General features: G+C 45.0%; 3 protein-coding genes across 10 annotated transcripts; all 3 read right to left on the bottom strand.

The window, feature by feature from the left end:
* Positions 1 to 32,424: 32,424 nt before the first annotated feature.
* NUCKS1 (nuclear casein kinase and cyclin dependent kinase substrate 1) lies at positions 32,425 to 64,403 on the bottom strand. Of its 2 annotated transcripts, none has more exons than XM_086345605.1 (7): positions 64,154 to 64,403; positions 47,085 to 47,134; positions 45,386 to 45,491; positions 42,467 to 42,522; positions 39,964 to 40,116; positions 39,004 to 39,153; positions 32,425 to 38,004 (listed from the first exon to the last, which is right to left on the bottom strand). In XM_086345605.1, the coding sequence occupies exons 1-7, from the start codon at positions 64,168 to 64,170 to the stop codon at positions 37,805 to 37,807; spliced, it is 732 nt and encodes a 243-aa protein (XP_086201731.1). In that variant the 5' UTR covers positions 64,171 to 64,403; the 3' UTR covers positions 32,425 to 37,804. The 2 variants fall into 2 exon arrangements, with proteins under 2 accessions (XP_086201731.1, XP_086201733.1); XM_086345607.1 differs by having other exon boundaries at positions 39,004 to 39,150.
* A 14,519-nt stretch (positions 64,404 to 78,922) lies between these two features.
* RAB29 (RAB29, member RAS oncogene family) lies at positions 78,923 to 86,248 on the bottom strand. 5 transcript variants are annotated; one of them, XR_015143770.1, is made up of 7 exons: positions 85,993 to 86,230; positions 85,567 to 85,816; positions 83,501 to 83,572; positions 82,146 to 82,327; positions 81,734 to 81,855; positions 81,235 to 81,457; positions 78,923 to 79,154 (listed from the first exon to the last, which is right to left on the bottom strand). XR_015143770.1 is itself a non-coding variant. In XM_086345608.1 (6 exons), exons 2-6 carry the CDS (start codon positions 85,688 to 85,690, stop codon positions 81,346 to 81,348), a joined length of 612 nt encoding a protein of 203 aa, XP_086201734.1. In that variant the 5' UTR covers positions 85,691 to 85,816; positions 85,993 to 86,248; the 3' UTR covers positions 78,923 to 81,345. The 5 variants fall into 5 exon arrangements, 3 of the variants coding, with proteins under 3 accessions (XP_086201734.1, XP_086201736.1, XP_086201735.1); XR_015143769.1 differs by having other exon boundaries at positions 78,923 to 79,134; XM_086345608.1 differs by having other exon boundaries at positions 78,923 to 81,457; positions 85,993 to 86,248.
* Positions 86,249 to 100,520: 14,272 nt separating this feature from the next.
* SLC41A1 (solute carrier family 41 member 1) lies at positions 100,521 to 123,106 on the bottom strand. 3 transcript variants are annotated; one of them, XM_086345604.1, is made up of 11 exons: positions 122,940 to 123,106; positions 119,441 to 120,452; positions 111,035 to 111,142; positions 109,899 to 109,970; positions 109,111 to 109,255; positions 108,821 to 108,967; positions 108,086 to 108,233; positions 107,237 to 107,316; positions 106,616 to 106,750; positions 106,164 to 106,312; positions 100,521 to 103,062 (listed from the first exon to the last, which is right to left on the bottom strand). In XM_086345604.1, the coding sequence occupies exons 2-11, from the start codon at positions 119,813 to 119,815 to the stop codon at positions 102,877 to 102,879; spliced, it is 1,545 nt and encodes a 514-aa protein (XP_086201730.1). In that variant the 5' UTR covers positions 119,816 to 120,452; positions 122,940 to 123,106; the 3' UTR covers positions 100,521 to 102,876. The 3 variants fall into 3 exon arrangements, 2 of the variants coding, with proteins under 2 accessions (XP_086201730.1, XP_086201729.1); XM_086345603.1 differs by lacking the exon at positions 122,940 to 123,106 and adding an exon at positions 122,119 to 122,566; XR_015143768.1 differs by lacking the exons at positions 107,237 to 107,316; positions 122,940 to 123,106 and adding an exon at positions 122,119 to 122,562.
* Between the last annotated feature and the right edge of the window lie 10,617 nt (positions 123,107 to 133,723).

The following is a 133,723-nucleotide window of genomic DNA, read 5'->3' as shown; positions in this document are numbered from 1 at the left end:
CGAAGGGAGAGAGGAACAGTGGAGCCCTGGTGATGGTGATGAGGAGAGTGGGCACAGGAGAGAAGAGAGGGAGAAAAAAACAAGAATCTACTCTATTTTCTGGATCACTGAATAAGTTGCCTCTCTGGGCACACTTACCCCTCCCCCAGCCTCCCAGCAGGTGACCCTCCAGGGCTGCAATCGCTTTCCAAAGCCTTTGGCACACCCATTTGTGGCCAGCAGAGAGGATTGGGTGGAGTCCTGGGTCCCTTAGCTGGTGTCCCTCTTGCCCCAGAAAAGAGGGCAGCAGTCAGGAGGAATTCCAGGTCAGTTGGAAAATTACTGAGCCAGGAGAGCGTGGATGGTGGTTTTTTCCAGGCTTGGGGGAGGAGCACTGGGGGTGCAAGAGGGAGCAGGAGCCCACCCTCCCCTGACTAGGGGAGCCTGCATGCCTTGTGTCCTGAGAGGAGGAAGGGGGAGGAGGGCTCAGAGAGTGAGCTGACAGTGTCCTGTGAGATCCTGGCCCCCACTAGGGGTCTGGCCACCTGGATGAGTGCTGGCTCACCCCTCTGCACTGCCGGTGACCCTTCTTTACCAAACCAGGTGGGCAGACTGTCTAGGCCCCACCCAGCACAGGGGACTGGAGGACCCTCCGCTGGCAAGATGCTCCCTCCCCTTTTTCTGCTGCTGTAGCCTCATATAATAATAGTTAACTTTTACTGACTGTGCCAGTCGCCCTTCTAAATGCATTTCATGCATAAACTCATCCATTCCTCATAATGATGCAAGACATGGGTACCATTTTCAGATGAACTGAGGCAGTCACTCAGTCCAATTACTACTGCTAACACTACACACCCACACTCACATACAGTCTCTGAGCCCCAGAAACGAGGCAGAGGCAGTCCTGGCCAGTGACTTCCAAGCCTAAACGAAAGTTCTAACATCCACACCAGTTTCTCTGGGTTTCAGAGCCTCACTAAGTCAGCTGTGGAAAAACCACCGTGTCCCTTCCCCTTCTTCTGCTCCCCCTCCCCCACCACACACACACACACACACACACACATACACACACCCTACTCCCTAGCCACTTCCCATTTATAGGAAATAGGGGATGACGTGAGGAGCAAGGCATTCCTTGGGGAACTGCTAATAGTCTGGCTGGATATTGGAGAAACCAAAGATGCTGGCAAAAATGCATTAGCAACTTCTGCTCCATCCCCCACCCACAACCCCTTCCCATTATCCTTGGGCTCAGAGGAAGTGTCTTCCTCTTTCTACAGAGATAAGATACCCAGCTGGGGCTGGTTAGCCTGAAAAACGAAGGCTGAGAAGCCATGAAGAACCTAGAGTTCCCTTAATGTTTCCACCTGCCCTCCCATCTCCACCACCCAAAGGCTGTGGTCCTGGTGGAGAGGGCTTGTTGCTTCTTCCTCTGTTTGCCTTGGGATGATGGGTCAGCAGTCTCTTTAAGCATAAAGGCCACTAAACTGGCCCAAATCTTCACTGTGGACCTTGAACGGGGAGGGATGGAACCCAAGAATTCTGAACATAAGAATTCGATTTCTAGAATTTCTCTTGTGGAAGGATAACTAGAGATACGTATCTCAAGGAGATCCAACCAGTCCATTCTAAAGGAATTCAATCCAGAATATTCATTGGAAGGACTGATGCTGAAGCTGAAACTCCAATACTTTGGCCACCTGATGCGAAGGACTGACTCACTGGAAAAGACCCTGATGCTGGGAAAGATTGAAGGTGGGAGGAGAAGGGGACGACAGAGGATGAGATGCTTGGATGGCATCACCGACTCAATGGACATGAGTTTGAGCACGCTCTAGGAGTTGGTGATGGACAGGGAAGCCTGGCCCGCTGCAGTCCATGGGGTCACAAAGAGTCAGACACAACTGAGCGACTGAACTGATGTATATCAGAAGTATGTACAAGATGTTCATCTCATCATCCTTCATGATAGTGAAAAAGTAGAAACAATTTAAATGTAGACTAATAAGCCATTGGCTGGGTAAATTACAGCAAATCCACATAATGGACATTGTTGTTGTTGTTCAGCTGCTCAGTTGCGTCCAACTCTGCAACCGCAAGGACTGCAGCACACTAGACTTCCCTGTCCCTCACTGTCTCCCAGAGTTTGCTCAGATTCACTCCATTGAGTTTGTGATGCTGTTTAACCATGTCATCCTCTGCCAGACTGTTCTCCTTTTGCCTTCAATCTTTCCCAGCATCAGGGTCTTTTCCAATGAGTCGGCTCTTTGAATCAAGTGGCCGAAGTGTTGGAGCTTCAGCTTCAGTATAAGTCCCTCCAATGAATATTCAGGGTTCATTTCCTTTAGGATTGACTGGTTTGATCTCCTTGCAGTCCAAGGGACTCTCAAGAGTCTTCTCCAGCACCATAATTCAAAAGCATCAATTCTTCAGCACTCAGCCTTCTTTATGGTCCAACTCTCACACCCATACATAATGGAACATTATGCTGCCATTAAAAATGATAATAACATTGTAAAGTAATTAGCCTCCAATTAAAATAAATAAATTTATTTTAAAAAATGATAATAACAGAATAATTTAATTGAATGGGAAAATGCTTATGCTATATTACTGATAAAAATAGCTGGGTACAAAATAGTATGCACAGTAGGGTGTACATTGTTAAAAATTAGGTTTATACTGGGACTTCCCTGGTGATCCAGTGGCTCCAAGCTCCTAATGCAGGGGGCCCAGGATCAATCCCAGGCTGGGGAACTGGATCCCACATGCCACAATTAAGAGTTCGCAAGCTGCAACTAAGGATCCCACAATGCAGATCAGTGCTCCCACATACTGCAATCTGATATCCTGGATTGGATTTGGGACAGAAAAGGAACATTAGTAAAAAAAAAACTGGTGGAATCTGAATAGTCTACTGGTTAGTGAATAGTTCTCCACCAGTGTTAATTTCTCAGTTTTTTTTTTAATTTTTATTTTATTTTTAAACTTTACATAATTGTATTAGTTTTGCCAAATATCAAAATGAATCCGCCACAGGTATACATGTGTTCCCCATCCTGAACCCTCCTCCCTCCTCCCTCCCCATACCATCCCTCTGGGTCATCCCAGTGCACTAGCCCCAAGCATCCAGTATTGTGCATCGAACCTGGACTGGCAACTCGCTTCATACATGATATTTTACATGTTTCAATGCCATTCTCCCAAATCTCCCCACCCTCTCCCTCTCCCACAGAGTCCATAAGACTGTTCTATACATCAGTGTCTCTTTTGCTGTCTCGTACACAGGGTTATTGTTACTATCTTTCTAAATTCCATATATATGCGTTAGTATACTGTATTGGTGTTTTTCTTTCTGGCTTACTTCACTCTGTATAATAGGTTCCAGTTTCATCCACCTCATTAGAACTGATTCAAATGTATTCTTTTTAATGGCTGAGTAATACTCCATTGTGTATATGTACCACAGCTTTCTTATCCATTCATCTGCTGATGGACATCTAGGTTGCTTCCATGTCCTGGCTATTATAAACAGTGCTGCGATGAACACTGGGGTACACGTGTCTCTTTCCCTTCTGGTTTCCTCAGTGTGTATGCCCAGCCGTGGGATTGCTGGATCATAAGGCAGTTCTATTTCCAGTTTTTTAAGGAATCTCCACACTGTTCTCCATAGTGGCTGTACTAGTTTGCATTCCCACCAACAGTGTAAGAGGGTTCCCTTTTCTCCACACCCTCTCCAGCATTTATTATTTGTAGACTTTTGGATTGCAGCCATTCTGACTGGTGTGAGATGGTACCTCATTGTGGTTTTGATTTGCATTTCTCTGATAATGAGTGATGTTGAGCATCTTTTCATGTGTTTGTTAGCCATCTGTATGTCTTCTTTGGAGAAATGTCTATTTAGTTCTTTGGCCCATTTTGGGGGCCAAAAAAAAAAAAAAGAAAGAAAGAAAAGGAGTCCAAATTGGAAAAGAAGAAGTAAAACTCTCACTGTTTGCAGATGACATGATCCTCTACATAGAAAACCCTAAAGACTCCACCAGAAAATTACTAGAACTAATCAATGACTATAGCAAAGTTGCAGGATATAAAATCAACACACAGAAATCCCTTGCATTCCTATACACTAATAATGAGAAAACAGAAAGAGAAATTAAGGAAACAATTCCATTCACCATTGCAACGGAAAGAATAAAATACTTAGGAATATATCTACCTAAAGAAACTAAAGACCTATACATAGAAAACTGTAAAACACTAGTAAAAGAAATCAAAGAGGACGCTAATAGATGGAGAAATATACCATGTTTATGGACTGGAAGAATCAATATAGTGAAAATGAGTATACTACCCAAAGCAATTTATAGATTCAATGCAATCCCTATCAAGCTACCAACAGTATTCTTCACAGAGCTAGAACAAATAATTTCACAATTTGTATGGAAATACAAAAAGCCTTGAATAGCCAAAGCGATCTTGAGAAAGAAGAATGGAACTGGAGGAATCAACCTACCTGACTTCAGGCTCTACTACAAAGCCACAGTTATCAAGACAGTATGGTACTGGCACAAAGACAGAAATATAGATCAATGGAACAAAATAGAAAGCCCAGCAATAAATCCACACACATATGGACACCTTATCTTTGACAAAGGAGGCAAGAATATACAATGGATTAAAGACAATCTCTTTAACAAGTGGTGCTGGGAAATCTGGTCAACCACTTGTAAAAGAATGAAACTAGAACACTTTCTAACACCATACACAAAAATAAACTCAAAATGGATTAAAGATCTAAACGTAAGACCAGAAACTATAAAACTCCTAGAGGAGAACATAGGCAAAACACTCTCTAACATACATCACAGCAGGATCCTCTATGAACCACTTCCCAGAATATTGGAAATAAAAGCAAAAATAAACAAATGGGACCTAATTAACCTTAAAAGCTTCTGCACATCAAAGGAAACTATTAGCAAGGTGAAAAGACAGCCTTCAGAATGGGAGAAAATAATAGCAAATGAAGCAACTGACAAACAACTAATCTCAAAAATATACAAGCAACTCCTACAGCTCAACTCCAGAAAAATAAATGACCCAATCAAAAAAATGGGCCAAAGAACTAAATAGACATTTCTCCAAAGAAGACATACAGATGGCTAATTTCTCAGTTTGGATTATTATACTCTGATGTTAACATCAGAGCTTCCTTGGTGGCTCAACAGTAAAGAACCCACCTGCCAATGCAGAAGACACGGGTTGGATCCCTGAATCAGGAAGATAACCTGGGGAAGGAAATGGCAACCCACTCCAGTATTCTTGCCTATGGGAAATCCCATAGACAGAGAAGACTGGCGAGCTATAGTCCACTGGGTCACAAAGAATCAGACACAACTTAGCAACTAAACAACAAAAACATCAGGGAAAACTTGTTGAAGGGTATATGGGAAATCTGTATGACTTTTGCAACTTTTCTGTAAATCTAAAAGTATTACAAAATAAAAAGTTTTAAAAACTAGGTGAATATCCACAGAAAAGCTTTAAGAGGACATAGCCAAAATGTGAACTCTGGGTTTCAATGAATGGGATGGATGATTTTGATAGGGCAGCAGGAGGTTAGGAAAATCTTTCTGTAGTGGATCATAAATTGCTTTTGTAAATGGAAAGAAAAGAATCAATAAATATTATTTTTTTAAAGGAAAAGAATAAAATAAAGAAAGAGGAAGGAGCCGTCACCCATGGGTTGCTCCCCAGTGGGGACTCTTGCACCCCATTTCTGCTCAGAGGTTAGGGACTGGGAGATCGGGGGCTGGAGCAGGAAAACCACCCCCAGGGCCTCCTTAACTGAGAGGTTTAGAGTGCTTTGGGTGAAGAAATAGGATGGAGCAGTTTGAAAGGGGGGTCTAACCCCACACTTGGGCCATATTTCCACCATCACAAACACTCCGCAAGCACAGAGGGGAGGAAACAGAAAGTGCTGAGAGAAGAGCTGGACAGCTGCCTCTTCCCCCTCAAATCTCAAGCTTGGCAGCGACAGTGGCCTCTAGGTCCTCATGTGGCCCCTGAGGGTCACTGCTAGAAGGTAGAGCTTTAAAATCGCTGGCAAATGCAGTCCCCGCTGTGCAGCTGGGGACAGTCCAATCTGAGTGGTAACACATACAGGGAAATGTCTGAAACAACACCAACACTTTTAAGGGTACTTTCTTCAGGACACTTCCCTCTGACCGTGAAGAAACAGAAACTCTTCTACAAAGAGAACTTTCCTCTGGAGTTAAACTTCCTCCTGAGTCCTCCTCCCAGCCGCACCAGGCGCCCAGGGAATCAGGGGAGACACCAAAATTGCCTTCAAAGCAGAGAGATCCAGCTGAATAGGGATCAGAGGTAGACAAATGCTGAGTCCGTTCTTCCATGAAAACATGTCGGCTTTTCTGCAGGCAAGGTCAGTGTCAGATGGGAATGGCTTCAGAGGGCCAGCCTAGACCAGAGGAGAGTCTCAGGGACAGAACACAGGTAAGTTCACCAAGGGGCAGGACCCAAGCAGCTTTGAGCAGATTCAGCATGGCAGGGACATTTGCAGGGCTCTTTACCTTGGTAAGGTGCAGCGCTGCACTTCGCTGGAGCAGCCCTAAAGAGATACCCATGTCCAAGGTAAGAGAAACCGAGGTAAGACGGTAGGCGCTGAGAGTGGGCATCAGAGGGCAGACAGACTGAAACCACAATCACAGACAACTAGCCAATCTGATCACACGGACCACAGCCTTGTTTAACTCAATGAAACTAAGCCATGCTGTGTGGGGCCACCCAAGACGGACGGGTCATGGTGGAGAGTTCTGACAGAATGTGGTCCTCTGGAGAAGGGAATGGCAAACCACTTCAGTATTCTTGCCTTGAGAACCCCATGAACAGTATGAAAAGGCAAAATGATAGAATACTAAAAAAAAAAAAAAATGATAGGATACTGAAAGAGGAACTCCCCAGGTCAGTAGGTGCCCAATATACTACTGGAGATCAGTGGAGAAATAACTCCAGAAAAAAATGAAGGGATGGAGCCAAAGCAAAAACAACACCCAGTTGGATGGGACTGGTGATAGAAGCAAGGTCTGATGCTGTAAAGAGCAATATTGATAGGAACCTGGAATGTTAGGTCCATGAATCAAGGCAAATTGGAACTGGTCAAATAGGAGATGGCAAGAGTGAACATCAACATTTTAGGAATCAGCAAACTAAGATGGACTGGAATGGGTGAATTTAACTCAGATGACCATTATATCTACTACTGTGGGCAGGAATCCCTTAGAAGAAATGGAGTAGCCATCATGGTCAACAAAAGAGTCCAAAATGCAGTACTTGGATGCAATCTCAAAAATGACAGAATGATCTCTGTTTGTTTCCAAGGCAAACCATTCAATATTACAGTAATGCAAGTCTATGCCCTGACCAGTGACGCTGAAGAAGCTGAAGTTGAACGGTTCTATAAAGACCTACAAGACCTTCTAGAACTAAGACCCAAAAAAGATGTCCTTTTCATTATAGGGGACTGGAATGCAAAAGTAGGAAGTCAAGAAACACCTGGAGTAACAGGCAGATTTGGCCTTGGAGTACAGAATGAAGCAGGGCAAAGGCTAATAGAGTTCTGCCAAGAGAACGCACTGGTCATAGCAAACACCCTCTTCCAACAACACAAGAGAAGACTCTACACATGGACATCACCAGATGGTCAACACCGAAATCAGATTGATTATATTCTTTTCAGCAAAAGATGGAGAAGCTCTATACAGTCCACAAAAACAAGACCAGGAGCTGACTGTGGCTCAGACCATGAACTCCTTATTGCCAAATTCAGACTTAAATTGAAGAAAGTAGGGAAAACCACTAGACCATTCAGGTATGACCTAAATCAAATCCCTTGTGACTATACAGTGGAAGTGAGAAATAGATTTAAGGGACTAGATCTGATAGACAGAGTGCCTGATGAACTATGGACTGAGGTTCGTGACATTGTACAGGAGACAGGAATCAAGACCGTCCCCAAGAAAAAGAAATGCAAAAAAGCAAATTGTCTGTGTCAGGAGGCCTTACAAATAGCTGTGAAAAGAAGAGAAGCCAAAAGCAAAGGAGAAAAGGAAAGATATACCAATTTGAATGCAGATTTCCAAAGAATAGCAAGGAGAAATAAGAAAGCCTTCCTCAGCAATCAATGCAAAGAGAGGAAAACAATAGAATGGGAAAGACTAGAGATCTCTTCAAGAAAATTAGAGATACCAAGGGAACATTTCATGCAAAGATAGGCTCAATAAAGGACAGAAATGGTATGGACCTAACAGAAGCATAAGATATTAAGAAGAGGTGGCAAGAATACACAGAAGAACTGTACAAAAAAGAGCTTCGCGACCCAGATAATCACAATGGTGTGATCACTCACCTAGAGCCAGACATTCTGGAATGTGAAGTCAAGTGGGCCTTAGAAAGCATCACTACGAACAAAGCTAGTGGAGGTGATGGAATTCCAGTTGAGCTATTTCAGTTCCTGAAAGATGATGCTGTGAAAGTGCTGCACTCAGTATGTCAGCAAATGGAAAACTAAGCAGTGGCCACAGGACTGGGAAAGGTCAGTTTTCATTCCAATCCCAAAGAAAGGCAATGCCAAAGAATGCTCAAACTACCGCACAATTGCACTCATCTCACACACTAGTAAAGTAATGCTCAAAATTCTCCAAGCCAGGCTTCAGCAATACGTGAACCGTGAACTTCCAGATGTTCAAGTTGGTTTTAGAAAAGGCAGAGGAATCAGAGATCAAATTGCCCACATCCGCTGGATCATTGAAAAAGCAAGAGAGTTCCAGAAAAACATCTATTTCTGCTTTATTGACTATGTCAAAGCCTTTGACTGTGTGGATCAGCACAAACTGTGGAAAATTCTGAAAGAGATGGGAATACCAGACCATCTGACCTGCCTCTTGAGAAACCTGTATACAGGTCCAGAAGCAGCAGTTAGAACTGGACATGGAACAACAGACTGGTTCCAAATAGGAAAAGGAGTACGTCAAGGCTGTATATTGTCACCCTGCTTATTTAGCTTCTATGCAGAGTACATCATGAGAAATGCTGGGCTGGATGAAGCACAAGCTGGAATCAAGATTGCCAGGAGAAATATCAATAACCTCAGATATGCAGATGACACCACCCTTATGGCAGAAAGTGAAAAAGAACTAAAGAAACTCTTGATGAAAGTGAAAGAAGAGAGTTAAAAAATTGGCTTGAAGCTCAACATTCAGAAAACTAAGATCATGGCATCTGGTCCTATCACTTCATGGCAGATAGATGGGGAAACAGTGGAAACAGTGTCAGACTTTATTTTTTGGGGCTCCAAAATCACTGCAGATGGTGATTGCAGCCATGAAATTAAAAGATGCTTACTCCTTGGAAGGAAAGTTATGAACAACCTAGACAGCATATTAAAAAGCAGAGACATTACTTTGTCAACAAAGTTCCATCTATTCAAGGCTATGGTTTTTCCAGTGGTTACGGATGGATGTGAGAGTTGGACTATAAAGAAAGCTGAGCACCGAAGAAATGATGCTTTTGAACTGTAGTGTTGGAAAAGACTCTTGAGAGTCCCTTGGACTGCAAGGAGATCCAATCAGTCCATCCTAAAGAAGATCAGTTCTGGGTGTTCATTGGAAGGACTGATATTGAAATTGAAACTCCAATACTTTGGCCACCTGATGCAAAGAGTGGACTCATTGGAAAAGACCATGATGCTGGGAAAGATTGAGGGCAGAAGGGGACGACAGAGATGGTTGGATGGCATCACTGACTCAATGGACATGGGTTTGGGTGGACTCTGGGAGTTGGTGATGGACAGGGAGGCCTGACGTGCTACAGTTCATGCGGTTGCAAAGAGCTGGACGCGACTGAGTGACTGAACTCAACTGAACTTACCTTGGTGGCTCAGATGGTAAAGCATCTGCCTGCAATGTGGGAGACCCAGGTTCAATCCCTGGGTTGGGAAGATCCCCTGGAGAAGGAAATGGTAACCCACTCCAGTATTCTTGCCTGGAGAATCCCATGGATGGAGGAGACTTGTAGGCTATAGTCCATGGCCTACTCACAAAGAGTTGGACACGACTGAGCAACTTCACTTCAGAGGTACCAGGTAAGGGTGAGCCTGGATGAACACCATAGTCTTTTCCAGCTCTGAGAGCTAGTGAAACCCATCCGACATTGCTCTCAAAGGCCAGAACTGAGTCCTGTAACTTCTTAGATTTTCAGGGCATCAGCAGAATTCTCCCAGTCAAGGAGCCTAGAATTGGAGCCGTGATGGCTTAGTTGTAGAAACCTAAGTAACGGGAAGGGTTGGAGCTGGGGGTGGAATGCTTGATGGGACTCATTCAGGGCAGCGAAGCAGAGGCAGAAAAGGTGATGCTGTCTCCTTCCCCCTAAGGGTTCCAGGAGTGAACCCAACCACTTCCCTAGAAGTCCTTAGTGGGGAAGACACTTAGTTAACTGGGCTGGGTTCTAAAATGCCTGGAGCAAGGAGGTGATTCTGTCACAGTGAAAACCTCTCAGGATTTCAGACCGCCTAAGGGGCTAACTGCAGGGAAGCGGGCTGAGAATGGGGAGTGCCAGCCAGAGGCTACAGATCTCTGCCTGCTCCACGCCCCCTGGAGACCTTTTACCAGCATCAGTGAGAAGCTGCTCTGGTGGAAAATGTGTGGGCCCTGGAATCAGGCAGACCCAGCACCGTCTACTGTGCATCCAGGCATTCACTTCTTCAGCAAACATTTATTAAATAACAATTACCAATCAGGCTCAGTGCTAGGACATAGTCACTTTGTGCCTGCAAGCAAGTCATTTAATCCCAGAGTCTTTATTTTTATGCAGAAAGCTTATTGGGAAGAATGCAAGGCTACAGCATAAATAATGCATTTAGAGGAGAATCTCAATGCATGTTTGTTCACTCTGCCTTATGTACCGGTTTCTCAATGTGATTTAGGAGATGAGGAAGGACATACGAGGTGTGTGTCTGCCCTCGTGGAGGTTACAGTCTTCTCTGGGAACTAGAAAGTGGTGAGAAAACATGATTCAGCAACACATCAGCAAGTGCAAAAGTGTCGAGGCTAGAACTGCATTCCAGAGGTCAAACATGATCCAAGTTCAGTGGTATAACCCCAGGGAAGCGGAGAAGTTCTGAGCGGGGTTTTGAGGCCAGCGTGCTGGTGATGGTGAGAGATAATTACTTGTTTCTGTGCTATACTTAAAGACTTACAAACATTTTCACCAAGATCAGCAGGTTTGATTCTCACAAATACCTTTAAGGTAGGCAGGTTCCACCTCCTTTTACGGATGGGAAAACTGAGGTCAAGCACCTGCCCGGGGAGGTGGAGCTGAAGTCAGGGGGCCCGAGGCCCCTCATCTGGGTCACTCAGGCCCTGGTTGCCCTGGTCCCCTGCCTTGCAGCAGAAGGCAGCGCTCAGAGCTCGCTCACTCATCTTGTTCCTGGAGCAGCAGCAGCAGCAGGTGGACGGAGCCCGGATCAGGAAGCCGAGACGCTCAGAGGGGTTTAGTTGCCAGCTGTGCCTCTACACTCTCCAGAGATGGAGGAAGAGGGGTCAAGCGAGGGCCAGGAGGGCATGAGGGAAGAGACCTAGGGAAGAGGCCTCGGGGTCTCATTCCCATTATCCCCGTGGGCTGACTTTTCCACTGCAAGCTGGGATAAAAGAGGAGGCCGCTATCCCCACCAGGAGATTCTCTCACACTCTTTACTCAACCAGAGACGAGGAGGGCCAAACAAGAGAAAGAACACTAGAAGTGCAGCAAGAAGGACGGGAGTCTGATTGGAGGAGGGACTTCCCTCGGCACGTGAGGTAAGATGTGGAATCTCGAAACTGCTTTCTCTAAGCATTCCGGAGGTCAGGGCAGTGCAGCAGCCCAAGGATTGAGGGGAGCTTCCCTGCAACAGGCCCCACCTGAGTGAGCAGCTTTGGCCATTCTGGAAGGGCTGACCTGAATGTGCCAGGAGTGGTGAGAGACAGGATGGAGTTGGACTGACTTTTGGCAGGACTTACTGCTGTACCCAGACCTGTGTGTGTGTCTGCAGGGAAGAGGAAACTGATACTAATGTAAATGCCTATAAAGCCATTCTCACGGTCCTGCTCCTGATGCAATGCTCAAGGTAATAAGCAAGAGAGTAATGAATAACTAGATTGTGAACGAGCCTCTTGCCTCAGGTTGTGGTACTGCTTTTGCACAATCCGTCCCCAGGCCTGCAGGGAAGAGAGGCACAGATACACCTGGTTCAGGGGTGTGGGCGGGGTCGCCAGCCCCCAGACTCTGCAGCTCCTGGGGGCCAGGAGGAAGTCATGGGAGGGGCCCCTTGGTTGGGCTCCCAGGCCAGGAAATGGAGCAGGGAACAAGCCACAAAATCTCTATCCTGGAATTTGTTTGTTTTTTCTTCTCTTTAATTGATTGCAGAGTGCCTCCCAGGGCTGCCATGTGCAGTTGAAGCTGTTATTCACTTCACAAGCGCAACTAGGCAAGGCTGGTGGTCACACCTACCTTTGCCGAATTTGCACGAAGGCCCCTCGTGGGCTGGCTGCAGCCCCTGCACCCACGGCAGGCCAGGCACTTGCAGCGCTGGGACGCCTTCGGGCCTCTCCCCGCCCCTCTCCAGTGCCCTCTTCTCCTCCTAACCCATTTTATCTAATCTTACGCCCACATCCAGAATAGACTGTCTAGAGCCTTGGAGGGGTCCACAGATCACAGACGCTGGAGTTAGACTAACATGGGCTTGCTGGCCTCCCTAGAGGTGAACTTGGGGCAAATGACTTAACTCTGCTGAGGCTAGGTGGTCCCCTGCAAACGCGGAGGATCGTACCAATCCCCAGGGTTGTGTGAGAGCCAGAGAGGGCTTCGTTCTGTGCTTGACACAGAGCCGTGCATAGTCCCTGCCCTGTTCCCGTCTTCCCTGCCTCCTGCCCAGACTCAGGGCTGCGGCAGTCCTCCTCAGTCTATGACAGTCGGGGTCCTTGCAGGTAAATGGCACAGTTTTCAAAGCACTCACACTGACATCTCCCCTGTGCTTCTCACTCTCGGAGCAGTGGACAGGAAGGTGTCTGCGATTTACGGGGGACCGGGGACCCAGCCCTGAGAGGTGGTTCACTGGGGGTGATGTGCCCGCAGAGGGGTAGAACTGGCCTTGAACCCAAGGCTCACAGCCTTGGTGCTGAGCTCCCAGCGATCACATGGGGCGGGGGTGGGGGGCAGTGAAGGTTCTAGAATTTTACCAACACCTTTTCAGAATAAAGGGGGAGAGAGGCGGGCGTCTCCTGCAATCCACACATTTTCAACCTGTCCTCCTCCACCCTGCCAGCCCTGAGCGGGTGAGCAGCCCAAGAGAGCAGAGGACCAGGAGAAGCTGTTGCACCAGCCCTGGCGGGAAGCAGACCACAATCTCCATCTAACTGCCGGGCACCACCGGAAGGCCGGGCCAACGGGGCGATGCCCAGATCAGACCACAGGCGGAGGCCCGATATGATGTGGGCCTGTGATAGCGCCTCCGGAGCCTGCCAGCCGGGGAGCAAACCCTCCTCTCAAGGCCTCCAGCCCCCTCCAACTGCTCAGGGTGGGTGATGGTTAGGCTTTCAGAGGCGGTCAGCCACGCGGGGCCCGTCTCGCCACTGCTGTAACGGCAGCCTCCCGCCGTCTGGTAGACGGTGTGGGCGCCAAGACCACAGCTCGCTCCTGAGAACGCTCCTCCTGGGCTCCACAGTTTCCTAAGCCAGTTCACACGCGCCGTGTTGCTCAGTTCTCATGAAGACCTTGGCAGGCAAGCGCAGAACAGAAATGCCAACTTGGAGGAGTAGAAAGGGACCTGCCAGGGCCGCACAGCCGTGAGTGCTAGGGCCCGGCCTGAGCCCTGGTCCCCTGTCTCCTTCTGAGGGGGGTGACCACAGGGGGACAGGCTGTGGATGCTGAGACTGGAGCCCAGAGATAGGTCCATGCCCTGCTCTCTGCTCCCTGGGGACGGCTTTAGTTTCCAGGAAAAGCCTCTTCTTTCTCGGGGTGAGCAGGGCGATACTGGGGTCTCCGCCTGGCCCTACTGATCCCCAGAGACTAGAAGAAGGGATGAGAAGAGGGAAGGGGTCTTCGGGGTGGTGCCTTCTACATGCCCCCCCAACCCTGCCCCTAGGAGGCAGCCCGACCCCCCACGCCCTCTACATGGCACCCCCCCCCGCCCTTGCCCCTAGGAGGCAGCCTGACCCCCCACGCCCTCTACATGGGCAACCCCCCCACCCCGCCCTGCCCCAAGGATGCAGCCCGACCCCCCACGCCCTCTACACGGCCCCCTCCCCCCGCCCTGCCCCTAGGAGGCGTCCCCGCCTTGGTTTCCTGTTCACCCCCGCGCCTCGCTCTGGGTTTGCTCTGTGCTCCCTCCACCACCCGCCGCCCCCGAGGCCACACAGCAGCCTCTGGCATCTCCTGGCTCCGTCAGCCCTGAGTCCCTGCCACGAAGGGGGAGCCTCCCGAGGTGATTATAAGTTCCCCAGAGAGACAGGCCTGTCATTAAGAGCAGACTTCCCACATCCTCCAAGCAGCTAGCGCTCCTGTGTTTTCCTAAGACTCTATTGGAGCTCTCCCAGGCTGCTCTTTGGGGACCCCGGTCCGGACCTGGAAGAGCTTCTGGGAGGAGAGAAGGTGACTAGGGAAGACTGCCTTTGTCTTTGAAAGCTGACACCCCAGAAGTTAAGCCCCTTAACATCCCCACCACCACCTTCTAGAAAGAAAGCAAAGGGAGGTCGGAGGAGCCGCAGCAGGACGAGGGACTCTGCGGGGCTTCGTTCTGGGGACGGTTCCCCCAAGGCTCACAGGTGTGCAGCCCCCTCGGTATCCCTCTGGACTTGGGGGCTGGCGCTGCCTCCGTGACCGGGCTGAGCTGGTGTCAGCAGAGTGCCGCAGGGCGCCCCAAGCGAAGAGCAGTCCCCGGGCCTCGCTGACCTCCTTGTGGCCAGGCGGCCTCTCACACCAGCCTTTCACTTTTGAAAATCAGCTCGGGGTCTGCATGCATTTTCTGTAAAGGGTCAAATAGAGAATATTTTAGGGTGGCCTCTGTCACAAGTCAACTTTGCCCTCATGGCATGAAAAGCAGTCACAGGCAGTGCATAAACGAGGGGATGAGGCTGGGTTCTGATAAGCTTTATTAATGGACCCTGAAATTTGAGTTTTTCATACAGTATTTTTATGTCAGAAAATAGTCTTCTTCTTCTTCTTTTTTTTTTTCCAACCATGTAAAAATGCAAAAACCCTTCATCATTCATGGTCCAGACAGAAACTGGCAGTGCCTAGATCCGGCCTGCAGGCACAAGCTTTCTGCTTAGCTCTCCATTAGAGCTACCTCTCCATTAGAGGCTGTGTGTCAGCCTCCTTAAATAAAAACGACCAAGTCAGTAAAAGAAGTGAAGAAGTTAGCAGGTAACAGCACCTAAGCTCTATTTTACTGTCTTTGGATAACCATGAGGATTTATTTTTAAACCAGTGCTTAGTCCATATCTTATTTTGTGCTTTCATATAATTCTCTCATCCTCCCCGCAATCTTATGAAGCCACGTGGTAGCACTTCTATGTTACAGATGAGGAAAATTAAATGCTAAGAGGTAAAGCAACTTGTCTGGAGCGACGCAGGTAATACACGGCCAAGTGCAGTTGCACACTTACACTTGGTTTTCTAGTCTCAGCAGCCAGCACTGTGGGCCTCTCTCTGCCCGAATGCAACCTCAGGGGATGCATCTGTCCATCCAAGAAAACATTGGTTAAGCCCCTTCTCGGTGCTGGGGACACACTCTAGGTCTCTACATTGGAGCTGTACATTCCGGAGGAACCCGCACATGGCTATGAAGAAGGTAAAAGAAGATGATGTGTTAGGGCGCCTTTAGGGAGGAGATGGTGCGGAGGTCAAGGAAGAGAGCACCCTCTGAGGAGGAGACACCGAGCTGGATCTGGAAAATTAAAGAGGAGCCCATCCCAGGAAGATCTGGGAGGAAAGGACGAGGAAAGAGGAAGAGCAAAGGCAAAGACCCTGAGGCAGGGCCAGCCTCTGAGGCAGGTGAGTGCCAGGAATGGGAAGAGAGCCAGAGCAAGAGAGGACGGCGAAGATGGGGTTGGACCAGTGAGTGTGAGTGTGGACTTCACTCTTGTGCAGCAGGAGGACACCAGAAGGAAGCAAGCAGAGGAGTGACATGATCTACTTGATATTTTTCAGGCTCACTTTGGGCGGTCTGAGCTTGGCAGGGAGACATAACAATAATTTCAGTGAAAAAAGTGATGATGGGTGCAAAGACAAATGGACCAGAACCGGACAGTTGCTCTGACCGCTGGAGTGGCTGCGGGGGGCGGGGGGTCCCTGAATGGGTGGGAAGGGCTCCTCATGACTGGGCACACCCGAGGCGGATTCCGCCTCCGTCTCCCCTCTCCCGCCACAGAGCGCTGGCTTTGGGTTCCCTGTGTCATAAAGCAAACTCCCACCAGCTATTTTACATACGGTAAAGTATGTTTCAATGCTGTTCTCTCAAATCAAACCACCCCCTCCTTCCCCCACTGTATCCCCAAGTCTGTCCTACGTCTCTGTTGAAGAAAGAAAGTGTTAGTCAGTCGTGCCTAACTCTTCGACCTCAGGGACTGAAGCCATCAGGCTCCTCTCTGTCTCCACTGCTTCCCTGTAAGTGGGTTTGTCAGCATCATCTTTGTAGATTTCATATCTATGTGATTTATGTGTTAATATATGATATTTGTCTTTCTCTGTCTGACTTACTTCACTCTGTATAATATGCTGTAGGTTCATCCACCTCATTAGAACTGACTCAAAGAATGAAACTAGAACACTTTCTAACACCATACACAAAAATAAACTCAAAATGGATTAAAGATCTCAACGTAAGACCAGAAACTATAAAACTCCTAGAGGAGAACATAGGCAAAACACTCTCCGACATACATCACAGCAGGATCCTCTATGACCCACCTCCCAGAATATTGGAAATAAAAGCAAAAATAAACAAATGGGACCTAATTAACCTTAAAAGCTTCTGCACAACAAAGGAAACTATTAGCAAGGTGAAAAGACAGCCTTCAGAATGGGAGAAAATAATAGCAAATGAAGCAATGGACAAACAACTAATCTCAAAAATATACAAGCAACTCCTGCAGCTCAACTCCAGAAAAATAAATGACCCAATCAAAAAATGGGCCAAAGAACTAAATAGACATTTCTCCAAAGAAGACATACAGATGGCTAACAAACACATGAAAAGATGCTCAACATTACTCATTATCAGAGAAATGCAAATCAAAACCACTATGAGGTACCATTTCATGCCAGTCAGAATGGCTGCAATCCAAAAGTCTACAAGCAATAAATGCTGGAGAGGGTGTGGAGAAAAGGGAACTCTCTTACACTGTTGGTGGGAATGCAAACTAGTACAGCCACTATGGAGAACAGTGTGGAGATTCCTTAAAAAACTGGAAATAGAACTGCCTTATGATCCAGCAATCCCACTGCTGGGCATACACACTGAGGAAACCAGAAGGGAAAGAGACACGTGTACCCCAATGTTCATCGCAGCACTGTTTATAATAGCCAGGACATGGAAGCAACCTAGATGCCCATCAGCAGATGAATGGATAAGAAAGCTATGGTACATATACACAATGGAGTATTACTCAGCCATTAAAAAGAATACATTTGAATCAGTTCTAATGAGGTGGATGAAACTGGAACCTATTATACAGAGTGAAGTAAGACAGAAAGAAAAACACCAATACAGAATACTAACACGTATATATGGAATTTAGAAAGATGGTAACAATAACCCTGTGTACGAGACAGCAAAAGAGACACAAATGTATAGATCAGTCTTATGGTCTCTGTGGGAGAGGGAGAGGGTGGGGAGATTTGGGAGAATAGCATTGAAACATGTATAATATCATGTATGAAACGAGTCGCCAGTCCAGGTTCGATGCACGGTACTGGATGCTTGGGGCTGGTGCACTGGGACGACCCAGAGGGAGGGTAGGGGAGGGAGGAGGGAGGTGGGTTCAGGATGGGGAACGCGGGTATACCTGTGGCAGATTCATTTTGATATTTGGCAAAACTAATACAATATTGTAAAGTTTAAAAATAAAAAAAAAAGAACTGCCTCATATGCGTTCCTTTTTATGGCTGAGTAATATTGACTATGCCAAAGCCTTTGGCTGTGTGGATCACAATAAACTGTGGAAAATTCTGAAAGAGATGGAAATACCAGACCACCTGACCTGCCTCTTGAGAAACCTATATGCAGGTCAGGAAGCAACAGTTAGAACCGGGCATGGTACAACAGACTGGTTCCAAATAGGAAAAGGAGTACGTCAAGGCTGTATATTGTCACCGTGCTTATTTAACTTATATGCAGGGTACATCATGAGATGCTGGGCTGGAAGAAGCACAAGCTGGAATCAAGATTGCTGGGAGAAATATCAATAACCTCACATATAAGGATGACACCACCCTTATGGCAGAAAGTGAAGAGGAACTAAAAAGCCTCCTGAGGAAAATGAAAGAGGAGAGTGAAAAAGTTGGCTTAAAGTTCAACATTCAGAAAACGAAGATCATGGCATCTGGTCCCATCACTTCATGGGAAATAGATGGGGAAACAGTGGAAACAGTGTCAGACTTTATTTTTGGGGGTTCCAAAATCACTGCGGATGGTGATTGCAGCCATGAAATTAAAAGAAGCTTGCTCCTTGGAAGGAAAGTTATGACCAACCTAGATAGCATATTCAAAAGCAGAGACATTACTTTGCCAACAAAGATCCGTCTAGTCAAGGCTATGGTTTTTCCAGTGGTCATGTATGGATGTGAGAGTTGGACTGTGAAGAAAGCTGAGCGCTGAAGAATTGATGTTTTTGAATTGTGGTGTTGGAGAAGACTCTTGAGAGTCCCTTGGACTGCAAGGAGATCCAACCAGTCCATTCTGAAGGAGATCAGCCCTGGGTGTTCATTGGAAGGAATGATGCTAAAGCTGAAACTCCAATACTTTGGCCACCTCATGCGAAGTGTTGACTCATTGGAAAAGACTCTGATGCTGGGAGGGATTGGGGGCAGGAGGAGAAGGGGACAACAGAGGATGAGATGGCAGGATGGCATCACCGACTCGATGGACATGAGTTTGAGTGAACTCCGGGAGTTGGTGATAGACAGGGAGGCCTGGCGTGCTGCGATTCATGGGGTTGCAAGGAGTCAGACACGACTGAGTGACTGAACTGAACTGAACTGAACTGAATAGTCCATTGCATACGTGTACCATAGCTTCTTTATCCATTCATCTGTTGATGGACATCTAGGTTGATTCCATGTCCTAGCTGTTGTAAATAGCGCTGCAATGAACACTGGGGTATGCGTGTCTTTTTCAATTATGATTTCCTCAGAGTAGATGCCCAGTAGTGGGATTGCTGGGTCATATGGTGGTTTTATTCCTAGTTTTTAAGGGAATCTCCATACCATCTTCCATAGTGGCTGTATCAATTTATATTCCCACCAACAGTGCAAGAGGGTTCCCTTTTCTCCATACCCTCTGCAGCATTTATTGTTTGTAGATTTTTTGGTGATGGCCATCCTGACCAGTGTGAAGTGATACCTTATTGTAGTTTTGATTTGCCTTTCTCTAATAGTGAGCAACGTTGAGCATCTTTTCATGTGCTTATTAGCCATCTGTATGTTTTCTGTGGAGAAGTGTCTGTTTAGGTTGTCTGCCCACTTTTTGATTGCGTTGTTTGCTTTTCTGGTCCTGAGCTGCACGAGCTGCTCGTATATTTTGGAGATTAATCCTTTGTCAGTTGTTTTATTTCCTATTATTTTCTTCTATCCTGAGGGTTGTCTTTTCACTTTGTTTATAGTTTTCTTTGCTCTGCAAAAGCTTTTAAGTTTGAGTAGGTCCCACTTGTTTAATTTTGCTTTTATTTCCATTACTCTAGGTGGTGTGTTGAACCTTACCTTTTGTCTCTATATAGCATCTTGCCCTCATTGTCCCCACTGCTTAATGCTGATGACTCTGTGTCTTTTGATCAGTTCTTTCTTCAGATGGAGCCTTGATTTTTGGTTCCTTGTTGAGGGTAACTCCTGTCATTACTGTGGTCCTCCCATCCTCCCTCTTGGATGGAAGTGCCAAAGTCAGTTGTCTTCAGTCTCCAAGGAGTATTGACTGAGGACCCACTGTGTGCCCATGCAATGTGGTCATTGGATAGAAAATCACTTGATATTCACATAAACTGAACATCCATAGCAGCCTTATTTGTAATAGCCCCAAACTGGAAACAACCCATATGTCCTTCAAAAGGTGAATGGTTAAATAAACTCTGGTACCAACATACCACAAATTACTACTCATAAATAAAAACGAAAAAAAGGGATGAATTATTGATGCACACAACAACTTGGATGGATCTTCAGGGAATTATGCAGAGAGAAAAGCCAATTCCCAAAAGACACATGTGATGTGATTTCTTTTATATAGTATTTTTGAAATAAAACCTTAGAAATGACTCACAGAATAGTGCCTGCCAGGAACAGCGGGCAGGGATGGTTATAAAAGGGCAACACAGGGATCCTTGTTCCCTGTCGTAACTTAAGAATCTGGATTGTGACGGCTCAAACATACACAGGTGATAAAACTGTATAAGACTAAACACTCACACAGGCACAGGTAAAATGGAAAAGCTGAATAAGATCTGTGGATTGTATCAGAGTCAATATCCTGGTTGTGATACTGTACTATAGCTTTGCAAATGTTACCTTTGGGAAAAAATGGGAAAAGTGTACAAGGAATGTCTTTGTATTATTGTTAGTAGCTTTTTGTGTGTGAATTTGCAATTATCTCAATAAAGATTTCAAATAGGAGAGAGAGAGATCTGCCTTCAAGGGGTTCACAGTCTCCAGTCCTCTGCTTCTTTATCCAGCTCTGCAGTGACTGCAGTTGAAGTATAATAATTGAGGGACTTCCTTGGAGGAGAAGGGGACGACAGAGGATGAGATGGTTGGATGGCATCACTGACTTGATGGACATGAGTCTGAGTAAAACTTTGGGAGTTGGTGATGGACAGGGAGGCCTGGTGTGCTGCAGTCCATGGGATCACAAAGCATCGTACACCACTGAGCTTCTGGACTGACTGAGGGATAATAAACAAGTGGGCAGATTTTCCTCAGGAAAGAGGTTGCTGAATCGTCATCAAAAGACCACAAATGCAGCTTACCCCTCACTCCTCTGCATGGTTTCCCCAGTCCCAGCCTCCCCAGTTGTGGCAATTTTTTTAAAACGAAGAATTGGAAGACAGGCGTTGAAGTTCGGGTAGGCAGCCCCGAGCTCAGGGTCAGGGTCAGCCTCCCCTGGGCTCCACGGCCGGCTCCCTCCCCGCTCAGCGGCTCCCTCCCTCTCGCTGTGGGTCTCGCAGCGACTGTGGATCGTGGGATCTCTTCTCTCTGCGTCTCTTTGGGTCCATCTGTCTGTCTCACCGACAGAGGAAAGAGGAGAGGTGCCCGTAACCCTCACATCCTGGCCTCTGCCGCACTAGCGACCTTTCCCGGGAAGCGGCAGCCCAGCTGCTTCCTGCTCCCATACCCGCCTCTCCACGTCCTCACCTAGGATCCCACGAGGGGCGCTTTTCTGAACCCAGCCCCCGGGGACTGGGCGGGCGGAGGAGGCAGGCCCTAGGAGAGAGGAGGATCTTGCAGCCCCGTCCCGGGCCTTCGCCAACACCCCCTCCGACCCCGGGCCGTTCCTCCCTTCCCTCTCCCAGCCCTCCCGCGGCCAAGCTTGAGCCGCGGCTCCATCCCCGGCGGCGGCTCCATCCCCGGCAGCTGCGCGCAGCAGGGGTGGGGCAGCCACATCGCCCTCCCACCCGGGCAGCAGCTGAGGGGCTGTGAGGAAACAACTCCGCTTCCTCAGGGTCTCTTCGGACGCCCAGCCCGTGTCCCCCACCTCCTCGCATCCTTCGCCAGGGTTTCCTCCCAGCACCCGCGTGTCTCAGCGCGGCCCAGAGGTGGATTCCGAGGCGTCTGCGTGGAGGAGGAGGCGCTCCGCGTCTCCAGGCCGGGTTGGGCGCCCCGGGCGAGGCCGGGGAAGGCAGGGGAAAGTGTGAGCAGCTGCCTCCTTTCTTGTCCTTCCCATGATACCCGCGACGAGGGGGCACCGGGGACTTGCGTTTCCCAGCTCGGCCGGGAAACTATTTCCTTTCATAAAGAGGCATGTAATTAGCCTGGGGAAACGGGAGGACCCCACAGTCAATGTGTCCTTTGGCTACACTGACGAGAGAGGAGGGGCCCCAGGGGGATGGGAAGCCCCCCTCCCAGCCTCCCGGCCTCTGCAACACACGAACCCTTGATGTTCTGCCTGTTTCTCTCGTATACACACACACAGGCCGCACTCAAAAAAGAAATCCTAGGTGTGCTGGAATAAATGGAAGACCTTTGGGATCTTGTTGGGTTGGGAGCACGCTGTGGTGGATTCAGGAGGCAGGCAGACGCAGGGCGACCGCGGCTACAAACGACTTGCTAGAGGAAGGTGGTCCCCTGGGATCCTTCCCTCCCAGCTTCCTGTTTCTTGTCACTTTCCACTCACCGCCAGCTATTCCCCCAGGACTCAGACCTCACAGGCCTGCACTGGCGGGCAGTTGCAGCCTGTTCACGGAGGTGCGGCTGAAACTCCGGGGCCGCCCCACCCCCGCCTCTCTGCTCTATAGGAGCTGCAGCATTGACTCTGAGGGGGGTTGGGGGGCTGAGTGGGCGTCCACACCACTCCCAACCCTCCCCTGCCCCAGCCCACATCGCTACAGTCCTATTTCCCAGTCAGAGCCTCTCTGTTAGATGTTTCTCTGTGTTTCCGCCATGCACCACTCCCACCCCTAACCAGAGAGGTCTGAGCAGTCAAGAGAATGTTGTTTCCAGGCAGGCCTAGCCTGTGCCCTTCGGGGCGCTGCGACATTCCTATCAGAGACCCCCATCTGGTTCTAGCCCCCAGTACCAAAATGTACATAAGAAGCCTGTTGTTTGCCCGCTATTTCATAGGACAAGTATAAATAAAGCGCTCGGGAGGCACAGAGGGTGGGCAGCCAGGAGCCTTGAGACAAATTGGCTGGGTGGTTCCCATCCCCTCACTTACCTGGATTGCCCCCTCATACCACCCCCCACAGAAGGCACAGCCAGAGAAACCGCTGCATGCCTCTGCAGCACGAATGAAGGGCACTCTGGTTAGAGAGCGGAGGCTGCTCCTTTCATATTAATGATGCATGATTAGCTTCGAGTCCCCTGGAAATAGCACCACGAGGCCTCTAGCTGGGCGGGCTCACTTAGGACGCTCATAACAACCCTGAGAAGTGGATGTCACCAACACAGTTAACAGTCTGAGAAAACGGACACTTTGGGAAAGTCAGCATCCTGTTGGCGGAGAACCAGAACTTAAACCCAGATCCTCGACTTTCTGTCTAAAGTTGTTGTTTTTCTCCATTATATACCTTTTAATCTATTTTTTGGGTCAATTCACTGCTCTCTGATATTTCAGCTAGAGGCTGGATATTCTGGGGAATAGCTAAATGCAACCTATCAAGGTTGGCCTTAGTCAATAAAAAAGTAGCTGGAAAAAAAAAAGAGGAGCAGAATGTTGTGCTTGTCAGGCCATGTGCTCCGGGGCACCCCCTCTAGATCTCGGTTTCTTCCTCTGTAAATTGGGGATCGTGACATCACCTGGATCTCATGGAACTGTTGTAAGGATTCAATGATAGAAGCCATGATAAATGTTCAAGATGATTCCTTGAACATAAACACTCAAAAACAAGAGGTATTCTTATTAAGACTAATGTTGGAAGAAATATAGGGTTAACAGCCCACATGAGTTCTCCAGGGTGAGATGTAGACTATTAAAGGGTGTTACTATGCATTTTCACTTTTGAACATGAACATCTGTGGTTTGTCAAAAACATTTTCAAGGTCCAGTGGTCTTCCCAGAAAGAATTTGAAAAAAAAAAAAAAAAAAAAACCTTAAGACCAAGGCCTGGATCTGTAGGAAGTCCAAAAGCAGGCAGGATTCTTAAGGCACAAGATAAAAAAATCAGAGGTACCAGTGAGATGACAGCGGGATTCATTCCAGAGAAAAGGGCTATTTCCATCTTTAGAGACTCTTAGAGAGGAATGAAGCATCTAGGGGTGAAGAAAGTCATTTCCAGGAAAGGAAAATAAAGGTGCAGTTATGCGGTTTAATTGGTGCAACTGAGCCAAACTGAGATGGGTGCAGTAACTGGTCTGTCACAACAGCACCATCTAGGCCAAGTCGCCTTTCCCAATAAGAAGAAAAGGGCAAGGATCTGGTCCAGCTGATCCTTTGTCATGATTTAAACCAGCAGAGGTTCTCAAGCTTCAGTGTGCATTGGAATCAACAGTGGGCCCTACTCCGTTTCTGATTCAATAGGCCTGAGATGGAGCTGAAGATTTTGCATTTTGAACAAGTTTCCAGCTGATGCTGAGGCTGTTGGTCCAAAGATCACATTTTGAGAACCACTGGTTTAAAGCCCTTTTCCAGGGGCAGCCAAAGTGTATCAAATTGCAGAATCCTTAATACCTTCCTTTCCAACACATGTAACAGTTGCATTTACTTACTAGTCATCTAACTCCATCACATTGATTAGGAAATGAATATGTGTATTCTCAATTAAGAATTTTAAGAATGTGGAAAACACAGAAAGAAATAAACACCCCATAACAAAGAAATCTCTTTGGAAAGTCTGACTGACACAAGCGAGAACTGATGTGGCCTGTGGAGTGAGGAGAGGAACAGGGCTGAGGAAGGCAGGTCCCGGACCCCTCACACTGCCTCACCGCTGGCTGCTTTTCTATTGAGAACCTGCCTTATTTGTCTGTCTGCCCCCAAGCCCACATTCTGACTCTGTAAGAATGCTGCAAAAGCTAAGCCTGAGGAGAAGAGGGCCATCCTGGTGCATAGCTCAGTTTCCTTAATACCACACTCTTAAGAGGGAACAAAATTCCAGTTCTCACGACCTTAAATGCTGACACTTTTCCAAAGTGCCTAATGAGGAGGAAGCATGTGTCATGCACATTAACAGAGCTCAGAGATGCTAACTGGTTGCAAAAAGTGAAAATTTTACTAAAGCCCAGATGACCAGTTCTATCTCTTTAGGCGAGATAGCATGACAAGAGGAACTTGCAACTTCTGGGAGTTATTTTATCTACACGAGAAGCACAAATGATCTTCTTAAAAATCTGATGGAAGAGAGTGTTCAAGATAACAGGCTTCTGACCAGAATTTCCTTATTTTTAGTCTGACTGTTACTCAACTCACATCAATTAAAGTTTAAAAAAAAAAAGCCTCTTCCATATCTGTTCAAATTGCATCTTCCTTCCCCTCAGACTGAAGAGAATTTGTGGGGGAGGAGGGAGCATCCATCTTCTAGCTCATCCCTGCGGTCCGGTTGGCAAGACGCTTTTCATCTGCAGAAGGGTTTCCTGATAGGGGCCTTCTACAGAAAGCACTCTAGCGAGGCCCCAATGTCATGAGAACACAGGATGTCACATTGCAACAGTAAAACTGTTGACCCCCGGGGGTCTGTCCCTGATAATGGCTCCAGTAGATAGTCTTGTGGCTTCCTTTCTGGTATTAAACTTGAAAAACCAAAGATACAAAAATATAGCGATTTCATACACCAGAAATATGCTCCTGACAAGTGTTTCTAATCAGCTTTCCAGTGAAAATGAGCGTTCCCTCTTTTAAAATGTATGTCCCGTAACTAGAAATACAGTTTGTAACTACTGGGTGGAATTTTTTTTCGTGTGAGAGGCTGAAGAAATAATCACACACCAATCAGTTCTGTGCACCCCCACTATTAAAAAACCTTTTCGGGCTTCCTTGGTGGCTCAATGATAAAGAACCCACCTGCCAACGCAGGAGATACATGTTGGATCTCTCAACGGGGAAGATCCCACATGAAGCGGAGCAACCAACCCATGTGTTGCACCTGATGAGCCCGTGTGCTACAGCCCAAAGCCGCAGCTACTGAGCTCACTTGCTGCAACTACTAAAGCCCACGCACCAGAAAGCCTGTGCTCGGCAACAAGACTTCAGTGCAGTCCAGTCACGCAGGCGTGTCCAACTCCTTGCAACCCCATGAACCGCAGCACGCCAGGCCTCCCTGTCCATCCAGCCACCTCATCCTCTGTCATCCCCTTCTCCTCCTGCTCTCAATCTTTCCCAGTATCAGGGTCTTTTCCAATGAGTCAGCTCTTCACATCAGGTGGCCAAAGTACTGGAGTTTCAGCTTCAACATCAGTCCTTCCAATGAACACTCAGGACTGATCTCCTTTAGGATGAACTGGTTGGATCTTCTTGCAGTCCAAGGGACTCTTAAGAGTCTTCTCCAACACCACAGTTCAAAAGCATCAGTTCTTCAGTGCTCAGCTTTCTTTATAGTCCAACTCTCACATCCACATGTGACCACTGGAAAAACCACAGCCTTGACTAGACAGACCTTCGTTGGCAAAGTAATGTCTCTGCTTTTCAATATGCTAAGTTGGTCATAACTTTCCTTCCAAGGAGCAAGCGTCTTTTAATTTCATGGCTGCAATCACCATCTGCAGTGATTTTGGAGCCCAAAAAAATAAAGTCAGCCACTGTTTCCCCATCTATTTGCTATGAAGTGATGGGCCCGGATGCCATGATCTTTGTTTTCTGAATGTTGAGCTTTAAGCCAGCTTTTCACTCTCCTCTTTGACTTTCATTAAGAGACTCTTTAGTTCTTCACTTTCTGCCATAAGGGTGGTGTAATCTGAATATCTGAGGTTATTGATATTTCTCCTGGCAATCTTGATTCCAGCTTGTGCTTCTTCCAGCCCAGCGCATAGAAGTTAAATAAGCACGGTGACAATATACAGCCTTGACGTACTCCTTTTCCTATTTGGAACCAGTCTGTTGTTCCATGTCCGGTTCTAACTGTTGCTTCCTGACCTGCATATAGGTTTCTCAAGAGGCAGGTCAGGTGGTCTGGTATTTCCATCTCTTTCAGAATTTTCCACTGTTTATTGTGATCCACACAGTCAAAGGCTTTGGCATAGATCAACAAGAGAAGCCACTACAATAAGAAGCCCGAGGACCATAACCAGAGAGTAGCCCCACTTGCTGCAAATAGAGAAAAACCTGTGCAGCAGTGAAGACCCAGCACAGCCAAAAAAAAAAAAAAACCAAAAAACTTTCACTAGAGATCAGTTCAGTTCAGTTCAGTCACTCAATTGTGTCCAACTCTTTGCGACCCCATGAATCGCAGCACGCCAGGCCTCCCTGTCCATCACCATGTCCTGGAGTTCACTCAGACTCATGTCCATTGAGTCAGTGATGCCATCCAGCCATCTCATCCTCTGTCATCCCCTTCTCCTCCTGCTTCCAATCCCTCCCAGCATCAGTCTTTTCCAATGAGTCAACTCTTCGCACAAGGTGGCCAAAGTACTGGAGTTTCAGCTTTAGCATCATTCCCTCCAATGAACACCCAGGACTGATCTTCAGAATGGACTGGCTGGATCTCCTTGCAGTCCAAAGGACTCTCAAGTCTTCTCCAACACCACGGTTCAAAAGCATCAATTCTTTGGCGCTCAGCTTTCTTCACAGTCCAACTGTCACATCCATTCGTGACCACTGGAAAAACCACAGCCTTGACTAGACGGACCTTTGTTGGCAAAGTAACGTCTCTGCTTTTGAATGTGCTGTCTAGGTTGGTCATGACTTTCCTTCCAGGGACTTGGGAATTATTGTCACTCTTCCTTCCCCTCTAAAGCCACTCTACATTGTGGGCTGGTTAAAATTTACCCTTTTGCAAAAGTGTTCTTACTAATAAATAACTCATTTGTACTTGAGAGACAAAGCTAAAAGGATTTCAGTTTTGCATGAATGAGCTTTTCACTGCCCCTGTACCGTGCCTAGAGGTACACTACTGCTTTTGTTTGAGGCCGGTTAGTCTACAGTCAGCAGCAACTTAGGTTCAAGGCATTGGGGACACACAGCCTCATTCAGGCTCATAGCATCCCTTCGAAGCAAGGAAAGTCAGTCAGTCCCATTATATAAAATGGAGAATCACGCATGGGGTGCAGAGAGATGAGGGGCTGGGTAGGTAAGTGACTAGCCTAAGATCACTCTCTGAGCCGATCTGCTTGATCCATAACCACTCACTAAGCTTTTCTTAAAGCAGGTAGGAAAGATGAGGAAAGATGACATGAGGCTTCAATAAAAGGGAACTCATGCTTTAGTGGGCGCTATGTACTATTCTCAACTCTGCTGTTAACATCTGATACTTTTTATACAAGGCATGTGCATTTCCTGGAACAATCGGTTTTAAGTATTTCACACGTTAGTTCCTTAAACTATAAAAATATCACAGAAATGCTAATACTCTGAGATCCAGACTGTATCTTAGACTGTTTTTTCCAATGAGGAGTAGGACAAAACTTCATGATACCACAGGTCCCAATTTTGGGCTGGGAATATAGTCACCATAATTTTCGTTGTTGAAAAGTGCTGGCTAATTCAGAGGTAAACTCCAGAAGCAACAGATGAGCTAGAAAGTTTCATTGCTACCGTCTGGCAGTAGGAGCATGTCCCCTCCTAGACTTGAATCTCCCAGAGCAAGGCATCTGCTTCTCAGTCTATTGACTTCTTCTGTTAGTGGCCCATGAGCCAACGTTTCACTGGAGGGCGTGGGAAGAGATGGAGGGAAAGCAAGATTAGAAAAGGAACGACTTACTTTGTGATGACCCAAGACTAGCCCGTTGTGCAAGTCCAGGGCAACAAGCGCTGCCTTTGACTGGGCACCGTGTGTGCACATCCTGCACACCTGAGGTCCCAGCAGCAGCTCCCGGCAATGCAGCTTTGGAGCCTAAGCTCTGCATTGTTCCAGGTTTACCAGGAAACGCTATTTATCTTGTACTTGGGCCAACTGTGTGACTGTACAGGACAGGTGGCTCCCCAACGACTTCTAGGGCTACCTGATTCATGTATAAACAATGTTTGCCTCAAACACACTAACCCCATTGACACTGTTTATTCACCAAAAAAGAAGAGACATGGTGGTAAATTAGGTCAGAGGCAGAAGACCGAATTGGGGAGCCTGGAGTCTGTAACTGAGATGCGGCATGCATTAGATATGAAGTCAGGTTACCCCAGATTATGTTTAAGGATCTATCCAGAATGTCAACTGAGTCCTCTATGACTCCTAAAGACCTCCAGTGTCTTAGAAAAGCGCTTTGCTATTTCATTTTTCTTAACTACATTAGAGGTAAAACTGTATTTTTAAAATGACCAGTATGTTATTCCATTAAGTCAAACTAGAGAATCAATTTATAGTCACAAAGTGAAGATTCAGTGTATGTGACTGCCTCTAAAGTTTTTGGCTAAAGACAAGTGTTTCATTGACAACTTTTTATTTATTATAATCACTGTACCCATTGAGTTCATTGATGAGAATCAATTTTTACCACATAACTAATCTAGTTACCAAATTGGTAGTCACCCTAAAATTTAGGTCACTGATTTCCTTGTGCCAGTGACTTGCTACCTCCTTCAGAGCCTTACCTAACCCATTTCTCCCCATCTCTTGTAATCAGGAGAGCCTTATGTATTCATGTTCCTGCCCAAGGTGGGCAAAGTGTTATCTACGAGACACGTTACATATCAGCCAAGGAAGTGGTCTTACACATTCTAAGAAAAGGATGTGTGTGCCTCTCCTTCTGTATTTATTCAACTGAATGGCTAAAACATTACCAACAATTGTAATATTATGTGATCTTCCATTCATTCCTTAAAGTTAGATTTTTAAACAAATCACTTCTGGGTGCCAGTTTGGAGCTCGATCAAGGCAAACTATTGCTTTTAACATTTTACGCTATCATATTTTAAAGTAATTATTTTCTTTACTAGGGTGTAAACTCCGGCTGTGCTCATTCCCTGAGCCCAGAATCAACACGCATTTATTTCACAATATTTGTTCAGGACTTTAACACTGAAACAGGAGGTACACCCATGAGCAACGCTGATTGCTCCTGGTGGTGCCCCAGCCAAAACATGTCAGATAGGTACCTGTCCATTCTAGTAAAATAATGGAGGGAAAGAGAAGCGTGCCATCAAGGTAAAGGAACACATGCCCATGTTGCTTTGAAGTCTCAGTAATTCTGTCCACAAGCATGTCACCAGTGCTGCTTGTGCAAAAAGATGAGGCTTTTGAGCTGGAGGGCAATTTTAAAAGACAATATTTGTTTCAAAATGGGGCCACGAGTTCACAGCTACTTTTTTGAAATCTCAACATACACTTTCATCTTGGGACCGTTATGTACAAAGGTTTTGGGAATTGTTAAGGGAATATAAACTGACAGGTGTGCGTGAATCAAGAGATCCTATTTTGCACTGAAAATCATAAAATATTACTGCTGCATACACTAGGATCTTAAGCAGGCACACTGATCACAGAACATCGCTCACACAAGCAGATGGCAGTGTCTCATACTGTGGATGTTGAGCCCCGGTAGTATGGAAAGAGACGGTCAAGGAATGGGCTAAGCATATGGAGGACACTGCCCTCTACTGGCAAAGGGTGAGAGTGCCAGTCACGATAACATTTTTCTCTATGTAGTTGGACACGACTGAAGCGACTTAGCAGCAGCAGTCACTACCTTAAAACATAATCAAAGAAGGAAAGCTTTTCACGGAAGCTGAAGCTTCCTATCTAGGGGCCACAGGGATTTTCAAGTAAATTTAAGCATTTAATGAGAAATTTTCATTGAAAATTTTTTTCAAATTTTTTCAAATCATTGAAAAGAACATTTCCCGTTAAATCTCTGATGTAACACTGTTCAAGTTATCACCTTTACTTAGTGATGCTGCTGCTGCTAAGTCACTTCAGTCGTGTCTGACTCTGTGTGACCCCATAGACGGCAGCCCACCAGGCTCCCCCGTCCCTGGGATTCTCCAGGCAAGAACACCGGAGTGGGTTGCCATTTCCTTCTCCAACTTATGAAAGTGAAAAGTCAAAGTGAAGTCGCACAGTCGTGTCCGACTCTTAGGGACCCCATGGACTGCAGTCTGCCAGACTCCTCCGTCCATGGGATTCTCCAGGCAAGAGTACTGGAGTGGGGTGCCATCACCTTCTCCACTGATGCTGAGGAATATGTTAAAAAGTTTATCATCAGTATGAAGGAGCTGGTTTTAGAACCAACAGCTGTGACAGTTTAAAGAATGACCTGATCCAAAGCCTTGTCACATACTAGCCACATTAAATCACATTCTACCTGAGCCAATTTATTTTCTACAAAATTGGAGGAACATCTGAGCAATCTCAGTTGTTGGGAAAACTGAAAGAGGTACTATGTTAAATAGAAATGCTTCATAAGCAGAAACCAATATGGTACTGTTAAGTGATTATCCTTCTATCAAAAATAAATTTTTAAAAATGCTCAGTTTTTTAAATGAGCTGCAATGTTAAATTACTGTAGAGTAATGCTCACAGATAGGAGTCGAGGGAGGGAGGGATTTCCAAATGTGTCTCACCAAACATAAACTACGCCTCTGGTGTTTGCTGGCCTGATGGCCTTTGAAGTCCTGTAAACCAGACTATTTCTTCAGCACTGTGCTCAAGCAGAAATCTGATGTTAATCATAAAACAGCAACAGAAGGAAAAGTGGCTAGTCAACATTCTTATGAAGTAAACTTTGGCTTGAAACAACTCTATAAAAAATAAATGCCAAGTTAGCCAGTCACTAAAGGGTAACAGCATGCAAAACGCACTGAATTTCAAAGCCAAGGTGGGTTTGTATGTGAATTACGTTTGGATGACAAGGCCAGAATGTAAATCAGGGGAAAGGTTGAAAAGGATAAAATCCCTATAAAATCCCTAATACCTACAATATCTTGTACCATATTCTCCATCAAAGAGGTAATATTTAACTGTAAACTGCAAGAGTGTAATTTTTACAGTATTTGAAATTGAATGCAAATGTCTATTTTACACATATAAACATTATTCTTCATTACATGATTGTTGAAAGGATTTTGCCCTCGTGAGACTTAATAACCTGGTCATGAACGTGAGGAAAGCACTAACTAGGACTCCCCCTGCATCCAGCTTCGTGCTCCCTTGATTAATCAAAGGTTAATGAGTCTGTTTCTTGATTCCTAACTCCAGTCCTAGTTTAGACAAAACATACCTTTCCTGTTACCAACAACAGTGACGGTCACCGCTAATTTCTAAAGAATTCATTCATCTAGCAGTTTCCCCCTAAAGTCAAATTAGACTGGGAGGTGCCAGGCCAAGGTGCCCAGTTGTATAGTAAATCAGTGTATTCGCTTGAGTATCACAAGAAGTACACAGAGCACGCATCTGGGTTACAAAAGCCCTTTTATAAAGCCATTTTTAAACAAAACAAAAAAAGTTTACAAAAGAAAAAAAGATACAGAAAAAGAATAACTTGCTTCATATGTCCCAAAAAGAGAAAAAAATAAAAGGGACAATGCCAACATGCTCAACAATAAAGTGTTCTTTTTTCTTATTTTTTAATACAAAATACAAGCAAAGGATACACATACTTAAAACAGAGCTCAGGAACAGACACGCAGTCCTGGAAACCCTTCAATAAAAGAAAGCAGGAGTTTGTTTTATCTTTGTTTATGCAGATACATACAGAGACTGGGATATGTAAAAATTAAGTATCACAAAAGACCATCGCACAAGTCTACCAATGCATGTTGCATCTAGAATTCACGGACATGGTCAACAAAATCATGTTCACTTCAACCCCCATTTCATTTAAATTAAAAGAAAAAAACTTTTAAATAAAGTGGTTACATTCAAACTTTTAACTTCCTTAGTACCATGCTGCAGGTATCAGCACTGTTAAGGTGCTGCAAGAATGCCCAGCCCTCTGGTGTCTGATCACATATACCCAGCAACATTACAGTCTTGAGGGATGCCCGGGCCTCGGCCCATGGACAATTAAATACATTTAAGCAGGGTCTTCTCTTTCCCCTTTCCTACTTCTAGAACATAAAAGGACTACAATTAAGGAATACTGGGAATTTTAGAGCTGGGAAAATGAAGTCTGAAAGATGAATCAAGGCCAACAATGACTGAGAACCTGGCTGCTGCTTACCCTGGCAAATCTTAAAAGTCGTTACTTCAACCTCGTGGGAATTAGGTGTAAAAGGTTTGCTGCAACATGTTCTTGGTAAACAAACTAAGTAGAGCTCTTATTTACAAATCTTGTAACAAACACTTCTGGAGAAAAAAAGAGAATTCGCTAATTTCCAGAAGACAAAGTTTTAATTGCCAGACATATAACAAACACACACTCACACACACACCCACACAATACTTCAGGGATTTTTATACAAGTTATTTAGGGCATAAACTGAGTACTATACCCCTACATCCCATCAAAAAAGGAACAACAAAAAAAATCCCAATTTTGCCCTCCCCCATAATCTAGAAAACCCTCCCTTCACCCCGATGTACAAAGTGTATGCACAATGGTGGCGTCCCACCAGCCACACAGAGCGCGCCCTACAGATGTCACCAGTCCAGTCGCTCCACGGCATGGCAACAGGCAGGTTTACAGGGTTTTTTCTCCAATAGTGGTTAAGACACAGAAAGCACCACTGTGAATTTTGAATTAGGCTTTGAGAAAAAAGTGTAACTTAGGGATTTGGGAGTCAAGAAAACTCATTTTGTATCAAGCTTATCTCAAGAAAAAGGAAAAATGGGTTGCAGATTGAAATTTGGCTTTAAGTAGTTTGACGTCCCAATATTCAAATAAACTAACTCCCTTTTCAAATAAACCCAACTCCATGCACAGAGAAAAGGACAACTCTCTAACCTCAAGAGCTATCCCTTGGCAGAAAATGAGTATTGCTTGTTCTATCTGAATGTCATAAAAACCGGAGGCCAGGCTTCTGCCTTTCCAAACTGCTAAGGTGACAGCTTCTTCTAGGCACAGCTACTGGTGATGCAGGCACAGAAAGAAGTGTTCAAATCAAAACTCCCTTTCTCCATAAAAGCCACGATGGTCACATGACCTTTTATAAAGCTTTCCCTGTAGCTCCTGGGATTAATTTCTGCTCCCGCCTTTCTGACACCCTCAAAGCATCTCCTACAGAAAAGGAAAAGGAAAAACAGGCACTATTCCCTTCCCCCAGTAAGGACTCTAAAACCCACTCACTTCAATGTTTACAGCAAACAAACCCCCAAAAAGTGTGAACTTCAGTTTAGCTGATCATGTACGTAAGAATGTCAAACACTTCACTGGACTGTTAACCTCGAATTCCACTCTTGACTAGTTACCTGTAAGAAAATGCTGTTTGAACCAGTACCAAGAATAAGTACTGAACTGAGAGGGCTGAGCCTGGAGGAAACCAGTTATTATGAGAAAAAACAAAAAAGGTTACCAAAAGCTCCATAATGGAAAATCAACTACTATTCCAGATGCAAAGATTTCCACTCACTACTTCCCTAAAGGAGGAAAACATCCATTAATTTCCCTACCTGGACTCATTAGGGAGCAGAGATATGAGAGGCAGAAATGTTTTACAACGCAGGACAAAGCTACCCTTATGAAAACTAACACATATTCGAGCCCACTCCACTGATTCCAGTCTGAGGTGGGAAAGGCGAAGAGCAGCAGCAGGCTACAACAGATACGTTTGTGTGTGTTGGGGAGGGAAGTCTGAGAAAAGAATCTGAAGAACTAGAATGTAGTGTCAGTCAGCGTAGCTGCCGAAATCCACGCTCCAGAGGTAAACCTAACAGAGCTAACAGAGAACTGAGATAACACAAACAAGCACTTTCAAAGTCAACGTCCCACTTCCTGAGCAGCTGCAAAACAAGACAGCGAGCACTGCCGCCACGTCCTCGTAGGCGCTCTAGAGAAAGGGGGCGTGTAGTCGGGGGCGGTGCCAATGGGCAGTCCCAGCAGCCCGACCGACACCACTGTCAGCCTGGCTGCTGAGCACCTGTTCCCAGCTGAGACACCACAGCTGTCCTATTTGCGTGCGTGATTTGAGGGGAAGACCAGCGTGTTTTAAATTATCAGCAAAAACTGGAGAAAACAAAGGTCATTCAGAGCCTGTTTCTCTTGGGGACACAGATCCTTTTGTCCAGTCTATCAGAAATATACATTTTTTAATCTCATGAATTAACCTTTAAAAAAGGGATCCCAAACAAAAAGCCCAACCAAATGCACACAAATAACCTAGAGGATGTGATTACTCTAAAGGATGTGCATATATCACAGAAACGTTAGTGCAGATTAATATATTAAAGAGACTATTACATAAAATACTAAGGCTAAAGTTTTAAAAGACCCTTCCCCCTAGTCTTCGCGAGGAAAGCACACGTTACTAGGAATGTTAAGACTTAAAGTTATAAACCCCTAAAAACAGAAGTGCATGGTGGAAACACTGATAGGTTTTTTAAAACATGTGAACACAAACCTTCTTGTTAAAATACCTGAACAAACCAATAAAGCAAACGGAATTATCTTTAACACCTCTTTACAAAGTTCACAACTGTGAAGTCAACCATCATGAAAGAGAATAGTCCAATTGCTACTTATGTTCAAGTTTCACATATTTGGCCGAGTACTAAAATCTCCAAATTCATTCTTTAACCCCCACAGTGCAACAGTGAAACGACTCTCTGCCACTGGTGCTTTCTTTAAAAAAAAGAAAAAAATCAGAGTAAGGATATTCCTTACAGTGTCTTAAAAATATTCCTTAAATAACCTTTTTTTCTATGAACATCTGTAGGAAAGCCAGGTTGTTTGAGAGAAAAATATCCTGTAACAGCAGATAGAAAGAAAACTGCATTAGTAAACACTGAGGAAGCAAATACAGATAAAAAGGAAATGTTAAATTTCACTGATTTTTCAATTTATTAGCACACTGTGTCCTGTGCTAAGTTGCTTCAGTCACGTCTGACTCTTTGTGACCCTATGGACTGTAGCCGGCCAGGCTCCTCTGTCCATGGGATTCTCCAGGCAAGAAATACTGGAGTGGGTTGCCTCGCCCTTCTCCGGGGATCTTCCCAACCCAGGAACTGAACCGGTATCTCCAGTGTCTCCTGCATTGTAGGCAGTTTCTTTACCCACTTAGCCACCTGGGCAGCCCATCAGCACACTAAGACACCCTGAACCTTGCTCCCATTAGCTCAGAGTATCAGAACGTGGAGAAGCAAACCCACAGATCTGTCTCCTGACTACCTTCATAAGGCGTGTAACTGGTCTGTTACCCCCTGCACACAGGCCTCCCGGATGCATGGTTTCTCCAGCTCTGCAGAGCCCCGTAAACTGCTGCTGTAAGCGACATGCGGTCAGCAAGGGCACCGGTATAAAGACAGACGCTAATTGAACAGTGTCAGGGCAGCACGTCACATACTCCCATCAAGTACAGGATATGAAGTGAAGAACGGAACCAGGAGAAACCATGAACTGGAGCAGGGCTGGCGGGCGCTGCGAGCGGGCTGTGCAGGAGCGCCCTGTGCACCAGCAGGAGGCCGAGACGCTCCACACCATGTTTCTACCAAGAGGCGGGAAGGACAGGCCTGACAGGAGAACACTCCATCCCTCAGCAAAAGCAGAGCATGGTTCATGGACTCTGAGTGCACATTTATAGCATAAAAGAATTTCAATTCTCTGTTTCCATAAAGCAAAAATCTCAAGTCTTTGTGATTGAGTTTCACATTAACTGGCACTTTATTTTGCTTAAAACCTAAACATTGTCAGTTTGAGAAGAAATCCACTGTGATATATAGATCGCCCCATTTTAATTCTAGGGTTTCTTCTTTTGATCCTTGGTAAAATTTTTTATCCAAGAAACAGAATAGATACATATATATATTTAAAAACATGAACCATTAGAGAATGAGATAGGAAATCAAGAAAGATGTAAGTTTTGGCGGCCCTTGCTTCTAAGTTCTTTAAAGACTGTAGCTGAATAAAAGGATCACTGGCTCCGAGTCTCCTAGAGATAACAGGTGATGAAACTAAAAACAAGCAAACCTATATCCCCAAACAGGGTCAGGTAACCTCAGTTCCCTGCCCTGCCCCACAGTAAAAAACATGAATGCCTTTTGTAGCAGTTCAGAACTCATCTTTATCTCCTACCTGCCCCATCGGTGGGAGTTCAACATCTTGATTTTTTAGACATCCATATTTTTGTATATAGAATATAAACTTGTATTAGATGACAACTGATTTTTTTTTTTAATTCAGGTAGAGAAAGAAGCAATAACTTTTAACTAAAACCTTCTACATTTTTCGATTCCTGTTCAACTTGCTACCGTTTAGCAAAAAGCAAAATTTTCATAGTGTTTACCTCAAATCTTATTGCTTTACAACTGTGGCATACCCTCCATTAAAAATAAAAAAGATGAAGCAGTCAATCCAGTGATTAATTTAACATGGCTTTCATTGGGAAAGGGGGAGGAGGGGGAAGAGGGGGTCATGACGAAGAGACCAATAGACAAAAAAGGTAAATTAAACATACAATGCTTTTCTTTAAAAAAAAAAGAAGAAAAAGAAGAAGAAAAGAAGAAAATGTTATTTTCAACAAAAGGGAAAAAAAGCATTGAAAGCCCATGAGTCAAGCCATAGCCAAAACCATATTCTATCTTAAGTAGCTTTTCTTTTTTTTTCCCTCTTTTTTTTTCTTTTTTTCTCTTTTTTTTTTTTTGTTTTTTAAATAAAATCTCTCCCCAGACCATCATCACTTTTAATCTTCCCCAGACTGGGCTTCATCTTCAGAACCTTCATCCCCAGATTTCTCAGGTGGAGGGCTTGAAGATGCTTTCTTTTCCAGAGGGCTTTCTGGTTCCTCATCTTCTTCTTTGGGAGAAGGAGTCTTTTCCTTTGATGCCTTTGAAGCTGTGGGGCGACCCACTTTCCCCTTGCCTTTCACAGGACTTGGCGTCACTGAAAGAAGAAAAATACCAACTTGGGGAAGGGAAGAAACATCTAACGTTTTTAACAAAAATCAGCTACAGAACAATCTGTAAGGCAAAAAAATCATAAAGATGACACCCCGACTTACTGAAAAGGAAGGTGGGTACTGGTTTTCAAACACTTTTAGCCAACACTACTATGTTAACAGTCATGTTTGTAATAAAGAAACAAGATGCTATAGAAACTACGTAACATCCTTAGTGGCTTGCAAAACTGTCAGTTGCTTATGTTTAAAACTTGAGTGAAGAAGGGGGGATGCAACTTAACTGGGATAGAAAGCCGTCAAATACCTGTTGTTTTTAAATTTTTTGGCCATGCTGCATGTGGACTCTTCATTCCCTCACCAGGGATCGAACTCGTGCGCACTGCCCTGGAAGCTCAGAGTCTTAACCACTGGAGGGTCAGGGAAGTCCCCATCAAGCAACTTTTAATACTTCCATCATTACCAAACAGTAAGACATGATGAATAAAACTTCTATTTGCCAGAACAAAAAAAAAAGCAAATCCAGCTTTCTGATTTAATGATAAACTAGCTTCACCCAGAAGAACATCTGACAGAAACCACAAGGGCCCAAAGGAAATGAACCTATGCTGTCAAGAGTGATTTCATTCTCTGTACAAATCAGAACACTTAAATGTATTACTGTAGGTATGTATTTTCACAATTTTCAGTCTTTAGTAGCTGCTGGGATTGTGATATCAGTGGGGAAAAAAGGCAGTAATAGCTAAGCTGGTGCAGTGTGAATGGGTTATTCCCAAATCCGGCCTTCGGTGCAGCACTGGCTGAAGAGCAGGGCAAGCTGCCAGACTCCTAGAGGGGCTGGAGCCCTTAATAATAGGTGAGTGACACTTCCAGGCACAGAAGACAGGGTCCTTTTATTTTTGTTATGTGGTCACTATCAAGCCCTACTGCAGCATTTCTGCAGAGAACGTTCATTGGTGATTTAACCTGACTTCTGCAGAGCTCACCTGTGGCCTTTAGCCTGGGCTTCGGCATTTTCTTTTCTTTTCTCTCAGGCTTCGACTTCTTAACCATCTTTTTGTTTTTCTTTTTTGAACTGCCATAGTCACTATCATCATCATCTTCTACTAGGAAATCCTCATCACTGCCGGAATCTTCTGAGAGGAAAGAAGAATTTCAACGTCCAACTTAATGTATACATCCTTCCAAGTGAACAAAGGGAGAGAGTGCTAAGAATGGAGGATGGGATTTGGAAGTCAGACACTCTTGGGTTCTATTTGCAGCTGTACTACCAATTCGGTTGGAGCTGTCATTGGCCCCACCTGTAAAACGGTTTAACATGCACATGAGGGTTACATGACTGACTTGTTTGAAGAGTAGGCAGAAAACAGGAAGAGATTAGGCTTAATGTGGATAAAAACTGAAGTCATCAAATAATCTTGGTAGTTCTACGTTTCCCATATAGTCCTGATAAGACCAGGAAAATGCAAGTGAACTGATTTGGTGTGTTTGGCTCAACTATAAACAAAGTAAGAAACCTACCTACAAAGCAAATACACATATGATTAGTTAATCTGAGTAACCCGTTAATTCCGTTAACACCTTTTTTGCAAGGAGATGTCTACACCTTTCTCCACTAGGACAAAATACAGATCTTTAATCACAGTACCCACCAGGTAACTGCTATTCTAACAATGGTTCATTCAGTATATGAGAATGAATGATATACTTAATCACTATTTGAGTATTTAATCAGTACTTGAGTACTATTTGATGTACTTAATCAAATAATAATCATGAGAATCTCTGAGTCTTAAAATATAAATAGATATCAAACAATCATCTCTAATGACACTGAGTATCTAATTTAAGGGGCTGATTTTAACATTGAGCATCCAAAAAACTGCTGAAGTAAAACTGAGGTCACAAACCACAGCCACAACCAAGATACGAGGCACGTTACGCACTCTCCTGGAACGGCGCCTCGTCCTCCTCTTCTTGCTCCTCCTCACTGCCCACATCTTCCATGAGCATCTCCCTCTGTTTAGAGGCTGCTTTAGAGGCTGCCTGCCGTTGCTGGCGCACGTTTTTATGATCTTCTTTTTCATCTTCACTGTCCTCTGCAATATCAAAGTTATAATGCAATGATCAAAGAGTTATGGGTTTGACAGATGACTGGAAAAGGCAATGTAAGATATAAACTGGAGCTTTATTTCATTCAGAAAGGGAAAATTCTATTCCTAAAAATGTCTACAAAATATGCAAAAAGAGAGGTAAAATTCAAAGAATGAACTTGAATAAGGCTATGTACCCATTATTATGGGCTTCCCTGATAGCTCAGTTGGTAAAGAATCTGTCTGAAATGCAGGAGACCCCAGTTCGATTCCTGAGTTGAGAAGATCCGCTGGAGAAGGGATAGGCTACCCACATCCAGTGTTCTTGACTGGAGAATTCCATGGACTGAGTCAGACAAAGAGTTGCAAACAGATACAACTGAGTGACTTTCACTTTCACCCACTATTACATATAAAATAACCTAGGCATGTAGTTTTAAGAAATAATAAAGCTGAATTTAGGTATGAACACATGCTTCCTATAACATGCTTTAAGCTTACATTATTGTTGTACCCTAAAATTCTCAACTACATTCAAACCTATCTACACAGTTTTTAGAAACTAAAGTTAGAAAAATATTTTAAATAGTAGAACAGGGGAAGACAGTTTTCCAATATTTTCATTCTACAATACAAAACATACAGAACTCAAAATAATGTCAAACTACTACCCTTTTCAACGAATGAGGTGTGGCCATTTCAATTTAGGAGACGGAGGGAAATCTTCAAAACACACATTTAGATCAGTCAGATCTTAACACAATTTTATAATAAAAAATTACCCCCATATACTACAGTTTATTAATTAGAAACTCCACAGCACATGGTTGTGGCCGTGCATAACTCTGACTGAAAGGGCAGGATGCCAGCCTACGGTCTCTAGGCCAAGTTATATTTGTATCAGTTTCACCTACAGCCCTGCTCCTGGACTCTGAGGCTCCCTTATTCTGTCAAGGTTTAGCTGTTAATAAACCTTGTTATGGTCAGTGTTCAAGCCATCACTTTCACTACCAAAAACTTCACCTGAAGACAATAGACGCAAGAAGACAGCTGATTCTGGCAGACTCAAAACTAAACCCACTTGGTAGGAGGTATGCTTAACATTAATACAGAGTTATTCATCTTGAAGTGCTCAAATGTTTACAAACACAAGAGATTCAAATTAGGGTTTACAAGGTAAATGAACAGAAGTGGATGTTTACATTATCACAGCATTACTAGATAGTGCAAAAAGTTAATACAATTTCTTTTCAGACAATCATTTAGCAGACTTGAACAAGTGAAAGTAAAACAGCTCAGTGGAGTGCTCTCCTGGTGACTCAGTGGATAAGAATCCATCTGCCAGTAGAGGGGACACGGGTTTGATCCCTGATCAGGGAAGATCCCACGTGCTGAAGAGCAGCTGAGCCCCTGCACCACAACTCTTGAGCCTGAGCTCCAGAGCCCGGGAGCCGTACTGCGGAGGCCCGTGTGCCCTAGAGCCCGCCCGCCACAATGGAAGCCCGAACACTACGACGAAGAGTAGCGTCCGCTCGCAGCCACGAGAGAAAAGCGCAGCAGCGAAGAGCCAGCACGGCCCAAGATAAACAAATTAATTAAATGATTAGAAAAAAATAGCTCAGCAGGGCGAATTCAGTGGAACTTTGTCTACGCTTTACACATTACCTAAATAGCATGGGAACGCAGACCAAAACTAAAATGTTTGGGAGCAAGGTGGAACTCTCAATTCTTGAACGAATTAAACTTTAAAAAATAAATACCAACAACAAATAATCAGGATTTAACATTTAATCTAGTCAGAATCTCTTCAACTGATTCTTTTAAGTTAAAACTCTTACAAAAAAGCTTTCTCTGTGGCTACTGTTTCAAAGGACCTCTTCCCAGCTAAGAAGTCAGACTAAAACTAATCTTTGTTTGCTTTTCAACCCATCATCATTTCCTGTATTTTATACCTTGATTTCACTTAGTATTATATATATTCTATATAGTTTGATATCTTTTATTTGTTCATGTAAGTGGTTTTCAATTTCCATTATGCACAATTTCAATTATGCATGAGAATAATCTATAAATACTTTAAAAAAACAAAGCCCCAACATCCCACCTAGACCTACTGAATCAGAAGTCCTGGGATGGGATGGACATAAGTATGCTAAAAAAAAAAAAAAGCTTTCATAGGAAACGGTAATAAGCCAGCTGGACTAAGAATCATCGTGAGCTCTTTGCAGATGGAGACACTTACTGTTTGTAATGTGGTATTTACCACAGAGCCTGGCATTACTATGAAACCGCTTATTAAAATGTCCAATAAATAAATAAATAGAATTACAGCTACTACATTAAAAATTGTTACTACCTGCTGAATGAGAATCATCCTTCTTAGTCTTCACATCTTTTTCTTCTGAGTCCTCACTATAAGAAGAGGGAAAGGTTTAAAAGTCTTAGACCAAAATCCAAGTGAACATAAATCTCTAGAAACCTGACCAGAGAAGAATGCTAAAGAAAACCTGTTATACATAAAATAATTCAGATGCTGAGGAGTGAAACTGCTTCCAGTATTTCCCTAATACATAGAGATACTGGTGATTAAGAACAATTTTATCCACTTTTGGAAAATATTGCTTCCTTTGAAGACCCAAAGGAAAAAAGGAAGGTATCTCAACACAGGCTAAAAGTTTTCACCTATGCATAAGCCCTGGTTCACAAGAACATTTACTAAGAAAAAAACTTCATTGTCAGAGACAGAGTATGAATATAATGAAAATAAACCACGTAATGTATTGACGGTGGTCAAGAAGGCAAATTAGTGGACTGCACCAAATATAAATGCAGAAAATACCTTTATAATTATTAAAGGAAACTGGAGTTATATAAATTACAAAATGCCAGAAATTTATCTAAAGCAAAATGAAAATAAATTATCTCCTAATATTAATATTTAGGAGTATAGTATGCTGTACATCAGAAATCTCAACACATAGGCCTGCCTTACATCATGGAGAAAATAAAAGCAAGCTAAAGATCATTGCAGGGTAAAAGTTAAAGAGTTTCAAAGTTAAATGGAAAATTTTATAAAATAATTTTTTATGTCACAAAGATGCACATTTTATATCCTCACAAATTTTAACTTAGAAATCTGGTGTCTAGTGTTCTGTCTTTGTCATAAATTAATTAGCTGTATGATCTTAGGCAATTCACTTGGTACTCTTCAGTGCTAAAATTTTATGATTCCATGAGAAATTCTGACAAACAACCACCAAAAAAACATACATAAAATTGTCTTCATAGCCTTCTTTTTTTCAACAGCAGATCCTGTAAATCTTTTGGTATTCCCATAATCTAGATCACACTCAAATGACAAACTATTGAGCCCAAGATTCCTAAGCAAAGAAAAAAACCAAACACATTTCTTTACTAAGCAATCTGATCTAAATATACTATAATTTTGAAAATTGTGACTGTTCTATGTATTTTATGCAAAATAAGCATTTAATTCACAAGTCTATTACAATGATGAAGAATGAAATCATTTTCTCTATTTATCTTATTATTGAATTTATAGAGACCATTAATCCTTGAGCCCCTTAAAATGAAGTCAAGTAATAGCTAAACTTTTAAGTAGAGACCAACAGAAAAATCAACATAATACTGGTCTGAGGGAATAAACATATGAGACAATACAAATGGCAACAAAAACTGTATTTCAACCATTCTTGGCCCCATAGGAGAGAGTAATAAAACCAAATGATTGCAACAATGAAAAACGTAGTCTAGATATCAATTGTATTGATGAGACATGATAACAGGCAATGAAGATGCTCATTCCTAGGGAAAGTATAATAAAATAAATACAATAAAAGACAGCTCTAAGTTGGACTGCTGTATGAAACTGGAGTGCAGACTTCCCTGATGGCCCAATGGGTAGAACCTCGCATTCCAATGCATGGGGTGTGGAACTGATCCCTAGCCAGGGAGCTATGATCCCACAAGCCTTGTGACCAAAAAAAACCCAAAACATGAAACAGAAGCAATACTGTAACAAATTCAATGAAGACTTTAAAAATAGTTCACATAAAAAAATTATTTAAAAAAACTGGATTAGAGAGATATATTAATGAAACTATGGAAGAGTTATCTTCCTACAGTAAAATTTTATCTTAATTTTCCTCAAAAATTTTCCACATTTCTGAAATTCTCCAGGAAAGAAAATATTAGAGGTTAGTGATTCAAGCAAACAGAAAATGCTAGGTGAATGTATTAAATTTAGCTTTCTGTGAATTCAGAATGAAAGACTTTTACTCAGGGCTTTATTATACTGATTTTAGTGCTCAAAAGTAAATATCTTAGACGAACTAATGAGAACTATCATTTTATTTCTTTGAAATGCTCATACTTAATAGTATTGTTTGGAAGTGGTATAGTCTAATGGCTAAAAAAAAAGGATTTTGGAGTCCAATAGACATGGTTTCAAAACCTGTTGGTTCATTTGCCAGTCCTTAAATCACTGACTCCTCTGAGTTAATATTACTTACCCTAATAAAGGTTTTGTGAGAATTAAATGATAATTAGCACATAATAGATACTGGCACATAATAATCCTAAATGGTAACTATCATCACCACCACCATCAAGAAGGTCTTGGCATAGTTACACTACACTGAATTTGAGAGCTTACACGTATACCTGTAAAGCAGAGATGAAAGCTACTGTACCCTGGTCTTGAGAGGCAATTACAGTTGACAACATAACTCATCTGAACTCATTTATAACACGAAGGGAAAGGGAACAGCTCAAAATGATTCAATTATTTAAACAAAGTAGGATTGATTATATAAAACTCAGCAGGCAATGCAACTTAAGATTCTATAAGCTTTAGTTATAATTCTGTCAGTGATTTGTGCCAGTAATTTTCTGAATAGGAAAGGTCACTTATTCTTTGCCCTTTCTACAGTGAAAATGCCAATAGTATCTTTGGGCAACAAATTATCAGTACATACTTAAACAACCTTTCTACCTTTGTTCAGAGGTTTGCAGTAGCAACAAAATCATTCTATCATTCCCAGAGCTCACTTGAGACTCCAGGTTGAGTCTAAGCAAGCCTCTATGACCTTAAAGAGGCTAATCTCTAGAATCAAAGCACTGCATGCTTTGATAATATGAAATACACAAAAACACCACCAAGAGCACTGTCCCAAAGTAACTGAAGATTCTACCAGTTTAGAGATCAGAGACTACCCTCATCTGTAAGTAGAAACAGATTAGCAATGCCTCTTACCTATCTTCCTGTGAATTCTTTCCAGATCGCCTCTTATTTTTAGCTTCTCGGGGAGATGATCGAATTTTCTTAGCTGGAGGGCCTGAATCTCTTCCATAATCTTCATCTAAACAGATTATGAAGATAAAATTTATTTATGAAGATAAAAATTTTCAAATTCAATGAACTATATTATGATTTTTACATATCAAAAATACCACTGTATTTACTGTAAATACAGTATTTACAGTATTATTTGAGATAATTCTCTCAAGCTGTTTAAAAGCTAAGAAGGCAGAATGTCCTAAATAATTTTCTTTCATTACAAAAAGAAAATTCTTTTCCACTCTAGTTCCACCTTGTCTCAATCATTTTTATTTTTGCCTATTGCTTTCCAGTCCTCATGTGTATACTTTAATATACTCACAGTCAAATATCTCTTATTTTATATTTTAGCCTTTTACTTTGTTAAAGCCTTTTACATGTTTCCACATCTTTGTATTTATTTGGAAACTATTATGGTAACATGGTTATATTATAAGCATTTTAGAATGTAAAGAACCCACAATCCTACAATCCTAACACAATTACTGTTATCAAGCAAATTACTTTTAAGCTAAAGTATTATATATAGCACACTCTGACACTTGAAGAAAACACCCTCAATTTAAAAAGTGCCATAAAACCTTAAAAAGTGACTATTTCCAAAACTGTTCACTAGACCATTATATACACTTGTGAGGACTGAGAACAGTGTGAAGCTTCAGCAATTATTAAATGGTTGAATAATTATAAATTATGGAATACCACACAACCACTAACAAGCATAAACTTTTCATAACACAAGAGAGCTAAGTAGGGGCAGCTGGGAGAGGCACAGAATCCAAAATTCTACAGAAAGATGTCAACTATATTTTTAAAAGGAAAAAAAAAGACCAAAGCCTTTTTAAACAAAAAGGTTACTTGAGGGCTAAGGGACCTTGAATAATATGTCTGTCTCAGTTTCCTTATCTGTAAAATGGAAATAACAATACTTATAACCCCATTTTAACAGGACTGAGCTAAGGATTAAATGAGTAAACAAATATATTTAGCAAGTATTGCCTCTGGGAAGTTGGGTTATGTTCTTTTTTAATTCTTCTTTATACAATGCTGTATTTCCTACATTTCCCCAAAGCATATAATATTATCTTTATAAAGTAAAATTAGATTAAAGAAAAAAGAACAGTAAACACATCTTGAAAATGAGAGTAAGGACATATTCTAAAGAAACCTTTTATGGCTAAGATTTACAATACACTAGCCTCTCTATAGTTAGTTCACAAATCAAAGGTGTTTCACAAAATACTCTCATCTTACTTCATCATGCAAAATACATACATGCTCCCTATTACAAAGTATGAGTTTTATTGTGATTATAGCAGGAGATATATTAATAAACAATGTATAAGAATTATTGCACATTTAAACTTTAGAGTCCAAAACTAGGTAAGAAAAAAAAATTATTGAAGTGTTTATTATCAATGATTTACCAAGGAAAAAGTAAAATCCATGCAGGTTCAACATTTGTTTTGAGTGACACAGACTGATGTAATTTATATACGTCAAAATAGTCTAAAATTTAAAAATTATTTCAAAAGAATAAAAAACAGTGTAAATATGCTGGGTATTCTTCCACTAATCAGTTCAATTTACTACTTACTGAAATCATAAAACTTACCAGCATCATCGGATTCCTGAAACTGTGAATAATCAACGACCTTCCTATTTCTGTAAAAAGAAAAGACTCTAATCAAGATCATAAAAATATAGGACTTTTCTAAGATACTAGAACACTCATTTCTATTTCATAAACAGAATTAGAACTAGCTCTCTGAAATTTATTTTTCAAAAAGCTGTCATCTCAGCCAAAAGAATGTCACATTGTGTTATAGGAAAGCGTAGCTTAAAACAAAACTATGTCAAATGACAATTCTTATAATGCTCATCTCAGGGATAGCTCAAATATTATCCTTTCCAACAAAACAACCTCCCAGGAGTACATAAAATGGAGAAATGAGCCATAGTACCATATATTCTTTATATACAGTCTGATACCATATGCACACAAACCAAAACTGTAAATGTTATTTTATTCATACATATTCCTGATAAATAAGGTTACTACTAATTTTTTTTTTCACAGCAAAGTGTCTTAGCTTTTAAATATAATACAATTATAATATACAAACTATGGTGACTGTAAGTTAAGCTTTACACAGAAGGGAATGGAAGAAACTGATTCATTCAAAAGCTGTTCTTTGGGACTTACCTGGTGGTCCAGTAGTTAAGACTCAGTGCTCCCAATGCAGGGAACTCAGGTTTGATTCCTGGTTAGGGAACTAGATTCCGTATGCTGCAGTTAAGATCTGGCACAGCCAAATATAATAAATATAATAATGAGCCAAATGCTCTTTATTAAAGAGCTCAGCTCCCTTCCCACAGCAGTGAAAGCCTGGATGGAATCCTACCCACTATACCACCAGGAAACTCCCCTAAAGAGCATTTATTAAAGAAACAAATTTATTTATCTACTTGGCTCAGTGATTTTTAAGTCCTTTCAGTTCAGTCGCTCAGTCGCTCTTTGCAACCCCATGGACTGTAGCACTCCAGTCTTCCCTGTCCATCACCAACTCTCGGGGCTTGCTCAAACTCATGTTCATTGAGTTAGTGATGCCATCCAATCATCTCATCCTCTGTCATCCCCTTCTCCTCCTGCCTTCAGTCTTTCCCAGCATCAGGGTCTTTTCCAACAAGTCAGTTCTTTGCATCAGGTTGCCTAAGGACTGGAGTTTCAGCTTCAGCATCAGTCCTTCCAATGAATATTCAGGACTGATTTCCTTTAGGATTGACTGCAGTCCAAGGGACTCTCAAGAGTCTTCTCCAACACCACAGTTCAAAAGCATCAATTCTTTGGCGCTCAGCTTAAAGTACTTAAAAGTACTTTTAAAAGTATTTCTTCCTAAGTAAAGCATCTTTAATATCTCAAACAAATTTAATTCCCATTTTTCTACTTCATATTCTAAACCCAGAAGTTTAAAATTTCTGCCTTGAGAGATATAAGAGCTTCTATGTTAGTATCCAAACTTCTAAATGCCTGGCGTTTAGAAGAACCTTAGATGCACTGTAACTAAGGGGAAATTGAACAAATGAATTGAAAGGACTAAGAGAAACATATCACCAACTACACTTAAATCTAAGCTGAGGACTATTCCTAGTTTTATAGATTAAGATGCTTCCCAGGTTGCTCGGTGGTAAAGAATCCACCTGCTAATGCAGGAGACAGGGGTTCGATTCCTGGGTGGGGAAGATCCCCTGGAGAAGGAAATGGCAACCCACTCCAGTATTCTTGCCTAGGAAATCCCATGGACAGAGGAGCCTGGTGGGCTATAGAGTCGGACACAACTTAGTGACTAAATAACAGCACAACAATAGATTAAGACACCATTTAAAAGCAAAAATAGGGCAGTCAGAATTCGAGTACAGGTGTGACGTCCATATAATACGCAAAAATGATAGAGGAGGAGTGAATTCTGAACACATGCTTGGGGCTTAGATGTGCAAGAAGGCACGGCTGCGTTTTTTCAAGCTGTGCTGGGTCTCCGTTGCACACAGGTTTTCCTCCACCTGTGGTAAGTGGGGCTTCATGTTGTGGCGCACAGGCGCTAGGACCTTCGGGCTTCGGGAGTCGAGGCTCGCAGGCTCCAGAGCTACGGGCTCAGGAGTTGCGGCCCCCCGCACGGAGTTACTCTGTGGCAAGTGGGACCTTCCCAGACCAGGAATCAAAGCCGTGCCTCCTGTGTCGGCAGGTAGGATTTTTACCACTGAGCCACCAGGGAAGCCCTATGGACACACGCTTCATTTAAGAGAGAAAAAGGACTCATAAGGAATTTTGCATTGTTTTTCTTTAGTCTACCAATAATGAATTATCTTCTGACTTTATTGCCTCAATGAGACGAGATGCAAAACCATAAAATATATTGTAACTATGTTTTAACAAACTGAGTTTATATATTAAAGATACCATTCTATTAGGAAAGTTAATTTAAAAAAACATGACTATTAATTCCACTTATATGAGTTACCTAGTCAAATGCAGAGAGACAAAAAAGTAGAATGGTGGTTGCCAGGGGTGGGGTAGAGGAAGATGGAGAAGTCAATGGTATGTATCGTTTCAGTTTTACAAGAGTTCTAGAGACTGAATGCACAAAAATGTGAACGTATTTAACTACTGAACCGTACGTTTTAAAATGGTTAAGATGGGGCTTTCTTGGTGGCTCAGGGGTACAGAATCCGCCTTTAAATACAGGAGGCCGGGTTCAATCCCTGAGGCAGGAAAATCCTACATGTGGCAGAGCAACTAAGTCTGTGCGCCACAATTATCGGGCCCATGTACACAACTTCTGAAGCCTGTGAGCCCTAGAGCCTGTGATCTGCAACCAGAGAAGCCACTGCAGTGAGAAGCCGGAGCATCCCAGCTAGGGAGTAGCTCCCGCTCGCAGCAATGAAGATGCAGCACAGCCAAAAGCAAATACATAAAATTATATAAAAGAATCGGGGGAAAAAAAAGTTAAGATGGTAAATATGCTGCTGCTGCTGCTAAGTCACTTCAGTTGTGTCCAACACTGTGCGACCCCATAGACGGCAGCCCACCAGGCTCCCCCATCCCTGGGATTCTCTAGGCAAGAACACTGGAGTGGGTTGCCATTTCCTTCTCCAATGCATGAAAGTGAAAAGTGAAAGTGAAGTCGTTCAGTCGTGTCTGACCCTCAGCGACCCCATGGACTGCAGCCTTCCAGGCTCCTCTGTCCATGGGATTTTCCAGGCAAGAGTACTGCAGTGGAGAAATATGCTACTTTACCACAATTAAAAAAAAACAAAAATTTTTCTTAAAAAAACAAAAACAAAAAAAACACAAAACTATTGGGGAGGTAGTAAATATTCATGTTCTAGCAAAATAGTGATTTTTAATGACAGACACCATGAAAAACAACATTATGAACTCAATGCAAAGATGACCATTTTCTGCATTACTTGGTATCAAGGAAAATGGGACACTGAAGCAGGGGGAAAGGATCTACGAGAGGGAGTTTTAAACCTCAACTTCGAATAATTATGAACAGATTCTGAAACTGCAGGTATAATAATTTTAGTTATCCATGCTGGTGGAATTGCAGCTAAAATGCGGTATAATTTCCAGGGATCAATAGACATATCCTATGATACTGTATAAAGGCAAGTAATCATAATGGAAAAGGATCACTGTTGTTCTTAAATCATTGTGTCTGACTCTCTGCAACCCCATGGACTGTAGCCCGCCAGGCTCCTCTGTCCATGGGGATTCTCCAAGCAAGAATACCGCAGTGGGTAGACATTTTCTTCTCCTCCTTCTTCCTTCTTCATATGAAGAACAACTGAATAAATTGGGATTTTTCTAACTTGCAAAAGAGAAAACACGTTACATTTGGTGGTCAGATTAAGTATGGGTTCAATATAAAGAACTTGCTTGCTAATGATAGTTATACTTCTCTAGTGTATCCCTAGAAACACTCCTTAGAAAGGAATTATGTAGTGATAAATACAGAATCTGCCGAGAGGAATTCCAGGTTCTGGTTCTAGAACTTCAGGCCAATCACTTCTCTGGGCCCCAGTCCCTCAGCTGTTGGAACTGATGACCTAAGTTGCCACACAGATCTAAAAAGCTGCTCTATAAAATTAAACACAATTATCAAAGCTTAATGAAAAACATGACTTTGTCAAATTCAAACAGTCAATGATCCTTTTGGGGACCACACAGCTTAAAACATACTGCTGTAGCATTTGCTTTCTTCACTAATTTGAGCTCTCTGAAGGTAACAGTTATGTCTTATGTCCCCACTGGTGCTACAGAACAGGTAAAAGGTAGGCACTCAAATATTTTCTGAACTTTTTGCTCTTAGGGCCAAATTTTAAGAGCTCTGTTAGAAATCTAATTCTAGAAAATACTCTAGAGGTTAATCATCCAATCTCCTTAAAGTCTGGAGAAGGCAATGGCAACCCACTCCAGTACTCTTGCCTGGAAAATCCCATGGGAGGAGCCTGGTAGGCTGCAGTCCATGGGGTCGCTAAGAGTGAGCGGCTTCACTTTCACTTTTCTCTTTCATGCATTGGAGAAGAAATGGCAACCCACTCCAGTGTTCTTGCCTGGAGAATCCCAGGGACGGGGGAGCCTGGTGGGCTGCAATCTATGGGGCTGCACAGAGTCGGACATGACTGAAGCAACTTAGCAGCAGTAGCTCCTTAAAAGTCTTTTTGGATCTCATTTCTTGCCACTTAACAATCAACACCAGGAAGGAACCAAGAATCAGGTTTTTTTTGTTGTTGTTGTTTTTACCACTTGGTCCTGCAGCTTCCTTGCTTGGAATGCTATTCGTATCAGTCTCATTCATATCAGCTACAACATCACCTCTCAACACCTTTAATCCCTTACTGATACTACATAAACCACTAATGTCTGTCTCCCCTTTTAAATGTGAACTTCTTGAGGACAGAGGCTGTCTCTCCTTCACTTAGAACATCAGATTCAAGGAAGGTTTGATGAGTGAATGGATTTGGCCTCTGCAAAGGATTAGGGTGAGAAAGGGCAACAGAAGGGAGGATGTATGTGCCACTGGAGGTTTTAACCTATCAGACTTTTAATCCCACTGCCCTTAACAACAAAAGAAAATTCAGTTTTCTCCAAACTAAAAAACTTTATTTTAGATTTAAGAGATTTGAAAGGGGAATTTCCTGGCAGTCCAGTGCTTAGGACTTGGTACTTTCACTGCAGTGGTCCAGGGTTCAACCTGGCACAGCCAAAAAATTATTTAGTACATTTTTCTCTTTTTGGCCATGCTGCATGGCATGTGGGATCTTAGTTCCTTGATCTAGCCTCCTGCTTTGGCAAGGAAGACCACCAAGGAAGTCCCATATTTTCTATCAATATATTTTTTTCTATCCTAGTTTTCAACACAGGAAAACTACAAACATGTTATGATACCACTGAAAGCAAGGAGTCGTAACCGCTGAATCAACTTTCAAATGCCAAAACCAACTTTTCAGTGTAAAATGAACATCAAAAACTCAAACTGGGAGGACAATACAAAATTTCTAATACAGACATTGTAAAGCAACGATCCTCCAATTAAAATAAATTAAATTTAAAAATTTCAAGACAGCATAAAAGTTAAAAACATGGATTTTAAAATTGGGTTTAAATCCTGGGTCTCCCAGTTATTTCCCCTCTTTGAACTTCAGTTTTCTCACCTGTAAGACAGAAATAACAACACCTGTCTCTCAAGGTTGCCGTGAGTGCCAGGCACACAATTATCCAATAAATAGCAGCCATTATTTCTTATAAGCACTAACCTGTTTTCTCCAGAATACCACTGCAATCTTGAACCCACCTGATTACACAATGCTCTTGAACTATTTATCTGAACAGCATGATTAAATCACTCCTCTTAAAAACATGGCGTCTGGTTCTAGTATTATTTAGAAAGATTGTGTTCAAGAGTTTGTTGTTCATTTCACTAAAATGCAACGTCAAAATATGTATTTTAACATTATTTCCAACTCTATGATAAAGTTTCCAGTTACCAATTAGGGCAGAGAAAGTAGCAATACTAGCTATTTTAAATTCCACCATTCAAGTTCAATCAATTTCTATCACTCAAATCAAATGGAGTTCCATCTAAACAAGTCTAAAAATTTACACTAGAAAACAGAACTGTAACCCAGTAAGGAAAACAAATGTTTAAAATAGAAACTATAGGAACACAAAAACTTCAATTATGTGCCTGCTCTTATTTTAAAAGCTGATATAATCACTATATTTAGATTCTAAAGGTAACTTGGTTACACATGAACCAATTCCTGGATGACCACCAGAGGGCTTTGAGATAAGTCCTCACTTTTGCATTGCTATAAAGTGCAAAAATGAAAGGTAAAGTTGGAAGCTAGACAAAGAACAAGATCCATTTTTGGCACCAAATATGGCTAACTCAAGCAATAGGATTTTTTTTCTTCCTCTCTCTTGATCATCAACTTCCTTCTACTAAATAATGGTAAGTCTACCTCCCAAATTTCTTTCTTATAGCAGCAACCATCTAAGACCAAGTCAATAATATTTGAATAACATTCTAAAGATCAAGTGAAGTGAGTCACTCAGTCGTGCCTGACTCTTTGCGACCCCACGGAATTCTTAAGGCCAGAATACTGGAATGAGTAGCTGTTCCCTTCTCCAGGCAATCTTCCAAACCCAGGGGTTGAACCCAGGTCTCCCACATTGCAGGCGGGCTGTTTACCAACTGAGCTATCAGGGAATGAACAGTACTTCAGAGAAGAAAATTACCACACCTTTGAGATGATCTCAACTAACCCTCTTAACCTTACAGATGAGAAAACAACTAAAACCACAAAATCTGATGCTAATCTGTCACCAACGTTCACACCAAATTCCAGGCAAGGAAGCAGAACTTTAAAACAGAAACACACATTTAATTGTTGATACCTTAAGCTTTACACTACTTAAAGAGCACAAAATCATTTTCTCAAGGAAAACCAGAGGGAACTTATAAACAACTTACATTGTTTAGCTCATTCAAGCGGACTATCCTTCCATTTGTAACCCTGAAGAAATCACACTGCTCTGGTCAATGCAGGGAAGAAGAAACACCTAGCTCATTTTCTAGAATCCAGTTTATCTGAGTTTTGAGAAACCCCAAACAGCTAACACAGCTCTTTTAACTGATCATGTAAGAGGTAAATATCTAGAACAATGTTTCTCAGCCTGTCAGCCACAACCCGTTATTGGGTCCTGAAGTCAATTTACTGAAGGATGCCTGCGAGTGTGCTCAGTCACTTCAGTTGGGTCCAACTCTTTGCAACTCTGTTGACTGTAGCCTGCCAGACTCCTGTGTCCATGGGAGTCTCCAGACAAGAATACTAGAGTGGGTTGCCATGCCCTCCTCCAGGGGATCTCCCTGACCCAAGGATCAAACCCACAACTCCCGTGTCTCCTGCTTTGTACGCAGGTTCTTTACCCATTGAGCCACCTGGGAAGCCATTCAGTTAGTCAATTCAGTAGCTCAGTCGTGTCTCTTTGCAACCCCAAGCACTGTAGCACGCAGGACCTCCCTGTCCATCACCAACTCCTGGAGCTTGCTCAAATTTACATTCATTGAGTCGGTGATGTCATCCAACCAACTCATCCTGTCGTCCCCTTCTCCTTCCACCTTCAGTCTCTCCCAGCATCAGGGTCTTTTCCAATGAGTCAGCTCTTCACATCAGGTGGCCAAAGTATTGGAGCTTCAGCATCAGTCCTTCCAATGAACATTCAGGACTGATTTCCTTTAAGATCGACTGGTTGGATCTCCTTGCAGTCCAAGGGACTCTCAAGAGTCTTCTCCAACACCACAGTTCAGAAGCATCAATTCTTCTGCACTCAGCTTTCTTTATAGTCCAGCTCACATCCATACATGACTATCAGAAAAACCATAGCTTTGACTAAACAGACCTCTGTTGGCAAAGTAATGTCTCTGCTTTTTAATATGCTATCTAGGCTTGTCAAAGCTTTTCTCCCAAGGAACAAATGTCTTAATTTCATGGCTGCAGTCACCATCTGCAGTGATTTTGGAGCCCAAGAAAATAAAGTCTGTCACTGTTTTCATTGTTTCCCCATCTATTTGCCATGAAGTGATGGGACAGGATGCCATGATCTTAGTTTTCTAAATGTTGAGTTTTAAGCCAACTTTTTCACTCTCCTCTTTCATCAAGAGGCTCTTTAGTTTCTCCTTGCTTTCTGCCATAAGGTTGGTGTAATCTGCATATCTGAGATTATTGCTATTTCTCCCAACAATCTTGATTCCAGCTTGTGCTTCATCCAGTCCGGCACTTCGCATGATGTACTCTGCATACAAGTTAAATAAGCAAGGTGACAATATACAGCCTTGATGTACTCCTTTCCCAATTTGGAACCAGTCCGTTGTTCCAAAGTGAAGCCCTTACTGATGTGTAACTAGAATTTTATTTTTTTTGCCACACAGGTGGGGGATCTTAGTCCCCCCCACCAGGGGGTGAGCGCACTGAGCCTTAACTACTGGACCGCCAGGGAATTCCCTGTAACTAGCTCTTTAAAAGAAAAAGCAGCCAATAGAAAATATCAGAGAAAATTGTACCTAAATAACTGCCAAGTGCCTGAAACTTGTTTCTGTGTTTGTATTCTTACATGTAACAAAATTGCAATGTCAAACCTATTTCTTACAGGAACCTCATCCACTGCTTTAGAATATACAGATTTACAAAGTAGTTTCACTTTTACAAGCAACAGTTATAATCCGTGGCCACGAAAGTGTAACATTTCTTCCTACTTTTAACTCTTTTCGAGAAAATCACTTTTTTAAGCTTACTACTAAGTCGCTTCAGTCGAGTCCGACTCTGTGCAACCCCATAGACAGCAGCCCACCAGGCTCCCCGTCCCTGGGATTTTCCAGGCAAGAACACTGGAGTGGGTTGCCATTTCCTTAAGCACTCATAAAGCCTATCCAAGGTTAGTGGCCTGTGGGGGTCAGGGGGAAGGGTGATATACCACCAGGTACGGAATTACTGGACCTGACAGCTAACCCAATCTTACCCAAAACACGTTATCCTATTAACAGATGTACTGTAAGAGCTTGACTGAGGACCTTCATGATCTCCCATGGCTACTAATTTGAAGAAAACTCCATATTGGAAGTTTCCATTGCGGTGAGATCTGCCTCTGAAGTCCACTCACCAATTGTCTTGTCTAGCTCCTGGTATTACCATGGTCTAAATCTAAACTTTCTTCCACAGAGCAGCCCTTAAAATTGATGCGACAGTTTCCACTCTTTCCTTCAAGGCTAAATATGAAAGTTTCTGCTTATCAACAATCACTACCCACTCACCCCTTAAAACTTAGGACATTTTACCTCTTATTTTGTAACTCTCAAGACTATACATGTGCCAAATTTTCTCAGGATGTAAGAAAATTAGTTCATAGAAGCTGAGATACGTAAATTCAATTCAGGGTAATTTCTCACAATTGCTTATCTTTGAGCTTCATGTTCCTTTTGGCTAAGAAATGTTGCTTTAACTGCATCATTCTGCTTTTTACAATTAAATAGAATTCAAAACCAGTCACAAGAAACAAGAAAGCAAAAAATTTTAAATAAAAATTAAAAAATCAAAAAGTTACAGGAAAGAGCTCTCAGTTCTTCAAGTGGGAAAAGTAAATTTCTAACTTCTGCACGAGAATAAAGGCATTCTGAATGATGAGCCAGATACATATTAGATAGTTATTACAATTCCCTTCTAAACCTTTTATCAACTTGCTACTATTTCCGTCCAGGTGAATAAATATGAACTGTTATATGGCACTCCTTATTCCCAAAATACATTCAGTTCCTCCATATAGGAAAACATTCCTAACATTAGTGCAAAAACCATGCAATTAGGAAGAGTAAACCTCAAGCAGGTGAGGTTAAAGGGGTCTCAGGTGGGCACATTACCAAGTAGAGTCCTGTCTGCAGCGAAGTCTTGGCGACTTCAGTGGGCTCTTCCAGTTGTCTTAACACAACTATCAGGGACAGATCTGTAGCCTAAGGAAGTCAGATTTACTGACTCATTATAGTAAAGACGGCGGGACATCAGAAGTGTGGGGCATCCAACCAAACAGGAAAACTGAAAAGGATTTGGGGAAGGGCACAACTTAGGTGAAATTTAAATGAATCAGTGTCTTGATGGGTTCAAAGCACAGTAGGACTGTGTGAAAAGGGGTCTTCATCAGGTTTAGACTGTGAAGTGGACCTTGGGTCCTATTTTTTGGCAAAGAAGTTAAGGTAGATGTGAATTTTGTGCCCAGGAAGCCCTTATTTGAGGCTCTAAAGTTGTAAATCAAGGACAGTTCTCTGCATCAAAAGGACAGCTTTTCCTGACAAGTGTGATGTTTCCCTCTAAATGATGCAATATCAAGCAGCAGAGTTTGACAGTCTGATTTAGAGAACTCAGTGGGAAAGCAGTAGTCAAAATATTATTATAAATTATTTATACTTATTATAAATCTTTCCAGTTGTAGCTTCTGTGGAAGATAGTCCATTATCCCAGTCCAATGAATAGATGGCTGGATTTTTACTTCTCAGTGGAGCTAAGTTTTAGTTTCTTAAGAAATTCACATTCGGGGTCATTTTATCTTGACAGATGAAATCTTCCTGAAGATCACCTTGCTTTGCAGGTAACTGTACAGGTGCACGGTTCAAAAGATACTAAGAAGCACCTGAAAATATAGCCAGTTGAGACACTCTGGCAACCTGAAGTTTTTCAAACACCTCTGACTATTTAGATACTAGTTACTTTAAAATATGGCAATGCAATTCTGTAACAATCAGTTCTTCCTAGAACCTAGATTGGAATACATTTTTTGAGACAAAACAAAGGGATGCCCCAGTTTGATCAAGTTGTCATGTGCTAGACCAAATGTTTTCTTTTACTGTCTACAACATTGCAGTCTCTATTTCTAGACTCAACAATCCAAGAAGCCACTTCATAATCCAGAATGATATGTTTATTTCCCTTTGCAGCTAAGAATTTAAAAAGGCAAACGAAGTAACACTTCACAGGATACTCAACAACTTCATTAAGTTCAAGTGACTCAAGTTTGCAAACTCTATGTGACTGTGTATCATTAACTCTCAACTTGAGAGAAGCACCATTCACATGGATGTTAACTGGGTCGGTATCCCAGAGCTACACAGAACGGTGGCCTTGTTTTTTATATTTCTGGGGAAAACAGACCAAAAACATAAAACCAATCTACCTTTATTCCAAATTACTTTCTCCTTATTAATGAGTTGTATTGCTAAATGATTTCAATCACTGAAACTCAACCACTTACCTTAATTTATAACTTTTGTCAAGTTAAATCAACTCCAATTTATTAATCTTAATTCCCTACTAATTGTAGTATACTAATGAGTTTCATAATTGGTGCTGAACCTTTTCAAATGCTATGGTCTTTCTCCCTTGTTTCTGGGACATATTCTACTTGATATTTTTCATACATACTAGATTCAGTTAGCTATGTTTGGCAGTCTTGCATCTATTTGTATATGTAAAATGAGCCCATTAATTTCCTGTGGTGTCCTTTAGGTGGTTTTGGAATCCATTCACTTATTTTGGTCAGGGGAAAAATGCCCCTGACTTACGAACCATATTCACTTAAAGCCATGTTATTTTCTTCCCACAAAAGCCTCACACTTCAGTGCGTTTTCCTGTACATTCAAGTGTTCTTTTCCTGTAATGAACCTCTTTGCATATTCTCTTATTCTTCCCCTCAAACTCTCCTTTTCTCCACTCACACCCTCCCCAGCTCACTCTAAAGTTGGTCTTGTCCACCAAAGTCCTGCTATGAACTAAACTGCTCCAAAGATGGCAAAGTGTGTTACTACCAGTAATACCCCAAGGCAGTGAGTCACAGAAAAGACCACACTGGCTTTGGATTGGCCACAGTTTCTATTGGAATTTCTGCTTCCTCTTAAAGGTTAGGTCAACTGGGCCAATTATGTAATTATCTAAGTTTCAGCTATCTCACATACAAAATAGGGATAATATATATACTTTGCTTAACGAGTTGTTTCAAGATTTTTATTTTTTCTAAAATTAAAGGTTGAGAAAGGGACTGCACTGTTAAAAGGTCCATTCTCTCATCTATGATTTGGAAATTCAAAAAGTTCTGAAAACCAAGTTTTTTCATAATGTATATGGTGGTAAACATATGAGGGGCAAATGAGAGGATTTTTAGAATTTTAGTGTGAAAATTCCTAGGTTTTACCAGCGATTAATGTTTCATTATAGGAGCACTACCCCAGACTGGTGATGGTACATTATACATACAGTATAGGAACCCTGTTACTTTCTTTTTTTAAATCTTGTTACCTGCTTAAAACTTTTGAAAATATTGAACTCTCAAACACATATAGTCCTCCAATGGTTTCAAACTAAGGATTGTGGACCTGTAATATATTCGGTGTGTAATCAAATACAATACAAATCTGGAAGAGACTTAAATAAGACTCATGAAGCCTAAATCCACCTTTATTATTATTTCTACACCTTAGCTCCTTGACTGCAAAGTTATCACTTCCAACAGATGGTACTGGACTAAGCTGAAGTTCTAGTTGTTTTTTTTAAAAATGCTTTTAATTAAAACTTATCTCTGCAAGTTAAAGATTGAGTTGGGAAAAAAACACAGATCGCTATTTAAAACAGTTTGGCCATGTATTTCCCCTCAACTATTTTCTATATAAATCTTAACCACCAGTGCATACAGAATGCACTCACCATTAGAGATGACTAGATAAAGTAGCACTTGCCCATCTTCATGCCAAACACTAGGAAAGAAAGAGTGGTACCACAGAATGAATGCCAGTATTGTACTCAGAAAATCTCAGTTCAAATACTGGCTCTGTTTGATAGTTCTGTGACATTGAGTAACATACTATTATAACTTATTTGGTCATCTGTTATTTAAAAAAATGTTCTATTACAGGGTGATAAGGATAACACAAGATAAAGTGAAATCCTCTAGTGGAGTACCTGATTCTGTATTTATACTTAGTAAATGTTTATTTGGTAATTTCTCTAAAATCAAACTTAAAACACTTTCTTTTTGGCTGAGCCACACAGCTTGCAGGAGGATCTTAAGTCCCCCAAACAGGGATCAAACCTGGGCCACTGCAGTTAAAGCATCAAGTCCTAAGCACTAGACCACCAGGGAATTCCCAGCGTTGTCTTATTATAGTTTTCACATTAAATATATATATGTTGGGAAATGTTGAGTATTTAAGTGTTGTTACAAAATTAACTCCTCCATTATTCAGGCTTTGCAAGTTATGTGAGATATTTTGGAAGGTAAAGTCTACAAAGTTTCTTTTTAGAGGAAAGTGCCATGTAAGTAACAATGTACAGATTCAAGGTTAATAAAAATCACACTTCTTTCACATGCACACACACACACCCTGGACATAGACAGTAAGATGAGATACAAGGAATCAGGCTCATCTAAAACCACATTTATTAGTATATGACACTTTTAAGTATCTTCCTGTGTCTACCTGGGGGCTTTCCAGGTGATGCTAGTGGTAAATAACCGGCTGGCCAATGCAGCAGGAGACGTTAGAGATTTGGGTTTGATCCCTGGGTAGGGAAGATCCCCTGGAGAAGAGAATGGCTGCCTACTCCTGTATTCTTGCCTGGAGAATCTCTTGGACAGAGGAGCTTGGCCAGCTAGAGTCACAGTCGACTTAGCACAGTGTACACTTGGTCCCAAAATCCAAACTACCTAAAATTTTCAGGTTTCTAAGTTTTTCCCTTTAACAGGCCGTTTTGAAACTAATTTCCCTGTAAGAGAGAATGTCTTTTTTTTAAAAAAATAAGAAATCCAGACACATTACGAACAAAATTCTCTTTAAAAATAAAGCAATTTGAAATCCTGGAAAAGCTGTTAATTCTCAACAGAAGTATAAACAAGACCAAAAATATTTTTATCAATCTGTAAGAGCCTATGCTTTCACATCTAAACTTTCAATGTTAAAGGTTCTTTGCAATCTCAAGTACTAAACAAAAGAGGCATGATAACACTTACAAGATGAAGAAAGGAGAAACAGATTGATCTGAGTGACTTGGGAGTATTTTCAATAAGAGAGGATCTCTGGCGAATACACCAAGCTGAATTTCAAAAAACTCACTTTCTAGTCTGGGCAAGTCAGTACATCTCTGAGCTTTCTTTTTCATCTTTTACAAGTAGTAGCATTTTTAGTCCCTACCCCAAAGGTTAAGAGTCATAAAAACAAAAGTTCAAAGTGTTATACAGTCAAGTAACATCAATTCTTATCTGGTAGAAGGTAGAGCGCATTTATGTGGAAAGGGGGAGGATGAGGGTAAGCAGGTCTGGAAATTAAGAAATCTAGGTTCTAGGCCCAATATTGGCATGTATTAGCGGATGACGCAAGGCACTTCACTTGTCCAGGTCCCCACATAAAGTCACTTGCAAGATGAATTTGCCTAAATTTCTTTCTGGCTCTAAGACTTAATTTTATGCTATAAACTCGAATCCAAGGCCTAAAATATTTGAGCTCTCATTTATATGTGAGTTATATACTATAAAAGGTGAAGAGAGCAATACAGCCTGAACTACTTAGATATGTGTAGCGCACACATCTATGGAAAATCCTGCAGTAGCTGATCAATTCCACTCATTTGGAAACTGGTGTCAAGCAGCCATTAGTACATTTCTAAATCTTCTTTAAATGCTTAGGTTAACATTAAAATAGAGTAAAAACGTAAACCAGAAAACCCTCAAAATTATATACAGGCCTAAGGACAGAAACATATTCCCAAAGAAGCTGCAGAGACACTTAGCCAACTCGTGCTTTTTTTGGTTTTTGGTTTGTTTTTAAACGAGGTTGATCATTCTGATACCAGGTCAACATCTGTAATTTTTGGTTACATTCCCTCGAGTAAACAGATTCAATTACACCTTGAAATAAAAGCACTTCCCTAAGACAGAACTTTTTTTATTGCAAATTTAACAAACCACCAAACTCAAGTTTAATTATTTCTGCTTTATTATTGATCAAGAGTATGTAAAAGACTTAAAAGACAGTTACAAAGAGACTTCATCACTAAATATATAATCAGAAACCAAGTTGTTTGAAATTAATAATTTGAAAGTGACTCAAAAAAGTCTACAATATATTTAACTTCATTCTTCAATTAGGGGCAAATAAACACTTAAAAAAATTACTTTTAACATACTAAGAAAAAAGTTGTGCACAAATCCCAATGCCTACAAAAAAACGCATTAGAACGTGCTTAATGTATTTATTCCCACCTGGTGATACTAAAAAAAAAATCAAAGTTTTCAAGAGATAAAAAAATGTTCCTGTCCCAACATGTAAATCTGGGGGCACAAAATCAGGCAGAGGAGTTAAGTTACAACAGTGAAAAGTCATCAAAACCTAGTGAACTGCGGTTAGAAGGTAGAGAAAAACAAATCCATTTTCATCACGCAGTAATTTACTTCCAGAAGACAGAAGATCCAATCCAGGTGAAACAAATCTTTATTATGATAATTGTCTTATTTGTTCTGATCCTAAAGAAAATACTCTACGAAAATTGACCGGATACACCGGTTAATTATTATGCAAAAAAGTATGCATACTATAATTTGAAATATCGATTCAGACTCCGTGCCAAAATGCAGGCAGAACTCTTCCCGGTGGCGATGGTAAGGTATCAGAGATGTGGGTTGAAATTAAGCAGAAAGGCTGTCAGGTAGGTAGTGAGCACTCTCCTCACGCCCACCCGGAGCGCAGGAGTATGCAGTCCCAGCCCACCACCAGTTGGAGCGGACAGTCTAGTCTGGAGACAGAACGGTGTGCAACATTTTAAAACCCTTTCCGGGGTTCCAAACCCCCCTTTACAGCTTTAGGTCAAAATACTTCCGTTTCTCACAAAACTTGGAATGGAGAAGAGGGAAGAAACTGTTAAAATACCTAAAAACGAAACCTATTTATCCAGAAAACACTACGCCAAGTAGCCAATCCTTACATTGACAGCCTCAAGGACATTATGTTAAAAATAACATTTATTAGCAACAGCGCTCCTTCTTAAGGCCGCACCAGACTGGATTAAGCCACACCCCTCCATAAATGGCACATTCCATACAATAGCCAGGACGGCAGAGGGCGATTCCACTGGGCGCTGGGGAACGGCAAACTTGTTGACAGTCTCAGAATGAAGTCCAACGACTGCCCGACCCTAGCCCGTTTATTATTAGTTACTCGGGGGGTAAAAAGATTACAAACACACTCGAACGTGTTCGGCCACGTGAGAAGAGAGCCGGGTAGCGGGAAGGACGAGCACTCGGGATTTGGGCCGTGCAAGTTGACCCGCACCTCCCTGAGCAGGGACGATTCCAAGGGAAGGGCATTTCTAGGCGGGGGCCGGGAGCGAACTCGGGATGCGAAGTGCGGGGGTTACCCCGTTCAGAAACCCCCCAGGCGGGGCAGAGGCCGCAGTCCGCGCCAGGGCCCAGCCCCGAACTCTTCCTCCGGCCGGAGGGGAAAAGAACGCGTCCCGCCCACGCCCAGCCCCGATCCGGGAGGCGGGGCCCTGCAGAGACCCCGGAGGACGGAGGCGGGGCCCCACGGCAGCACGGCCCCTCCCGCCCGGCAGGGAGCACCCCCGTCCGCCAGAGAGAACGGGCCGCCTCCCCCCACCCCCACGCGGGCCGCGCGGGGCAGGCGCTGCACGGTGTCTCTGCCCCAACCCCCAATGAGGCCGGGCCAAGCCACCAAGCCCGCGGGGCTGGCCCCGAGGAGGTGGGGCCTGCGCGGGGGCGCCGACTTCACACCCCTCCCCCTCCGGCCCGCCCCAGTGCGGCGAGTGGGGGAGGCAGCAACGCGGCCCCGGGCCCTGCAGCGGCGCGGGGCGGGGAGGAGCCCGCGCTCGGGCGCGCGGCCGCCGCCCCCGCGCAGCCCCGCGCGCCAGCCAGGGCCCCCGCGCTCAGGGGCGCGCGCGGGGCCCGAAAGGGAGGAGGCCGCGCGCGGCGAGGAGAAGGCCGGCGCTGAGCCTCGGCACCCCCCCGCCCCCCGCTCCCTCACCACTCACCCCAGCCCCCTCCAGCCCGTTCCAGGCCTCGGACTCCGCACTGACCTGACAGGCCGAGACATGTTCGCTGTCGAAACAGGACCGAGTCGAGGAGCCAAAGACCAGGACCCCCCCCACCCCGCGCGCTCGGCGCCCCACCCCCCCCAACTTCGGCCGAGGAGGCCGCTGCCGCCGAGCCCCGAGCTGCTGGCTTCTCAAACTCCGCCGCTCCCTGGTTCAGGGCCCCTTAACCAGACGAGCCCCCCGCTCCCCAGTCTCTTCAAAATGGATGAATCAAACCAGCCGAAAATGCGCCAAAGCCGCCGGACAACCAAACCCACTAGGGCCTGTGGGCTCCGCCCCAGAACGACCGGTCATTGGCAGCTCCTGCCAGATGCGCGGAGCTCATTGGTTCGTTTGAATAATCACGTCCCCCCCCCAGGCTCCGCCCCGCCCGCGGAGAGGCCCCACCTCCTCCGTGAGGTCCTGTTTGTCAAGATTCTCTGAGAGCGCACGGCCGCAAAACAAAAATGGTCGCTGCTCGTCCCGCCCCCTGGTTGCCACTCCGGAGTTGCAGATTCGTCTTGGGTCGCGCCTTAGGACGACTGAGAAAAAAGATTTATGAAGGGCTCGGTGTTATTTAATGTTAGCTTAATGATACATCATTTCGCCTGTCTTGGTCATCTATAACTCCACTGACAGCAAAACCTATGGGCTAGGCAGCTGATTCGTCAGCAAGGGGCTGCTTCTGAATTGGAGGGAAACTTCACAGCTTCAAAAATTTTGACCTTAAACCCACAAGCCCCTTCGCCTTGCTTCACCGTTAGACCTCAGGAGCCCCGCAATTGCTGGAGCAGGGAGGCAGGCTCTCAGTCAAGGAATAACTTCACCACCAATTTCCATTCTCCATTCAGGACCTTAAGATCACTTCAGGGTCATTAACGTCCCAGTGGTGGACCTTAGGGGCCTAAAAATTAGGAGCAAGAGTGCTGGGCCAGAAGGTTTTTCTGTTTGAACCTCAGGTCCACCATTTAATAGGTGTATAGCTTTACCCCTCTGTGCCTCAGTTTTCTCATACGTAAAATGGGCAACAGTAGTACTGAATTCGTAGGATTCTTAGGGTTAAATGAGTTGATATATTAAAAGGCTTTAGGACAGTCTCTGGAACAGTAAGCGGAATGTAAGTATTTGTTATTAGTAAATTCATATTCCTAATTCCTTGGTGGGGATGGGGAAGGGGCGGGCTCAAGACTTAAGTCAAATAACTGAGGGTAACTCAGATCGTTCCATTTAAATCTATGAACATTTGTTGGAAGCATAGGACCCTCAGAAGTAGAGCTCAGGATCCTTATGGGAAAGGCCAAGACCATTGTAAAATAGACTTCAATCCCTGTCACAGGCAGCCTGTTAATAACCAACTGAAGCCACAGTCCATAAACAAACAAACCAAACCTTTACTATTGCCTCCTGAATGTCTCCTCTTGTAAACTCTGGCTTCCCTAAGGGAAAAGAATAGCACAGTCCACCAGTAAAGCGTTAAACAAGTTATATTTTCTCTTCCATGTCATGCCACCCTTTCCCCCCTGAATGTTGTTGGTAGTTAAAAAAGAAAGCATACCATTAAGTACATTCACATCTCCAGAATATTTTCAACTAAACATTATACTTAAACACTAATCCCCATTCCCTCTCTCCTCAGCCCTGGTACCCACCATTCTTCTTCCGGTCTTCATGAATTTGACTACTGCAAGGAACCTCACATAAGTGGAATCATATAGTATTTATCCTTTTGTGATTGGTTTATTTCACTTAGCATAATGTCCCTCCAGGTTCAATCATGAAGCATGTATAAAAATTTTCTGCCTTTTAAAGACTGAATACTATGTCATTGTATGTATATACCACATTTTGTTTATCCGTTCCTCTGTCAGTGGACACTTGGGTCACTTCCAGAGTTTGGCTATGGTGAATAATTGCTGCTATGAATGTAATATATAAATAGCTCTTCCAGTACCTGCTTTCAGTTTTTGGGAGTATATACCCAGAAGTGGAAATCCTAGCTCATACAGTAATTCTATTTGTAATTTTTTTGAGGAATCTTCATTCTATTTTCCATAGCAGGTGCACTATTTAACGTTCCCACCAACAGTGCACAAGGGTTCCAGTTTCTCCGTATCTTGCCAACACTTTTTTTGGTTTTATAATTTATTTACTTTTGGCTGCGCTGGGTCTTCATTGCTGCACAGGCTTTTCTCTAGTTGCAGAGCAAGGGCTTCTCATTGTGATGGCTTCTCTTGCTGCAGAGCACGGGTTCTAGGGTATGTGGGTTTCAGTGGTTGCAGCACATGGGTTTATTAGCTGTTGTTCCCTGGCTCTACAGTACAGGCTTAATAGTTGCGGCACACAGGCTAGTTGCTTCGCAGCATGTGGGCTCTTCCTGGATCAGGAATCGAATTCATGTCTCCTGCATTGGCAGGTGGATTATTTACCACTGAGACACCAGGGAAACCCTTGTTTTCGTGTTTTTTGATAGTATTTTTTTTTTTTCCTGGTGGTGGTCTTAGTGGATGTCCAAATATGTTTTCACTAAGTATTGTCATCCATTATTGTCACAATGCCAGTGCAGAGGCTGGCGTGGTGCAGGCACAGGTGACTTTCTTGGAAGCTCTTTTATTAGGTCAGATTGCTGTTATTTAGCAAATACCATTATTTGTTATTGTGAGATGAGGCAGAGAAATTCTTGTTATTCATTTATTAGGCAATGAAAGGAACTGACCAGTCTACATATCCAGGCAACTGGAAAGTTCAGAACAGGTCTTCTGGGCCTTGGCACTGTAGTTTACTTCCAGGCCTATGTACAGATGGCCACTGAAGGCTATTCCTCTTCCAAAGTGAGGGCCATATCCTCTCTCTCTCCTTATCTTCAGCAAATAGCTTCTGTTTGCTTGTTTATTCACTCAGTATTTTTTTTTTCTCTTTTTTAAAACACTGGATACTCTTTTCATTTGTTCCAGGTACTGTTTTTTTTGTTCTTTTGGCCGCACTGTGTGGCACATGGGATCTTAGTTACCCAACCAGGGATCAAACCTGTTCCCCCTGCAGTGGAAGTGGGGAGTCTTCACCACTGGATCAGCAGGGAAGTCCCTTCACTCAGTATTTCAACAAACACTGTCTCTCAGGAAGGAAGGAAGACTTGAACTTCTAGTTTACTTTTTAGTGAGTAAGTACAGAGTTATGCCTACAAGACCCCTAGAACTGTCTCCCTAGCCATCAGGAGAATCTGAAATGCAACCTCCAAGGTCAGATCCCTCCAGTGCATCCCCACACAATCTCCCCTGGACACCTGTCTCAAGCACAGCCACTCTGTAGGAAACTGAAGAAAGACACTGATCATCTGACATGTTAGATCTTAGATGCACTGAAACTGTGAAAATGAAACAGGCACAGGAGACAGAAAAGACAGTTATTCTTTCTCCCAGGAAATGAGATTTAATGGCTTTGGGAACCCAAAGTGCTTAATTTCCCCTATGATTTTAGTTACATTTTGAGAATTAGCCTTTTCCTTCTCCCCTGCATATGTTAAAGACAGTAAGAAGTAACAGTGTGGGGGCAGTGAGTCTGATAATTCTTTTCTACCCCTAACAATGACCCAGTTCCTTCAAGGATATGCTATAGTTTCTGGGAACTTTGTAAAAATTTTTGAGCACTTACTCCATGCCGGGCACTTCCAGTTCTATGGCTGCGTGAAAATCAGCCAGCCAGGTTTAAAGATAGACACTGCTTCAACATAGTTTTGGAAGTTTTAGCCACAGCAATCAGAGAAGAAAAAGAAACAAAAGGAATCCAGATTGGAAAAGAAGTAAAACTCTCACTGTTTGCAAATGACATGATCCTCTACATAGAAAACCCTAAAGACTCTACCAGAAAATTACTACAGCTAATCAGTGAATATAGTAAAGTTTCAGGATATAAAATTAACACACAGAAATCCCTTGCATTCCTACACACTAACAATGAGAAAACAGAGAAATTAAGGAAGTAATTCCATTCACCATTGCAATGAAAAGAATAAAATACTTAGGAATAAATCTCCCTAAAGAAGCAAAAGACCTATGTATAGAAAACTAGAAAACACTGATGAAAGAAATCAAAGATGACACAAATAGATGGAGAAATATACCCTGTTCATGGATTGGAAGAATCAATATAGTGAAAATGAGTATACTACCCAAAACAATCTATAGATTCAATGCAATCCCTATCAAGCTACCAATGGTGTTTTTCAGAGAATTAGAACAAATAATTTCACAATTTCTATGGAAATACAAAAAAAAAAAAAAAAAAAAAACTTGAATAGCCAAAGCAATCTTGAGAAAGAAGAATGGACCTGGAGGAATCAACCTGCCTGACTTCAGGCTATACTACAAAGCAACAGTCATCAAGACAGTATGGTACTGGCACAAAGATAGAAACATAGATCAATGAAACAAAATAGGAAGCCCAGAGATAAATCCACACACCTATACCACTTTATCTTTGACAAAGAAGGCAAGAATATACAATGGAGAAAAGACAATCTCTTTAACAAGTGGTGCTGGGAAAACTGCTCAACTACTTGTAAAAGAATGAAACTAGAACACTTTCTAACACCATACACAAAAATAAACTCAAAATGGATTAAAGATCTAAATGTAAGACCAGAAACTATAAAACTCCTAGAGGAAAACATAGGCAAAACACTCTCTGACGTAAATCATAGCAGGATCCTCTATGACCCACCTCCCAGAGTTATGGAAATAAAAGCAAAAATAAACCGCTGCTGCTGCTGCTAAGTCGTTTCAGTCATGTCCGACTCTGTACGACCCCACAGACAGCAGCCCACCAGGCTCCCCTGTCCATGGGATTCTCCAGGCAAGAATATTGGAGTGGGTTGCCATTTCCTCCTCCAATGCATGAAAGTGAAAGTGAAGTCACTCAGTCATGTCCGATTCTTAGCGACCCCATGGACTGCAGCCCTCCAGGCTCCTCTGTCCATGGGATTGTCCAGGCAAGAGTACTGGTGTAGGGTGCCATTACCTTCTCTGAAAAATAAACTAATGGGACCTAATTAAACTTAAAAGCTTTTGCACAACGAAGGAAACTATAAGCAAGATGAAAAGACAGCCTTCAGAATGGGAGAAAATAACAGCAAATGAAGCAACTGACAGTTAATCTCAAAAATATACAAGCAACTCCTGCAGCTCAATTCCAGAAATATAAGGGACCCAATAAAAAAATGGGCCAAAGAACTAAACAGACATTAGTCCAAAGAAGACATACAGATGGCTAACAAACACATGAAAAGATGCTCAAGATCACTCATTATCAGAGAAATGCAAATCAAAACCACAATGAGGTACCATTTCACACCGGTCAGAATGGCTGCTATCAAAAAGTCTACAAACAATAAATGCTGGAGAGGGTGCAGAGAAAAAGGAACGCTTTTACACTGTTGGTGGGAATACAAACTAGTACAGCCACTACGGAGAACAGTGTGGAGATTCCTTAAAAACCTGGAAATAGAACTGCCGTATGACCCAGCAATCCCACTGCTGGGCATACACACTGAGGAAACCAGAATTGAAAGACACACATGTACCCCAATGTTCATCACAGCACTGTTTACAATAGCTAGGGCATGGAAGCAACCTAGATGTCCATCGGCAGATGAATGGATAAGAAAGCTGTGGTACATTTACACAATGGAATATCACTCAGCTATTAAAAAGAATGCATTTGAATCAGTTCTGAGGTGGATGAAACTGGAGCCTATTATACAGAGTGAAAAGAAAGTCGGAAAGAAAAACACCAATACAGTATATTAATACATATATATGGAATTTAGAAAGATGGTAACGATGACCCTATATGAGAGACAGCAAAAGAGACACAGACGTAAAGAATAGACTTTTGGACTCTGTGGAGAAGGTGAGGGTGGGATGATTTGAAAGAATAGCATTGAAACATGTATATTATCATATATGAAACAGATCACCAGTCCAGATTCAATGCACGAGACAGGGTGCTCAGGGCTGGTGCACTGGGATGACCCTGAGGGGCGGGATGGGGAGGGAGGTGGGAAGGGAGGGTCAGGATGGGGAACACATGTACACCCATGGCTGATTCATGTGAATGTATGGCAAAAACCACCACAGTATTGTAAAGTAATTGGCCTCCAATTAAAATAAAAAATTAAAAAAGAAACTATGTAAGGCTGTATGCTACACCAACCATAACAGAATGACAAATGTTCTTTCTTAAATACTTCAATTAAAGATTCCACATTGTCCACATTAAAAGAAAAATAAAGATAGACACTGCTTCTACTGTCTACAGGAGCTCAGAAAGGGACCTGTCTTTGAAGACCCTGCCAGGAAATTAAAGAAAGATTCTCCAGAGTTGTTTCCTTTTTCCTTCTTCTTCTTTTAAAAAATCTTTTACCTCCAACCTGCTGACTCTCTGTCCCATCACAACACTCATAATAAAGGGTGAAATAGAGGAGCTGTGTATTTAGTAAGTCTTTTTGTAACCCCAGTGGCCAAAAACCTTCTTGGAGATAGGTTCATGGTTAAGAAGGATGCTTCCTTGCCTCAGGTCACAGCCAGAAAAAGAATGGGCCAAAGTCAATTTAAACTTTCTAATTCATTTTCTCAAGTGTACATTTCTTATTTTCTCAAGTGTATATTTCTTCTGCTCCAGACTTCCATCTTCCTTTCTATTCCTAAGAATGTTAAGAGCTGGGGCTTCCTTGGTGACTAAATGGTAAAGAATCCACCTACCAGTGCAGGAGACATGGATTCAATCCCTGGTCTGGAAAAATCCCACATACCATGGAACAACTAAGCCTGTGCGCCACTACTGCTGAGCCTGTGCTCTAGAACCCGGGGAACCACACACTGCAGCTACTGAAACCCTTGCGCTCTAGAGCCATGTGCCACAACAAGAGCAATGAAAAGCCTGCACACAACAAGGAAGAGCACCCCCCACTTGCCGCGACTAGAGAAAAGCCCACGAAGCAAGGAAGACCCACAACAGCCAAAAATAAATAAAAGAATATTAAGAGCTAAGTTTAGGTGGGTTTCTGTTACTAAGACAAATAGGATGTACAACTTGACATCAGATTGAAGGAAAAAACCCCAACACTAACACTTGCTGTTTTGCTTAACAACAGTAAAATCCATAGAAAACTTGCACTTGTAACATGAAAGATAACACAGCCTTGTCCATCCAAACTGCCAGCAAACACTGTTAAGTGAACATTGCTGAACGGGGAAGCCCCAAAGTATAACAGAAAGAGCACTGAACTTGTGATGAAGAATACTGGCCCTGAGCACTGCGGTTTACTACCTAGGTGATCTTCAGCAAATTTTAAATTCTTGTGCCTCTGCTTCTTCATCTGTAAAATGGGGATAATTATGTTGGTCCTTCCCTCCTTCACGAGATTGGTATAACAATAGTAACAAAAGGAGCTCCCTTGTGAAAGCAGGTTGAACACTATGAAGCACTGTAGGAGGTAGAACAGATTACACTGTCTTCACTGAAGAGAAAAAACAAAATCCAACAGCTGGTTTATGCCTCCACTGGAACATAACAATCCTTGGGAGGAGAGTAAAGAAAAAGTGCCCACAGCTACACATGCAGAAAAGGTGACAGAAGTGATGACAGTCATCTTTTACCTCCATGAATGTCCAAAGAGGTATGTCCATACTTTGGCCACCTGATGTGAAGAGCCAACTCATTGGAAAAGACCCTGATGCTGGAAAAGATTGAAAGCAAAAGGAGGAGAGGGCGGCAGAGGATGAGACGGTTAGATAGTATCACCAACTCAATGGACATGAATTTGAGCGAACTCCTGGAGATAGTGGAGGACAGGGAAACCGTGCGTGCTGCAGTCCATTAGGTCACAAAGAGCTGGACATGACTTAGTGACTGAATAACAATAACATGTCCAAGGTGCTATCGCTCATTCTCTACTATCTCCTAACCATTCCTAGGAGTACTGTATTCTGACCACACCCAGTACAGACATGATTCTACCAACTGCTGCCAGCCTCTCTGCCTCCAATGAATTCCAGGATATTGGAGTTCCAGTCCAGTATCCTGACTGCCTAACAGACATTTCCACTTGAATACCCACAAGCTCAGTTCATCTATGGAGAAGACAATGGCACCCCACTCCAGTACTCTTGCCTGGAGGATCCCATGGACGGAGGAGCCTGGTAGGCTGTAGTCCATGGGGTCGCTAAGGGCGATTTCACTGTCACTTTTCACTTTCATGTATTGGAGAAGGAAATGGCAACCCACTCCAGTGTTCTTGCCTAGAGAATCCCAGGGACGGGGGAGCCTGATGGGCTGCTGTCTATGGGGTCACACAGAGTCGGACGCAACTGAAGTGACTTAGCAGCAGTTCATCTATGCCAAACAAATTATCTCCCCTACCCACCTTCTTTTCCTGACTCCTCATTTCTTTCAGCAGCATCTTCTTAATCGCCTGAGCTCAAATCCTTGGTGCTGCTGACTCCACCCCAACCCTTCACTGTTTGTCTTCAACACGGAAACCTCTTGATTCTTTCTTCATTACGTTTCTCAAATTCACTATTCACTTGCCATGTCTATTGTCACCATTCATGCTTAAATTACTGCAACAGCTTCTCTTCCCTTTTTGGAATGTGTGGTAGATACAACAGACAATACTATCTTCCTGAAGTACAGCACTCATGGCATTCCTATAAATAAAATTTCAATATGTCCTTATGGTTCTCATAATAAAGTCTGAATGCTTTATACTAACATTTATGCTGTTGCCAGAGTTTCTCAGGCACAAGTCTAATATTATTCTACTTTAAATCTCTCCATGAACTGGGGAAAATATTTACAATATGTATGAGATACAGTTAATATCCTTAATATACAATGAGCTTTTACAAAAGCACTAAAAAAAGACAACAAAGTAAAAACAGACATTGGATACAAATAGGTGACTAACATAAGAAATAAAAATGACAACTACATTTAATCATAACCTTTTTTTTTTTTTTTTTAATGCCGGAGTCCAGCTCCAGCAGACAGGGAATCAACCTGAAGAGATGAGCAGTGTCGGTGGAGAATGATGCAGCCTCTGATTCAAGGTGCGGGACTGCATGTTTATTTCAAGCTTCAGGTTCTCTTTTATACTTTGACAAAAGCATTAGGTCAAAGGTTTGACATTTTCAGTTCCCCCTCACCCAGATTTATTGTCTCATTGTTGGCCTTCAAACAGAGTTCCTGCTTCAGCGATTCTCTCAGAATTGTGTTTACTTGTGATTACATTGTAACTCATGCTTATGTCTGGGCTGCATACCACATTCCTCAGTTTATTTCTTATCTTTGTAAATCCTGCCTGCCCCTGGCTTCTAGCTATTAATAACTCTAAAATTCCTAATCCCTACAAGCTATAGTAAAATATGCTAACACTACAACATTCCTTAAGCTTTTAGCTTCTAACTATTCTTAACTATTCCTAAACCCTAAACTCAGCAAACTTTCTTTGCCACAAACATATCCCTCACAAACAGGTCTCAGGTAACAATCCTTCCCATGGCCTCAAGCTGTGGCCTAACTGCTCATCCTGGAATGTTCTTTGTAAAGATCCTTGAACAAATGTCAGTGGTTAACTTTATGGATTATTCTCTGGGCACAACTGCAGAAGGCTTTGTGCCTTCTCATGCTCCTCTCAAGAACAATAAGCACCTTAACATTTTTTCCAGCCAACTCAACTGAAGAAAGGAAAGAACAAGTCAGAATCACAAGACCTAACTCTTTCATCCTGGGACTGTGCCTGTGGGACAAGGAGAGGGGGTTGGGGCCGTGCCTCCATTTTGTCAGCAATGCCTAACGCAGCTCTTGACATTTTTACATTTCACTACTTAAATTGGTAAACATTGAAAACAGTCTTGTTAAGGATATGGATAAACTGGCCCCTCATATCCTACTGGTGGGAGTATATAATGGGGCCAACATTTTGGAGGGAAATTTGGCACTATATTTAAAGTATGTATATCCTTTGACTTACTTCTGCTGCTACTGCTGCTAAGTCGCTTCAGTCGTGTCCGACTCTGTGCGACCCCATAGACGTCAGCCCACCAGGCTCTCCTGTCCCTGGGATTCTCCAGGCAAGAATACTGGAGTGGGTTGCCATTTCCTTCTCCAATGCATGAAAGTGAAAAGTGAAAGTGAAGTTGCTCAGTCGTGTCCGACTCTTAGCGACCTCATGGACCGCAGCCTACCAGACTCTTCCATCCATGGGATTTTCCAGGAAAGAGTACTGGAGTGGGGTGCTATTGCCTTCTCCATGACTTACTTCTAGGAGTTCATAAAGAAGGTTTCACACAAGTCTATAAATTTATAGAGAGATTCTGTGGCACTATTTGTAGAGAGGAAAAAGAAATAATCCAAACATCCATTAATAGATAACTGGTCAAGTAATGGCAACCCACTCTAGTATTCTTGGCTGGAGAATCTCATGGATAGAGGAGCCTGGTGGGCTACATTCCATGGGGTCACAAAGAGTCAGACACGACTGAGCAACTTCACTTCACTTCAAGTAAATTATAATACATCCATACAATCCTATGCAGCAAGTAAAAGGAATGAGGTAGAACTGTGTATTCTTACAAGGGGAGATATCCAAGGTACATTAAAAAAGAAAAAAAGGAAGTTTCAGGAAGCCGTGTATAATTTGTTTTGTTTTTAGGAGAAAGAGTTGTACAGTTGGGACTGCATATGCAGAGAAAATCCTGGAGGAATATTCATACTCTTAAGTTGTCTTTCAGAGGTCAAATTACAAAAGAATTCTATTTCCTTCTAAAAAATATATTATGTGAATTATAACAATAATGTTCTTGGCCCTACTACCAGCTAGTCGTGTGACTCCAGACAAGTTCCTTAACCCACTACTCCTCAGTTCTATGACCTAATCTCTGGAACCTGTGAATATGGGAAGGGGAACTAGATTGCTAATCAGCTGATCTTAATATAAAATTAACCTGGATTATCTGAGCGGGCCCAGTGTAATCACAAGGGTCCTTAAAAGTCAAAGAGAGGGACAAGAAATGTCAGAGTGATAAACTGACTTGACGGACCTTTGCTGGCTCTGAAGATGGAAGAAGGGGACCATGAGCCCAGGAATGTGCGTGGCCTCCAGAAGCCAGAAAAGGTAAGAAAATGATTCTTCCCTAGAGTCTCTAGAAAGGAATGCAGTCCTGCCAACAACTTGATTGTAGTCCAATGCAACCTATTCTGGATCTCTGACCTCCAGAATTATAAAATAATACATTTCTGTTGTTTTAAGCCATTTAAAAAATTAATAATGTTTATGTATTTTTCAACTGTAAAAAAAATGCAGTTCTCCAACAAAATGAAGTTCAGATGCCTCAGCATAGCCTATAGAGAGAGCTCTTCCTGATTTACGCTATCTCCAATCTCATTTTCCCACAGTCCCCTGCTCTCCTCCATCCATCCTGTCTCTACCCCAGCCCCCACAACAGCTCCAGGTCTAACGCCCATCTACTGTTCTTACAGCAAGCTCTGATGTTTAGTGAATGCCCCCATGCCTTTATTTGCTTTATTCTGTCTAAGAATGCATTTCTTCTTGTAGTCCTCCAGTTGGAGTGCCTCTTCCATGAGGTTTTTCCTTACCTCCTTCCTTGTCCTGCATCACTACAAGAAGTAGACTCCCTGCAGTGAGATGCAATTCTTTTACATGCCTGGCTCTCTTCTGGACTGCCCTTCCTAGACAGAAAGCATTTCTTCCCCAGGTCTTATCCCACAATTATAACGGTAGGTGTACCACTTAATTAGTGACCTATATAATCTCCATGGTCTTTCTAACCTTATTTCCCACTGCTCTAGAACATGACACCTTTGGTCTACTGGTTACTACTCAAACCTGCATAAAAACTCTAAGCCCCCTTTCTTCCCAGCCTGAAATCCCATCCCACCTCTTTCTCGATTGGTATCCATCTCATGTCCTACTTCCCTTTAAGAAATCTTTCTTGACTGCCTTCCATGAACTTCTATGGCATAGATCTTTATATCCTCCACAACTCCTACTGTAATACTGGATACATAAAAAGTATGCAATGAAAACTGACTTAAGTGTGAATACAAGTACATGAAAAAGTCCGCACATGAAAAAAATGGACTGAACATAAATTTATCAAAATGTAAACAGAGGTTTTGTTTGGGTTGTGGGACATTTTCCTTAAGGAGCAGATTTAAAATTGTTATAGAAGTACTCAAAAACCTGTACACCCATTTAATAAATTACTCTTTATGTGGGAAAACATCAAGGATGCCACCACCAAAACAGACACATACAAAACAGGAGGCAGTTTATTTAGTTAAAGGAGCTCCTGAAGTTAACACAGCTAAAGGTTAAAAATGAGTTTGCCACTCTCTAGCTGTCTAACCTTGAGCAGAGTCTTAATTTTTGTGCCTTAAGTGTCTACATATATAGAATCTTGGGATCATTGTGAAAATAAAAATAATCCATGTGACCTGTTTAGACAAATATGTACTTGGCTTATAGAAACATTCAGATGTTAGCTACTGGCAACAACAGTTGAAAATGCAATGGCTGTTAATACCTCTGTACTTGCATATATAAAATAAACAACAAGGTCTTACTGTATAGTACAGGAAACTATTCAGTGTCCTGTGATAAACTATAATGGAAAAGAATAACTTTTTAAAATTTCTGTATTTGCAAACAATAAAGCCGATGTTCAAAATTAAATGACAGTCACTGCATTTGGGTGACATTATCTTAGTCACTGGAACTTGTCAAACATCTCAGGACATATCTGTGCTGCGTGCTATTCAGACAGCACTAAACTTGGCCCCAAGTGTAATTACACACGTCTCTGAACACGATCTCAAAGTCTATCTAATACAAACTAAATTTCCAACCCCAAAAGGGCCGGTTCTGTTTCTCTAAATGTCTGGGCTCATATTCTATTAATAAAATAGGTTTTTCAGGTCAAATGCTTCCCAGAAACCTAAATGATAGAATGGAGATGGGGAATTTGAAGATTTGCAGTTACGTCTTGGCTTTATTACAGATTCAAATGGCTGTCTTCCATTAGTCAAATCTTGAGATAATTTTTCCCTCAAATATAAAATAAGAACTGTTTACTTTCTTATTTCCAGGGTAGCATAAGAAACATGCACAACTCACAAATCTGAGGGAAGAGTTTATGCAAAGTCAGATATTGGTATCTAGTACTACTGGACTGCTCTTCTCATGTCATGATAAATAATAAAATGTCTATCTTATTTTCTTCCTTTCGTATCTGCTTTTCCTTTTTACTCCCATTATATGTAGGTTAGTTCCTAATCAGTTAAGTGTAAACCAAGTTGAGTGTGAAGAAAGTTATCAAAACAGCACCATTACATAGAAAAGTACTATTAAGTGCAAGTAATGGTTAAGTTTGTGTGTCAGTTTGACTGGAACATGGGTTTACCCAGATATTTGGTTAACCATTATTCTGTGTGTTTCTGTGAGGGTGTTTTGGGATGAGATTAACACTTACATTGGTAGATGCCATAAGGCAGATTGCTTTCTCTAATATAGGTAGGCCTCATCCAATCAGTTGAAGACCTGAACAGAACAAAAGGCTGACTCCCCATCCTGAGTAGCAGAGAATTCTGTCTGATGGCCTCTGAACAGGAACATCAGCTCTTCCAGTCTGCCAGTCTGGGGACTTGAACTGTGGCATCAGCTCCACAGGTTTCAGGCTTGCCAGCCTCCATAATCACACGAGACAAATTCTTATAATATATCCTTTTACATATATAAACACACATATTCATATACATATATGCATACATATCTGTATCTTATTAGTTCTATTTCCCTGGAGAAACCTAAAGCAGAGCAATACCATTATTATACTAAAACTCTGCAGATAAAACTGAACAGAATTCAGATTATGCTTGAAGGCCGAAGAGAAGGCACGGTTTTTCTAACAACAAAGATTATGCGTAGATATATTCTCAAGTCAAAAATACATGTAGAGTTCTTTCCAGTGCACATTTTTGAGTGGCTTTCTACCTATTGCACTTTGCAGCATGGGGGGTATCTGCCTTTAATAAATGAGTCATGTACACAGCTGGGGCCTCTTCCTATACATAGTGAACCAAGGGAGTGAAGGAGAAAAGGGCACTGAAGTTTATTTCCTTGAGCAATCTAATCACTGGATTGTACAGAATATCTATCATGGAAATTTTTACATCTGCTAAGCTTGGCCACTGCCTACAAAAGGATAAAAGGCAGGAAGAGCCTTCTGTTAGATGGGACAGTGTTCTGGGGACAGAATACAGACCAGCTAAGGAAAAGAGTTAAATCTGGAGATAAGGGGGGAAATGAGGAACCCAAATAGTCCTCAGCTATTGTTAAATGAGTAAGAGAAATCATCTTAGAGCAACTCTGGCTCATTATAGCACAGAAGAGTAAACCATCACTTACTGTTGAGGGGCCTTCTGTGACCTGTGGTTCCTTTCCCAGCTTGTTTGATCACTCAGCTATTCTGTTCAAAGTAGCAAGCCAAGGCAGTCACAATTCCACAGCTCTGTTCTCAGCCCTTCCTTGCATCTCTTAGAACACTCTGCAGGGAATGCCTATGTTTTCTTCTTGGCCACAGACTAGCTGGATGAGTGAAGGGGCATCTTGTCTCAAATATGGAAATTTCTCTAGGGAAGGGCTACAACGATATCCATGTTCCAAACAGTTTTACCCAAGAAGTAGCATCCAAATGATAAGATCTAATTATTTTTAATATAATCACATTTCTAATCATGTAAATATTTTTTTTATTCTTCTTTATCTTAATTACTTTCTCTTTTCTTTACAGATAGGGATATGGAGAGGAATTATATTTCACTTTCTTCTTTAATTGGTTTCAGGGCCATAATGTTCACCAGTTGGGAGAGAAAATCCAGAAGGGCTGGCAGGCCAGTCTCTAGCAATGCTTGAAAAGGCAGAAATATCCTGAGTCAGCCAGTGGGAAAAGAAAGCATATTCAGTTTTTTAAAAAATGGTCACATTTCCAAGCAGTATTTGAGAAGTTACATCAAGTACTGAATTGGAACAAGGCAACTGATACTAGTAAATTAACAGATAAACCGAGTAACATTTACCTTCATTTTAAAGAAGGTATTTTAAAAAGTCTCCATTTCCATAATACTCTTATCAGTATAAAATAACACTTTAACAAACAAATTGAAGGTCAGTAACTACCATGAATACAACACTTATTTCCCATTTATTTGTGATTTTGCCGGGGTTCAAATCAGTGAATAAAAATCAATTTTCTTTTCACAGAGAACTTGTTCTTCCACTATTATTTTCAGAATCATTGTAATAAAAACTCTACCTGGAATGGGTAATACAGAAGAGAACTTGAAGGTCTAAAAAGACTGTGCAAAATTTATAACAACTGGCATTAAAAACAAACCACCAAAGGCTCTGATAGCTGGCTTCTGATCTCTTAGGAGGGTGGTTTTCAGTCTGCACGCGTGCGTGCTAAGTCACTTAAGTCATGTCAGACTCTGTGCAACCCTATGGACTGTAGCCCATCAGGCTCCTCTGTCCATGAGATTCTCTAAGCAAGAATACTGGAGTGGGTTGCCATTTTCTCCTCTAGGGGTTCTTCCTGACCCAGGGATCCAACCCTCATCTCTTATGTCTAGAGCACTGGCAGGCGGGTTCTTTAACTCTTAGTGCCACCTGGGAAGCCCCAGTCTGGTGTGTGTCAAAATCACCTAGAGAACTAACGGAGCCTACAGAAGCCCAGGAACCTTTCACTGGGAAGGCCTGGATCTCTGCATTTTTACCACATTCTCCAGCTGTGGTTTCCAAACTGGCCTGATCAGAATTGCCTGGGAAGTTTTGAAAACAACAACAATGAATCCCCAGGTTTCACTCCTGGACATTTTGATTTAGTAGGTTAGACTGGGAAACACAAATCTTAAAACATTTTATTTTAAAATCTTTAAACAAACTTTCTAGGTGGTTTTGATCATATGTGGGAACCACAGACTTAGAACACTTATTTAGCTAAGTGTCTCTCACAGAGCTCTTAAGTCTGAGCTCACTAAGAATATTCACAACTCTAGGTAGGTTATAAATCACCATCCTGTGAGAATTTAATAAATTAAACTGTCTAGAAGTGATTGGATACTAAAAACTCTATCCAATTTAGCACTTAAATTACCTAATGATTTTCTGTCTATCTACTTTCCACCCCCAGGCAAAGGTCTATATATAATATTTATTTCCTATGGCTGTTAAGTGCTAGCCACAAAAGTGCTCATAAGCAAGTTGTGCCACAGGATTTTGTTCTGTTAACCTCTCCCTCTTCTTCCACTCAGACTACCAGAGCTTTGAGAAACAGACCTATTTTAGGGCACCATGGCCAATTGATGTCACTTGCAGCATTATGCAGCAAGACATCAACCCAGAAACCTGCAAACCTGGTCCCCAGCCCACTGGGGAAAAGATACTAGAAAACATTAACGTGAGAATTAATTTCTTTGGAGAAAGAAATGCTCTCACCAAAGAGTTCATTTAAAAGCTTGGCTATTCTTAAAGCCAAGACAAGAGAAAGCTAATACAACTTTAGAATCTTTAAAAAATACAGTGACTTTTGGTTTAGGGCTTCCGGTAGCCCTAAACTCACATTATCTGGCCCCACTCCTCCTGCATCTCGGAATCAGATGTTTAATTCAAAGGCAAAACAGAAAGAATCTGAAAGCAATGGCCAACAAGGAATTTGGGAAATGAGCTTTGATCTCACTTTCCTTGTAACTGAAGTCCTATCAGACTGGGATATCAATATATATTGAACGGAAAAATACACTCAAAAGCAGGTGAGAATTATGCTTCTTGAAACACAGATGCTAATTTCTAATCCTTGCCACAAAATCAATCCCAGATCATAAACTGAGGGATGAGATGATCTTGTTTGGACAGAAGACACTGACTGGTCTCTCTAAGCCAGCAGCAAGCAAGAGGCAGAAATGCCCATGGGTCCCACGTGTCTTTTCTGAGTGATGATGGCTCTCCTTACCAGACAGTTACCAGCAGACAGGTCAAATGTACTTAGTAAAACTGTTGGATGGGCAACCAAAGGGAAGAGAAAGCCCTCCTGGAGCTGGGAGGGAAAACAAGCCAAATGCTACTAGCAGCAGGCCCAGCTGGAGGAGGGCTTGGTTTGCAGGTTGATGTAGTTCCCTTGGGTAGACAAAGACATATCTTCTCTGGAATTGCTCATCATCTTTTCAATGAGGACTCTAAAAATCAAATAAAAAATAAGCCTGAGAAACTGAATGGAGAAACAGCAGATATTGTGTTTTGTCACCAGATGGCATTCAGTAAAGCCACAAGGTTTAAATGCCTCATTATCCCCAATTATCTCAGGAGAGAAGACAGCACCCCTGGCCTTCAGAAGTCGGCATTCCATTGGCTCAATCTGTTCTTGTTTGCTCAGAAACAAGAAGGTCCAAGATACTGCAGTGAAAGATGGGTAAATCTGTATGCTTATCTCTAGAACAGCATAAGCTACTCACCTCATGGCCTCATTAATATTTTTGTTCTCCTTGACCGAGGTTTCTGTCCAACCTGTGAAACCATTCTCTTTACTGAACCGGTCAACCTGGTCTCGGCTCACTGCCCAAGGGGATAGATCACACTGGCAAAGAAAATAAATCAAAGGCAACACCATAAACTTCCTGAGAATAGGAACATTGCTCAGATACACGTGGATTTAAAATAGTTCCCCTAATGGCTAGAACAGAAGCATCAGACATCTACAGTCAACGTTCTTCTCAAAGAAAGTTTCAACATCTCTTGAAGAGAGGTAGAGAAGATTTTGCCAGCTTGAGAAGGGCAAGTGGAAACCTAGAATCAGAGTGCATTTTAGATTCACTTACTCTCTGACCAGACTGAAGCCAGGGGCCGTTTTCCAAGCTGACCACATACCTTGTTGGCTAAGAGCAGGCAGGGCACTGGCTCTCCATTGGGCAGTGTGAGCTTGCTGTCCAGGTCTTGTTTCCATTTCTGGCTGTTGCTGAAGGTAGTGGCATTGGTAACATCAAACATAATAACACAGGCAGAGGCATCCCGATAGTAAAGTCGGGTCATAGAGGTGAAGCGCTCCTGCCCTGGGAAGTAAGACAGTTCTTGAGAAGGTGATCCTCAGAGCCAGTTTGGGGACCCTCTCTGACACCCTGCCCTTTCCATCTTCATTAAAGGAAAGAGGGCAGTATGAGGAGCGGTGAGTCCAGATTTTGAATCCAGATCATCCACTTCCAAATTCCTGCTCTGTCATTTACCACCTATGTGACTTTGGATAAGTCAACATTTCAGTGCTTCAGATTGCTCATCTGTAAAGTGGGGGAAAGCAGTGGTTTTTTATTACAGGCTAGTTGTAAAGATTAATGAGTCAGTGAATCTAAAACGCTTAGAAAAGTGATTAGCAAATAATAAATAAGGGTTGTTGTTCAGCCGCTCAGTCGCGTTCAACTTTGTGATTCCATGGACTGCAGCATGCCAGGATTCCCTGTCTTTCACTATCTCCCAGAGTTTGCTCAAACTCATGTCCATTGACTCTATGATGCCATTCAACCATCTCATCCTCTGTCGTTCCCTTCTCCTTCTGATTTCAATCTTTCCCAGCATCAGGGTCTTTTCCAATCAGTCCACTCTTTGCATCAGATGGCCAAAAGTATTGGAGCTTCAGCTTCAGCATCAGTCCTTCCAATGAATATTTAGGGTTGATTTCCTTTACAATTGACTGGTTTGATCTCCTTGCAGTCCAAGGGACTCTCCAGAGTCTTCTCCAGTACCACAATTTGAAAGCATAAATTCTTCAGCGCTCAGCCTTCTTTATGGTCCAACTCTCACATCCATACACGACTACTGGAAAAACCACAGCTTTGACTAGACAGACCTTTGTCAGCAAAGTGATGTCTCTTCTTTTTAATACTTTGTCTAGCTATTATTATTGTCTTCTCTTCTCTTGTTTCTCACCAAGGTCAGCTGGAAACCTTAGAAAGAGCACCCTCTGCCTGCTGTGGGAGCATCCACCTATGGTCTTCATAGTTCACTACTTCACCAGCCCTTCCACCCACACAGAGACTGCTCTATATTTATTCAGGGTAAAACATTTACAGAACACATCTACAAAAGCTCTACGTCTATTCAGCTTACATATCCTCAGAGCAGTCTGATCATTCCAGCTTCAGAAAAAAAAGTTTGGTTCCACTTTTTCTCTGAAAGCTTGTTGGTTAAACCAAAATCTCTCCCCTTATTCTTGTCCCGTCTTCCCATCCTACCTGCAATATCCCACAGCTGGAGGCGCACCATCTCTGAGTCAGACCACTGGAGAACCTTCAGAGCAAAATCCACTGAAAATATATGTATAATATACTTGAATAAAGTTTACCTTTAAAAAGTCCACAAAGTCATATCAAATATGCAGATACAACCCTAGGGACACACAACTCCAATCGAATTCATTCATTCATTGTTTGTTTATTTGGTTATTTTAAGCCCTCAATGGACCACACCCATGTATTAAATATGGGACATATAATTCACATGCATCTTCTGAAGGCATCTCTGGCTTTTACTCTTTTGTCAAACCACTTATTTGATCCTACTAATATTGACGTATCTCTTTTCAGACAGTTGGCTCAGGCTGAGAAAACTCAATTGGAGAATATTAGGTGAGAGTAATTACAAAAACAACTCCTTATCTCAGGTTAAACAGTTTTTGGAAGATTTAGGGGGCTTTCTCAGGGAAGGGATGATGAAGTAGAAGACGGAAATGAGGTAAGTGTGTTGGCCTTTGCATCTTCCACATTTAATTTCACTGTTGGTTTCTAATCCAATTGTATTATGAGAAAATCACACCCTTGGGGGAATTCTACATCCTTCATAAGGCTGTAGGAGTTATCCTGGGCAGGAATGAGATAAAGTGAAAAGGTCCCAGAGGATTCACCCCACGGGTGATGCTTAAGAGCTGTGCTAGAAGCTCCTGCCACATCTGTAGATGCTGAGACTCCATGAGTTAAGGCCAAGGGGGAAGAGCTTTTGACGAAGACAGAAACAGGATAATTTCCAATGTTTGGAAATATATTTCTTCACATCTACGACAGAAATGAAAGCTAGGGGAAATTTAGAATAAACACTGAAAAAAATAGCCAGTCAATTATATTCTTTACTATAGGAAAACTAGCTGCTGCTGCTGCTGCTAAGTCGCTTCAGTCGTGTCCGACTCTGTGCAACCCCATGGACTGCAGCCCACCAGGCTTCTCCATCCATGGGATTTTCCAGGCAAGAGTACTGGAGTGGGGTGCCACTGCCTTCTCCGATAGGAAAACTAGAGCAATTGCTAAAAATTAGTGGGATACTTTTAAACCAAATCCGTGAATTAGGGGCCCTCATGTTACTTATTTTTTTTGTTTGTTTGAAACTTAAAACCCTTCATTTTGATGGATATTCTTAAGGAAGATGTCTTAATTGCAATGTAATTGCATGTTAATTTTAAAAAATTCCATAATGAACATTAGTGTACATTTTCAAAATTTGTATTACAAACGTTCTTTTAATGGAGATAAATAAATGTTTGTTACTTTCCCTCTTCACCAGCTCTCCCCAGATAAACTTTTACTTAAAAGGCATTCTTCTACTTCTGGAAAGTTGAGTCCAAAGGCCACACCTGGAAAAGAAGTGAACCCCTGGTGTCCCCTGTGTCCTTTGCCTCCCCAGTTTGAGAGAAAAAGGGGTGGGAAAATAGAAAAGTAGTATATTTTACACTAGGAATAGGTTGTCTTTAAACAATCAAAGGACAAAAACCACACAGCTCATCAGCATCTGACTGAGTGTCCAAGGAGCTCTCCCAGGCAGGCATCTCCATAACAAAGCCAGGCTACTTGAGGCCAGGTTAAACACCCGTCTGTTCCTTCAACAGCTGTCTGTAACTCTCGTGAAAGGTAGAAGAGCAGCCCCAGCTGGTACCTAACCAGGTTCTCCAGAAGGTCTCAGCGGCGTCCGCTTGTCGCAGAAATTTGCCGGTGACCGCTAGGAAGGCTGGAGGCTTGAGTTTACAGTTCCCCAGCGAAACGCAGCAACTGCTCATTTTCACACCCACCCTTCCCCATTTCCTACCGTCACACCTTTGCCTTTCTCTCTCGACACAGTCAGCTCTGACTGGGTAAACTTAACTGGAAAACCCCCCCGAGAGGCTTGCACCCCAAACACCAGGGTCCCAGACAGCTCCTTCCTGGCCCGGGGAAGGACCTAAAGACGGCAAAACCCCCGGTCCCTAGCCCACTCCAGTCCGCGGCTGGTCGCAGGACCCCGGCCGCTGCCCCGACCGCCCCTCGCAGCGTCTCACCTCCTACCGTGGACTTGTAGTGTTTGCTGAAGCTGTCCTGGGAATATCGCTGCACCAGGGACGTCTTGCCCACCGCGGCGTCCCCCACCACCAGCACTTTGAACAGGTGGTCGCGGCTGCTCATGGCTAGCGGGATGGACGCTTTACGGAGGCGGGGAGTGGGGGGTTTGCTTATTTTCAGCCCTTGGTCTCCGGACCCCCGCTCAAACTGAAGTGTGGCATACCCGCCCCATGGCCCGTTAGGGCGACTCTGAAGAGAAAGCAAAAAAAAAAAGGAAACTTTGCGCTCAACTAGACGCGCTTCCTCCCCGCGCGGCCGCAGCCTGGGCGGAGCGCAGGGCGCAGGCTCTGAGCCCCCGGCTGTTACCTTCTTCCCCCTGCCCGCCCGGCCGCCGAGAAAAGGGGCGAGGCACCACGATGCCTTACCCGCCCAGACAGACTTCCCCGGAGCTGCTCCAGCGGGCGACGGAACACAGCCAGCTTATTTCACCTCACGGTGGGGAGGAGATGGGGGCCATCCCCTAACTGCACAGACCAAATTCGGGGGGAAAGAGAGGCGTACGCCTAGCCTCCCCCGGATCCCGGACCGCCTCAGGTGGCGCGGTCCCCTCGCCTGCCTCCGCGTGTCACGTGCAGCGTCGCTTGGCGCACTACACTTCCCAGCGTACCTTGCGGCGAAGGCTACTTGCCGAGCGCAGCGACTCGCCCGCATGGCTTCCTGGAAGTGTAGTTTATGCGCTATTTTTTTTTTTTTTTTTTAAATACACTTAGTTTCAAACTCCTTCAATGGTTTGGAATCTTATTTTTAAATAATTCTGGAATAGAAAACATCCTTCAGAAAGCGGTTTGTCCGACATGATCTAACCTTCCTAAATCTGTCCCCACATACATGTCTCATCTTTAATAAAAGTTTCATGGAGCTAAGATTAAAAAAATTATTCCATAGATTCCACATATTATTTCCACTAATAAAAGCTCAAGCCTCATTCCTCATGCTTCAAGTCCATTTCCTATTCTTCCAAATGGATAGATAGACATACCCACCCCAAAAGACCTCAAACTAGTCAAATTCAGGGACAGGTTAAAAGACCGACTCAGGAAATCCCATGCCGTTAAATGTTAGTAATTAGTATTTAATAACTTGCTACTGCAGTAAAGACAGAAAACAACAGACGGTTCCTCATTCTCACTTGCATAATCTTCAGTCACACTACACCGCTCACACCATTTGAGTTGGAAGCTGACTGAAGTACACTGCCAGTCTTTCTCCATTTGTTTTTGCTGTTGCATCTAGTATTTATTGTTTGTAGGTTTTGTGGTGATAGCCATTCTGACCAGTATGAAGTGATATCTCATTGTAGTTTCCATTTGCATTTCTCTAATCATTAGTGATATTGAGCATTTTTCACGTGCTTGTTGGCCATCTTTATGTTTTCTCTGGAGAAATGGCCATTTTCTGATTGGACTGTTTGTTTTGCTATCAAGCTGCGTGAGCTGCTTGTGTATTTTGGAGACTGATCCTTTGTCAGTTACTTCATTTGCAAATATTTTATTCCATTCTGAGGGCTGTCTTTTCATCTTGTTTATGGTTTCCTTTGCTGTGCAAAAGCTTTTAAGTTCAATTAGGTCTTGGCACCCCACTCCAGTACTCTTGCCTGGAAAATCCCATGGATGGAGGAGCCTGGTGGGCTGCAGTCCATGGGGTCGCTAAGAGTCAGACACGACTGAGTGACTTCACTTTCACTTTTCACTTTCATGCATTGGAGAAGAACATGCCAATCCACTCCAGTGTTCTTGCCTGGAGAATCCCAGGGACAGGGGAGCCTGGTGGGCTGCCGTCTCTGGGATTGCACAGAGTCCGGACACGACTGAAGCGACTTAAGCAGTAGCAGCAGCAGGTCCCATTTGTTTATTTTTGTTTTTATCCTCATTACTCTAGGAGATGTGTCAAAAAAAGATCTTGCTGTAATTTATGTCAAAGAGTGTTCCATGTTTTCCTGTAAGAGTTTTATAGTCTGGCCTTACATTTAGATCTTTACTCCATTCTGAGTTTATATTTGTGTTTGGTATTAAGGGGTGTTCTAATTTCATTCCTTGAGGCTGTCTTTACTCCACTGTGTATTCTGGCCTCCTTTGTCATACATTAGGTGACCATAAGTGGGTGTGTGTATCTCTGAGTTTCTGTCCTGCTCCACTGATTTATACTTCTGTTTCTATGCGGGTACCATACTATCTTGATGACTGTCATCTGTAGAATAGCCTTAAATCAGGGAGCCTGCTTTCTCCAGCTCTGTTTTGTTTTGTTTTGTTTTGTTTCTTAAGATTGCTTTTGTTATTTAGGGTCTTTTGTGCTTCCATACAAATTGTAAAATGTTTTGTTCTAGTTCTGTGAAAAATGCTGTTGGTAATTTGATAGAGATTGCATTGAATCTGTAGATTGCTTTGGATGATCATTTTCACAATATTGATTCTTCCAATCCAAGAATATGGTGTATCTCTCCATCTATTTGTGCCATCATTGATTTCTTTCATTAGTGTCATAGTTTTCTTCATACAGGTCTTTTACCTCGTAAGTTTTAAACCTAGGTTTATTCCTAGGTATTTTATTATTTTTGTTGCAGTGGTGAATGGAATAGTTTCCTTAATTTCTCTTTCTGATCTTTCATTGTTAGTGTATAAGAGTGCAAGAGATTTTTGCATATTGACTTTGTATCCTGTGATTTTACTAAATTCATTGATTAGCTCCAGTAGTTTTCTGGTGGCATCTTTAGGATTTTCTATGTTTAGTATCATGTCATCTGCCAACAGTGACAATTTTACTTCTTTGCCAATTTGGATTCCTATTATCTCTTCTTCTCTGACTGGCCATGCTAGGACATCTAAGACTATGTTGAATAATAGTGGTGAGAGTAGGCACCCTTGTCTTGTTCCTGATCTTAGAGGAAATGATTTTGGTTTTTCACCATTGCATACACAATTTTTAAAATTTCATATTTTGATGGACATATAAGTTGCTACTGTATCTTGGCTATTGTAAATGGCGCTGCGATGAACATAGGAGTACTAACATCTTTTTGAGATCTTGAGTTCAATTCTGTTGGATAAATTTCCAGAAGTGGGATCATTGGATCATATGATAGTTCTATTTTTAATTTTTTGAGGAAGCTCCATGCTGTTTTCCATAATGGCTGCAGCCTTTACATTCCTACCAACAGTGTGCAAGGGTTTCAGTTTTTCCGCATCCTCACTAACACCTGTCATTTCTCTCTCTTTTTTTAAAAAAAATAATAGCCATCCTGACAAATGCAAAGTGATACTTCACTGTGGTTTTAATTTGTATTTCCCTAATAATTAGAGTTATTGATCACTTTTTCATATATATAGTTTTTGCCATCTGTATGTCTTCTTTGGAGAAAAATCTATTAACTCCTTAGCCAATTTAAAAAATATGTTGTTAAGTTTTTGTTTTTGTTAGTAGCATTTCCAGACTTTTTTGCTTTTCTTTTTTACATTTTTATTGAAGTCAAGTTGATTCACAGTGTTGTGTTAGTTTTAGGTATACAGCAGAGTGAATCGGTTATATACACACATATATCCACTCTTTTTTAGACTCTTTTCCCATATAAACCATTGCAGAGTATTGAGGAGAGTTTCCTGTGCTATACAGTAAGCTCTTATTAACTACCTATTTTATGTACAGTAGAGTGTATATGGACCTTGAGCATTATTCATATTTCCTCTTACACACATTGCTCTGTAGCCCCTCTCTTTTAAGATTTTTAAAATTTATTTTTAACTGGAGAGTAATTGCCTTGCAATGTTGTGTTGGTTCCTGCTGTACAACAACTCGAATTAGCCGTAATTATATATTATATTCCTTCCCTCTTGAACCTCCTCCCCCTTCCCATCCCCGTTCTCTAGTTTATAACTGCAGCAGGCTGGGCTCCCTGTGTTATACAGTGGCTTCCCACTAGCTATCTATTTTACACATGGCAGTGTAGCCCCTCCATTTTAAAAAATCAGTCACCACATCCTATTGATCCTTCCTTCAAAGACATTTCTTCCACTCATCCTTTACATTTTGTATCCAGTGCTGCTTTCATTACTCACTCCTGGGTCATCTTCAAAAATGTGTTTATTGGTCTCTCTGATTTTAGTTTTTAAAAATCTTCAATGCATCCTATACAGCCAGCCAGGTTGATTTTTCTAAAACCTTATTCAATGCAGTCACTCAGTTGTGTCTGACTCTTTGTGACCCCATGGACTGCAGCATGCCAGGCGTCCCTGCCCATCACCAACTCCCAGATCTTGCTCAAACTCATGTCCATTGAGTCAGTCATGCCATCCAACCATCTCATCCTCTGTCGTCCCCTTCTCCTGCCCTCAGTCAGGGTCTTTTCCCGTGAGTCAGTTCTTTGCATCAGGTGGCCAAAGTATTGGAACTTCAGCTTCAGCATCAGTCCTTTCAGTGAATATTCAGGGTTGATTTCCTTTAGGATTGACTGGTTTAATCTCCTCGCAGTCCAAGGAACTCTCAAGAATCTTCTACAACACCACAGTTCAAAAGCATCAATTCGTGGGCACTCAGCTTTCTTTATGGTCCAACTCTCACAGCCATACATGACCACTGGAAAAACCATAGCTTTGACTAGATGGACCTTTGTTGGCAAAGTAATGTCTCTGCTTTTTTAATATGCTTTCTAGGTTGGTCACAGTTTTTCTTCCAAGGAGCTTTTAATTTCATGGCATCTGCAGTGATTTTGGAGCCCCAAGAAAATAAAGTCTGTCACTGTTTCCATTGTTTCTCCATCTATTTACCGTGATGGGACCGGGTGCCATGATCTTTGTTTTTTGAATGTTGAGCTTTAAGCCAACTTTTTCACTCTCCTCTTTCACTTTCATCAAGAGGCTTTTTAGTTCTTCTTCACTTTCTGCCATAAGGGTGGTGTCATCTGCATGTCTAAAGTTATTGATATTTTTCCCAGCAATCTTGACTGCAGTTTGTGCTTCTTCCAGCCCAGCATTTTGCATGATGTACTCTGCATAGAAGTTAAATAAGCAGGATGACAGTATACAGTCTTGATGTACTCCTTTCTCAATTTTGAACCAGTCCGTTGTTCCATGTCCGGTTCTAACTGTGCTTCTTGACCTGCATACAGATTTCTCAGGAGGCAGGTGAAGTGGTCTGGTATTCCTATCTCTTGAAAAATTTTCCACAGTTTGTTGTGATTTGTTCCTTCATTATCTACCAACTGTTCAAAAACAGGCCAACGTCCTTGACTGGTGTCAGAAGCTTTCTGTACACTGGTCCCACCCTACCTAACAGCTCTGTCTCACCTGATCTCAAATGGAATTGTCCCCCTCCGAAAAGTGATGCTCCTTGTACTCTTTAAATCGCAATTTCTTTCTTTTTTTTTTTTGTAAGGCAGGGGAGGATTTGATGGGATATAGCCAATTCTACCATCCTGAGCACAGTTATTAAGCTCTAGCATCCCCTCCCAGGACAGACTTTTTTGGAATTAATTAGTTTTGACTACGCTGGGTCTTCATTGTTACGTGAGGGCCTTTCTCTTGTTGGGGTGGGCGGGGGCTACTTCTAGTTGCGATGTGCAGGCTTCTCACTGCAATGGCTTCTCTTTTTGTGGAGCAGGGGCTCTAGGGCACCCAGCCTTCAGCACTTGCGGCACATGGGCTCAGTCGTTGCAGTTCCCAGGCTCTAGAGCTCCGTGGCATGCGGAATCTTCCCAGACCAGGGATTGAACCTGTGCCCCTGTCTTGGCAGGCAGATTACTATCCACTTTACCACCAGGGAAGTCACCAGTTTCAAATTTGATTTTGTATATTTGCTTCAGGTTCTTCACCTATCAAGACACCCCTCAGGCTTCTTTTCATACACCTAAGTCTTACCACACTCTAAGTTCTCAAACTTCAGTGTGCATTCAAATCGCTGGGGGGTGCTTGTTAAATATGAACATTCTGACTTTGCAGGCCTAGGGTAGGACCCAGGGAAATCTGCCTTTTTGTCAAATACTAAGGTGATGCCTAGATCAGATCCACTTTGAGAAATGCTGCTTTAAGGCCCGACTTAAGTTATTTCCCTTATTATTGTAGCTCTTATTCATCACCTGGAGCATTTACAATTGGTTTGACCTGTGGTCTCTTAACTGATCAATATAAAATTATTTAACATATATGCAAACAGTATACTGCAAAGTAAACAAAAATTTCAAATACAAAATTTTGGCTTTGACCCTGGTTGTCTGTAAGAGGAACTACTTTAAGTTTACCAGATCTGAAGCATGAAGAATGAAGATTTAAGAGGGAAGATTAGCAAGTTCCTGGTGTCTCCCCAGCTTACAGAGTTTCTATCAAAGGAGAGACAGTTCTTTTGGTGGGAATAGAGGTATTGTATTACAGACTGGTTCCAAATAGGAAAAGGAGTTTGTCAAGGCTGTATATTGTCACCCTGTTTATTTAACTTATATGCAGAGTACATCATGAGAAACGCTGAACTGGAAGAAACACAAACTGGAATCAAGATTGCCGGGAGAAATATCAATAACCTCAGATATGCAGATGACACCACCCTTATGGTAGAAAGTGAAGAGGAACTCAAAAGCCTCTTGATGAAAGTGAAAGTGGAGAGTGAAAAAGTGGGCTTAAAGCTCAACATTCAGAAAACGAAGATCATGGCATCCGGTCCCACCACTTCGTGGGAAAAAGATGGGCAAACAGTGGAAACAGTGTCAGACTTTATTTTTCTGGGCTCCAAAATCACTGCAGATGGTGACTGCAGCCGTGAAATTAAAAGACGCTTACTCCTTGGAAGGAAAGTTATGACCAACCTAGATAGCATGTTCAAAAGCAGAGACATTACTTTGCCAATAAAGGTTCGTCTAGTCAAGGCTATGGTTTTTCCTGTGGTCAGGTATGGATGTGAGAGTTGGACTATGAAGAAGGCTGAGCGCCGAAGAATTGATGCTTTTGAACTGTGGTGTTGGAGAAGACTCTTGAGAGTCCCTTGGACTGCAAGGAGATCCAGCCAGTCCATTCTGAAGGAGATCAGCCCTGGGATTTCTTTGGAAGGAATGATGCTAAAGCTGAAACTCCAGTACTTTGGCCACCTTGTGCGAAGAGTTGACTCATTGGAAAAGACTGATGCTGGGAGGGATTGGGGGCAGGAAGAGAAGGGGATGACAGAGGATGAGATGGCTGGATGACATCACTGACTCGATGGACGTGAGTCTGAGTGAACTCTGGGAGCTGGTGATGGACAGGCAGGCCTGGCGTGCTGCGATTCATGGGGTTGCAAGGAGTCGGACACGACTAATCGACTGATCTGATCTGATTTCTTTAATAGTGGTTGCAGTTTCCCAGAGAGACAGTTATAAATAAGAGAGAGAAAGTATATTCAGAGTGCCAGACACGAACTTGCATGTACATGTTTGGAACACAGCTTTTTGGAAGCTGGGGAAAGTGGTCAGCCTTGCTCTGGTCCTGTCACAGTTCCCGTGGGTGCTTGCCTCTTTCCTTTGTACTTCCCACTTTTTATTTTAAAAAATTTCAAGCCCATAGAAGTGTTAAAAAGTAAATGTATGTCAATATGTCCTAAAACTGAATTTTCAATTACTGACATTTTGCCCCATCTGCTTCGTTTCTTTGTGTATATAGATGTATCAAACCATTTGAAACTAAGTAGCACACAGTTCCTCCCTACACACTTCAGCACACAGGATCTAGTAATTAAATTCTCTTTTAAAACCAAAATGTTGTAACAGAGAAGGATAAATGTGACTCCATATTGGATCTGTTTTCTTTTACCTTAACCTTTGAATTGTATTGATTTTGTTACAAGTTAAGAATGTTGCCTGTCTCCTGAAATATACAGGAGAACTCATTCTCAAAGCTCTGACCTTAAAGGTATAATACTCTTCCGTGTGTACAGAAATAAAACATGGTAGAACAGAGAATAACTTTTGTTAGAAGTTTATAGGAGCATCATGACTTGACCTATGTGGACAGCTGCAAGAAAAAAGGATTCTAACACCAGAATGTTTGCAACAACTCACCGCAGTCACTCCATCTTTGGTATAAAAGTAGCCTTGATTTTAACTAGGTAAAAATGGTTCTCTGGAACATTAGTCCACCATCTTCTTGATCAGCTGACTTTCAAAATAAAGTTGTGATTCCTTGCCCCAAAAATCAGCTCTCCATTTATTGGCTTGTTGTGGGGTGAGGAGTAGGACCTTGGACTTGGTAACAATAGCATTATCATTCCTAACAAAACCTTAGCTCAATAATATCAAAACAATTTACATTTATCTATATCCTTTGAAATATTTTTTTTTCTCATTTCCCCTACTCTGATCCAGAATACAATAAAAATTCATACATTGCATTTGGTTGTTTTATTTCTTTAGTCTTTTTTGTTTTGTTTTAATGTAGAACTATGCTGTATCCTAGGGGCTTCCCTGATGGCTCAGACAGTAAAGAATCTGCCTGCAGTGGGGAGACCCAGGTTCAATCCCTGGGTTGGTAAGATTCCCTGGAGAAGGAAATGGCAACCCACTCCAGTATTCTGGCCTGGAACATCCTATAGACAGAGGGGCCTGGTGGGCTACAGTCCATGCGGTCACAGAGTTGGACACATCGTAGCAACTAACACTTTCCCTTTCATGCTGTGTTCAATACAGGAGCCAGTATCCATGTGTGATTATTTATATTCAAATTAGTTAAAATTAGATAAATTTAAAATTCAGCTCACCCATCACACTGGCCACATTTCAAGTGTTCACATGGGATAGTGGCTACTATATTGAACAGCTCAGACATAGAGTATTTTTCTTATCACTGACAGTTCTGTTGAATAGCTTCAGTCTACAATTCCCTGTCTTTTTTTTTTTTTCTTTTTGTAACACTGAGTTTCTTTCTTTTTTTTTTTAATAGCTTTGCCTTTATTTTTTTTCCTTTTTTAAAATTTATTTTTTTATTGAAGGATAACTGCTTTACAGAATTTTGTTGTTTTCTGTCAAACCTCAACATGAATCAGCCATAGGTATACATATATTCCCTCCCTTTTGAACCTCCCCCCCATCTCCCTCCCCACCCCACCCCTCTCTAGAGCCCTGTTTGAGTTTCCTGAGCCATACAACAAATTCCTATTTTAAATGAGTTTTATTGTAGACAGTGTGGGTTGTTGACCTACATTCTAGACTATCTGATTATTTTCTCAAGAATAGATCTGGAAAAGCATTTTTGGCAAGAGCGCTGCATGAAGGACATAGTGTACAGCTTACTGCATCATTCATTTCAGGTTGGTGATGTCTACTGTGTGAATTCAATAAATATTGATATTTATTAGAGAAGTAACACAGCGCCAGGAAATTGTCTAAAACTTGGGGCTTTGACTTCAAATAGAAGACAGAGTTTAGAGAATTTTCTGGCAGTCCAGTGGTTAGAACTTGGGGCTTTCATTGCCGTGGCCAGGGTTCAACCCCGGGTTGGGGAATAAAGATCCTGCAAGTTGCGAGGTGCAGCCAAAAGAAAAAAAAAAGAGAGAGAGAGAGAGACTTTCTATAATCTCCATTTCTTCACTCCTGTGCTAGGGAGAGAGTGAAAAAATGCTCTGTAACATGAAATGGAGACTGAAGTGATACAGCCCAGGAGCATGGATGAGGCGGATGGAGCAAGAGAAGGGTCAGACTACAGGCCTCCAACTCCAGATTCACTTAAGTGATTGTAACTTTTTGGTGGTTGCTTTGGGCACAGGAAGTAGCTTGGTGAGATGCCTGTGACCCAGCTAAGCATTCAGCCGGAAGGCTCTGCAGCAAGGTGCCCTAGGAAACCCTCTAGAGAGAGGCTGGCGGGCTCACAGGCCAGTGTGTCAATCACTTCTCTGCAGGCTTGTGCCCGAGTGTGCAGCTAGCTTTGAGCTGGGAGTATCTGGGGGAAACATCAAATCCCAGCTTTTACAGCTTTTGCTACTACATTTGCCTTCTTCCATGGATACCCTCACATTCATTCCAAATAGAGACCAGGGAAAGAAGACAGGAAAAGGGGTAGAGGAGAATGTGTGGTTTAAAGAACTGGATGTAGGTTTCCCTGGTGGCTCAGTGGGAATGAATCTCCTGCCAATGCAGGAGACACAGGTTTGATCCCTTATCTGGGCAGACTGCATGCCGTGGATGAACTAAGCCTGTGAGCCACAGCTGTTGAGCCTGTACTCTAAAGTCCTGGAGGTGCAGCTACTGAGCCCATGCTTCCTAGAGCCCATGTTCTGCAACAACAGAAGCCACTGAACTGAGAAGCTCGCACATCGCAACTAAAGAGTAGCTTCCGCTCGACACAAGTCGAGAAAAGCCTGTGCATCTGTGAAGACCTGTTGATGTTGTTTAGTTACTAAGTCATGTCTGACTCTTTTTGACCCCATGGACTGTAGCCCACCAGAATCCTCTATCCACGGGATTTTTCAGGCAAGAACACTGGAGTGCCACTTCCTTCTCCAGGGGATCTTTCTGATCTTTCTGATCGAACCTGCATCTCCTGCTTGGCAGGCAGATTCTTTACCACTGAGACACCTGGGAAGCTCCAGTGAGGATCTAGCACAGCCAAAAATAAGTAAATAAAATTAAAAAGAGAACACAGTGTGTGTCAGCATTTCATGGAGAAAGTCACGTCTCTCTAACAAAGGCATTCCCTTCACCCAGATGATTTTAATTTTCTCTGTCTTTTCAACTCTGTAAGAGGTGAGCAAGGCAGAGATTATTGTGCTCATAGACGGTCCTTAGCTGCCCACTGACAATCCCCTATCCCTCCACAAAGAGCTCGGAAATACCGTGTTCTTCCTAGGCCTCCCAGAGGTAAACTCTGAAATCAACATGCCATGAGAAGTTCTGAGGCAGGAGATCGTCTGATTGGAGTATAAGCAAATCTAAAGGAGAAATGTGTGGATTTGAAGGGAAGTTGGTCGGTCTCAGCAGCGAAGGAGACACTGAGAGAAGAGCTCACAGCTCTCTGGCTTCTGTCTGGCAGACACTGGGGTCTGAAGGGAATGCCTGCCCGCCGGTCAGGTGTCCCGATGGTGAGGACTCAGGCAGCCGACTAGCAAGGCATGGTGCTACTGTATTTTCAAGTGATAAAACGAACTTCTCTGTTGCGATTCCGAGCTCTCTAAGTGCCTTCTGATCACCTTTCTCCTGGGTAAATTCCTTCCAGGCAGTGATTCTGCAGGCCAGGAGGACATGTCTGTTGGGCCCACCGACTATCTGGTCTCATGCACATGCCTCCGTGAGCTTGTGGGCATAGGTTAGCCTCCCCAAGATGATTTCTGGATGGGATTGAGTTTCTGGGCTTCTAGGGATGAAGCCAGGTCAGAGTCATAGTTTTCTTACTCCACGGAGACCTGTGAAGCTGGCTGGCCCTCCTCATGGCCCAGCTTTGTCCAACCTCAACTGCAACCATGCCACCAAAGAGCAGAATCCAGGGTGGGCCTGGGCCCATCAGCGTCTCAGTTCACTAGTTCCTTCATAGCATCCCACACTCTATGTCCTGAGTATTTCTCTTCTCATTTCAATTAACATTATATATCATAATAATAACAGTTTGCTTATTGAATCTTCTGTGTGCCCACAAAACAGCCCCACAGAGAATGCATTATCATCCCATTCTACAGATGGGACAGTTGGGGACACAGGAACTGAGAAAGCTAGGACTTAAACCTATGTCTACATCTAGAGCTTGTGCTTTGCTATTATATTTAAAACTAAGCTGTGAGAGGAAACTAGAGTGACTTCTCAGAAGAATATAGCATCCTCAGCATGTTTTCCAAAAGTTACCTCATTCCAAAAGTAGACACGAGGACTTTCACTTACTGACCTCGAAAAATAAGCATCCGCCTTGATTGGAGAAGGCAGGCTGGCAGTCGTGCCTGGTTGGGGGAGTAGGAGAATCTAGTGATGTCCTGGAGTATCCCAGAGGAATCTGGCCATCAGCTTTGACCCTGACACAGGAAAAAGCTAATCTGGATGGTAAGCGAAGCAAGAGACAGTGTGTAGAAGGCTGGGTGTGTGTGTGTGCTGTGCTGGTCTGTCCTCTGTAGCATGGGGTCCCTGGGGAGAGAATCAGTGGTTGTGATTCAGGCTTGGGATGGGGCTCCCCGAGAACAACTCAGGCAAGGTGACATCTCACCACCGCACCTTCTTGAAACTGTATCGAAGGCTGGTTTGATTTTTAGCCTTGAAATCCTATTAATATTCCATATTTGATTTAGTTCCTTTCCCCACACATTTCTAAGGCCTAAAACCCAAAACATATACTTCATTTCAGAGTAATTTGTGAGGTAGTCAACAAGTTAGGTAATGTACTTGAAAGTCACATATGTGACAGTGCAGAGTCAAGGACAGATAATCACGTGTGCGTCCCAGGCAGGTCACAACTTAGAGCTCCCTTAAAGCAATGATTTCTATCTCCATGTTCAACATTTCCTTGATAGAATCTAAGAGAAAATAATTTCTGTAATGTTCAAAATAAGAAATTTGTTCCAATATGTTCAAAATAAGGAAATTTTACTGTGCTCTGAATGTGACATACTTTTTACTTATTTGGGACTATTTTCATTTAACTTAAAAAAACAAAAAACAACAAGTAGACAATATTAGTCAACCCCACTTAACTAAACATGAATATGGCCATAAGGCCTTACAAATTATGTTAAAAACTGTTTTTTTCTGGCTGGCTAACTGGTCCTCACTTTCCTGCAATTTTTCTGTTGTTATTGATTTGACTGCACTACATGGCTTGCATGATCTCAGTTCGCCAACCAGGGACTGGACCCAGGCTATGGTAGTGAAAGCCTGGAATCCTAACCACTAGGCAACCGGGGAATTCCCGGCAGTTTCTTTTCTTATTAGCTTTTTAAAAAACTTTTTTTTTTTTTTTTCCAAGCCAGACAATTTCTTGGGAGTCATATTAAAAATTTTTATATCTAGATAATCGTAATAAAATATAGTGCAGTAAACAGCACTACACTGTTACTGAATTCAGTTACTGAATTTTAGCTGGAGACAGCTGGATTTCAGGAGACTGCCAGCTGACTGATCTCAGGGTTGGTGGTGTTGCCTATAATTATGTTGCAAAAATATCATCAGGGATAGGACGGCGCCTGGGAAGCTTGTTTTTAAATGCCCACTGGAAGATACTGTCTATTTCTGAAGATAGTTACCGTTTTGCAGCAATACAAGGTGTCTCAAGGGCAAAACTGGGATAACATGCACTATATTTTTGACTATTTCAGTATAATGCTCTTGTGTTGTCTATGCAGGGACACCTTGGCCAGTGCTTTCATCTGGCTCCAGGCGTGGTGGGCTGAGAGAAAGCTGGGTGTGGATCCACAGCCTTGGGCACTTAACCCTTCTGTGCCAAAGGCTATCCCTTGTAAAATGGTGATAAAATCTTTTGTGCAGAGCTTTTAGAGATAATATTGAAGTTGCAAGTGAGGCTATTATTTAAAACTATATCATATAAAATATTGCATATTGAAATATTATCTAAATAATAATTAGCAAGCAATTATACTCTTTCCATTAACTTTAAATATTACTGCTTTGAAGAGTTAGTCCCAGAGTCCAGGCCCATTATAAAAGGCTGATTTCTTAAATGTTTTCATCAGAAAAAAAAAATGGTAATAATGTGAACTGATGGATGTGTTAACTCAGTGGGGGGGGGGGAATCCTTTCACAACATATACATATATGAAATCATCACAGTACACACTTTAACTATCTTACAATTTTATTTGTCAATTTTATCTCAGTAAAGCTGGAAAAAAGAAGGCTGATCATTGAGTAGGGTACTGCTCAGCACTGTGTGCTGTGTAACATGGTCTTGAATCTTTGGGGGGCGTGTCCTGGGTGGGCAGTGGTTCCCAGCAGAGGCTTTAGTCAGGCCTGGATGGGGCTGCACTGTGACTCTGCCCTTCCCTACCTGCCATCTCAGAGAAACTGCTTTGTCACAGACATGTGTGTCTCTCAGAAGGCTGTGTTATCACTCCCTGCCCTGCAAACTCCAGTCGTATGAACTGTTTGTAGTTCCCAAAGGCGCCAGGCTCACTGCCCTGTTCAGCTCACCATTTCTCCTCCATGTCGCGTCTCTCCTCTCATGCTGCTCTCCTATTCTTCCTGGCTTCCTCGAAGACTTCCCTGACCCTCAAGACTTGGTTGGGTGTTCTTTCCACCTGCCTGCTCCCCACTTAATCCTGATTCACCCCTATGGTCAGTGTATTGACATTGTCTAGAGATTGGCCCACTTCCCTTTCACTTTAAAAATGACTACTACGTTGGGGTTTGGTGTGTGCCAGGCAGTGCTTATTGCTTTCTGTGAATTGTCTTATTGGAGTCTCCTAACGACCCTAGGTGTCTGTACAGATGAGGAAACTGAAGCTCAGAGAGGGTAAACGGCTTGTCCAGTGTCACACAAATACAATTAGAAGATCTGGATCCAGGCCAGATTCTAAACCCTTTGCAGTCAACTATACATTTCTAAGCACCTACAGTGCTGAGCATGGTGAAGCCAAGTGCGAGTACTCAACAAATACAGGTATTGTCATTGTGGCCCAAGCAGGGGATAAACCTCTGCACGGAAGGACTCATTGTGGCCCAAGCAGGGGATAAACCTCTGTAAGGAAGGACTCTTAACCCCCAGGTGCGCCCTTTGCCAACACCCCAACCAAGGCCGAGTCAGTGTGTGGAGAGTAGGGAGGATGCCCCAGAGCAGCACTGGCTGCTTCTCAAGAAATGACTGTTTCCTATCACACATCTCTGTATTTAAGAGCTATTTCGTTTCTTGTCACTCTCTGGCCTCTTTCCACTTCTATGCAAGGAGGGGTGGGGCCGCAGAGCAGGCCCAAGACAGCAGGGGAAGCTGCTTTTGGATGAGACACACAGGAGCCACCAACCACCTAAATAAACGTCCTCTTTATTTTACCAAATATAATTTATCAGTTATGTTGACATTTGTCAATTCAGTTATAGTCACTATAAATAATTCTTAGGACACAGTTCTGTAACTTTTTAAGGATATAAGAGTAAACCAATGCTGCTCCCACAGCCAGGCCAGAAATCCACGTGGTTTGTGCAATCGGGGGGAAAGAAATGGATCGTCCATTAAAGTCATGAAGTTCATTTTCTTTCCCTCTCTCCCTGCAGACCTCCCTCTGCTCATCCTCAGGGCTTGGGGCACGCCTACCTTCCCACTTCTCTGGCAAAGGAGGGCACACCGGACTCCTCCAGGGCAGCCTGGGTGAACTCCAGAGAGGAGAAAGGGGTGAGTGCCTGGGGCGGGGGTGACTGCAGACCACAGGGGCACAGCCTTGGGGGCGGAGGGGTTGATTCTGATGCCTGTACAAGAGTCTGTGTGCAAACGTGTCTGGAGATGGACGACAAGATAGAAGGCCTGAGAAGAGCAGGAACAAGGCTGGGCTGGTGTCAGTGAACTCTGCTGGGGGAAGCCCCAGCTGGGTAACCTCTATGATTCCAAGTCTAAGGGTCTAGGCTCTGGCGGGTGGCCTGGGTGGAAATGCAGAGAGAGAAAGAGTCTCTAGAGGTGTAGGGCAAGTTCCTTGGGGTGAGGCAGGGTGGTGGTAAGAGGCGGGGTCACTGCCTGGCCTTCCTCTGGAGACAGGCCCTTTAGCTGACAAGAGGGGGACAGCTGAAGGGCAGGCTATGGACAGAGAGGCTGGAAGAAACCTGCATCCGAATGCCCAGGTGTGTCCACACGTGAGTGTGGGCAGCAGAATTCTGACCTGTTCACAGTAATGTGCTGGGAGGATGCAGAGGCCCCAGCGATCTCCCACTCCTGTGCTGGGTAAACTGGAAGCAGTGGGTGGATGTCTGGCCTTCTAGATCTGAACCCTCTTTCAGGTGACTGGTGAGGACATGGAAGGAAGCGAGGGTGAGACAGGCAGTGTAGGGAAATCAGTGGTGGCTGAGCCATGGGGCCTGAGCTGTGGCCAGTGCCGCACGCAGGTGGGAGCCAGGAGCGGCGTCGAGAGGCAGACCCTGCTTGGACAAAGAGGGGAGTACAGTGAAGACGCTTTCTCTGCTAGACTGAAAAGGGCACGCAGCCTTTGCACCCGGGGAATGAGGCAAGGGCGGGACTGTGTTTCCTCTGGCCAGTCAGTACCCAGCACAGGACCTGACGTGTAGTAGGCGCTCAATAAACAGCGCTCAGTGAATGTCAGACTGTGCCTGCAGAATCGCGCCTCTTGGGGAAGCTGCGTATTTGCTGAATGAGTGAATGAATACAAGACGGATGTGGGCAGAAGCTGAGAGAGGGGAAAACTGACTTCCACGGCATGAAAGAATGAGTGATTTCAGGAAGCAAGAGATTCTCAGGGGCCATGTGATTATGGCAGAAATCATAATCGGGAGAAACAGCAGCAGGGAAACACCCATCAACCGCCCAGCGCTTCTCCACAAACCCATTCTCCGTCCCTAATCTCGGAAGCCAATGCGGCAAGCTCTGGGGAAGGTCGTGCTTAGAAATCATTAGAGATAAAGGTGAACAGAGATGAAGAATCAGGTCTCTGGGTCCAGGGAGGATGTCGATTTTGGCAAACCTATGGGTGGACATGGGCCAACAGGGAGACCAGGTCATGGCTCATTTCTTCTTGGATGAGGCAGTCAGTTGGAAAAAAGATCAGAGGGAGGGGCTGGTGGTATGTATCAGGCAGTTGGGTAAGGAGCAGGTATATAATTTAAGGAGTTCACCTCATCCTTTTGGAGAGCAGGGCAGAGAACAGGGCTAGGATTACTTGGGGCTAGGAGCAGCTGTCTCTTGCTTAGGGTTTTGAAGTTGGTCCACTTCTAGAAAACGTATGTGTGGGGAGAGGGGAGAGTGACATTTATCCCTCTGTTCAACCAAAAAGAAAAAGAGAAAACAAAGACAAACCCCCCAAACCAGAACTGGAGTTTGCTAAAGCTAAACCAAGTGCCCCCACATCCTGGATGGAGACCCCTGCCCCAGGCGTCTCCCCTGGAGGCACCCATCATGCAGCTGCACTTGGTGACTGGCCCAAACACCTACTTGTACTGTTCATCTCAGTCCATCTGTCTTGTCTGAGTTCTTACTCTACAAACTTGGCTCAATGTATAAAAATTCCCATTGAAAATAATGAGAATTCGGTATCCACATGAAGTCCTAGAAAGAGATGGGAGTGTCGAGTGGGGTGGGGGCGAGGGAAGAAGACCACCCCCTCCCCCAAAAAAATTTCAAACAGAAAGTGCAGAGAGGTGGACAGAAGGTTGAGTGACCGGGCTAGTCCCCGACATCTGTGTCTCGGTCCCCAATGAGCCAGAGGACGTGGAAGCTGAGTGCCAGGAGCCCGGTGCCGAGAAGGTCCCCCAGGGCTGTCAAGTACGGGATGGAGAAGTTGTCTGGGTCCAGGCCGCGGCCCCACATCCAGTGCACCATCCAGTCTGCGATGTAGAGCAGGATCAGCACCTGCAGGACAGAAGGGCCAGCCTACAGCTACCCCTCTCCAGGGGGAGCCAGAGGCCACGCGATCGCCCCATTCACTGCAGCGCAAGGCTCGGCTAGCTGCAGCCAGTCCTTAAGCAAGTCAGCTCATCTCTTTGCCCCTGCAAGCCCTCTCTGCTCCTCCAGCCCACAGTGACCACCTCGAACAGATGCCAGGAGGAATTTGAGTTCATCGGGAAGGAAGGTGCCTCTGTTCTCCGGAGCTGCCTACATTACATTCTGCTCCCAAATTTACCCGACAAGAGGCCTGCTAATCAACATCCTACTTGTTGCAGGAATTCAGTCCTCTTGCCTCTAATTCTGGGTCATCCTATTCTCGGGTCACTCCAATTCCTGCCATGTTGGCCTCTGCGGGAGCCCAGCAGGCGGCTGGGGGGTTGGAGTTTGCTTTTCAGAGAGGGATTTGTCCTCAGAGCAGAGTGGAATAAGGACAGTGTGAGAGGCTGCTGCCGGCACAGTTGTCCGAGTAACAGTTGATTATCCCAAGCTGCCTTCCTCCTGACCCTTCCCATTCTGCTCAAAGAATGCAAGTTTATTTTAACATTAGTCCTAGCAAAACAGAGTTAGGAATAAGGCAGCTGAATACCAAGCACACAGTGCCTAGCAATTCAAAAGACACTTTGGATGATCTGCTGCTGTGATGTATCTGTCCCTTGCTTTTCTTCCTTTACTACGGATAATTCATGATGATCTACATTAGAACCTTGCTAGTGGGCCCAGGACCAGGGACATCAACAGCTGGAAGCTTGTGAAAAATGCAGAATCTTAGGCCTAATGCTGGATCTGCTAAATCAGAATCTGCCTTTGAACAAGATTTACATGCACTTTTAAGTTGGCGATGCACTTGACCTAGAATACTATGGGATGTCCACAGGCCTGCATCTTCTCTATACTCTGCACAGTTCCTGGCAGTTGGGGCACTCCCCAGATGACTGCATCTGAGCAAGAATGAAATGGTTTCTAACGGTAAAGCTCTGAAACAGTCATTTGGGAGGTTTTACTCCTGAGTGTACTTTGTAAATACTGTGGTATGCAAATTCTACCCAAAGGGGCTTAGTTCCTGGAACCAGAGCCCACTGGGGGATCCGGAAGCCAGATGTGATATCTAAATTTAGGCAAACTGGTCGCTCTCCAGTCTTCTCTCCAACGAAGGCAGAGGTTACAGTTTCAGCATCCTTCACCTTCTGCCTTGCCCTGCACATAGCGGCCTTGAACTTTTGTGGCCCTGACCCTGAGTGAGGGACAGCCCCACCCCCATAACTTCACACCCTTGCCAGCAGCTGCAGAAGGGTCCCAAATAAAGAACATGGCCAGAGGACTTTGGGACGTGCCCCAGGAAGGGACGGGCAGCAGCTGTCTCCACATTCCAGCCTCCTGAGCAGGCCCTGGGAACACGCCGGGAGAAGGCAGCGAGGGGATCAGGAGGAACCTTTAGAGGGGATCAGGTGTCCCACCCTGGCCCTGCACCAGCTGGAGAAGAGAGGAGGTGAGCGTGGCCCCCGGCGTGTTCACAGCTGGGAATGGAGGCAGGCTCGCCCTTCCCAAGGTGGCCGAGGGCCGCCCTCCAGCCACAGACCCTGGGCGCCCACACCCACCCCTGCTCTGCAACGTGCACTTCACCCCAACTCGCAACAGACCGTGGCAACTGGGGTAACGGCTGTGGGGAACTGCACGTGGTTGGCCCAGACCTGGCCAAGATGTCCTGACACCCAATAATATGTGTGTTAAAAAAAAAGAGTAAAATGAGAAAAATATGTATGTTTGCTTGCCTAAATGTGGAATAAGCTTGAAGGATATATAAGAGATATAGATCAAGAGATCTATATATAGCAGATCCTACTATATAGCACAGGGAGCTATACTCAATATTTTATAACAAACTATAATGGAAAAGAATATGAAAAAGGATGTATATATGTATCCTTTATATCTCTATGGAGAAGGAAATGGCAACCCACTCCAGTGTTCTTGCCTGGAGAATCCCAGGGACGGGGGAGCCTGATGGGCTGCCGTCTATGGGGTCGCACAGAGTCGAACATGACTGAAGTGACTTAACCTTAAGCTATATCTCTATGTATGAATCACTTTGTTGTACACCAGAAACTAACACAACAGTGTTAGTCAACTCTATTAAAAAAAAGAAAGAGAGGAACAGAGGACACCCATGGCCCGTGAGGAAGAGAACTGGGTGCATGCCAAGAGGGGAGGAAAGATGTTTCAGTGAGGTTTCTCTATTGACCCTTTCAAAGTTTTTGAACTAACCTATTCAAAAAACAAATCTATAGAGATTGAAAATGTAATAATAAGGATTAGGTTGGCTATAAAGGGCTTGCACGAGAGAGCCTTGCGGTGACGGAGCTGTTCTGTGTCTTGACTGTGGTGGTGGTTCATGAGCGTATGACTGATAGGCCTATGCACACGCACGAGATCGCTCGTAAAACTGGTGCAATCCGAGCGGCTCTGTGCATTATACCAACACGGACTTCCTGGGTTTGGTGTTGTGCTATAAACATGCAAGATGTTCCAGCTGTGGGGAGCTGCGTGATGGGTACAGGGGCTCTCTCAGCACATTTTTTGAGGGGCAAATTCTTATGAATACATAATGATTTCAAAATAAAAAGTTGAAAAAATGTAGTAAACAGCAAGGGAGAAAACATCCTAGTATTACAGAGTAGGAAGGCTGGATGGGATCCTAGAGATTGCCTAGCGCAGTGGTTTTGACACATTCTCAAGCTGTGAAATCCTCTACTCAAGTGAAATCTCCCAAGGAAGCCCAGCATGTGAGCAAAGTCACACAGAGCTCCACGGCCAGGCCAGTGGGGGTGGCACCGGCCTGAAATCCAGCACCTCTGCTTCACTCCCCTAGATTTGCAAATGTACCACTGAGGCTCAGAGAAGTAAAACAACTCACCGAAAGCCAAACAGCCTCTTATGGACTGGGCTGGAACTGCGGTCTGCTCTCCTGAGCCCCCGTCCAGCGTTCACTGGCCACACCGTCCCTGGCCCTCCCCTCCCACCCCTGCAGGGCGGCCCTGGCCCCTCCCCACGCCCCTGCCTGTCCGCACCTGGAGCAGAGCAGCTGTCATGTAGAAGATGATGAAGATGAGGGTGAGGGTGGTATGCCCACCCTGCATACAGCTGATGGTATAGAGGAACACCAGGTGTCCTGGGACCACGAGGAGGAAGAGCACGCGGGCCGAGCGAGAATTCACATCTAGGACCAGCGGAGAGGGGGCGTGAGGCGAGAAGGGGGCGATCTGGTGCCAGGAGGCGTTTCACAGCCAGGAGGTGCCGTGCTGCACTCCAGGGCAGCAGACGGCGGACTGAGTCTGCATCCGTCCCACGGCACCCAGCCCCCAGGATGCCCCAGGAAAGGCCAGCCTTCCTGCCTGGGCTCCCCTTCTAGGACAGCTGGTGCACACAGCCCAACAGACGAGGAGAACCCGCATAACCGGGCTCCAGCTGCTTCTTAAGTGATGATGTGAACCCAGGGGAGGAGGTGGGAACTCTGCATTACCAGGGCTGAAGAAGGTGGTACAAGGGCTGGGGCATCGGCGGGGGGCTTGCTCCGAGTTCTCCCCTGGCGTCCCGTTCATGTGGAGGAAGGTGGAGATGCGGCTGGCCTGCACGGCCACCAGATTGCCCCCAACACCTGTGGAGACACGTGAATCCTAAGCCGCGGTGGGCTCGGGCAGCGGGGAGGGCGTGACCCATCCACCAGTCCCTAGGAGAAGATGGAGACACAGAGCAGGGAGACTCCTTTCCAGGGTGTTTTCAAGGCTCCCCCCATCCTCCCAGTTACGGAGACACAGCAGTCTCCCGTAGCCCCGGCAGGCAGAGAGCATGGGCAGGGACAGATGCGTAGACACAGGGAGCCTGACTTCTCTACCCAGACAGCGTGTGCACCTGCGGTCATAAGCATAGCTCAGGGGACAAGCCTTGCCGTGATCAGTCCCTCTCCGAAGCTAGGCGGACCCAGCACCCCATGCTCAAGCGCCGGTTCCAGGAACCAGTCCAAGTCTTGAACTCTCTGAGCTGGACTCTCTTGCCTGATAGAACCCTGACTGATACAAAGCCCCCAGACCCTCTGATCCAGCCCTCTCCTTTCCCGCCCTGGCAGCTGATGCTGAGACCTCACCGTTAATCACCGGTGTGAAGACAGCCATCCCTGCAAAGTTGGGATCTGAAACCGTCTTGTCCAAGATGAGGCCTCCCACACTGCACAGACACAAAGACCAGTGAAGGCTTCTGCTCTGGTCCCTGGGGTGGGGCCGCAGGTCCGTCTGGACGTGGGCAGTGAGGCGGCTCCCAGGAGTCCCTTGTCCTCCAGTCCTCGCCTCCCCTTGCCAGAACCAGTTGATGCTCCTGACATTCACCCTAGCACAGCACCCCGGGCAAGCTGGTGCTGCTGGGTCAGGCAGCCACCTTCTTCAACCACCTCCCAAGTCGGCGTGAGGAGCTGCCGGCTGCCCTGCCTGCTCAGTGTTTATTTCCCCTCTGGTAAGAAGGCTGGACTTTTCCTCGGGGAACCAGCTCTCCCAGACTTGGCCACTGTGGTCTGCGTGACCCTGCTCCAATGAGGGCGCGGCCCCAGGCCCATGCAGTCAGAGCTGCACATCTCTGAGGCCACAGTGACTGGTTCAGGGACAGTCAGTGAAATTCTATAATGGGACTTTGCAGAAGACTTTAGAGAAAGAATCTCTCTCCGCCTGTTTATGGAAGCAAACCTGAAGCTGCAGGCCAGCACACAGAAAAGCAGAGCTGAGAGATGGAGAATGCTGGGGCCCGATCATTTATGTTCCTGAGCCCAGCTGTGTGTAGTCAGCTCCCTAAGCCAATGTGGTTTCTAATGAAACCCCTTCACACGGCTCCGCCACTTCCAATAGAAGCACGTGTGACTGAGCCACTATCGAAGGCATTTCTAGGGTCCGGGCCGCACTTCCTCCTTCCGGGGCTGGGAGGGCGGCGGGTAGGGGCTTGAGCCTACCTGCTGATGGCCATGGCGATGATGACGGGCTCCCAGCCCGAGTACAGCACCTCCCTTGTAGCCGGGCTCCGTCGGGCCAGCATCACCCAGACGGGGAGCAGGGCCACGAAGAAGGCGCACACCAGTGGGTAGATGTACTGCCAGATTCCTGAGAGGTGGAGAGGAGACGCAGGTGAGCACGGGCTCCCTGCTCCCAGCCTCCCCTCGGCTCAGCCTGCAAAATCCCAACAGGCCAACGGTAACACCACGCTAAATGCCAGCAAATGTATCCACTCATTTGATGCTCGCTGTTAACTCGGGAGGTACACGGGGGCCAGCCCTTTCCATTCTGTAAATGAGGAAGCCAAGGTGAACCTCTTCAGACACTGAACTTATTAGGGGCAGAGACCAGGTCCTAAGTTTCTTGCTTTGATCCCTGGAAAAATCTCCATCTCTTCTCTTTCATTGTGCAAGCAGATTCCAGCCTTAGTTCCTTTCCTTTGCCCTTTCCCCTTCCCCCTCCATAGGACCAAATGTATTTCTAAGATACTTTCACCCCTGCTCCCACTGCCTGCGTGAAGCTGAGATAAGAACTCAGCCTCATCTCTGTGAGGCAGGGAATTATTACAAACTGTGTTCCAACCAAATGGTTAGGAACAGAGGAGAAATCCTTACACATGTGCGAAAGCCCTACCACATCTCCCAGTCCCACCCAGGAATCCACCCTGGTGGCATCCTCAGTGACCTCAGCCTCACCCTGCTCCAGGTAGAGTCCCCAGCTGATGCCCGAGAGCAGTGCCAAGGTGATGAGGTCACCCAGGCTGGCAGCAATGGGCGTGGCCACATTGTCTGGGTTGATGCCAATCTTGCGAGAGCCAATGATGACTCCAATCATGATCATGCCTGGGGAGGAAGGAGAGGGGCCAGGCAGGGGAAGATGAAATGATGGGGCATTCACCAACCGAGAGGGAGATGGGAGGGGCCTGGTTTCAGACACCTCTGGGACCGCCCTGCCTCCCCCTCAGCCCCTCCCTCGCCCTCCTTACCCAGGACCAGAGAGGCAATGGAGGCTGTGGCTACACTGCTGGCACAGAGCAGGAAGGCATGCGGGATGCTGAAGTGGCCGTCAGGGATCCAGCCGAAGACCACGGCGGCGATGGACGCCAGGAAGCCCACCACCGTGGCCTGCACCTGGGGAGGGGAGCCGTGACTCAGGGAGCAGAGCGCTTCTCAGCTGAGGTCACAGAGCACTCAACCAGACCTCCTCCCACCCCTCACAGCTCCAGGAGGCAGGCAGAGCTGGCCTGTCCAGTCCTCCCAGGCAGGAATGATGTCTTTATTTATTTAGTTTCACACGAGACACCAGTACGGGGTAGTGCACCCTGCAGGAGCCCGGGACATGTTACTGGCTGAAGGAGTGCTCCTCTGGGGCCCGGGGGAGGGTCCACAGAGCCCGAGACTTCATCCAGACACAGGCCTGGGACTCAAGGGGAAGAACTCCTGGTCCGGAAACTGTGCAGCCTCATGGGGACATGGGACAAAAGTGGTCAGGGGCCTTCAGCACTCCAAGTCTCCTCCTGATGTGGGCCGGGGGGACACAAGCCTCCTGCATCACTGCAAGCAGAGAACTGACACTGAAGATCCCGGGAATCCCCCTGATCTTGGCCATTTTCCTGGGAAATTGGGAAAAACTCCTAGAGTTCCTTTGGGAGAAGGCAGCTCAGCAGGACCTTGGAGCCTCACTCGGGAGCCAGTGGGTGCTGACAGGCCTGTCACATTCCTGCCCAGGGAGGAAAGAGGCTGAGCCCCACCGGCCTGGTCCCTGCTCTCTTACCTGAATGAGGGCCATGTTCCCAGTGATCATCCGCCAGAGCTCCTTGGGTGTGTCCATGTGCCCGATGTTGGCCTGGGAAAGGGAGGACCAGGGTCTGGAGCGGCAGGCTGGGAAAGCCTGTTCACTAGGATCATGCCTGGATCAGCAGACGGTGCACGTGCCCTGAGACCCTGGACCAGGGTGTGACCCGCAGGGAAGGTGAAGCAGGGTGGAGGGGCTGGATGAGAGGGAAGGCGCAAGACCGCCTTGAGCTCCTGCCTCTGGCTGGGGGGTGGCCAGGGGGCTCGTAAGGCAGTGCCCTCTTCTCCCCTCCTCTCAGGACAGAGGCCGATTCTGGGCTCTGCCCTGCTCATCTGGGCAGCTCATCCCCATACGGGTGAGAAGGACCCGATCAGTCCCTGGCTCTGAAGCCAGCTGGCCATCCAAGGGAAACAGGTCAGCTGCTGGTGCAGGACAGAGGCCCTGAGAGTGTTTGGGAAGGACTGAGGTGGCTGGGAGCAGGCCAGGAGGGCAAGATGGGGAGGGCTAGGCAGGCTGCCACTTCTCTCTGCTCCCTTCTCTGGGCTCATGGCCATGCGGGGACATCCCTGCCACCTGGCTCTCCTGGCCTCCTGCGTTTTACCACTTCCTACCTCTTGCCCCGTGGCCCTGAATCTGGTTTAGTCTCCGCACATCAGTGGCTGATCTAAGGTTGTGGGAGGTGGGAGTGATGAGCAAGCTGCCATGGGGGAGAGGGAGCGGGGTGGGAGGGGGCTGGAAAGGCCTGGCTCTGCTCCGGCCCAGCTGCAGAGCGGGGCTGGAGATCAGAGAAGGCCCCCGGCTGTGCAGGTGAAGGGACCAGCGTGATGCTCCCCTGGCAAAGCTGCACAAACAGTCACGAGGCGGGTTGCGAAGCAGGGAGTGGGGCAAGAGTCCAGGGATGGCTGGGACCTCCAGAAACCAAGCCTGGGAACCACTCTGAGCAGGGAGCCCCTGACCAGGGGCAGGACAACCAGCCTGGGATCTCCCTGAGCCTTTCCAGCCCGGACCCACCTTGCGGACCTGAGCAGCTGAGAAAGGCCTGCAGTGCCCTCTTGGTCAGGCTCTGTGGTGCCTGAGTCTCTGTGTGCCCCACTCCCTCCAGCCAGGACACTCACTGCGGTGGAAAGCCTTGATGCCAGCGTCATTTCCAGGTTTCCCTTAAGGCCCAGCAGTGCAGGCACCAGGATGAAGACCTCTGTCACCTTCTGGAATACTTCCCAGTGCTACAAGGGGAAAACAGAACCCAGGAATCTCAGGGCCCCACAGGGCTGGCATCAAAGTTGAAAGTGAAACTGAGTCCCCTGAAAGTGAGTTTATGATTAATTAATAAACTCTGCTCCGAGTTTATGATTAATGTTTCTATCCAAAACTTTATTCCCTTTCTTGTCCCCGTCTGAATTCAATCCCTTTCTTGCCCCTTCTGACCTCAATCCTGTGTTAACTAAACAGCAATCAGCCAGAGTCAGATGACTAAGATTGCTGAGATCAGTGATAACACTGTTACAAGCTCAGGTTGTTTCTCCTGGGCAAGATGAGTTACCAGAGCTTTTTTGTTCTTCTCCTTTAAATCCCCTCACTCAAAGACCAAGTGGGAGAGGCTCTGAGGCTTGTCTCCCTCGCCTTGCCTGGTGTCCTGCAGTAAGCTCTTGTTGCTGCTGCTGCTAGGTCGCTTCAGTCGTGTCCGACTCTGTGTGACCCCATGGACGGCAGCCCACCAGGCTCCCCCGTCCCTGGGATTCTCCAGGCAAGAACACTGGAGTGGGTTGCCATTTCCTTCTCCAATGCATGAAAGTGAAAAGTGAAAGTGAAGTTGCTCAGTCGTGTCCGACTCTTCACGACCCCATGGACTGCAGCCTACCAGGCTCCTCCATCCATGGGATTCTCCAGGCAAGAGTACTGGAGTGGGGTGCCATTGCCTTATGCCCTTACTTTGCTGCAAACCTGCAATCAGAGTTTGGCTTTCTGTGCTGTGGGCACATGAGCCCTTGCTTGGTTACAATTGGATAGTCTGGGAGCAGGGGGTTGAGAAGGAAGTGGAATCAGCAGGGAGTGAGCTGGTCAGACGCCTTTCCTCCAGGAATCCTGGAAGCAAACCAAGTCCACGATGCTCCAAACAACATAGCCCCCTTCCTGCCACCCAGAACCGGGGATGTGCAGAGGGTCTCCCCAGTCAGGAGACCCCAGCCTGGCTCTGCTTCCTCTGGCTACTTTGTGGAGCCAGGAGAGAAGATGGTGGGGACCCATGCAGCTGAGTCACCCTGGAGCTGGCTTACACCCCAGAACTCCAGCGCAATCACCCTTCAAATCGCCTTCAGTCTAGTTTCTTTGTGGCCTCAGCCCCGGGTGGTGTTGTCTCAGCTGTTGAGCGCTGGGCTCCACGGGGCTAAGGAGATTAGAGAGTTTGTTTGGCTTCTATCTCCAAGGGCTCTGGGCCTCAGCCACAGCTGCTCTCCTTCAGAGGAGGCTCTGAATGCAGACGGTGGCCCCCAAACCTCAGAAGGCTCGTCTGCAAGAGGTTTTTCATTCCTCCTCGGCCCTGTCACCCCAGAAAGCTCCCCCAGTCTCTTGGTTAGGAAACGGAGGGGTGCTGGTGCGGGAAGAGCACAGGCGCCGTGGATTCCAGCCCTGAGACCATCAGGCTCCGCGCTCCGACCCGGTCTTCCAGCCAGTGTCTTCTTAAGTCTGCACTAAGCGCCAGGCTAAGGGCTCTCTGTACAGTTTTCCTTTTACTCTATCAAAAGCCTGGTGAGGTAGGAGGTATTCTTATCCCTGTTTTGTAAAGGAGGGAACTACTGAGGTTCAGAGAGCACTATATTCAGTCCTGGGAGGAGAAATGCAGGAGCCAGGACTGGCTATTTGAAAGCTACTTTAATTGCAACTGAAACTGAAGACTTGCAAAAAATGCTGGGGTCGAGTTACCCTTCCTGGCCCCAAGGGCAATGTGAGTTCTTTCAGTGCTTCCTATTCTAAGAATGGAAACGTTGATGTTTGGCAGAAAACAACAAAATTCTGTAAAGCAAGTATCCTTTAATTAAAAAATAATTTAAAAAAAAGAATGGAAAGCTTTCAGGTTTGGAGAGAGGAGGGGTCAGGCAGCCAGACGGAGATACGCAGGCTGATCAGACTACCAAGGTCAGGAAGCAAAATGCAAGGGCACTGGACTGACAGCCTTTGGTCTCCCACGTGAGACCACAAGGGTGGGCCACGTGCTCTGTCCCCAACATTGTCCCACAGAGGCCAGCAGGGGCTCCTTAGACAAGTTACAAGGCCTTGAGCTCCTGACTGTAAAATGTACACTTCAGGGGCCAGATCAGATGGTCCCCAATGGCAATTCCAGGACCGACACTCTACAGTTAATGATAAGCAAGGCTGCAAATCAAATCCACAATGAGATATCACCTTATACTCGTTACGATGGCAACTATTAAAAAACAGAAAATAACAAGTGTTGACAAGGATGTGGAGAAATTATAAGCCTTGAGTACTGTCGATGGGAATGAAACATGGCTCAAACACTATGGGAAACGGTATGGCTGTTACTTAACAAATTAAGACGAGAACTACTATGTGATCCAGCAATCTCACTTCTGGTATATACTCAAAATAATTGAAAGCAGGGTGTCAAAGAGATATTTGCACATCCGTGTTCATAGCAACGTTATTCCTAATAGCCAAGAGGTAGAAGCAATCCAAGTGTCTGTTGATGGATAAATTAATAAACAAAACACAGTCTTACATACACAAGGGAAAGTTATTCAGCCCTAAAATGGAAAGAAATCCTGTTATATGTAACAACAACACAGATGAACCTTAAGGACAGTATAGTGAGTGAAACAAGCCAGTCGTAAAAAGACAAATACTATATGATTCCATTCATACGAGGTATCTAAAGCATTCAACTTCCTAGAAATAGAAGTAGCTTGCTGGTTACCTGGGACTGGGAGGAGCGGGGAAGGGAAGTCGATGTTTAGGCGTAGAATGTGGAGTTTTAGCTCTGTAAGATGAAAACGTTTTGGAGACCTATTTTACAACAGTGTGAATATACTTAACACCACTGAACTGCACTTTAAAAATGGTTAAGATGATAAATTTTATGTTATGTGTGTGTTTTTTTTTTTTTTTTTTAACACAATTTAACAACAACAACAAAACAGAGGAGCATGGAAATCAGAGGGGCTGAGGCCGGGGGAGGCGGCGCGTGGGATCCTATAAAGGCAAGGACCTCTCTTTTCCTGTCAGACTTCTTTTTGTGGGTATGGGGGTGTGCGGGTTGACAGTGGGGGTCCCTACCAGGACCCCAGAGGAGGGCTCCCCTCATTAGGGCTAGAGTGCACCCTTCCGGGGCTCCTGGCCTAGCCCCTCATAGTGGAAGGCATAGGAATCTTTTTAGGGAAGGTGCTCTCTTGAACACTAAGGATGGGAAAGAAACCCCCTGACCCCCAGCCACAGTTGCTGAGCTTTCAGACACCCACAGGAAGAGCTGGGAGGGAGGCGCATCCTTTCTTAGCCCTGGGGCCCCTAGAGGGGAGGCAGCCCCACGAGCCCCATGGGCCCTGGAGGAGCTCAGGCACTGTTGCTCTTGGCCAAGGCTGATGCATACCGCTGGGGCTCCAGCTCCCAGCAGGCAGGGCCGTGCCCCGCTCTGCCCCCTTCTCCCTCACCTCAACTGGACACGTAGCTCAGAGAGCAAGCATTCCTTCTGCGACACCCCCCCCCCCCAATAAAAGTGGCTGACTGGAGGTTTTGGAAGCTTCTCTGAGCCCAGCCCCATATCCCCTCTTCACTGCATAACACCCACCTCTCACAGCTTCCAAGCCTCCGGTTCTGTGAAAAGCTGTGATCTGCAGGTAGGCGTATGTAAAATGTGTGTGTGTATTGGCAGGGTGAAGAAGCCCGAAAAGAAATACTCCAAGTGTATGCCAGAAATATTTTCTGGATTGTTTGTAAGGAATATTGTCTTTATGATTAAGAAAAAATATATATATGAAGCTCAGCTAACCCCTCTAGCTGCCACTATATTATATACTAATACTTAATACATATAAATATATATAAATATATACATGAGGTTCTACATATCCTCAAATCCTTGCACCCCCTCAGCACACATATACCTTCTCCTTCAGCTACACTAGGACCTAGAAGGGATGGGGCTTTAGCAGCGATTTGGACAGATAAGCAAGTAGGATGGGCACCCATGCTAACAGCCCCTGTCTTCCGGGCCTGCCAGGGGACAGTCTGGACCCTCACACCACCTGACCCCCCACCCAGCAACACCCTGAGCTGGCACTTGGTCACTGTAGCCAGTGGCTACACACATGCTTTCTTCACCCACAAAAGCCTCTCAGGGGAGCCTCTGACATGCGTGTGTGTGTGCATGGCTCTGGGAGGGCCCGGGAAGCAGGCTGGCCCTGAGATGAGCAGTGGGTAGAGACACAGGGGGTCAGGGGCCCAGTGTGTCTCCTTCCTGCTTTGGCCTAATTCAGGCCCGTCCTGTTCACCCTGCCTGGAAGTGTCTGACCCTGAAGTCAGACCCACGAGCCAAGCCTTCACCCACACCTTCCTGCTCTGCTGGGGATGGAAAAGGACACATTCCAGGAAGCCCTTGGTGGGAGATGTGGATGGCACACAGGGGCAGATTTCACTGCTTCTCAGAAATGCGGCTCCTCTTCCCTTCCTTCTCTGTCTGTGGATGGTGTGTGTGTGGGGGGGGGTGGGCAGTATGGGGCTCACTGGTTCCTGATAGCTTGGAGGAGGGATGAGCCTGCTGCTCCCCCCACAATAATCCTGACTCATCACCAAAGGTTTCACGCCTCAGGGAACCTACTGCTGTCTCACCCGGGTCTGTTCCTCTTCTCTCTTCCATCTGACACCTCCTCTGGCCTCAAAGAGAGAACCAAGTGTGCCTGGAGTGTTCTTCCCTGAGCCTTCTTCCCCTCCAGGAGGAGAACAGCAGGGAAGAAAGTCACAGGCTGGAAAGGCTGGAGTCAAAGACACAAAGCCGACTCAGACCCCCAGCAGCTCTGAGAACTGGGAAGAAGCAGGAGAACATGGGAAGCTGGGCCAGAGCTGACTCTCAGGGTGAGGACTGAGTCAGCTCAGATGAGTGTAAACCTAGCCTGCAACTATGGCTCTCCCTGCCACCTGCAGGCATCCTCTAGGTGTCCAAGGAGGAGGCCCTCAGGGCAGCGCCTGGGGATAGAAAGCTGGACAAAGTGTGATAAGGGAGGTGGATACCTGAAACCTGAGTGCTCCGCTCAGGAATATAGGCAGCCTTGGGGCAGGCCAGCCAGGGAGGAATGTTTCTGCCCCACCCCGCTTCCCCAAAGCCATCCTTGCCATTCACTTTGACCTTTGCAGACTCCTCTGTACACACAAAAAAGCCAGAGGAGGAGTGTTTACGGGATAGGGTGTCTCCTTTCCTCAGGATCTTCAGCACAAGAATAGTGAGGATCAAGAGCTGGGAGACTCACCTGTTTTAACACAGCTTAGAATTCCAGTGACGGAGAAGGAAACGGCAACCCACTCCAGTATTCTTGCCTGGAGAATCCCAGGGACTGAGGAACCTGGTGGGTTGCCATCTATGGGGTTGAAGCGGCTTAGTAGCAGCAGCAGCAGAATTCCAGGGAAGGCTGGCACACCACCTCCTGCCACCCCCATCCCTCCAAGAGCTTACAGAAGAGGGGAGTGAGGTGCCCTGGGGCAGCCCAGGACTAAACCAGGAGGCTGGGCAGGGCCTCTGCAGGATGGAGGCTCCCCAGCCCAACCCCTCTTCATTTCCTACACTGGGCCCAGTCCCGGTTTCCTTCCCAAATGCTTCGGGAACTTCAGCCTCAGCAGTGGGGCGGTTGCAGCAGACTGCAGTCTACTTAACCTTTTCTTACTTTTGGCCAGTAGTCAGTTCCTTATCTCACTGCAAAGGTGGCTGTACACACCTTTGGAGGGAGGGCAGATAAGAGGAGACAGAAACGGGCCTGGGGAAAAGACTGGGGCTTCTGCAGCAGTGGGGAAAATGAGGGCCTCAGACCAAGGAGACGTCTGCACCGGCACGGCCCTGTGCTCAGCTGCTCTGAGACACGGGGGACACCCTACAGCCAGCTCCTCCCAAGGGCCACTTAGAGGACTCCATCCCACTGCAGTTCAGCTTAGCTTGTGAGGGGGAAATGCAGGTGTGAATCATTAGAAACTGTCCTGTTCCTTCTGACCCCAAGATGCCAGTCACCTCTTTCACCCCCTTAGATATGGAATAAAAACCTCCCCGCGGTCCCTGATTTCTCTGCTCCTGCCATCCCTGCCGTGACTCGACTGTAGCCATCTGCAGGGCTTGCTCCAGACACGCTGCGGGAGAAGGCTGGGGGCGGGCACAAAGACAAACCAGCCACTGTCCTCCATACCAACTGGCCCTTAGCTCTGCAGTGAGCCAAGGTGCCACACCAAGGGCAAATGCTGGCCTGGCACCCTGGGCAGGCTCCAAAGATTACCTACCTGGGTTTCTCAATGTCTCAGGGTAAGGGGTAAGATGCCGGAAGTCATTTCCAGCTCTAGAATTCCCTTGAGTGTGTAAGAGAAGGGGAGGGAGTAGCCCTCTAAGAATCTTTGTTCTTGCTCATTTAGAATATAACTCCAGTTGTTCCAGATTCCAGTCTACCCTGTTTTTCGAGGAAAGGCAAAGAGCAGACTCCTCCCAGAGTCTTTAACCAACTTTGGAACCATGGCCACGGTAAAGGCTATAGAGGCTTAAGGACATAGGTTCTGAGTCCGATGACCAAGGACAAGTTACTAATCCCTTTGAGCCATTGGTTCCCTATCTACACAATGGGGACAGTTATGGTTTGAACCTCACAGGTTCACAGAAGACTCCAACAGATGCTGCCCACTACCGTTCTTACTTTCTAGAAAATACAATAACCCCTCCCAGGTTACCATTAGACCCTGGTTCTACACCCCTTTGGAGGCATCAAACCAGAACTGGAAACCTCTGAGAATGAGAACCCAGGCCACAGGAAAGGGATAGAAGAGGTGGAGAAACTGCTACCCTGGTCTAATTTCTCCTCCTCTCTTTACCCCACTCACTACTCTAGGAGGGGGAGCAGCTACCAGGGCGAGGAATCCAAAGTCTGCCCTCCCTGCTCCAGACTGGCATCCCAACCTCCATGAGGAACGATCCCCAAAGAGACAGGTTAAGGGAGACAGAAGGCATGATATAAACACCATCCTCAGTAGCAATCAAAGGAGCAGGGTCCCCCTAAGGTCTCAAGTCAAAGTGGTCCAGGTAGACACCATTGAAAGAACCTCCTAGAACCAACCACCCTGCTTTCTGGGACAGGGGCCTGGTAAGACTTGCCAGCAGGACTCTGTATTATCATATACATCGTTTGTAGGGCTGGCTCAGCAAAGGGGAGGGGATGCTGAAATCCACATCCTCCTGAGAGATTCCATGGCCAAGGACTCACTGGTTTGGGCAGGGGGCAGTGGGAGGCCCAAAAGGCAAAAGCCAGATCACCTCCAGCCTTCCTATTTCTCTGAGTACCTAGGACAGAGCCCAGAACTCAGTAGGAATCTGATACATGTTAATGATTAACTTAGATAAACCCAGCACTTTTAGAAAGCTTTATGTGTCTTACTAAGCCTCAGAAACTTTAGCTGGAAACAAAGCTTTAAATCATCTTGGGGACCTGGAGGTCCTGGGTAAGTCCTAACCCACAATATTCTAACATAGCATATCCCTGGCTCTTAGCTTCCTGGTTCTGCCAATTCCTGTCCTTAATTCTACCTAGGAGCCTCACAAAGAGCTCTCTTTGCCCACCACAGGTTCATGAAAGACAGGTAAGAAGCAAGGAGAAGAGACAGTTCTGCCCAGGTTTGGTTATATTTTGTCCCCATATTTGTCACATAATCAGCACTTCTATGTCTTATCACGCCAACCCCCCAGATCATGTCTCAGCATGTACCCACCCCCATTCTCTAAGGAGAGCCTGCCAAGGTTACACGAAGACAAGCAACACAAAATGCCTTTAAGAACCTTCTCGCTTAATTTGAGACCCTCTTGGCGGCTGGACAAATTCCTGCCCAGCAGGGGGGTGAAGGGAAGGCTTGAGACTGAGCTTTCTACTGTGGGTATCCTTGAAACCCCCAAAATAAAGGGGAAAGAAAGCCTAAAGAGAAGGCCCACGATCTAAATGTCTCCTAGTGAGCTGGGCTCAGCAGGAACGACCAGGAGGGATGGCAGGCAACAAGCTGCTCCATCTCTCCTCTTCCAAGCCTGAGCTTGGGAATCAACCCTGCTTCTGTTTAAGCAATACAGCCCTGACCACCTGTCCCAGGGCTACCCGGCTTCCTCAAGGCTTCTGTAGAAAGGGACTAAAGGAAGAAACCGAGGACATGATCCAAAGGGAAACAGTGTTCCAGGAAGCAGCAGCTGCTTCTGACAGGGAGGTGGAAGAAAAGCTTCAAGAGACAGTCTCCCAGGAGGAAAAGATGGCTCTAGGCTCAGTGTCCAGGGCCGCCCTCCCAGCCCCTACCTGCACGATGTCCAGCACCATGCCGGCGGCCACCGTTCCGAAGCCGGCCAGGAGGAAGGGGAACAGCACCTGCAGCCCGATGGAGAAGGAGGTCTCCTTGAGCGGGGAGGGGGCGGCGGGGCCGTGGTCCGAGCTGACGTCGTCACTCTCGTTGCTCTGGCTGCCGTTCTCCAGCAGGGCATCCTCCTCCCGGAGGCCCTTGGCGTTGGCCCGAGACTCAGGCACCACCACCTCAACCTCCGCCCCATCGGGCCCCAGGAACTCCGAGGTCCCAGCCAAGGGCTCTCGGCCCGGGCCCTCCGAAGAGCAGGCTGAGGCGGCGGGACCAGTCCCGTTCAGCTGGTGGGCGTCCTTGGGCTCTGGCTTGGAGGACATGTCGCGGAGGGAGGAGGAGAAGGGGGGAACTCTCCTCTTTTTGTTTTTCCGCTCTCTCTCCCTTTCTGACTTGGGAAAGAACTTAGTCTTGGGGTGAACGCAGCCGTGGTGGCCGCGGGACCTCTTTCCACGGCTCTCCGCTCCGATGGGGCGCTTCAGAAGCTGATCCACCGACAGGCAGCCCCATCAAGCACTGAAGCCACAAGCTGGAGGGGAGCAGGAAACTCCGCACCAGAGGCTGCAGCTGGCGCGAGGGGTGCAGGTGCCCGATCCAGCAGGCCAAGAAGCTTCTTGGGGGGAGCTCCTCTGGCCTCCTAACTTCTTTGGTTCTCAGCGCAGACTCCTCAGAGTCGGAGGCATCCAGAGCAGAAGAGCCCGGTCAAGTCTGGGGTGCCTCTGAGGTGGCCCTGCTTTGATGACAAGCAGCCCAAGTTCAGATCCTTCCGAAGGCAGACTTGGCCTGGGGCGGCCTCTGGCTGGGCTCCGTCAGCTGCCCACAGCTCCTCTGGCTCTGCTGGTCCCAGGGCAGCGTCAGCCCTCTTTCTCCTTTTTTCCAGAGACGTTCTTCCTTTCTGGGAAGACCCTGTATCTTCCCCAATCCCTGGTCCTCACAGTCACAAGAATCTGGATGGAACACCTTATGTGGGAAGAAGGAAGATAAGGGAATGTTACGATATGGCAGAAGACAGCTGCTACTCTGAGAATATTCCCACACGGCAGGCATAAGGAGTTTGCTATTTCCCTTCCTTTTCCACTAACACCCTCCATTCCTGCCCTGCAACATCTGGATGCCCAGTAGGCACTAGTCCTGCCATCCTCCCAACAGGCAGCACACTGCCGACCAGGGACCACCACCATGGTCAACAGCCATGAGATGGGCCAGCCTGGGACGGGGAAGATGCTGTGCAGGAGACCTTGGCATTGCCTTCTCAGCAGTGGGGGATGGGAAGGGATGTCCTGGGGGAGATCCCTTCTTGAATGTCCATTAAGAACCCAAGGTTACTAAAATGCGGTCTCCCAGCGGGGTCTCTTCCAAATTCAGTCACAAGCTTCCTACAGCCACTTGGCTGTAGAAAGCGATAGTTTACAGTCATAAGGCAAATAAGCAGGAAGAATCTGACTACTGAATGAAGGTCCCTACGCCCCTACAAACCCTAGTCCCTGAGGAAAAAAAACCAACAAACTGGGAGGACTCCCCAGGCAATGGGGCAGGCCTGCCAGACCAAGGCCAAGAGCCAGAGGCCTACCCACTCCTGCCCTTGAGAGTCAACAGTGTTACAAAAAGCTCAGACACTGACTTGGATCCAGGCCTCTGCTACTTCTCTCCCCCTGCTCTCGGCCTTGTGAGCTCTTCAGATAGGACTAGAGTATTATCTCACTTTGAAGGGAAAGACGGTAACACTGTGGTTATTATGCACAGATTTCAGTTCTCTAGGTTCGCCCTGTTCCCCAGGGTTACTGAGAGTTGGATATAATGGAATTCTTAAAAACAAAAACAAAAGAGCACCATCGGAAAAAATAAATAAAACAGAGCAAAATAAAAAACAAAAGCAGTATAAGCCAAAACGCACTTGCTCCCAAATGCATGTCTCTTTAGGGTAATGGCCCCACTTCTTCTTGCCTACAGGAATCCCCAGGCCTTGTTCCCACCCGATTCCATCCCACCAGAAGAGCTCTCACGAGTAAAAAATACGTTTAAAGAGAATTTCCCTAGGAAGGATGAATAGGTCCTTAAGTATTCCAAACACACACAATTAGTCAACTCCAGTTTGGGGAAGGGTGGATCAAACTCCAGTAACTGGCCCACAGGAATTGCTTTCTCTTTGTAGCCACTCACGTCACCAGGACTCCCTTTTCCAGTCTCCTTAAACACTGTCCTGTTAGTTCTTTCAAACACCCTCACTAGAGATCCAGGAAGAAACCTCTGAGCAGGAGAGAACCCGCGGCTCCTGTGCCAGAAAAGTTTCTGAGTCCGCTAAAACCTGACCGGCCCTCCTCCTCCAGCCTTCCTGGCAAGTTACCTAACCTGAAACGGGGCTCGTAGCGAGAGAAGCCAGCCCCTCATCCACTGCTGCCAGTAAAGAGACTTCAACCGGGCCTAGGCCCTGGGATGAAAGAGGCAAAAGTGACCCGGGATGCTCTGGGGAGGGGACTAAGCAGATGGCTTTCGTGTCCCCGAACCCAGGGATTGGGAGAAGTATCTGGGTGGCCCTCCGGCCTCTCCTCCAAACAGAGTCAGCGAACGCGCGGGGTGCCAGGTTACTCGGCCTCGCCACCCAGCCCCTAGACCCAACAGCACTGACCTGCCCCTCACTCGGGAGGAAAGGGGGCGCCTGGCGACTGGCGGCGGGGACCCGTGGTCTCGGGGGAGGCAAGGGTCCCCCTCTTCTCATCACTCCTCCTCTGCAGTCCTCCTCGGCCCCCGGATGCCCCTCGCCACACACACACACACCCCAGCCTAGGCGAGCGTCCAGCCGCGGCACCCGACTTGCTACATTTCGCCTCGGCGCTGGGCGAGCGAGGCCGCCGCTCTGCTTCCACAAGGGTTAGGTGGCCCTGGCGGGCAGGACAGATCGCCGCGTCCCAGGCGGGGCGGGGGGCAGTCCGGACGGCAGGCCGTGGGGCCGAGCTCGCTCGCCCCCAATCCCTTCTTGCCCGCAGACTTGGGCCTGACTGGTTGGCTGCTAGCGGCAAACGTGATCTGGGGCAGAATGGGTGGCACCCCCATTCCATCAAAAATAGATTCCGGATGGACAGCGGCAGCCCCCAATCAGAGGCGGCGAGGGGGGCGGGCTCGGCTGCGGCCCGGCCCCGGGGGCGGGGCGCCGGGGAGGCGCAGTACGCGGGGTGACGCGCGCTGGAGGCCGCTCGCGGGTCCCCGCGCTCCTCGCGTGGTGCCGCCGCCCGGGGCCGCCACGCCGCGCCGGGATCGTCCCTCGCCCCTTTAAGGCGTGCGCGCCGGTGCGCGTCTACCCCTGCGTACGGAATTGTTTCCTTGTGCCTCCGGCCTTCGGCAAGACCGGGAAACCTCCCAGCGGAGCCGCCAGCTCTGACCACCGGGACTCAAACCACCCTGCCGCTGCTCTGCGCCCCGGGCTCGGTTCCCGGAGAGAACCGTCCCTACCTTGTTTGGGTACACAGCCTCTTGCCTGCTGGGGAGAAGTCACCTCTGCTCTTTCCGCCAGATGCCGCGTTCCTGCAAGCGCGTGGCTCAGCCTGAAGGAACCGGCCTTAATAAAGTCCCAGCCTTGGAAGGGCTGGAAATGGGCGGGCGGGAGGGAGGGAGGAAAAAGAGGTCAAAACCTCCGCTGCGGTCCTACACTCACCGCCCGAGGCGGGGCGGAGGGGAGCCTGGGTTCCTCTGACCCGCTGATTCTGGTGGCAGCACGGAAGGATGTATCCATCCCGGGCTAAACAAAATCCAACTTTCCCTGACGCACCTTCTGGGATCAAAGAGGGCTGTTCCCATTTCGCCTTTTGCCACTTCCTCCCTGGGGTATCTCCACCTCTCCAACGCAAACGGAGAACCAGTTCTTTTGGGGATGTTTTGGTGTACGGGGTGTGATCTCCCCCGTAAAGGAACCGCCACCCTTGGGTTTTCCCCTCTTGTCAGTGGAACCTGTGACCAGTGGTTCCTTCCTGTCATTTTCCTCCCGGAAAGTGGCTCAGGGGTGCATTCGAGCGTGACTCCAGACCCCCGGATGAGTTTTGGAGTAGAGATGTGCCTGCGAAGAGAACACAGCGCTGGGTAGGAGCTTCTGGCTGCCTCTTCCTCTTTCTGAGATACCGCAACCTCCCCCCTACCCCCCAACACGCACGCACCCCAGCACACACACAGCAACAGGAGCAGGTAATTCATTCCTTTGCGCAAACCCGCACAGTCTAGTCCCTATTTCCCACTCTAGTCCTCAGGATTATTCCAGTTTAGCTGCTGGGACATTTGGCATCAGGGCCTGCAGTTTCTCATAGCACCTAGTACAGGAAATGGCTGTGTCAAAATTGGGGTTCTAATTTGGCCAGGAACACTACGTCTTTCTGCCTGGATACAAAAGTAACTGCTAGACTAGGAGACATTGGGCTGCACCCAAAAGGACCCGATTTTGAATAGGTGGTGTAGGGGTGGGGAGGGAATTAAGGCGGAAGTGTCTGGAGACTTTTCAGTTGAGGGCTGGAAATAATTCCTGCCCCTGCTCCATTCAACAGTCCACTTTGTTCCCTTTTCATCTTGCCACAGCTGAGCCACCTGAATGTAAGATCTTGATCCACCTCCTGTTCCCTTTCTACCTTCCTTTAAAAAAATTCTGCTGAAGCAGTTCCCTTCCCCTGTAAATTTTTTAAAATAGAATTTCCCACCAGATCTGTGGGAAGGTGCACAAATCCTAAATATGCAGGTCAACAAATTACGACACAGTGAACATACCTGTATGACAGCCTCCCAGATCAAGAATTCGACCATAACCAGCACCCCAAAAGCCCTCTTCATGTCTCCCCCCCAGTCACTACCCCACCCTCCTTCCTAAATTAACCTCTGTCTAATCCCATAGGTTAGATTTACCTGCTTTTGAACTTTATATAAATGAAACCATTCAGTTGGTACTATTTTGTGTCTAGCTTTTCTCACTCAGTGTTATATTTGTGAAATTTAAGCCCAAGGTAGCAGTAGCTCATTCATTTTCATGGCTGTATGGTACGCCATTGCAGCTGTTGATGAAAAAATAAAAATCAATAGATCTGAGAAAGAAATGAAAAATTTTATTCAAGCCAGCCTGAGGATTATAACTTGAGAGACAGTTTTTCAGAAAGCTCTGAGGACTGTTCTGCCTGCTGGAGGGCAAAACATAGTTATATGTGTTTTTGAGATGAAGGTTTATACACTGAATGATGTATTGACAGTTTATGCTATCCAGATGTGCAGAACAAAGCAAGTAGTGGGGCACCATGACCCCTTACAAGATTGAGAAGGGATGTTATCTCCTAAGGAGTTCTGGTTAACACGTACGCACAATACATACTAAAGGGGAAGGAGGAGGCCCAAATGGGCAGACAAAACTTTGATGTTTCAATTTTTCTTGTCTTGTAATAAAATGAGTTTTATTTCATCACCATTAAATGCATATACCACAGTTTATTTTTCTATTATTCTGTTGGTGGACATCTAGGTTGTTCTAGTTTGGCATTATTATGAATAAAGTTGCTGTAACAATTTTGTTTCTGTCCATTGGTACACTTATGTTTCTATTTCTATTGGACATATACTTACAAACAGACTTACTGGGTCAGCAGTTCAGTTCAGTCGCTCAGTCGTATCTCTTTGTGACCCCATGGACTGCAGCACGCCAGGCCTCCCTGGGCATCACCAACTCCCAGAGTTTACTCAAACTCAGGCAATGGCACCCTACTCCAGTACTCTTGCCTGGAAAATCCCACGGACAGAGGAGCCTGGTAGGCTGCCGTCTATGAGGTTGCACAGAGTCGGACACGACTGAAGTGACTTAGCAGTAGCGTGTCCATTGAGTCAGTGATGCCATCCAACCATCTCATCCTCTGTTATCCCCTTCTCCTCCTGCCTTCAATCTTTCCCAGCATCAGGGTCTTTTCAAATGAGTCCCCTCTTTGCATCAAGTGGCCAAAGTATTGGAGTTTCAGCTTCAGCTTCAGTCCTTCAATGAACACTCAGGACTGATTTCCTTTAGGATGGACTGGTTGGATCTTCTTGCAGTCCAAGGGACTCACAAGAGTCTTCTCCAACACCACAGTTCAAAAGCATCAGTTCTACTGCATCATAGAATATGTGTATATGTTTAGCATCAGTGCATGTGTGCATGCATCCATAGTTGCTTCAGTCATGTCCGACTCTGCAACTCCATGGACTGTAGCCCACTAGGCTCCTCTGTCCATGGAATTCTCCAGGCAAGAATACTGGAGTGGGTTGCCATGCCCTCCTCCAGGAGATCTTCCTAATCCAGGGATTGAGCCCATGTCTCTTTTTGTCTCCTGCATTGACAGGTGGCTTCTTTACCATCAGTGCCATCTGGGAAGCCCTTTAGGGTCCGTAAATGCTACTAAATAATTTTCCAAACTGCTCATGTTAGTTGACACTCCTGCAGGCAGTGTCTTAGCATTCCAATTGCTCCACATCCCCATCACACTGTCGTCACTCTATAATGATTTTAAAATGTTAGCCGGTCTGCTGGGTGTGCAATGGTACCTCATAGTGGTTCAGTTTTGCATTTCCTTAGTACTGACTGAGTTTAAGCACATTTCCATATGTTTATTTGCTATTTGGATGTCTGTTCAAGTACTTTATTTCTTTTGTCCATTTTCTTAAAAAAATGTATTTAATTGGAGGCTAATTACTTTACAATATTGTGGGTTTTGCCATACATTGACATGAATCAGCCATGGCTGTACATGTGTTCCCCACCATTCTCTATTAGGCTTTCTGTATTACCGTTTTATAGGAGTTCTTTATGCATTTTAGATATGAGTTCTTTGTTGGTTATGGGTATTGCAAATATCTCCATGAGTATATAAATACCGAAGACCTCGGTTTTGCAGGTCTTCTGAAGCCTCAGGGCCACTGGGTCACTAATGTATTCCCAGCTCTTAGCACTTAGGTGGTGCTAGTGGTAAAGAAACTGCCTGCCAATGCAGAAGATGTAACAGACATGGGTTCTTCTTCTGGATGGGGAAAATCCTCTGGAGGAGGGCATGGAAACCCACTCCAGTATTCTTGTCTGGAGAATCCCATGGACAGAGGAGCCTGGAGGGCTACCATCCATAAGGTTGCAAAGGATCAAACACAACTGAAATGCCTTAGCACACAGCACACACAGCACTTAGTAGGTACTAAATAAGTGTGTTGAATGAATGACGGATAAAATGGATGAGACTCATCCAGGTAGTCTGTTCTGTGCTGTGCTGCTTCCCAGGACCTCACACTGAGAGGGGCTAGAGGGGACAGATTTTCTTCCAGCCCAGCCAGCTGTGTGACCCTGGGAAGGGGAAGATGCCCAGCCCTTCCCTGCTGAAAAAGCAGAAATAGATACAGTCTGTGAAGAGAGAAGCACAGATATAGGGAACAGAGGTCACAAGTGAGAATACAGGAACTAGCGGCAGGTAGCAAGCCCGCCAGATGCTCCAGAAGGAGAGACTGGGAAGTGCAGGAGGTGATGGTGTCAAGGAGACGGTGAGGGTCTCTGAGCATCACAGTGGGTCTCCGTATGACAAGAACCTCCAAGCTCATGTAGGCGCTGCTCCTACTTACTCTCTCTCCCTCCTTTTTTTTGGCGGGTCTGCTTGGCTTCCGGGTTTTTAGTTCCCTGACCAGGATTGAACCCAGGCATCCCCCAGCAGTGAGAACACCGAGTCCTAAGCACGGGACTGCCAGGGAATGCCCTCCTGCTTACTCTTAAAGCATGTTAGGTGAGGCAGCTCTTCGATGGTTTTCCTTTCCAAAGGAGAGAACTTAAGGGGTTCTCATTCCTATCTCCCCATTAAGGAACTCTTTTTTTTTTTTTTTGGTCATGTCTGAAACTTCCTCATGGCCTGTAATGTCCATCGTGAAGATGGAAGATGGTTGCGTCAGTGCCGGCCCCCTCCTCTCCAGGGCGTCTTTCCCTAGGCCTGCACATTCTCTTGCCTTCTTATGTCACATTCTCTCCCCTGTCCTCTCTTTCTCCTCCTTCAGCTACAGCTGATACCAGGTCAGGCCAGAAGTCTGACCAACTTCCATGAGTTCAGAAGAGAAATTGCCCCCCTCGCAGCACCACAACAAACTCACAGCATCCGCTTCCCAGGTCTTCCCTCCAGAAGACAATGAGGCTGCAGCTGCTCCAGAATTTTCTATATAGGATAAACTTGGGGGCTTAGCACTTTAGTTGACAAGGGGTCCATGGAGTGTCATGGAATGGCACTCTTATAGCAAGCACAGCATTTCACTTAGACTATGAGACGGTTGACAGGAGAGGAGGATTTAGAGGAGGGAGGAGGTGTGGATAACTGCTGGGGCCGGTGGAGTAGCCTGTGAGGGACGAACTTCTGTGGGCAGCCAGCACTTTTCTAATACATGGTTCTTTTAGCTTCTGTACTGGGGTCCCCCAGGTCGTGTGGCCTTTCTTTCAGGAACAGCTGCTGTCTACCAGTGGCTTCTCCATAGACTACCTGCATGCTCATTCTGAAACATCGTAAAATTCCAGAGCCCTGTAAACCCTGAATCCCATAAGCAGCATGGCAGAGTCACAAGACTCACCTGACATGGCTGGAAAGTTTTCCGTTTTTCGTTTCTGCTGAGGAAGGGATGACGTGTCCCATTTTTCCCCTTCCTATAACCCCTCCCCAGCTATGTCCCTCCCAGAGGTCAACATCTTTCCTGCTGACCCGAAATAAGGTGATATCCTCTTCCGGCTTCCTTCAGTTCTAGGAGGATGTGGTGATGGGGGTGGATGGGGAAGTGTGGCCATCTGTGCTCAAAGCTGGGTGCTCTCATCATCCCCTTTTCTTCTCTCTGAACTCTATTCCCAAAGCTCCCTGGATACTCTCCCTGGATTCCTTCAGCCTGGATGGTTCCAGGTATTTTGGAGCTGTAGTTCTGAAATTCCTGGGTATAACTGGGAAAACTTAGCAGCAAGCAAAATAGTCTGGTGAGCTATAACTGGGGAGATGAAGTCATCTTTGAGAGACAGAGTTGTAGAGTGGAATGTGTCACAGCTTTGTAATCACATGGGTTTGAATCCATGCTTAGTCACACATTAGGTACGTGACCTTGAACAAACTCCTTTATGTCTCTGAGCCATATCTAAAAAAATGGAGACAGTGCTCACTTCCTTGGAGATGCTGTGGAGATTAGAGATACCATCACGTTTGGAGCATTTCCCGCACACAGTAGGAACAGGATGACTTCACCGAAGAGGAAGAGCCATAGAGAAGGGCTGAGGCCTCTGTCAGGGCAGCGCCAGCTCTCTGGGACTCACACTGAGGTCTGTCCTTCACATCGAGGGCCCTCCTGACTACAGAGGGTTTAAGAGGGCTGGTCTGTCACATGGGTGTGGCCGCAGACACAGTCTTGGGGAGGCAGCACCCCTGCAGTAAGTTTTCACCAAAAGTGAGCAAGCTTCACCTTTCCAGAGCCAGAATGCTAGATGATCATATTTTGAAAACCAGATTATCTAGTTTCAGAATGCCCCCTGTGTTTACTGCCCTTTGATTATCCACTAGCTCAAGGTTTCCTAAACAGGCCTGGTCATAGGAATCACCTGTGGGGACTTCTCTTAAAATATAGATTTCCAGGCCTCTCTCCTGGAAATTCTGTTTCCGCAGATCTGGCGCCAGGCCAGGAAATCCACCTTTATTAGTGTCCCAGGTGACGCCCACTGTCTGACCAGTTTGGGGAAGAGTGCCCCAACCCAGTGCTTCTCAATCATGGCTCCTAATAAGAACCTCTTGGGGGAGCTTTAACAACAATTTGGCTCCCCAAGAGGAGGAGCCTCCCCATAGGAGAAAACAATGAACACTTGGAAGGCTCTGGGGGTGTTTAAAGACACAGAGATGCTTCAGTTGAATCTTCCTGTGTGGATTTATATATTGACTCATTTAATCCTCATAATTACTCTATGAAGTAGGCTGTTGCAATATGATGGCTCAAAACCAAGTCATTGGATTGGAGATAAGTAGGTGCATTCTGGGGCTTCCTTGGTGGCTCAGATGGTAAAGAATCTGTCGGTAATGCAGGAGACCTGCGTTCGATTCCAGGTCAGGAAGATCCCCTAGAGAAGGGAATGGCAACCCTCTCCAGTATTCTTGGGCTTCTCTGGTGGCTCAGTGGTAAAGGATCCTCCTACAATGCAGGAGCTACAGCAGACGCAGGTTCGATCCCTGGGTTGCGAAGATCCTTTGAGATGGATTTGCCACCCCACTCCAGTATTCTGGGCTGGAAAATCCTATGGACAGAAGAGCCTGGTGAGCTACAGTCCATGGGGTCACAAAAGAGTCGGACATGATTTAGCAACTAAACAAGAAAGTGCATTCAAAAGTTACTTAGGGGGTTCCCTGGTGGCTCAGTGGTAAAGAATCCATCTGCCAATGCAGGAGACATGGGTTCCATCCCTGATCAGAGAGGATCCCAATTTTTGCGGGGAAACGAAGCCTGTGTGCCACAACTATTGAGCCTGTGCCTGGGAACCAGAGCTAATGAGCCTACCTGCTGCAATTACTGAAGCCTGAGGTCTAAAACAAGAGAAGCCACTGGAATGAGAAGCCCCAACTAGAGAAAAGCCTGTGCAGCAATGAAGACCCAGCACAGCCAAAAATAAATAAATAATAAAGATTTTTCAAAAACAAGTTACTCAAGACAGTCATGTATGCATCATAAGTCCCTTCAGTCATGTCTGACTCTTCCTGACCCTATGGACTGTAGCCTTCCAGGTTCCTCTGTACTTGGGGATTCTCCGGGCAAGAATATGGAGTGGGTTGCTGTGCCCTCCTCCAGGGGATATTCCTGACCCAGGAATCTGAACCTGTGTCTCTTAGGTCTCCTGCATTGCCAGGCAGTTCTTTACCACTAGTGCCACCTGGTAAGCACAGGATAGTCATGTTGTTTAGTCGTTAAGTTGTGTCTGACTCTGCAACCCCATGGATTGCAGTATGCCAGGCTTCCCTGTCCTTCACTATCTCCCTGAGTTTGCTCAAACTTATGTTCATTGAGTCAGTGATGCCATCCAACCATCTCATGCTCTGTTGCCCCCTTCTCTTCTTGCCCTCAATCTTTCCCAACATCAGGGTCTTTTCCAATGAGTTGGCTCTTCGCATCAGGTGGCCAAAGTATTGGAGTTTCAGCTTAAGCCTCAGTCCTTCCAATAAATATGCAGGGTTGATTTCCTTTAGGATGGACTAATTTGATCTTTCAGTCCAAGGGGGTCCCAAGAGCATCACAGTTCAAAAGCATCAGTTCTTCAGCACTCAGACTTTATAGTCCAACTCTCACATCTGTACTTGACTACTGGAAAAATCATAGCCTTGACTATATGGGCCTTTGTTGGCAAAGTAATGTTTCTGCTTTTTAATATGCTGTCTAGGTTGGTCATAGCTTTTCTTCCAAGGAGCAAGCATCTTTTAATTTCATGGCTGTAGTCATCATCTGCAATGATATTGGAACCCCAAAAAATATAGTCTGTCACTGTTTCCACTGTTTCCCCATCTATTTGCTGTGAAGTGATGGGACTGGATGCCATGATCTCGGTTTTCTGAATGTTGAGCTTTAAGCCAACTTGCATGTGTGTGTGCTAAGGCACTTAAGTCATGTCTGACTCTTTGTTACTCTATGGACTGGCTGTTTATCCATGGAAACCTCCAGGCAAGAATACTGGAGAGGGTTGCCATGCCCTCCTCCAGGGGATCTTCCCAACCGGGGAATTGAACTTGCATCTGCCTGTGTCTCCTGCACTGCAGGCAGATTCTTTACCCACTGAGCCATCTGGAAAGCCCTTAAGCTAGCTTAAGTGAAAGTGAAGTCGCTCAGTTGTGTCCGACTCTTTGTGACCCGTGGACTATAGCCCACCAAACTCCTCCATCCATGGGATTCTCCAGGCAAGAATACTGGAGTTGGTTGCCAGTTCCTTCTCCAGGGGATCTTCCCGACCCAGGGATCGAACCTGTCTCCCACATTGCAGGCAGACGCTTTAACCTCTGCACCACCAGGGAAGCCCTTTAAATGCAAGAATACAGTCTCTCAGAAAACCTCCTATAGAGACACAGAACTTCAGATCCAAGTACTAACATCAAATATTTCAAGGGAGGAAAGGAAGCCAGGTTGAAAGAAGAAGGGGGAGGAGGCGGGAGAGGTGGGGGGAAAAGGGTAGCCTTACAGACATCTCCTGCCAACTACAGATACCCAGGCATTATGGGACTTTTCCCTGGGCCTCCAGAGAAGGGAAGACTGGAACTCAGCCCTACCAGAAATCAGACAAGACCAGAACCAGAATTCGAGTTCTCTGCCAAGAGGAGGTGATCAGTCTCCAATCCTCAGCTCAGGCTGAGGGCCCTTTGACCAGATTCCTGCATCCAGGACCGGGGGACTAGAAAACCAGGGAAGGATAGGAAGGGTTAAGGAGAGGAAAGAGAGAGGGAAGGGGAGAGAGGTCAATAAAGTCTCTTGTTCCTTACCGGTCGGGGCACTCTGGCCAGTGGTCCATGTCAGGAGGAGACCAGGGACAAAAGGGTCCCAGTTGCAGCTGCTGGGTCTGGTCCATTGGTAGGCAAGCTGGCCCCTGAGTACCCCGAGTGGTCAGGATGTCAGTCTCAGCGAAGAAGAGCTTAAGGGAAATGCAAATCAAAACTACAATACGATACCACTTCACACTCACTAGATTGGTAATACAAAAAATAAGGGCAAAACCCAGAAAATATAGCAAGTGTTGGTGAGGACGTGAAGAAATTGGAACTATTGTACATTTGTTGGTGGAATGTAAAGTAGGGCAGCTTCTGTGGAAATAGTTCAGTGTTTCCTCGTAAAATTTAACACAAGATTATCATATTATCCAGCAATTCTACTCCCAAGCATATGCCCCTAAAGAATAGAAAACAGGAGAAAAGCATTCTAGTTAGAGGCAACGGAGTGAAATGACAGACAGGCAAGGGAGAATGTGTCATTTTCAGGAACAGGGAGTTCCCTACGTGGCTGCGTGCATTTGGAGAAGTGGAGGGTAAAAGACGAAATGTCTTTGATGGTTGTTACACAGCTTAAGACTCACTCTACCTGGATGTGTTGTTTCACCTGTTGATTTCATTCTCCCATGTAGGTCCTTGAACACAGAGATTTTATATTTTGAAATTTATATTAATTTTTAATGCCTTATGTTTTAAATTTTCTGTAATGTTTGCTGAGTCTACTTTTATAATGACTCTCTCTCTCTCTCTCTCTCTCTCTCTCTCTCTCTATATATATATATATATATATATATATATATATATGGGTTTTGGGGTTTTTTTTGGTCACATTGTGTGGCTTGTGGGATCTGAGTCCATGACCATGGATCCAGCTGTCACCCTGTGCATTGCAAGGCAGATTCTTAACCACTGGGCCGCCAGGGAAGTCTCCCTAAAGATTATCCTTTAAGAGCAGTTTTCTTAAAGAGCAGTTTTAAAATTTACAGTAGAGTTGAGAGGACAGTACAGAGATTTTCCTTATGCCCCCTGTCCCCATATGTTCATCGCCTCCCATTATCAACACTAATCAACAGAGTGGTGCATTTTTCACCAGTGTGAACCAACATGGACATCATAACCACCCAAAGTCTACCTTAGGGTTCACTTTTGGTGTTGTACATCCTATAGGTTTGGACAAGTATACAATGATATATTCCTCTCGTTATAATATCATATAGAGTATTTTCACTGCCCTGAAAATCCTCTGTGCTCTGCCTATTCATTTACTTTTAATATTAAATAATATTCCATTGGTTGGATGTACCATAGTTATGTATCCATTCACCTACTGAAAAATATCTTGGCTACTTCCAAGTTTTTGGCAATTATAAATAAAGCTGTTATGAACATATGTATACAGGTTTCAGTGTGGATATGTTTCCAACTCCTTTGGGTAAATACCAAGGAACCCAATTGTTGGCTTATATTCACTTTCTGCCATAAGGGTGGTATCATCTGCATATCTGAGGTTATTGATATTTCTCCAGGCAATCTTGATTCCAGCTTGTGCTTCTTCCAGCTCAGCGTTTCTTATGATGTACTGCATATAAGTTAAATAAGCAGGGTAACAATATACAGCCTTGACGTAGCCGCCGCCCCTACCTCAGACGTGGGGGTAGCTCCTCCCAGCCACTGCCCCTGACCTCGGACGTGGGGTAGCTCCTCTTGGCCGCTGCCCCTTGGGCATGGGGTCCTCCCTGCTTCTGC

Source organism: Bos grunniens, chromosome 16 (genome assembly GCF_055505025.1).
Source record: "Bos grunniens cultivar Pamir isolate PY7600 chromosome 16, Bosgru_T2T1.0, whole genome shotgun sequence".
NCBI lineage: Eukaryota > Metazoa > Chordata > Mammalia > Artiodactyla > Bovidae > Bos > Bos grunniens.
Note: the sequence above shows the minus strand (reverse complement) of the source record. Positions and strands in the feature narration are given on the sequence as shown.

Coding starts and splice junctions, on each gene's coding strand:
- SLC41A1 (XM_086345604.1), bottom strand. CDS start 119,815: ATGTCCTCCAAGCCAGAGCCCAAGGACGCCCACCAGCTGAACGGGACT. Junction 108,968..109,110: donor CATTGCCTCTCTGGTCCTGG/GTAAGGAGGGCG, acceptor CTTCCTCCCCAG/GCATGATCATGATTGGAGTC. Junction 107,317..108,085: donor ATCGCCATGGCCATCAGCAG/GTAGGCTCAAGC, acceptor GTGTCTGTGCAG/TGTGGGAGGCCTCATCTTGG.
- RAB29 (XM_086345608.1), bottom strand. CDS start 85,690: ATGAGCAGCCGCGACCACCTGTTCAAAGTGCTGGTGGTGGGGGACGCC. Junction 82,328..83,500: donor CCAGCTGTGGGATATTGCAG/GTAGGATGGGAA, acceptor CTTACTTCCCAG/GGCAGGAGCGCTTCACCTCT. Junction 81,856..82,145: donor GCCTGCTCTTAGCCAACAAG/GTATGTGGTCAG, acceptor TTTCTTTGCCAG/TGTGATCTATCCCCTTGGGC.
- NUCKS1 (XM_086345605.1), bottom strand. Junction 40,117..42,466: donor GGATGATTCTCATTCAGCAG/GTAGTAACAATT, acceptor TTGATATTGCAG/AGGACAGTGAAGATGAAAAA. Junction 39,154..39,963: donor CGAGGCGCCGTTCCAGGAGA/GTGCGTAACGTG, acceptor CTTTCCTCTCAG/AAGATTCCGGCAGTGATGAG.